This window comes from Drosophila erecta, unplaced genomic scaffold, assembly GCF_003286155.1.
Source record: "Drosophila erecta strain 14021-0224.00,06,07 unplaced genomic scaffold, DereRS2 tig00000000-arrow-pilon, whole genome shotgun sequence".
In the NCBI taxonomy this organism is placed as follows: Eukaryota; Metazoa; Arthropoda; class Insecta; order Diptera; family Drosophilidae; genus Drosophila; species Drosophila erecta.
In genome coordinates this window covers 19,512,286-19,653,693 of record NW_020825194.1, presented here as the reverse complement: position 1 = coordinate 19,653,693, position 141,408 = coordinate 19,512,286, and the positions used below count along the sequence as shown (strand labels likewise).

General features: G+C 43.0%; 2 protein-coding genes and 4 long non-coding RNA genes across 8 annotated transcripts in view; 3 read left to right on the top strand and 3 right to left on the bottom strand.

Annotated features, from left to right (window-relative positions):
• Positions 1–53,682: 53,682 nt before the first annotated feature.
• LOC113563715 lies at positions 53,683–71,362 on the top strand. The gene is made up of 3 exons (XR_003407590.1): positions 53,683–53,772; positions 69,191–69,228; positions 71,304–71,362. It is a non-coding gene; the product is annotated as an uncharacterized LOC113563715 (long non-coding RNA).
• A 721-nt stretch (positions 71,363–72,083) lies between these two features.
• On the bottom strand, positions 72,084–78,490 carry LOC113563714. Its single transcript, XR_003407589.1, has 3 exons — positions 78,142–78,490; positions 77,127–78,059; positions 72,084–72,782 (listed from the first exon to the last, which is right to left on the bottom strand). It is a non-coding gene; the product is annotated as an uncharacterized LOC113563714 (long non-coding RNA).
• A 1,337-nt stretch (positions 78,491–79,827) lies between these two features.
• LOC26526109 lies at positions 79,828–95,274 on the top strand. Of its 2 annotated transcripts, XR_003407594.1 has the most exons (3): positions 79,828–80,011; positions 82,325–82,435; positions 95,089–95,274. It is a non-coding gene; the product is annotated as an uncharacterized LOC26526109 (long non-coding RNA). The 2 variants fall into 2 exon arrangements; XR_003407593.1 differs by lacking the exon at positions 95,089–95,274 and having other exon boundaries at positions 82,325–82,578.
• On the bottom strand, positions 92,455–93,455 carry LOC113563724. The gene is made up of 3 exons (XR_003407592.1): positions 93,431–93,455; positions 92,672–92,968; positions 92,455–92,606 (listed from the first exon to the last, which is right to left on the bottom strand). It is a non-coding gene; the product is annotated as an uncharacterized LOC113563724 (long non-coding RNA).
• A 3,502-nt stretch (positions 95,275–98,776) lies between the features above and the next one.
• LOC6552472 (homeobox protein abdominal-A) lies at positions 98,777–121,727 on the top strand. 2 transcript variants are annotated; one of them, XM_001979794.3, is made up of 6 exons: positions 98,777–100,015; positions 101,093–101,855; positions 102,656–102,912; positions 106,528–106,575; positions 118,747–118,970; positions 119,054–121,727. In XM_001979794.3, the coding sequence occupies exons 2-6, from the start codon at positions 101,767–101,769 to the stop codon at positions 119,432–119,434; spliced, it is 999 nt and encodes a 332-aa protein (XP_001979830.2). In that variant the 5' UTR covers positions 98,777–100,015; positions 101,093–101,766; the 3' UTR covers positions 119,435–121,727. The 2 variants fall into 2 exon arrangements, with proteins under 2 accessions (XP_001979830.2, XP_026836862.1); XM_026981061.1 differs by lacking the exon at positions 98,777–100,015 and having other exon boundaries at positions 100,693–101,855.
• Positions 121,728–140,045: 18,318 nt separating this feature from the next.
• LOC6552473 (glucose transporter type 3) overlaps positions 140,046–141,408 on the bottom strand; it is a 1,635-nt gene continuing 272 nt past the window's right edge. Inside the window, exon 1 of the mRNA XM_026981209.1 lies at positions 140,046–141,408. This exon is cut by the window's right edge and continues 272 nt beyond it. Coding sequence (XP_026837010.1) covers positions 140,097–141,408 — 1,312 coding nt within the window. The 3' untranslated portion in view covers positions 140,046–140,096.

Sequence of the window (141,408 nt, the reverse complement as noted above, 5' to 3'; positions counted from 1 at the left end):
ATCATATATCACTTTCAGCCAATTTAATAGACTGTTTAAATTTAAAAGTTGTTGCTGGCAAGCTTTGTATTATTTGTTAATGAGCTGCAAGGTATTGTTTCTTATCTAATGGTTTGCTTAAAATTAAAAACAAAGAAATAAAATTAATAAAATAAAACTCGGGCAATTGGTTTAAAAGAAAAAAACACGTTTAATATATGTATTCATAAGTAGAGACAGGCAAGTTCTTTCTTAAGTTGTCTAAATCAACATTATATTATCGTATTATTTATCGATATTTGAGTGTGGGACTTTGAGTGTGTAAGTATTTCAAAAAAATTATAAAACTTCACATGGAATTAAAAGCAAATTAAAAGAAATATGTGGCTCCTACATTTAGGACCTGTCATTTACATTATATAAGAAATATACTTTTCGATAAATGATTGACATCGAGCTGTAAATGCATCCAAACCAATTTTATTTACACTTCAAATTAATGCAAGCTCTTGTAAATTGTGTCTGAGCACAACTCATTATCGAAATGAAATATTTTCCCAGATAATTGCCTTCTCTTTGAGTCGTAAAAGCCACCCGCCATCTAATGTTTGCTCAAGTGGTATTCAACCCCTGCCAAGGGGTTGTCAAAAGGAGAGCCCCGATAAGTGCACACGTAGATACATGGAGAATGTATGTACCTTCTAGCGAACAGATGTATGTACCTATGTAAATTTAAATAAGTTTTTATCGATGCTGAGCTGAGCTTAGAGGCTTCGGGGAGGAATGTAGCATAAAATGCACCCTGCTATGTAAACACTGCCATTTCCCCTCTCCGAACGTTCGCTGATTCTGAGATAAAGTGCCTCGGTTCAGTTCGGTCTCATGCGTTTTTTATGTTATGTACAAGGGGACGCCTTTGCCCATCGAACAGCTTTCGGTGGGTTGGGTTCATTTGGGTGGAATTGGGGATGGGTTCGGTGGGTGGTTCCGTCCAACCACCTAAACCACCCACCTCCGGCAACCAAATTGTAGTTTTATTGGTGTGAGAATTTTAAAATGAATCGATTGAACCGCTCTGGATTTGGGGTGTCTATCTACTGCGCACAAAAATGGACAGATGGGGAAAGAAAAGGTCCTTGATTTTTCTACAATTACATTTAGACAACAAGGCTGTATCAAAAATAGCCTTTTGTTGCATATAAGTAAGAAGAAACGCGAACATTTTTTAAAAATCGGAACATTAATGTTCTTCATATGTTGAAAATCACACAATATTTCGATAGACCCTTAGAGTATGAACTTCTCCATTGGTCTTTTTTTAAACATGAATAAAATACTTATCCCTAACTGGCCCATACTGAAATGATCATGGCCAATTTTAAATTGTGGCACAATTATTAATAATTAATTATTTATAAACTTGTAGTCGTAGATACAAATATAAAATAAAAGTATATCTCTTAGAAACAATTAAATTTAAGATCTCACAAGCCATGCATCATAATTTAGAAAAATGTGTTGTTTCAATATAATGCCCTCAAAACTCACAAAAAATACTTTATATTCGTTATTCATAGATAAACAGAAACGGAAGTTAGCTTTAGCAATTAAAAGCTGATATACACTTGAACTAATTATGTATTTAAGAAAATAACAGAGTATAGCGAAAAATAATAGTTTATGATCAAAATCATTTGGTAGCTATATGTTATAGTCGTCGAAAACTAAATTAATATATTTTGACAAAATACTGGTGTATTTTTTATAAGAACACCGTGTGTTCAAAAACTACAAATCTTTGTAGTTGCCCGATTTCGAATAAATTAAGCTCATATGTATATTGTCGAATACCTAATGTATAACGAATTAGAACACTTTATGATAAAAAAACCATAAAGGCGGACACACGGACATGGTTATATTGACGGGTTGTTAATACTAATTAGGAATTAATAAAAATAATAATATGTTCGCAAATGAAGAACTTAGAATTGAAAACAAATGGGAAAAAAAGAAAAAAGCAAATAATATATAAAATTTGAAAATAGAATTTAGAAATACATTTATTAATGAACTTATTTTGGATGATTATATACGCTACAGATTTATTTATAAAAATGGTTTCGTTTAATTTCATTCAGTTGTCCTCTTGAAATCCCGGCACAAAATAGGTTTATGAAAAAGAATATTAAATTATTATAAAATTGTGACGAATAGTCGTTTACAATAAGAAATTAATATATACATATAATATATTCTATAAAATTTTAACGTTTTTGTAGAAACTATTTATTTGCATAAGTTAAAATACATATAGACTATAAGATTTACAATACAAATAAGTCTATACAAATCTCTTTTTTAGCCTATTAATTGTAGCCAAAGTGGCAAATTTCATGTCAAGCCTTATGAATCTGTATTCTTAGTTTTTCTCTTAAGAGACCTACAAACTTTCATAACTTATAAGTCGGATTTGATATGCTTTTGGCTAAAACACCTTTTACCCGAGGGATCCATGTCGAATTCGCGGCATATGCGGGGTAATGGTAAAAAGTTGTCTCAAAGTGCCCGAGGATGGCTGAAAATATGTACCTAATTCAATACGATTCGATCTGGTAATCAAAAGATAAGCGCCCGGACGAACCCCAGTTGGGACTCAGAGGCCATTGGGGGTTGAAGAAGTCAGATGAGCAGAATGCCGAAGGAATAACAATCAAATGATTAGAGCCCGCAACAACCACCGCGCTGGGAAAGTGGAATTCAAAATTGACTCGTCGATGTCGTCAGCCTCTGGCTCAAAACTCGGTGTATGTTTAGTTTCGGATTCAGATTCAGTTTTCGGGTTGAGCGACGGAACGGGCCTGGGACTTGTTTCGCACATAAAGATACAAATGTATCTGCGCCAGACAGCAAATGGCGTATATAAAATGATTGGACATGAGTCGGTGTAGTAAGTATGTACCAGAGTGTGTATGTGTCGGATTCTCGGGTGGTTGTTTTCACCGAGCGAATGTCCGTGGAGCGAGTGAGACGGGGCTACTGCGGCCGAAAGAGAGGAAAGATACACGCGCGTTTTATGACCCACCGCGTTGCCGTTGCCGTTGCCGTTGCCTTTTGCCGCCGCTTCTCTTGGCGTTTCATCTTTTGGCATTGGGTCTTCGCTCGGCATTCTCATTCTCATTTCCTTGGCGTTCTCGCAAGTGTTGCCATCGTGGCAGCGCTGCCCGGGTTTACGACCTTCTGGTCGGCGTTCCTTCCATCCCACTTCTGCCCTTCTGAGGTCTCTCGATGCTCGATTCTCAGTTCTCAATTCCCGATTCTCGATTCTCAGTTGTGAGTTCTCTGTTTTTGTGCCATGCTCACCTCGCATCCTCAGAGCCTCACAACCTCACAACCTCGCCGGCATCTCCTCGACAACCACCTCGGTATATCTGTATCTATGTATCTATATATCTGTATCTGCGTCGACTGCGCTGCAACCGAAACGAACGGAACGAACCCAAGCGCGCCTTGTGTCAAAGTGAACAGCAAATATTATTTTTTGGACACTTTGCCATCAGGTCGCCGTCGCGTCGCCCGGAGCTGAAACGAAGACTACTTGCTGCCACTCGTCCTGCTCCCCGTTCGTTGGGCATTGTCCTGCGGAGCTCCTGGAGTTCCTGAAGTTCCTGGAGTCGCATTCGAAGTCTGACTGTGGGTCCCGGAGCCACGGCCTTTGTCATCGGCGGCAGCGGCGTTGCACCAATTGTGCACCAATCCGACAACAAAAGCCAGAAAAACGCTGCAGAAGGGAACCCAAAACAATTCGAGAAGTATACCCAACGTAAATAAAGAAAATGAAAGAAGTGGCTGCAAATCAAAAAGAGCCGGTTCGGCATCGTTTGTTGCCAAAAATACCAAAATTAATTATAATAATGACAAAGAACAAGCACTTTGACCCCGCGTCCGCATCCGCATCCGCATTCGAATCCGCATCCGCGCGCGTTCGGTTGACCAATTGTGAATGTGGATTACAATTCGCGTGTGCGAGCTGAGAAAAAAATTGAATATGAAAAACCTGGGCCAAATGTATTCACCAGCATTTCCGCCGTTTGCATTGCGGTTTCGCAGCTGAAGGGACAGTGGTGCAGCTTTTTGGACCGGCTCCCTCGAGTTGGCGGGGCGTGACTTCAATTAAAGTGATTTGTGGCCTCCGCTTCTGACACACGAGACGTAAATAGCGGCCCTGAATTATGGTGCTGCTAAAATATGTATACTAGAGCATAGTCCTCGGCCCACCGGAGGAAGAGGAACCGCCTTAAAGTTTGCTAATTGAAGAGCTCCTTACTTATTATCTCACTGGTAAGTAGGCTTAAGAAAGTCAGCATTTAAGTACACGTTGTGTTTCAAGACTGCTTAAAATATGTTGTAGTAATCTTAATTTGTAGTTTCTCATTTCGAGATTGTACCACAAGTACTGAAATTGCAATGAGAACAAGGAAGAAAACTAGCTTCGGCAAGCCGATGTCTATATAGCCTATCATCAATTATATATTTTTAAAAACAACTGAATAGGAACACTTAAAATGAAAAGCTACATTGAAAATACTATGTTATTAAAGAAAGCGAAACTATGACTTAATTTCTCCTGTTTTCAATTAATTTTCCGACCACGGCAGCTAAATGATATAGTCGTCCGATTTTCATAAAATTAAAAGGGGAAATTATATGCTGTTCATGTGTTTATTATTGATAACATTGATTGTTCATTTCTGACTGATGTCAATAAAGTAGAAGTACGATTTGCTATACTAATATTCAAAACATTCAATTTGTATGTTTAATTTCGGTTTTTTATAAAGAAAAATGTACTTTAATTCGAGTCCAAACCACAGTGATACCCAAACAGTCTTTCATTTTCATTCAACCTATCAGGACCGGCAGGAAAAACTCATTTTTGTTTCAAAAATGTTAATCAACGTTGGCATATTAATTTGTTAGGTGTCGCCAATTATTAAAGCGCTTTGCTACCTTCCATCCAATTTATTTTTGGGCTGGAAAGAAATCACTTTTCGGGCTTCTTCAGAAAGGACGCCCGCTGGAAAGAATATATTACTGACAGTTTCCGGAAGGAATGCATTTGAATGGCAGACAGGTAGAAATTGGTTAAAGGGTTCATTTACTCCGCGGAATGATTTATGGAAGTGCGAAAAGAAGCCCGCGGTGAGCGTGATGCAAAATGCGGCCAAGATCGGCAGGACTTGCCAGGATTATGCTGATGACAATCCGGGACAGAGGCATCGGGACTGTAGACATCGTTTGAAGCCGTAGAAATTTCTTGACCCGGGGAAAGCGTGAAGGCGGACCATTTATGACCACATCATAAACAGTTTACAGCAGCTCGGGCCTCAAAATATTTTGGTCCGAACAATGGGCAGTTCGAGACCGTGGATAATTCCCGGTCGAAAATCGAACAAAAGGGTTTGGAGAAACTAGAGCAACTCGGCTGGAGTTGGGCGATGATGTAACTGCAACATATGGCACTTCCTGCTCTTCGAATCGGAGATCCAATGAATACATAAAGCCCGTAATTGATGACGTGTGGAATGCTGTTCTATCACAATTTAATTGGCCCCCTTTGCTCGAACGGGGGAAAGTCATCCACCCACGAAAAGCGCGTGCTGAGACGCCTTCGGCAATGGCGGCGAAAATTAATGGGAATATGTTTCAGAAGAACATAAATGGAAAGACATGTGTACGGTACGCATGGGGGCAATCGTGTCACCACCGCCTACACTCATTAAATTCGAAGGGCCCCGAGCAGCCAGGGATGTGGGTTGGGTTTCGGTTCGTATCGCTTCAAGGGTTTGGTTCCCGGGGACATCTATGTTATCAGTTCCGCGGAACAGGCGGCCCAAAAATAATGTAATTTATTCCGACACTTTCATAAAAGAGAGAGAGGCCAAAACTCTCGGCAACAAAGCAAGACATTATCGCCGCATAATTAATGCCACATGTTGCAATGCGCTGCAGCGAGACAATAAAACGCCAGTCGGTCGCTCCTTTTCCCGGAGCTGGAGCCCCGTTGTTGGCGTCCCGGAGTTGGAGACCGCGGCACCCATGAGATATCATAAAGCCATTCCCCTTTTAATTGCCTGCCTAGACTGTAGTCATTTCCATATTGAGCGCCCCAGCTCATTTGCATAAATTTATCCGACTGAAAATCAGCGACGGAAAAGCCTGAAAATCCTGTCCTTGCCAGCTGCCTCCATCCATCGCTTTTCTCCGTCCGCTTTCGCCACCATTTTCGTCGGCACTGCGCATGCGCCGCTCTGCCATCAGAGGCCATTATAAAATGGGCGGAGCCAAGAGCCGTTAGCTCACCACGGTCTCAGCGAGCCGTGGTGAGTTTCGAAAGCGACCCTTGTTTCCCGCGGCGAGGTGGAAAGGAGACAGACTGAGCGGGGACTTGAGCAGAAGCCTAGATATCGGATGTCCATGGCAGTTCCCGGAATATCCAGTGCCCGCATGTCTCTTAAATCTTCATTTTTCACATTTTATAACTTCAATTCCTTTGCTAGAAATCGTATTCTAGAAATATCTGAAAACTAATCTTTGTGATTTTAACTCAGCCACTAGCCACTTCAAGTGAAATTTAGGTTGTTGGGAAAGACTATTGCGGTATTTGTTGAAAATCCTTTTTCATGGAATATATGCGTCGGAAAATTAAATATAAATTTACAAACGGGACACAGAATAAAAAGGCACAAAATTAATACGGAATCAATTTCTTATCTTTTCTTTATTTCCAGTACTCGTGCTTAATTTAAAATTGGTTTCATTTTTTAGCTACGTTTTAATTGCTACGTGTACTTCTAGCCAGAGTTACTATTTTGTTTTATAGAAAGAGTGTAGAATTAAACATTTGACAGCTTGTATTTTGTTTTTTTTTTTTTCTGGGATATATTTTTTAAAAGAGATTCTAACTTACATTTGCAATAAAAGCAAATTAATAGTGCAGAGTCCGTTGTTTTTCGTGGCTAGGTTAGGATCTCTTTGCTATTTATCCATATATCCTTTCATGTGTGTTGCTTTTGATTATGTTTGTTAAACTCTGTAAATTATTATTATATTTAATCGACACGAAGCGGGGTACTGGGCACCAGTTTGGTTTGCACAGGATTTTGTGCTAACACATAATTTGGAAGGAACAGTTAACAGCTCGCCTAATCTTTCGTTGTTACACCGGTTACTCGTAGATTAAAAGCGTTTTATCTAAGTAACTGGTATCTGATACTGAATTAAAGTTTAAAAATTAGGTACATTTTATTGGAAGCTTATACGTTAGGTGGTTAAATTAAAAAAATGTTTACTACAAACTAAAATGTGTTACAATAAAATTTTCGGACTAAGTGAAAATATGTGGACTTCTATCTAAAATGTGTTACAATAAAATAAAAAGAGACTTGGAGATGTAAATGCACGAACATGTAAATATTGCGAATAATAATTTTTTATTTTATTGTAACATAAAACTGATGTCGTTAACTTATTTATTGTGTGTGAAACGCCAATCGGTTATCGAACATTTTTTACGCGGCATGTGTTTCAACATGCACGCCGTCGGTGAGCGACATCTCGTGTTGGTGCTAGCTTCCTAGTTCCTCATTGCCAAGGCCAGATGGCGCTGCAAGGCGGGCATTTGGAAATTTGAAGTACTATTTCTCTCTTCTCACTGAAAGGCAGAGCATGAAACTCTTCGCCTGCTCACCAACACAAATGCCTTTTACAGCTTGCCGCTGTGTGAGTGAGTCTGATTTGAATGTGTTTGTGCTGGTTGGCGTTGACGTCGATTTTGGATTTCTGCCTTCTGAGCAGAAAAATGCTGTAGAAAACATTCCAAAACAGAACTCAAAGTATTGAAGAAAAATTCCCTCCAATATGCAGACCAACCAGAATCGGGAACAAGGTTCCGTCTTATTCCGTAATGAGCTCACAAAAATCTGATCTTATCCTTTATACTATTTCTCATTTCGAACAAAATAATTTATGGAACCTATGTATGTCAAACTCACATCCATTTCACAAATGAAAATTGGTTGCTATCGCCTGGTTTTCCATTTGATTTATGGCCCACATAAAAAGTTGAATGGGGAAACTCGACAAAGGAAAACCGAACACGTGTGCCAAACTATCAAAGAGCTAGAAACTTTTGACGCGGAATATAAATTCTAAATGAGATATTAATTAAACAAATTGTCAGCCGTCGAAGTCGGGAAGCAGAACTATAATTTATATGCCAAAGACTCAGATATTTCTTTCGAGTGAGACATCAGGAAGAGGTTCGTTGGAAAAGTCAAGTAGCCGATAAATTTGGATGGCAACGGGTCTGGAATTCTAAAACAAACCAGAAATCAAAACCTTAACTGATTACAAATTGAAATTCCCGGTTCAAGTACCGCACTTGTTCAAGAATCTTTATGGATTCCGGCGTAGGAGTGGGGAATTCAAAAATGGAAAACCGAGGCCATGATGCCTGTTTTCCAATATCAAAACTTGTTTGACAAATGGCTTCTCTCAATTGCCGATTGCTCAAGTGCACTCTGCTCGGAGATTTTCTTGAAAGGACCCTCGTTACTGAGCATAATTCGCTTGTCAAATCAATCGAGAGGAAGTCGTAAATTCTTAAGTTAATCATATTCGATAAGTTCGAGTACCCATCTGCACTACAATATATTTTAATTTATTCTTATTATTTGCCACATGCATTGTGATTCCATCATTTTTAAAAGCCGAGTGCAGGTGTTACGGCTTTACGCTCTCTATCTGATCATCACACACGGCTTCCATTAATTAAGACACTGTAAAATCAATAAAATTGAGAATTCATTTGGGTAAAACAAGAGGTTTTGCCACAGTGGGAAAGACAAAGAAATGACAATGTTGGCTTGCTAAACCATTATTTTCCTAACTTTATGAGAGTTCCATGGTTAAAATTTACATTTCTTACATTTCTATTCTGTTATTGATTTAGATGTTTAGGTTGTTTAGATGTTTAGATATTCGAAGCTTATAAAAAGTATATGTTTATTAAAATGCTACAAAGAGCTGCAGCTTTCAATAATAAAGAGTAGGTTGGCAACTGTAATATGCATCCCTAGGAAAACCCATCTTGTAAATTGAACCATGTAATTTTTGGACCACCAGGGGCGATATTTGCTTGAACAAATTGGAGATTTCATCCACAGTGCTCCGGACTTGTTTTCTCGTGCGGAGCCAACGAAAAACTTGTTTGAGCCATAAATTCGCCTTGATTTACGCTTTTTATCATCGCGAGTTGAATGGCAGCAGAATGATATTATATTTTTTTTACAAAATATTGAAATCGGCGAATGGCGGCATGTTGCTCCATTTGCAATACGATCCGATGGCTCCGCGTTCGCGTTCCCTTCTCTAGCCGCTGGTAATCAAGTTTTATCGGCTCTCTCGATGATGGTCCTTGGGCCTGGACTCTCGTCCTCCGCTGGAAATCTGAGACTCGCATTATGCGACTGCTGACCTGAAACCCATTAAGTGCCCCACATCAGAAGGCGACCATTATTAGAGTGCTTTCAACCTAATAACACCAATAAAAGCAGTGCCAAACTACGCGACCCCCTCATCTGATCTTGAACCCCCGAGCAAGTGGAGCGCATGAGACACTGTAAACGACTTTTTGCGCAAAAATTATATGCCAGCGATGGCTGGCGCCCGACGAATATGATTTTATTGTTGGTGTACTCGCTCGACGGGCGGCCATTGCCACGCCCCATTCCACTTCATTACAATTCATTTTGCAAATGTAAAAAGCGCAAAGGACAACACACCGCCTTCGAGGAGTGGGCGGAAGAACCATCCTCGCAGTGGTTCTAGCGATGCACAGAGAAGAAAACTACATCCTAGATGCTTCTCTGTTCTGGCAAAATACTCGTATAAGAAAGCTGCCAAAGTATAACATATCAATGAGAAGAGTTTTTTAATTTATTCGAATTTTCGTATAGTTTTAATTCTTAAAGCCTTTTGATTTCCACTTGTAAATACAGGCAGGTTTTTCGTATTTTTATAAAAATAATGATTTTTGGACGTAGAAAAATTTTCTCTGCATTTGGGGCATGCCTCAAGTGGAGCTAGATGTGGCGCCGCGCCCACTTAGCAGCAAGCCTCTACGAATAGTGCGCTTCGAATTGCCCCCGACCGCTGGCCAAAGTAAGGCGAATGGCATGAAATGGCCTTTTTCCATTATCCAAATGGAAAACTTACACAAACAGCCGAGAAAATGGTGTCTGCCGAGCGGCGAAAGGAAAGTCAAAGCAAAACTACTCGTGCGCGTCATTTCCATTGCTTTATCAGCCTGAAAATTCGCAACAAAAATAAAACAATCCACCAAATGGAGAGCAGGGAAAACTCATATCGGGCCGCAGTAAAAGCCAATGAGTCCCCCCACCGCACACCGCTATCCGTTTACGTCTCCATGGGAAAAGTGCTCCAATTAGGCTTCACTTTCGTTGAATCTATCTGCGTTATTAATTAGGATTGGGGCAGGTAGCGAACAGTGTAATTCCAAGAAAACATAAGTTGTTGTTTGGACTAATAATAGTTTCATGGTAGTTGATACTTAGATCAAATTAGCAATAACATTTTTACCGTGCCTAAGCATTTAATACTTATAATCTTCACTAGACCATGCTAGGCTATTCTTCTACACAAATCGAGAGAATCAGATGTAGACGTTTATGGTACAATTATTTAAATATTACATACGTACAGATTACATACTAATGGCAAATATGCCATAACCTGGCTTTTGAACACAATTGAGCTGTGGACATAACGAAGTAATATTTCTTAACTTCCTGACATTGGCTTTTACAAACATCTCAGACCTTCTGAGCAATTAGCTGGCCGTTTGCTGAGCCAAATCACAGAATCGCTGACCCAATTAGGGCAAGGGCAAAAGAAAGAAATAAAGAGTGACGGGCAAACAGAAACAGAGCAGAAGGCTTAAAAGGAAAACGCACCATTAAAAGGCGACAACAGTAAAAAGGCAAATAAAAGAAATGAAATGAAATGAGAAGAAAAGAAAGGAAAGCGAATGTGTCTCGGAATGGGTGAGAAAATACCTCTCTCCCCCGCCAGCCTACGGGCTCAAGGTCGCCTGGACAATAATGATGATTTAATGGCATCATAAAGAAATTTATGGCTTCAAACACAAACCGAACAGCAAGCGAACCGAACCAAAAGTGGGTGATCAGCGATCGTAGTGGCCGAAAGCGATCCGCAAACAAATCGTGGCCCAAATGGCCCGGCCTTTAAGGGGTTAGCAGGATATGGCCACGTAACATACGCAGTTTATGGCCAATACACACAAAAGACGCATGTCAATTCCAGCTCGGCCCTGGAATGAAATTCAAAGTTTATCTGGCAGAACTTGTTAATTCCGAAATGGCATTAACAAACATGTTGACAGCATCCTCCACTGCGTGAGTGTGTGTGAGTGTGTCTTTATGGGTCCCCCTGTATATGTGTGTGGCATCGAAAGAATGAGTGGGGTGGGGTGCGGCTGTAACCCCTTTTAACCCCATAGGACTCGGCACTGCTGACGGGGCAAAGACAACTTGGGGAGGTAAACAATGGAGTCAGCAAAAAATGCCAGCCGCCCATCGAGGAATGAGCTCGCGTTCCGGAGGGGCGTGGCCCATCTCGAGCGGAGCAGAGCGACGACTTAATTAAATCAAGTGGTGACGTCCGGGGGCCACAGGGCGGAGCCTTAATCGCTGTCATTAAAAAAATATTGTCAGGTGCTGGAACAAAAAGCTGCATGAGCACCTGCTGCAGCAACAGCCCCTTCGAAGTACCTCCACTGCCCCCCGGCAGGAGCAAAAACAGCAGCAGCAGCAGGAGCCGGCAATGAATATTAAACGAGCTTGGAGCTCACTTTTAAGCATTCGCCATTGGCAGTTTGAGTGTTGCGAAATTAACTGAAATCGCACAATGGGTGCTGATTGAAAAATCTGATTCCAGATCTTATTCTGTTGAAGTGTTGAGTGCAAGCAGTGTGCCTGCAGTTTATGCAATGCATTTCCAAATGATAGATAAATTAATAATAAAAAATGGTTATTTAATGCTAAATATCTTGTTAATATGACTCTTCTACATCCAAGAAGTTTTTGAGTTCCGCATTTATCATTTATTTAAAAAGTGTTGGCTTATTTTGAAAATACTGTGTCATACATAAGAGTGAATTTCAATGTGCTACCCATGATCACCTCTGTCATACGATTCCTCCCATCGTCTGACTTCTGACTTCTGTATGGCCATAAACGTTTTCTTTCATTTCCTCGGCGTTGTCATGTAATCGCCTGCATATGCGACGAGGCACGGGTTAAAAATATGGAACTGGATGGGTAGCAGGGGGACGAGGATGGGGGAGCGGTACAGGACGCGCCATTCCAGGGGCTTTCACCTGCGGAGTCAGCGGTTGGCCAAAGCCCACACACGTGGAATTGCAGGGTAAATGCTACCAAAACAGAAACTTTGTTAGAGGCCGTGGCAGCGGCGTTTACGACTTATTAAGTTGGATAAACGTTTACGATATGAAAATGAGTAGAAATCTTGTGTGGTTAATTAAAAAAGCACCAGCGGAGTCAACCACCCACAATCTCACACCCGCCTCCTCCGATTCCTGTGATATAAGAAGCGCTGTGAAATGTAACACAAGCCGCAATCCACGAGCCAAGCTGCAGAAATTTATGTGGCACGAGTTTCGGTCTTGTTAATTGTTTTATGATGCCCCCATAAATCCGTGCCCCGGCAGCCGGAGTCCCGTGCTCCGTACTCCCCGTTTTCACCTACGCAACAGCATACGTCGAGCTGCTCGTAAATTACACACGGGACAGGCATTACGGCAAATAGGCAAATGCGCCCCGGGCCGCCCGTTCAGCATCATTCGGCGGCTTTGGCGCTGCTCCCCAAAAAACTAAAAAACAGATCCGTCCAAATCCTGCGTCAATCGTCGCCCCTCCGACAGCAGCCCGCTTACATAAACTAGTCGAGCAGATAGATGTAGCTCCACATCAGCTCCAGCCACGCCCAAGGAGCCACCGCACTGTGCATGCGTTGTGGCGGCCGACGGATGTGTATCTGTGTATCTGTCAGATACTCTGGCTCCGCCGGCAATGGCAACGCACGGCAGCCATGGAAAATGGAACGGCACAGAACAGGGAGGGGAGGGGAGGGGTACGGCACAGGGTCGGCCATCGAGATGCGACCAAGAACGAGAAACCACCACCACCGAACGCTGCTCTACTTTTAGCCACATACAGCGACTACGTGCGGCAGGGAGTTTCCACAAGGGGTGAGTTTTCGCAGCTAGCTGGGGTGCACTGAAAAATAATAGAACCACACATTATACTCACATCTTAAGGAAGTACATTTCATTATTGCTTCATTAATTTTAGTATGAATAAATAGTTTTGATATACACTACAAAAATAGTTATCTTCTAATACTTTGAATAAATTATACAGTGATGATATTATTTCAATCACTGAAATGAAGTAATTTTCTGGATGAGAAAGTATCGCGGCCATTTGGTTGCCGTTGACTCTGAAAATTTAACATTTACAGATCTTTTTTAAGTGTAGAACATACAAGTAGTGTTTTTACTGCAATAAAAAAATTAAGTATGGCAGCCAGCAGTTATTGAGTATTGCCTTCCTACGATAATATCATAAAAGTGGTGTTGTTTTAAATTAATTGGTAAATACATTTTATTTCTGTTTAATGGTCTAATGAAATGTCAAGTCACACCTTCGGTGTTTTTCATACATTTTAATAAGCTATTACTCAAAATCTGAAATTAGGCATTCACAACAGGAAATAAAGATTTTACGATTAGGAAACATATTTAGGAATGAGCTTTAATGTTTGAAAATTAATTCACTTGCTTTTCAAACAATTTATATATATCTTTGTATTAAAGTCAAGTCGTACGTTTCCTTTATTCAAGAATTCCGAACGCTTCCTTTCTGAAATTTCCGGGGAAATTACTTGCGGTTAATAAACTCGCACTTTTAGTTAGGCCGGAAACTTTTCCCATTCAACTTTTTGCCAGGATCCGCTGCCCCGAAATGGTCCATTTTTTATTAACTGCTGATGGAAGCCACAATCCAGCCAGCATCCGACTAGCGAACTAACCGGAAAGAAGAATACTTTGCCTTTTGGGTCTGCCATTAACGCCTGTTTTTTGGGTTTTGGCGGAATCTTCTTTAATTCGTGTGGTTCTGCTCTGTTTTGGTAGTTGCGTCGGCTGTGTTGTTATGAATCTTTAATGGAATTGGCAAGGCACGAGTTTCGGCTTGTCGTTTGATGACCAAAAATAATACTCTGCCTTTCATGGGCTTTGGTTGCCAATTCTGGGTTTATTGAAATTGAAACGCATTGAAATTTGTGTATTGATCTTATTTATGGAAAATTAAACATTATATATTAAATAAAACTATGGTAAAGAGTGTGAATAAGTTGTTCCATAATTTTCTTGCTTGTTCTATTTAGTTTTTTTTTAACTTATGAACTCTTTTCACCATCGTAGAGTATCCAAACTTCGCCACACTCAACATTATTCTCCGATTACAATTTCGTCGACTCACCATTTAGATGGTTTTTTTGGGGCCTGGAGGGCCTGGATTTGGGTTCGAGTCATCCGAGGAGGCCGCTGTGTGTGGCTTTTTCTTTTAGATTTGTTGTTTTAAAAAGTTTTTCTTGTAGCTAAAATTTTGATGAGCCGTGTTATCAAAAGCAACATTTTGTGGACTTCGGCGCGGGCTAAATGATTTTGTTTTTTCCCCGCTGGGCAACGTTGTGGTTATTTATTTATATATTTTAAGGAAGGGTGCTCAGGTCTAGAAAAGAGTGTTCAATTTGGGTCTGCCGCACGCCGAGTGGGAATATTATCCCGGCTTAATGAGATTACCTGCCGGCTGTAAATTTGTTGTATACACAATATTTGCGTTCGCACCTTTTGGTCTTCCATCGTCACTGGTTTTCCGAACTTAACTTTACAGTTTTCGCCGCGACTTTCAATTAAGTTCGCCCGCCCCCAAAAGCAGGGCGTATAAAATCCGGAGCCAAATTTGCTCACGTCGCAGCTTCTGCAGAGTTTTATGCTCGCCTCTGATTCCCGAATAGGATTGCTCTGGTCCGCCGGTCCGCTGGTCCGCTGTTCCGCCGGTCTGCGATGCATATCGCATCTAATCTTGCATCTAATAAGCATTTTCAATCAACTTTTATGCTGCGCTGTAAAACGTAATCGACCTTACCGTCACGCCCCTCTCCAATTTTTCCCAGGAGTTCATGCAAGCCCTGAAAACATACTAACGTACGTCGAACAATAACTTAATCCGTAAATTTTATTTTTAAAATCCCTAAAACCGCTCCCGGGATTTATCCTGCGATGGCGGAGCGATAAATTGAAACCCAACTCCCCGAATCCGTCCTGCTTTCCCTTTTCCATCTCCTGCACGTGAGGAGCTCACATTCGGGCATACGTGGAGTTCATGGACTTCATGGAGTTGTCGGGGTCACCAATCGCATCCACTTAACCGTCTAGTGGGCCTTCACGTGGATTTCCGCCCATTTCGGCCTATTAGATGGGCGTGCACTTTAAGGAAAGTCATTCGGGCCGTGAAAAAGTGTGGAAATTGGGAACAGTGGGGTACGTGATACAAAATAACCATATAATTCATATGGGCAAACCTAAAAAATTTAAATAATATGACTTAAAAGAAACATCTCAAACAATTGAAATGATGTTAGCAACGAATGGTATTAGAAATTTATAGTAGTGTCTTGAATGATTGAATAAAATAGTACCACAGTGCAGGCTGCTGGCAATTGAGACTTCCGACCCCCGATTGCATTTCGGAATAACCTGGGCACAATTTAGCTAAAATTCCGTGGGCTGACTCAACGAAATCTAAAGTGGGCGGAAGTGGATGGGGAAACGGGCTGGCAGCAAAGGGTATTTTTAAAAATCGAAGGCCATTTTGTTGTACTTTTTATCCCTTTCCCCAATTTGATGCGTTCCATTTGATTATTTGCGTGCGTGATGGGCCCGAAAAAGAAAAGGAAACCCGAATTTATGCCCGAGCCACCACAAGTGGCTGCTGCTCACCCTCACGTCCTCTCCACCATCGATCCAGATCCAGATCCACTTCCACTTCCAGCTCCAACTCCAGCTCCGTGTTTATCCTCTCGAAGGCAGCCACTTGAGTTGGCATCGCTTTGCGCTTCGTTGCCCGTAATAACACGCTTTGATAATTTTCATGGCCGCCTACCACCGCCATGCCCCAATCCCAATATCGCGTCCAAATCGAGTCCCGCTCCCAAGAACTCCATCTCCGACTCCACCTCCGGCTGCGGATGGGCTTCGTTAAACTTTATTTGAATTTATACCCGCATTGGCTCCAGTTTCGACCCCAAACCCCAAACAGTGCCTCCAAATTTCGGTCTATCAAAATTCAGGACATGCCTGGCCGGTTCGCTTATCCTTTGGCTCGTTGCCGAACGTATCCATTTTGCTTGGTTAATGGACATGAAAATTAAACCGAACATCCACCTCCATCTTCGTTTCAACACCTCGCACACCTTTGCCTGAGTTCCACTTGTAGAAATCATCCACTGGCATTGATCACAAATTGGTTGCTTCACTTTATTAACGAAGATTTTCAAACTAATTTTTTCTAATTTTCTTACAAGAACCTACAGGACTGTGGCCTGTGATCTTAACAATATAATGCTATAAAAAATGCATATTTTTTCGCTGTGCACTGATTTTATGCCGCCATTTTGGTCCTAGATTTAATGCGAAATTTAGAGAAGGGCGGCCGGGGATTACAGAATACCGATACCGGGGCAATAAAATAAATATGCCATTGCCATACGACTGCATAATATTCAGTTCGCCATTCGCAGCTGTGCAGAAATGCAAATTGCAGGCGGACGGGCAGAAAGTTAGAAGCGAGCTCACGGTGACAATTACCATATAAACGGATATTTATCGACGCTGCCAACCGAATGCGACAATTGGCGTGGCCTTCCCCCGGCTCCCTCCCCTGCCCTTCCCCACCGCACATTTATGGCAGCGCTTTGCGATTTTATGGGTTTATAATGCACGTCGCTGATTATCGCGCATGATATGCGAATTAAATTTTTACAATTTGCCAAATGCAGATGTACACTCAGTGGCCCAGTCGGCCGCCATTGGCCATACTCGCGAACGGACGGACAGACGAACGGACAGACGGGCAGACGGGCGGACGGACGGCTTTAACCCTGCGCTTAACGGCCATCGCTATCCATTTTAATGAACCCGGCCGGTTCCATCGATCGGAAAGCGACGGGAAAGGGAGCGCAAGCCAACGAATTTCAATAATGATTCAATTTTAATTCGAGCGCGACTCGCGACTCTGCGACTGCGCCTCTTAATGGGAATCGAATGCAATCGGCTAAGCGCTCAATTAGCGGACATTCGCTTCTATAAGCGGCCTGCGCCAATCGCTTCTCACATATCAAAGGGTTGCGATAATGGCGAAGTGGGCCCATTTTCGAGTCTGGGGGCAGTGCGTGATGGGGTTCCAAAATGCGGGCAGCTGATGTAACGCTCCCCAGGCGGGGATTATTGACTCAAAATCAGAGTGCCGGCATAGCTGACATCAAGTGTTGTAATATCTAAACGAGAACTCCATTTGTTTAATGTGATTTTTCCAGCAACTAAATTGGTCAAGGGAAGACAACTTACACTTTATATGTGAGTTCAGTTGTTAATAAACAGCGACCTTCCTTTTCTATGTTTAAGGTAAAATCAAAGTATGAATGGTGGCAAATTTTCATAAAAAGCGTATAAAATGTGTAATAAAAATTTGTATAAATACAAAATTGTGTTCAGCGTTTCCTCAGACAATTATTTTACCCGTGCGGAGTGGGTAAAAGTGCATTTAATACTTGGCTAAACGTAAATCCCTTCAGCACATCAGCAAGTTTGTAGTCTAGCATCTCTCATCGCGTTTTTTTCATTTCCGGGGCCACCGCAGTTGGTAATTTTACAACGAATTTTGATGGCCGCTCGCATCCAATGTAATATTTTCAGAAAAACCAAACTCAATATTCAGGGCACAGCGAAAATTTCAATATTTTGCTTTTGTTGTTTTCAATTTACGAACATCGAACATCAGCGAAACGTGTCGCATTCGCGTGGATTTCATTTATGGCAAACAGAACAGAATGGGGCAGAAAGTTATGATACGAGTATGCCAGCGTCTAGAAGGGAGTGGGATATCATTTCGGGGGACTGCGAAGGGCTATATGCACGGAATGCACGGCCCCAGAGATTCAGATACATATTCAGTCACTGTCGCAGATACAGATACAGATACGGATACATATACAGATACTGCCGGCCCACACATGTCTGGATGCGAATAAGAAATGGGAATATATATGTACATAAATTTTAAATTTTGTTTTCTCATTTTTCCCCGCTGTAAAGCCAAATACATGTGTTCCCATTCCCATACCCATTCCCCCGTGTCCGTGCATATCATGATTCCTGCAAATAAGCGAATGAGAAACGTAAAAAACATCCATTCTGAACCAAAAAAAGAAAAGAAAAAGCTTAAAACCCAAATGCGAATAAGCAAATCGAAACGAATAAGCAGCGACTGCGACAGCGGAGGAAATATTGTTATTGCTCATGCGACTTGCATAAGCAAAGAGCTCCGTCCCGTCCGTCCAGGTCCCAATGCCCAAGTTCCCAGTTCCCAGTTCCCTGTTCCCAGTTCCCAGTGCCAAGTGGCAAGTAGCAAGTGGCAAGTGCCAGACCAACCGGAGCGAGGCAGAAACCCGTATACGCGGTGTCTACAGAGCTGCAACTTGTGCGGCGGTCCGCTTCGGTTCCGAACCGCCGCCGGGGAAGGACAGTGGAACAAAGTAGAGGTTTCGGTAAAATATTCGAAACTGCAAGCAAAAAATTAGTCGCTCAGCCTCCTCTTCTTGGATATCGTTACTTAACTGCGCTTTGCTATCTTAGCATTGAAATACATTAATGAACCAAAAGCCATGACTAAATACTTTTTCCTAAGCAACAGCCTACCAAATAACTGGTGTGGCTTCTTTAAGAAGTTAGTAATTTTTGGCTTCTGGAAGCTCGTTGCAGCCAGCAAACTTAGAAACAAAATACACCTAAAACAAATTGGGAATCTAACCAGTGTCGAAAAAATACACTATCTAAATAAATAAATGAATGTAATGTAATTCCCAAATAGATATCTGATTTTCAAAAACTTAATTATAAGGAGCAGTAACTCATTTGTCCCACTGTGCGCTTTGATGCGACCCGTGGACTCCCGGGGCGGGGAAAACGGGTGCGGAAGGGGCGGAGGTGGCAACGAGCACTTGGAGAGTTCGTCACATGCAAACAACGACAATGACACGCCGCGGGGATATTGAGATTGCTTGGGGCGGAGGAGCCCAGGGATCAGGAGACAGGGAAAGGCGAATCAGCAGCGTGATCAAAGGGGGGGTAGGGCGGAGATGGAGCGTTCGGACGCCCAGTGGCAGCCGGGTTTTGCGTCAGTCCGTGTCATCGCCATCGCCATCGCACCATCGTTGACAAATGTCGGAAAAACAAATTTTAATACTTGTTTTCTCGCTGTTTTCCCTCTTGTTTTTTGCTTTTATTCCCGTCGCTGGGCCGGGTTTATTTTGCTGTTTTATTTTTCACAGCACTGCAAAATATGCCACCGCGTGTGCACGCCGTGGAGCTGGCGGATAGTGTCTCTCCTTCCTTGGCCAGAGATATTCCCAGATATTAGTCATAAAACGGGAACACAAATATATATAAATTCATTTGGGCATGCACCACCCAACTACCAAGCAGCCAACCACCCATCCAGGTCCACGTGTCGCTCCACCACCACTCCTGGAGTTATGAAGATGGCGGCCAGGTCGTGTCGGATTTTTATACGAGCGACACTCTCCGCGTCCTCCATCAAATGGGAAACCTAATTTTCTAGGGTAATCCGCCCCAGCAGCCGTACCTACATGCAAACATAAATTATGCAGATCCTGCAAACGTGCTTAGATGACATTTTCCCGGGGACGAGATGGTGCGTCCATAAAGGTGGCACAAGCACACATATCCCCTGGTTTTTGGGGGGAATCATTTACGTAATGCTGCCCAGAATACTGCCAGCATCAACCGACACCAACTGCATAAAAAGTTTTCCGCGCAAATAGCAAAATGGTCAGAAGGACACGGGACACGGGACACGAAATGGACACGGATACGGATGCCCGAGTCCTTATTCCTTGGCTCGTTTATATGCTGCTCGGCTTCCCGACTGCCCGCCATGTCCAGCCATTTGGCTTATCCTTGATGAAACTAATCCCAACTTTGCCATTTTTATATGCATGTATTTCTGCGAGTGGCCCACAAAAAAGTTTTTTTGCCCAATCTTTTTACGACTTCATTTGACAGCATCCAACAAGCTCCAGCGCAAAGGAAACGAGAGCAGCATGAAAAGTAATAAGTCACCGAGTCACGACAAATGCCACGCCCACCTCCCACCGCCCACGCCCACGCCCACTGCACACACATATATGTACATATTCCCGTTTTGCCAACGACATCTAACACTCTTTCAACCCGCAGATCTCCGGCTTGTCCTCTATCTGGGTTTTATTTTTGCTATTTTGCTATTGATTTGCCAGTGGGTTTTGCACTGACTAACACGTAAACAAACACGCGTTACAAATAAGGTGCAATGCTGGATGATCAGTTTAAATATAACTATTTTATCCGGCTCAAAGCTAAAGAATATATATTGCTAGCATATTTGGTGCCGTAGCATCCTTTAATGGAAAACTAACCTTTAAAAGGCATCTTTCCCCTGAAGCATTGGTTACCAAACTTTGTTGTCCAGTGTCAAGCTTAAACTCATCACTGGGTTCGGCAGCTCCTTCGGCTGCAGCTGTAAATGATTTCATTGGAGCCCCACCTTAAACCAGCTAAACTTTTTTATATGTGCTTAGCCAACTGGCGCCTCTGGTCGAGTTCCCGCTGCAACTCGTCCTTGTCCTCCGTTCCGTTCTGGCCACTCCCGAGCTGGCTTCTTGCTGCTGCCGCTGGTGGAGCTGGTGGAGCTGGTGGTGCTGGTGGTGCTGGTGCTGGTGCAGCAATTTCGCGCTGGTTGCATTTCCAGTTTTGTTGCCACGACGCTTAAAACGCGAACAAGGACTGGCGCAGGGATACGTTGGCTAAAACGGGGGAACCGGGGCAGGAGGAGGACCTCGTAAAAGCCACAGATCGCTGACAGCACTGTTGGAGCCAAGCGAATTTCGCCGCGAATTATTGGGCAAAGCAATTCCAGCTGCCAAGGAAGCGTGGCGAAATGTTGCCAACGAAAGCGAGCCCTTTGCAATGTTGCACTGCGAAAAACTGAAAATCACAAACCTCCTGGTTTTTGAGAACCACTCTGTGGTTCAAATGAAACGATTCCCCCATTCCTCAAGCAAAAAGCACTTGTCAAGATGTCGCTTGTTCAACTCTCCCCATTGCCATTGCTGATTAAATTCCAAGTAAATTTGCTGGAAACTCGCCGAGTTTCCCCAATGGTCTTGGCAATTAAGAGGCCTTTAATTGAGGACCGGGTCCCCTTGGAGCATATTCTCCGATTCGCCACTGTGTATTTACATATGCGCTCTGTTCGCATCGTAAACTTTCTTATGGGAGTTTCTAGTTTTGGCTCAGCATCAAGAATCCTGCGAGATGCGAAAAGTTCAAAACTATTTGAATCTCTGTGCCATAAAAAGTGGGGGTCTGTCTCCAGTCGCAATTAATATCCCCCCTATCCTCCTCCCATCACCACGAAATCCAAAGGCTCCTGGCCCAGGCAACAGCGGTAGCTGGCCTCCTCGTTCCGATAGAATGTGTTTAGGCATTCGGCCTCTTCCGCTTTCTAATTGAACTGTCACCTCCTGCTCCTCCTGTTCCTCCGCCCTTTTTTATTTAGCCCTGCCATAAAGTTCGGCTCCACGCCCCTGGCGCAAACAAAGTTTCCTTTCATTTCTTGTGCAGTAAATAAATTGAAACGAATTCAATTGGCAGCGCAATGTTTACAGGCATCGAAGGCAAACAAATAAACAAGCTGGCTGCGGACTGAAATCGACATGATGTTGACAAACGAAAGATAAACAAATTCAAAACCGGCCCGCTCCATCCGAATTCCCCAGTTATCAATGTCAGCCATTGGCGCCCCAGACTTCTACATATAATATATATACGTATTTCGTATTCGAACTGTCCGTTATTCATCATCATCCAACATCAACTCCCTTTGGCGCTGGCTTTGGCGCAATAAGCTGTTTGTTTTAACGGCGCTCCACGTTGTTTTTGGACCGAGCCTCTCCACCGGCGGACATAAACAAAAATAATGGCACTGGATTCCCCTCAACGGACAAACAGAACGGACAGCGCAACGGACAGAGGTCGTGGAGGGAAAAAGAAAACACCATAACGTCATAGCCGACAAGTACGACTTCATAAATTCGACTGGCGTATTTATTTATAATAATTTATTTCAATAACAACGCCGGCCATTCATCCCCATCCCCATCCCCATGCCCATGCCCATACCCATCCATCTTTTTCTGGCCGCGTTTTCCCTTGTGACTTCATCTTGTGTCTCGCTATTTGTATGGGCCCGCCTTGTGCTCGAGTCGTTAAGAGGCGGAGGACTGAATGCATAAGTATTCGAATATCAATTTATGCACTTTGGGAATCGGGGAGCAGGCATATTTTTACAGGTTTGGATGGGCTGCTCCGTTTGGGTGTTTGGGGGAAAGTGTTTTTCGAGGGCAATGAAAAGCGAGCTATGGAATTGATTTTAAAGCGCTCAGTTGGCCCCAGGAGTGTGAATAAAAATGAGGCTTGGCTCTGAGGTCGCAAACAGTCGTTTCCACCTGCTATTCAAATGCTCGATCTATGACGCTTATGTTCACGTTTATTTAATGGAAAACCAAAAGGCATCGTCAATTATCAAGCTGATTATGAGCATTAGTTCAGTATTTATTATGGTCAGTTTGGGTGGGAGAAAAGGTTGTAAAATTTACATTTTTGGTTTCCAAAAAGTTTTGTGGGGAGAAATCACCTTAAACAGTTCGGCTTGTAAAGGAAACCAAAGATGTTTATTTTCTATTTTTAGGTAAATGAACCAGCTATTTATTCCAACAATGGCAGCAGTTGGAACTTTACAAAGTGTAAATTCTAAGCTCCATCCGAGTAATGTACTTAATTTTTTCTGGAATGCCTCCACTCCTCATTTCAGCTCGACGGACTCAACTACAGGTAATACCTTTCTTCTTACGTTTCTGTAACATGAAATGGAAATTCGCGCTGTGAAAGGAAGGCGGTTGGTCCGTTTCCCAGCCCACACTTCGCACCACTCGACCTGCCGTCGCCTCCAGTTTTTGTGCAAGTAATTTACAGAATAGAATTCTTGATTAAATTGGAGTACATTTCGTGTTTCGCCCCTTCGGCTTACCGGCGACCATCTTTTCATTTACCTGGATGTATGATGGGATGGGGAAAAGGTGAAAGGCAGGGAGTGCGCTGTTGAGGAGGGTGGACCCCATTCCGCCCTCTGAGCCCCGCGCATATAAAACGGAGCCGACGTCAGAGCCGTTTGAAGAATATTTGCTGCATATTCAAGGCACAGAGGGCCCTTTGCCGCCCCTCATCATCTGGCCTTTGGCAAATCCACGCCCGCCCTTTTGCTTTTGGCCCCTTTGCCTTACCTGGGTTTTGCTGAAACATGCGAAACTTATTTTGCAAGTTTTATGTCGTCGTCGAGGAGCAGCTTTTATTTTTTCTCCTTTCTTTCTTGTTTTCTCCTTTACATCACATTTTTTGCCCTTTTTCAGTTTTTCACATTTGGCTCTTTGGCTTAAATTACAGGTACACTGGAATTTACTCGGCGAACACGATAACAGTGGGAAAGAAATTAACATTTCCATGAGCAGTTGCTTTTAATGCAATGATTTATCAAGAAGGAAAGCATCTAATTTATTTTTATTTGAGGAATCGCTTCAAAGATACTCCTTTATATGTTTGGTAGCAATTTCGAGATCTCAAGGTAACTTTGCGCGGTGTAGCGCATGCATAAAACCGTTTGCGAAAAAACTTAGAAACCCAGCGCGATTCGGGCGAGCAAGAAGGATCCAAGGGCTCCATCGCCACACCCACCGGCAGGCACATCCACATCCATGGCCACATCCACGCCCCCGGCTCGAATTGCATGGCAAGATGCCATCGCCATTTGGCTGGCTGAATCGCTGGCAGACGACGGAGCTGGAGCTGGAGATGGAGAAGGCGATGGCGATGGCGATGGGAACCCAAGCATAAAATAGAATTTCTAACCAGCGAGCAGCGACTTAAAGCATTCCCATTTCATGGATTAAATGAGTTCAAGTCGGGAGCGAGGGAGGAAGAACGGGTTTATCTCGGGCCAGCCTCGCATAACTCAAGGCCCGTTATGAGCCCGAGCGACAGAATCGAGAAACATATTCGATACGGCACAGAGCTGAGCAGGCCACACGGAGAAAAAAGCGCATATAGAAGCTTAAGAACAAGAATCCAGTTGGAATTGGTCGGAGGAAAGTGTTTTTTTTTAAACCGCATTACATAAATACACATCACATTACACAACTTATATCATACAGAACTCCATCCTTATGTAGATCATAGTTCCTCATTACCTTGAGAAACACTATTTCTAAGGCGATGTCAATGTGCCGATATAACGAGTAAAACTGCCTTAAATGGAAAATAAGGAGTAGCAGTTGAGGGAAGTTTTTTCCCGTGCACCAAAGGGTAACAGAAAGGCCTTAAGAACGAGCATCGATAATGTGTAGGAGCAGATAGTTTCGGGCTGTTATGCTATCCCGAACGAGTTGCGCGCACCAAATACGCAGCGGGATAAACGACCTCGAGGGGCAACCGCTGCAACTGCGGCACAAAGACGTTTGTTATGGTCATTAATACTTTTATTGGCCCTGAGCGGGCCGAGGGAATCCTGTCGCTCCAGTTAAGGCCGTGAAATATGAAATTTGAATCCTGAATCCCGGCTGCCGGCTTGCGAAGGTCAGTCGGCAGCAATAAATTTGATCGAACTGCTCTCGTTTTCAGCTGAAATCTGTTCCAGGGTCGTGTTGGCTTGACCTCTTTTTTACGGCCTATCGCTGTTATGTGAGGACATTATGGAATCCCTGGGAATCCGCCGTAGATCGAACTCTTTGCCCAGCTGGAAACCTGGTTGCCAAGTGTCCGGACAGCTCTAGCTCCACATAAAGTGATGCGATTAATGCACAACGTGCCCGAACTCTGAACTCATCATCATAAAATCGGGCCAACTACACACGCCTCGGTAGGCGGTGGGCGTTGGGCGGTGGGCGGTGGGCGGTGGGCAGTGGGCGTTGGGCGTTGCTAGTCCCGAGCCAAATTAGTGTGATTCCAGATGAGACCGGCATAACCCCATCCAGCCATCCACCATCCAACACACTGCCATTCACTGGGCTCCGATAATAGCAATGAAGTAGAAAATCCCGAAAAGCTCTGAAGCGCATAATGATGAGAAGATGGGTACGGGGAATCGAAATCGTAGGGATGAGGCTTCTCTAGATGGGGAGGATGGGTCCGGAATAATGCCCGGCATCTGAAATGCCAACGAAACGGAAAACTAATTCCGCCGTTTGTGTCTCAAATGACAAGGCAAAAACAAAAGCGAGTTGGGGCGTCAAATGCCCCACAGTGGCACGGATTTGGGGGAAACTTAATTAGCTTAAAACCATTTCGCAGCGTTACTTGCGATGTTTCTAGAGCTGAGTTGTTATCTTATTTCCTTATAAATTAATTTAGAAACTTCTCCAGAAAGCATTAACAATACAAAAACCCCCTTGTGACGGCATATTCCAAGTCATTGTTTATACATAAATTTTGACTTAGCTGCGGGTGGGTACAGTATATGTAATTCCACTTAACCCGGTGTAATTCCTATTATTTCTTGAAGTCATCATACCTCTGCTTATAAATTGCATAAATATAATTGGTAATAGTCTCATTCATTACTAGCGACGTTTCCTACGTATTTTACAATTTTTCAAAAATAATAAATTTTTCTTTATGCCAGACTGTTAAATGTAGTCTTCAAGTAGTATAAAAAAAGTATACAAAACTATTTAGCTGGTAAAACTGAGTGTATGAATCCACTGTATCTTATTTCTGGCTGGCGTCTTTGTGTTTTCCGACCGAAGGCACGTTTCTTCTGGGACTTTTCTATTGGGATAAACGATTTCCAATAAAAATAAGGCTTTGCTAGTGTTCCGGAAACTCCGTTTTTGGGCAGGCCCAGGAATCCAGGCAATCTCGATCTCAATTCCAGCTCCAGGTCCAAGCCTGATGCTATCGCGTTCGATTGTTGACGGCCGGACTAGGGAATTTACCCGTGGTGGAGGTCGAGGTGGCGCATGATGGGGCATTAAATTGTATTAAAATGCGCAACGCACACACTCCCCACCCACACCCCCCACTACTTCCCCATGGGAGCCGCCTCACGCCCCCCAAAGTGCTCCCCGAACGCCTCGGCTAAAAGGCGGCATTTATTTTTAGTTGCCGCCGGTGAGCGTGGCCAAAAGTCTAGGAGACTTGGGCAGGGGAATTGTGGGTCGATGTCGGATTCCTGAACAAATGGTATTTTATTTATTTTTATTGGCAAATGTCAACGAGGCGTCGCTCCTTTTGTTCGTTCGCGATGGAAATCACATTGGACACTTCTGATTCCGGCAAGGGTCCGCGTCTCTCGGTTTATGGCCATCGCGAAGAAATAGTTTTGCTAATGTGTTTCGGTCTTCCCATTAAGACTAAATGCTGATTTATTTCAAATTGGATTCGATTTAGGTTTAAAGTTTAAATTGAAAGGAATATTAAGAACCAGACAACAGACTAAATTTCAACAGTCCGCGTTAATTACAATGTTATTACTTTGAAGTACCTCATATTGGACTATGATAAATGTTAAAAAAAGTTGTGTTTTGTTGTTAACTCGTACTCATTCATACTTATTATGTTAATTTTCTTACAGTCGGAATACAGTTTGAAATTATATCATGTTGTAGTATGCAATCTAAAAAAATGAAATCAATAAGGGCAGTTTTCAAATATGAAAAACCATCTTACGCTCGAACTTGAAACAAATTATATGCTTTTGTTAGATTTTACAAAGTCTATCTATTTATGCACAAGACGCATGTTTTAATTACCGTCCTATTATACAACTATCTGATACTGTTGTGTTTGGAATATAAATTATTGATAGTGATAAATGAAATTTGCATCTATATTTAAATAAAACCAACATCATTTTTTTTCAGCCCCGAAAATGCCGAACAAAATGCCGTCGGCTGAATCGAAAATGTCGGCAATTCGGATTCCCGTCGAAGAGGCAGTGGACTTAATGGAGCCCCATGATGGCCGAGCTGGAAATGAAGAAGAAGAGGCGAAACAGAGGAATGCCATTGGAATGTGTGGGAACTGGGCTGCGTCGGCTGCGACGCCCGCAGCGCTGCCTCCGAGTTTCAATGGTTGCCTAGCGACAGCGGCAGCCATCATGGATGTGAAAGGGAGCGTGCTCTTCGCCTCTCTCGCTCTCGCTCGTGCCAACGGCAGTGCGGTATTCCACAGCGGCCATGCTGCTCTGCTCGCCACTCACCTGCGACGTCGGCTGTTGTGAAGTTCTTGCGACGTGAGCGACCGAAACTCGGGGCCCCGAAAAACCAGAGGCCCAAAAAACAGGATTTTGAGTGAGCGAGGGGGCGGAGGAATTTCGAGGGAGTTTCTGCGACGGCGTCGTCGCCCACACAAAAATGCTGAAACAAAGGCTGACAGACGAAGGAAGTTGCCCAGGGTAAGTAACGGTATTTAGGGGTGGGTAAGAGCGAGAGGGGTATACTAAGGCTTCAAAAAGGATGCGCAGCACTCCTCGGGCCTAGTCAGTACACAAACCAAATGGTGGAGGTAACCGCTAGAGTTAGAAACCAGTTGGTTTAATTGGAGAAATATTTCAAAAAAAATTAGAAATGTTAATATCAAAATTACAAAAGAATTTTAAAAAATCCGATTTACTGGGAAATGTTTTTGGACTCGTTTTACCTTGTCAATAGTTTGGTATATCTTCCCAACAAATATTTTCGAACAGCAATCCAAACAGAACTAAATTCCAAAACATACGAAACTTAACCGCTCTCTTGCTTACCAATACACGCAAACAGTCGCTCTCTTCCAATTGAATTTTGTCGTGGTGTGCGTGCGGCTCTCTTATCACGCCTCTCTTAAGTTGTTTATGTGTTGGTGAGCGGCGCTCTTAGCCAAGACTCTTTCCAACTCTCTTTGCTCTTTTTTACTACTGCACCTGTTCACGTGTCGCTCTTAGAGACATTCTCCGTTGCTCTTTTTGTTTTTTTTTTTGGCGCGTTGATGAGCTCCAATGTTTTTGGTTGCTTTTTGTCTCCCCTTTTCTTCCCTGTGGCAGCTGCCATTTGCTTATTGGACGCTGCACTTTCCGCTCTCTTCCTCTTTCCAGGCCACACAGCATGAAATCTTGTTAGAATTTAATAGAATCTCAAAAGTCCTGCGCAAGTTTCGCTGCTTTGGGGAAATGCAATTTTCTTTTTTACGATTTTCGCTGCTTTGCCAGCTTTTGCCACTCTTCCTGTTCTTTTTTTCCGCTTTTTTTGGGCTTGCATTCATTTTTTGAGGGGATTGTGCGGGCGAAATATAATAAGTTTTTCGCTCACTTGGCAACAAAGTTGAATGCATTGTGGGTGGCAAAATATCAAACAATGGCACAGCTCTGCTTTTTGCTGATAAGAATGATTGGGGCAATCGCACGGCTCGAACAACAATGTTTAACAAAGTCTGCGCCAATGGGTTTCCTTCCCAATTGGAAGTGCGTCCTTGGGGTTCGTGTCTTCACTGAAATTGGATTTCATTCAAGATCACCTTAATCAGAAAACACTTCGATATCATTGCATTATAGGTAAAATTGTATAAAGAAATTTCCAGTGGCAAGGGCATGCAATCGAGGGCAGCAAATTGAGATAAGGTGCGGTTAATAATCATTTCCATTCCCGATTGCCGTTCCATTCGTCACAGTTTCGCGCCTTCACCCACATAAACAAATCAATCCGATCGGAAAATACACCCATATAGTCACACCAGCATGTGGAATCGTTTAAATATATCGCATTGTTTGTTGTTGAAACAATGCTCGTATACATTGAAGCCGAACACAAACATTTATTTTCGTTTTCTATACTTTTATTTTGTTTACTTCGCACATTTGAATAAAGCAAACACCGGTGGTGAGGTCAAATTTGTGCACGACCTTCACGAAGTGGAGAAATTACTCTTCGAGTTAGTTAATCATCAAATAACAGTATTTAATGCTCAGTCGCGGTGCCTCTAAATTAATTATTTTAGCTGCAGAGATAAAAATATTAGCCAACAAAACTGTAGTTAAACAGTGATTAAAGTCCCATTACTAACTTTTATTTGCAAAGACATAAATTAAGTTAAATTAATAAATAATAAATATATTTCATCATTTGTTTATCTGAAATTTTGATACGCTAATTAATTTTTATGGGTTCGAAATCGGTCCATACCTAAAAAATACAGTGGTAAGGCAAACTGGTTTCGTTTTAGCCCTGAGTAAACATATATGTACAAGCATCCAGTGATTCCACTACTGGGCAACAGCAATAATGCACAAGTCCAGAAGCAGAGGCAAATTAAGTAGGTGCAAAAGGCGTTGACTGAACAGGGGACAGTAAAATCTTAAGACCGAAATCAATCTGTAAATTGGCGCAAATAACTCGGGCAGGGACATAAATCAAGGGGCATTATGGCAAAGGACGCCGGAGATGAAGCCACTTGACGGGATTCCCGGATTGACGGCTGAATCGAGGGATCTTGGGAGGAGGACGCCGAACGCGAGGACGAGCAGCGGACGTCATAATCGTTTCAGTGACAAAGCATAAAATTTGAGTTTTACGATTTAACTGGGCCATAAAGCAACCAATTAGTGTCAGTGGCAAAGACACGGCTCACCGGAGGGGCGGTCGAATCGTTTTGGGGGCGTGGCAGTGCGTGCGGATTGAATACTTGCCTACGGTTATGAGTGTGAAATGCGTTTAATTGCTTTATGATAATTCTGACAGCTCATTAAAAGAAAAGTCCACAAAGCCCCAGAAGCTTTACCGTTCTCCGGCTTCTGTATTGCCTTCTCCACCAATGGGTATGGGCTTATACTCGTATTGCGTTTTCCGTTCAAGTGACTTTTTAAGGAGCTGCCTAAAATACGACTTCCCACTGCCCGAAGTGCTGCCGAGCTGGAATCTCAATCTTAACCGGGCCCACGGTAGGGAGTCATAAAAATGACGACAATTTCGTTTTATTTTTTATGACAAAGCGTCGCCTGCGGTCCCACCACCTCCACTCCACCACCTCCGCTCCACCCAGGTGTGTTGTCCTCCGATTCGCATGTGTGTGTGTTGGCTGGTTGTGCAGGTGAATAATTTTTATTGCCGTAAATCACTGTGTCAATTGTGGTTGTAATGGCCGCCCAATGGATGTACACGAAAATGGAGACATCGACGAGGATTTATGGCCTGAAAGGGAACGGAGAGAGATACAGCATGGAAATCATGTGGGTTTCATAAGCTTTTTCTAAAGGTGCACTCAATCGGTATATTAGGGAATCAGCGAATCTGGCAAACAAATATATTTTTGCATATTTAAACTCAAGTATATATAATCAACATCAAGTGTTTTAATTTTCTGGATATTATGAAGTTTGTATGCAGTACTTAATCTGTTTTACATGAGGTAGAGAATGAGCAAGTCAAGCACTCGATATTACTTTTAAATGAATAATTAAACATTTTCTGACTGTGCTCGGTTACAATCGGAACCAATTAATTTCGAGTTGCAGCCGGACAAGGCCGTAATAAATTCCTTATCTCAATTAAGAGCACTGTATGGCCAATGCATTTGCACCTGGCGGTAACCGAGTCGATTTCCATGGTGCAGAATAATTGCTTGCAGTTATGATTTATGGCCCCTGATTGTTCGGGCCGAATCAAACGCGGCCTGGTTAATAGCCCGTTGGCCCGTTGGCCGGGCCAAGATGCAGAAGCCCAGCTCCAGCGAACAGAAGTAGTGTTTATTTGACAGCCAATCTCCGCTCGAAGTGCGCGGCACCGGCTTTTAAGTCTCCGAAGTAGTCTGCGATCGGTAACCGCTCCTGGAATAAATAAAATGGCCAGCAGGCAGGAAATTTGAAAACAAACAAGGGGCCACAAGCATGGCCCCAACAAGCACGCCACAAGGTGAGTGAGTAAACAAAAATGAAGAATGTTCGCTGATTGACATTATCCGGAGCGCATGCAATGCCGAGAATGGTAATTGGTAATCGGTAATCGGGGTGGGGAAATGGGAATGGGAACGGGTTTGTGGATGCATTTCCATTCCAGACCCAGGCCCAATCCCATTTAGCGTTTCCGCTGCGGCCATATTTCAATCGAACTGTCTCGAAACCGCTGCTGCTCCGGGAATATCTGATTAACATGGCTAGAAATACCGGGTTTATTAAGCCATAAATTAAGCTAAAATGCTTCTGTAGTTTTTGATGGATTGCTCCTGCTGTCGCTTTTGAGCTCTGGCTAAAATAAACTAAACTATTCGTGCTGCCCCAGCAGTTCTCCATTCCGATTCCGTCTAAAATGACAGCAGAGCAGGAAAAATGATTTAATTTACCTAAAAGCTTTGGCAGCTGCTCTCGTTTCCCCATTTCCCCATTTCCCCATTTCCTCTTCGTTTTTTGGTTTTTTTCGGTGCATTCCTTGCTTCATTCTTTTTTGACAAAATGAAATATTTAAACGGCGAGGGAAAAAAAAAATCGAGGCTAGGAAACTTCAAATGCTTGCCGCTGCCGGTGTGCGTGTGTATCTGTATCTGTGCCTGCGTGAGTATCTCTGAAATGCTTAAAAGCGCTTCAGCTTTAGTTTTCGTTTTCGTTTCTGGTTCTGGCATTCTGCCTGCAGCTCTTTGTTGTTGGCCCCTCTATTTTATATTCTTTGATTTCTTCCACTTCCAATGTCTTTCCTTCACAACACGGGAAATTACACTTTGGAAAATAAAAAAGTTTAAAATAAATGTTACTTTGGGAAATAGTAGCAGTCATAGCTCAGGCATCTCTAATAACTTACGAAAATTATAATATTTGAATGTAATTTAGCATGCAGGTTTATTGTAAATTGCGACAACTAGTTACGAAGGTAATGAAATAAATCTAGAAGCTGTCAGATTGTACTTCAAAAGGACTTTCTTTCCGTGTATATATCATCATCATTGTTCGACCATTGCGATTTCTTTCTGTTTTTCTATTTTTCCTTCTACCAATTCTTGGCAGCCCCCACTTTGCCCCCCAGATACACCTTGGCTCCCATCCTCAAGTCGTATTCCTACTCGCTCCCATCGCATTTTCGTTTCGCATCATAATTTTCCGTTCAGCGACAACAAAAGGGAAACGACATTGAAAATCACGTTCGCCGGAATTGGAGAGAGGAGCTGCGAATTCCTTGGGATGGTCTCGAGTCGCATACCTCCTCTTTTGGCCAGCTCCACTCCACTCCACTCAACCGGCCGGAACGCCCACATAGTTTGTGTTTCGTACTCAGCTCGGAGCCAACCTCCTCCTTAGGTATATATAAATTGGTCTCCAAGGCCCCACTTCAACTGGGGACTTTCAAATGTGCTGTAAGCAAAGCACGCGCCGATAAACCGAGGAAAGCGAGGGGCAGACTTCAGATTTCCGTTACGTGTTCTTGGCCATTTGCCGAGCTCCCGAGCTGCCAAGCTCCCAAGCTCACCTTTTCCATTTATCGGCCATTAAATTAATGCTGCAACTAATGCTGATCTGCCCAGCGTAAATCGGTTAAGTTTACGGCTAAGAACCTCTTCGGTCTATTTAACTTACTTTACAATTTTACAGAGTGACTCTCGCAATTACAAAGCTAAAAGAAATGCTATAAGATGGTGCTACCTAATGAAAATTCGTGTTAACATTATCTAATAATTCTTAGCCTCAGTCAAACAGTTTTCAAAGCTCCATAATTCGTTGAGCATTCAATTAATTTTATTTTCTTTGTATGCAAGTCAATCCACTAGTCTTATCTGTCTGTTTTTAAACAGTAAAACAATGTAAATAAAGCTGTCTATGATAACGACACCCATAAGATGATCAAATTGACTTTTATGACGTCGTGCTATTTGAACAAATTGTAGCGTGCCAGGGTGAAGAAAACTACAAATTATAAGTAAGAACGTATATTAAAATGGGTGACCTCAACATTAAATTAAAAAACACAAAAATTAAAGCAACATAATACATTTTTTGTATTGATAAGACTAACAATGCTGAGCCCCGAAAATTAAATCACTGATCAAAAATGTGAACACCCATCTATCCTAACGCACTCAATAATTAAAGCGATAAGAAAAATGTTTTTCTTTGGCAGCGAGCAAAATATTTTTCCTCGCATTGACTTTATTTAGTTTTGAAAGTATTTGCATTAGTTTAATCTAGCTGAGCAGCGGCAAAAGCTTAGTGGAGGGAAAATTATGACGGACTGATTGGCTGACAGACGTCGCCTGATGAAAGTTGACATTTTTCTGAGCTGCTGCTTATCGGGAGTATAAAAGCAAGTGATCCAGCAACCGGAAAATCCACGAGCTGCATTTCGCCCTCCCTACAGCAACTCCAGCTAAGAAATTTCCTTGCCATAACCCCAAAGCTGATGAAGTCGATGACTGGGTCGCCATGATGTGATGTGGCCACCGCGTTGCATTCAACTCCTTCCAGACAGCCAGAGATACACTCTGGCTCAGATACAGATACTCGCGGGCAGACACAGATAGGTTCAAAAATCCAAAGGCCACATGTGCACATCGCTGCCATTGCCATATGGTGTGGATTCTAGGGAGAACTTGTGGGAGAACGGTGTGGCGTCATGTACGAGAATTTTCCTTGGCGGTGGAAAAGCGAGCGATTTCCCAAGGGTCGTGGCCACGCGAAATACCGCACATGCGCACAGTGGGCACTTTACAGTGGGCAAATGGGTGGTTGGAATGTGAACGTGCTGCAGGTCGAACGGGGGAAATTAAACTGGTTTTGGGTTCAGGCCACACGCGACGCTTGATAAAGGCTGAATTAGCAATCCACTAAACTAGGATGTTGGGCAATATGCGAAATGACTCTCTAATGAGTGGGAATACTTGTTATTTTTATCAAATGTGCCGCCAAACGCAGCAGAATTCCATTAGCAAAGAAAATTTATAAATATTATAAATTATTATATTATTATTATATTATATACATTGAAAGATGATTAAAAATAAAGTATATAATGGGAAACTATAAATATAGTATCTGAGTGGTTTTGTTTAGCAAAACCTTTCTCTCTGTGTGAAACTGATACGATCACATCTTAGATCTAATTCTTAGATCGTTTTAATTAATATGTCAGCCATAAATAGAAACTCGAACAACTTGAATTGAGAAATAATCGCAAATAAAAATGGCTGCCAGTAGATGCAGTTTGTAGATGCACAGCGACTACTGTACAACTCACTTTACTCAGAGAAATTAGTTTAACGAGTTTTTAAACCGCCGTCATTTTATTATTTAAGAAACTAATGCTCTGTGACTGCTGCGTGCAAGAAAGTCACTCGTTTTTCCAGTAATAAACGAATAAAATATATAAACTTACTGCCGAAGCCCGTTCCTTCCCTCCGGCGATAGGGAATTATTTAGCCAAAGCCAAGCCGCTTACCGTAAATTGCAATTTATGCCCAGTGGCAGGCCAAGTTGCATCAGTTAACCAGTTTGACGAGTTGGCGGAGGGAGAGGCAGTCTCAAAACGGAGGCTCCATTTCGATTCGAATGAAGTAATCGCAATTGATAATTGGTCGACCTTTGCGCTGCATATCTGCATCTGTTATTTTTAAGTTCGTTGATCCATTCGAATGGCCGCCATGCGCCGCCATCAAGTGCCCGGGATTTGCATTCGGTTTCCATAATTTTTACGACTCTGGACACTCCCATCCACTCCCGAGATGGTCAACTGGGGAACTGTTATAATGCATCCCATCGCATCCCATCGCATCGCATCGCAAGACGGCGCGGAATCAATTGTCATAACAGACAGCCTGTTTAGAGACTTCGGACTCCGGGCAGCTGAGGCAGATTGCTTTACGATGGCAAATATTTGTGCTGCCTGTCGGCATGTGGCATCGAGTATAGATATCTGCAGATACGGATCACAGACCCATGTGCCCATCCCAACCCGTTCGATATAGTACGCAGTAACAACAGCAGCAAAAAATAGAGAACGCTGAAAATTGCAATTTATATGGCTGCCATAAACAGCGGCTGCAGCACTCTCACTTTTCCCGGAATATTAGGGACGCTTCACATTCTGACCAAAAAAGTGTCTCTGTTTTTTTTCGGTAATTGCATTCAGAGCATAGCGTAGGTCCCAGGAGGTACCTTTGAACCCCGTAGTCGTAAAACCCCTTCCCCTTCCCATTCCCATTCCCTTTCGCGACTTCGACCACTGGGCGCAGCCGGAGATCGCCTCCGACGTTCCATTTCCGCAGCAGGCGGCAGGCGGCAGGATATTGAAGGATTTTACAGATTTTTGCCAGGCAATGGTAGCAAAGTTATATTTTTGCATTCGGCACATGCATTGAAATTATTTATATTGGGAGGAACTTAAATATAATGGAACTTCTGCCTTAGTCTACCTTGTCTATCGAGCTTACATTTTGATAGCCCAAGTGGTTGTATTTATTAGGTACATTTTCCATGTTCAGAATCGTTCCCTGGCATTTCAGATGACACCTCCCTTTAAGAGCTTTCGACTTTCTCCAAAGATTTGGTCCATCGTGACCCTTGTTACGATAACAACGAGGCTACATAAATAAATCGAAACCCGAGTGAGTTCAACAAATCAACACAAGCAGGGCGGGGAAATATACTCTGAAACATTTTTCTTTCTCCATTTGCCGCGCGCGCCCAATCTTCTGAAAACAAAAAATATTAATGAGCCAAAGTTTCTCTTTTATGGAATTTCGATACTGACAGACACCCGCTGGAGGGCAAAACTAAGGGAAAACTCCATCACTTTGGCCTGGACATGTTTGTCATTTACAAGTTGCGCGGCCAATTACTTTGAGGACCTGGTGGCAGCCACTCTCCGGGAAAATGGCCACGTCTCCGGCGGCTCATTATGAAAATGAAAGCAGTTTCGCCCGCAGGAAAGGGAGCCATGTAGTTTGGCAGAATTTATGCACACGAGCATATTCCATTGGGGAATTCGAGGTCGGTCGATTGCCGTCTGTTTGTCTATCAAACAAGGAAACTAAAAAGTTTTTCCCAAAAAGCACACTGAATGCCCTGAGCAAAGCATAAGCAAAGCAAAAAAAGAGCCAAACTGATGGGAACGGGGGCAGATGGCTGATGGCTGATGGCGAAAACAAACAAATACCACTCGATACACTCGACAGTCCCCGATGGGCGTAAAATGGCGAACGGGTGGAGGGGGGCGTGGCAAAGGACGCACGACCTATATGCGCATAAAAGCGTATACCATGTATCTAGTATCTTGCATACTCGAGGCATCGATGTTGGCATAATCGAATGAGCGGCGGGTAATGGATCGCACGAAAGACCCGCAACTGGACCCCGTGGAATATGAATGCATCTCGAGCATCTCCCTATGAATATTCCTCGAAGGAACTGGGTCCTGCGTGCGTGGCAAGTGGCAAGTGGTCGTCCAATCCCCGGGAAGCAACTATATGTTTATTGTACTCCTGCTTTCCGCAAACACGAAAGCGCACTCTGGAATGGAGGTCGGGGGTTAATGGGTTGGGGTTCGATGGGCGTTGGGCGGTGGGCGGTGGGCGGGTGGCCGAAATGAATTGAAATAAAATGATAAGCGTGAAATAATAATGAGGAGCGTGTTCCGGCATAAATCGCATCGTCCTTTTCGGCAACTGACAAATGGGTTGGAGTATTTGGGTCCAGGCCGGCCATTTGTGTTGTGTAATCCATGTAATCGGCTGTGAAAAGTGTTTTACATATGAGTCCGCTTGCATAAGCCGGCAAATGGAGCGTAGGCGATAGGAAAACTCACGCATGAGCAGGGGCTTATTGCCATGGTCTAACCCTTTTCCCCAGCAACTTCAGATCGTTCTTGAAAATATAAATAATATCTGAAACTCTTCGACTTAGTTTCAAGTGGTTAAAAATTACGTTGAGTAGGCTTTTGATGTTTTTTATGTACCCTTTCGGTTAACTATTATTATTATTATTATTATTAATAAAACATATTCCTTTCTCTACGCCATTCCAGCTTGATTACACATGGACCCCTGGAGTGAGGACTTAACCCGACGGCAGCTGCATCAGGTGAGTCCCCATCTCAGCGCTTTTCTTATATATTATATGCGTGTCAAATAAAAGTTATAATAATGGCCATTTGCATAAAACTCCATCTGCCGCCTGTGGAACTATCCAATTGAATTGGGTCGCAGGTGCAGCTTGAAATTCAGCGAATAGTAGAAGGGCATTTTACCAAACAGTTTAAATTCGGCAGGCAGCTACCATTTTTATTTGCCAACATGGTTTTGGCTATATTACATTCCCAAAAGGAGGAGCAGCGAGCTTGTGTGTGCGGCATATGAAATAGTTGGGACCCAAAGTTGTACCTTTTGCCATTTATTTTTCACATCCGCATACAAATCCCCTCCTTGTTCGATATGAAAATGGCAAAAGTTGATCAAATAAATGGCGAAATTTCCATATTTCGGCGATAAGAACGGAAACGTGTAGCCCAAAGATTTCCATCCAGTCGAATCGGAATCGCAATTGGAAAAGAAAAGGCACAGGCGGCCGAGTAACAAGTTGTGCGAATCTCCCCAAGGGGGTGGTGGGAGGTCCTTGGACAGGCGGTGGCTGCGTGGGCAGGTACAACAACACAACAACCCCCGTCGCTTAGCTAAGTAAATGGGTTGGCCCACGAACGTGACTTGGCCGGAGCCCCATCCCCAACGCCCCCAGAACTCCCCTTCTGTGCACTCGGATATTTGGAGCACATGCCTCCTCCATCCGGAGATATTAGCGATGGCTGCACAATGGAGTGGCATCGGTAAAGCAATCACGTCTGTCAACTTATATGGGCGATTTTCAAAAATACATTTCTTATACAATTTTAAGCTTTCCATAAACTATGCCTTTGCCTTTCACCCAGCAATAAGAGCTATTCCAAATTAAAAGTGATTAAGAACGTTCAAATTGATGGAGAGACTTGTCATAGTAGTTCGAGACAAATATTTCCAGTTGCGGAAACTATATGTAATGAATTTATTTAATAATAGTAGGCAACCTCTTAGTTGACCCCCAACTTCTACACTTTTTCCACTGTGCCACTACTGCCTTGAGACAGTCGAGGAAGCCAGCTAAAGTCAGTCACGATTTCGAACTAATGAGGAATACACGTAATTACATGCGGTTACGCAATATCAAGAATTTGGCTTGAGGTCGAGCGCAGCTCATGAGATTGTGGAGCTGCCATTCAAGGAATCAATGCCCTGAGACAAACCCAGAAATTTAATAAACACGCAAGTGCACGGAAGTAAATTATCCCGTCAGTCAATTATGTATGTTGGTTCGCCTGGAAGGAACCCCTCCCGCCAGCTCCACACTCGCATTCTCACTTAAGACCCGACCTGGACTGGCCTGGTTGCTGGGATCGGGGGTTTGGGAATGGGTATTGGGGCAGATGTCTGGAGACGCCACATAAATACCTCGTTTATTCTACCCGACTTTCGCCTGTGTGCGAAGTTTCCGTTCCTGCTTCATTAAACGCCTGCCACACTCGCTTCAATTGGTTGCTTTATTTGTGGCTGCAATTTGCCAGCCTTTTGTGCTTTTTAATTAAATGTTTTGCTCTCCATTTGGGCCCTACCTGCGCAGTCATCGATGCCATTGCCAAACCTAATTAAACGGTCCCAGATCGTTTCGAAGGAGTGAACTTAGCCGGCATATTGTTTACTTGAGCGAAAATGAAAATAATAAAACTTTAGTTGGAGCAGGTGGAAGTAGATAAGGCAGCAATAAGACTTCAAAAGTTATAGCACAAATAAAAATTAACCGAAGGCGAAGCCGGTGAAAGTTCCATTGCAACCAGAGAAAATTGTGTGTTATTCGGCGTAATAGTTTTAGTTTAATGGGCTTTTAAAGACTTCTTTAAATGAAATGAATTAATGCCATGCTATTAAGTTGTACATACCTCCAAGTAGTTCTCTATCTCGTATGTAAAATATAATATTATTATATTTGTGCCCCTGCACAAATGTAGTTTAAACGTAATCGAACACAAGCTTCTGGCACATTTTGTAGCGAAGGGTTGGTAGAACAGCAATTTGGCTAGCCAGGTCTGAAATGCTCTGAATAAATAATGAAATAACGTCTGCACCAGACAAATTCGTGTAAGTGGCTCTGGTTCTTCAGAGGTGGGCAATATGTATAGATGTTCGTTTGAAATTTTAATCAGCGCTCCATGCTACAAGCTCCAATTGCGCGGCCAAATTGAATTAATTTGACTAATTTCTCAAATACATTTGCATGGAACAAGCTTTTCCACGGCCTTTAGCTCTCCTTGCCGCCTTGATTACATTAAAGATGCGCAATTAGAAGAGCCCACTGAAATCGCAGAGACAGTCCGTCGGGATAATGGTAAGGGTTGCCAAGTGAATGGCCACTTGGGCGAAGGGTTGGCCACTGGCTTCATTAAGTGCCAGAAGGTGCTGCCAATTTGGAGCTACCAAACCACCCGGGGACACCACCTTTCCGGAGGGGGGGTTAGATAAAGAGCTGTGCCCCAAGTGAAATATTTATGCCTTGGGCAGCAAAGAGTGAGAAATATGAAAGGAAACCACAAGTATGCAGCGCTTATATCATAGAAATTGTTGAGCACAATTTTACTTGGTTGTCAGTGGTCAAACAGTTTTTCCGAGTGCATTTGTTTTCGCTGTTTCCCCTTTTAGACATTCCGAAATTTTTGAGGGAAATTCTTTTCTGCTTTCGCCTTTGATTTATTTGCGTCAGAATTCCGAAGGCCGCGGCTAATTAAACAACCGAAGCCCTGCAGCACCTACATCTACAGGGGATCAGCATCAACAAAAGTAGAATCAGCTTCGAATCGTAAACAAACTTTTGCCGGTTCGCCCGCTGGAAGTGGGTGGTGGGTGGTGGGCGGGTGAGGGCGGCCATAAACAGCTGCACACCGAACGGGTTCAAGTTGAATGAAGAAGCTATTTCGAAATGTGCACTGGGAGAAATTGATACCAACTCACTTACGCTCTAAGTTGAATTCTATTACGCTTTCCACTGATAAAGTTTAAATGTGGTTGTCACATGATGATAAAAAGTATTATTTATTATATACATGGTAGATTTAATTTTCTAAGAACGAAAATAATTTGTTAGATATAGCATAGAGTGCCTCAAAATATTTAATTTAATAATCAATTATTTGTAGACCTTCGTTGTTTTTCCGAGTGGATTAAAATTCCATTAGGTGCCAGCCTAGCCCTTCTGAAATCGAATCGAAAACTCACGTAGCAGCCACAGTGGGCACAAGTAAAGAGCAACCACTATGGCAGTGTGGCTCTGTCTCCCTTCCTCTGGCCCTGTGCGCATGCTGCATCCCCCTCGCACTCATTGTCACACACACACACGCACACACACTCAGGTAGGGCGACTCCTGATGCGGCGGCCATTGAAAGTGGCGGCCATTCCGCCTCCTCCCTCTCGCCCACAGGCCCATCGAGAACTGAACTGCGCACAGCAAAAATAAAAGAACACTCACGTAACCTAAAATTGAGCTGAGCCTGAATCGAGGCAAAAATCAGTTCTTGTCGGAATTAAATTTATACGCTGGGCTGGAATGGAAGCATGGAAGCACCCCCTCCGCCCCCCTCTTGCGACCCTCGCACACCCAGTAGATAAATGTGTAAAAAACTGAAATTGTTTGGGTCTCGACTGCATACAATTGTGTTTGTTTGTGTCTGTGAGTCACCATAGAGCACCGCATTGGGTGTATTATTTTTGTGAGAGTATATGCGTGCTGGGGCCCATTTATTTACATTTTTTAATGCACCCAATAAAGAAAACAAAGCACAAACAAGTTTTCTTCTCATTTTATTTTGCAGCGCTGGTTTATTTGTTTTTAAGTGGGCTCAACTTTGCCACCACATATTTATCAACAGGAACGCTGCTTGTCTGGATTTATGTGACTTCATATTTTAGAGATTAGGGAAAAATGACGTGTACTCATGAGGCATAAATATCTTGTTCAACTAATTTCAGCAGTCTTGCGGAATAATACTGCGCTTAGAAAAACTATAATATTTTTAAGTGGTAAAATATTTAACTCTCGTTTCCATTCAGAATATTTGCTCCCAGAATATTTGTGGCACTTCTCCCCTCAAAGCCATCAAATATGAGTGATGACCCTCGTTGCAGGGGCAATTAACTTGCGGTGGTGCATCGTAATGCTTGCCAATCTGCGAGTGGGGCAGATTCAGATTAGAATGGAGCTCACAATGGCGGGCAGGGGGTCGAGCGTTGAACTCAGATCACAGGACTCCTCCGAACGAGATGCTCGCATAGAAATGGCTACATTTCAGGGCAATCCAAGTTGCTCTCTGGTTATATGGCCAGAATTCCGCGCAGCCCGTGGGGAGTGCGCAAGCTGTTTGAAAAATTCATATTATTTGTAAGTAGTTGCGGGCACAAACTATGAACTATGAACCGCCCAGTCCACGCCCCCTGCGTCGAGAGTAGAAATTGCGTGGCTTAGTGCGCCCCAAAAACTTTGGGGAGCAATCGAGGAACCTTATCAGGCGGATTTATGCCAAATGATGGCAGATTGCCAAGCTCCAGCTACAGAACTGCAGGGATAGATGCGGATTCAAATGGCACTGGCTGCCAATGCTGGGCTTGGCAACATGTTTTTTAGTGTGTCTGTCTCCCCAATTCCTTTTCTTTTATTTTCCCCATTTTTCTCTTTTTTCTCGCTTGTTTTTTACAATTTTTTCTGGAGTATAATGGCTAGGAAAAGTTGTGCCAAGCCCGGGACTCTGGAAATGTGGACATTGGTCTGTGCTTGGTGAAATTGAAAATGCTCAAAATATTTCAGCTTCTTGTCATATATTTATATGTGATACCAACAACATTTTATTAAAAGGCTTTACGATATTTTGGCAAACATCAAATTAAAAATATTCAATGAATCTAAGAAAAAACAATTTATTCTGCCTATAAAAATGCTATTTGTATGTTGCTTGTGCCCACTGTGCGGCGCTCGACAAGCGGCTTCTGCTGCGGTGGCTCCGCCAGTTGGCATTGCCACCGTGGAGCCAATTTGCTGCGGTTCATCAATATGCCAAGCCGCGCACATCCAGCCTGTCCAAAGCCACGACCACATCCACGTCCACATCCCCGTCGTTGGCCACATCCAGCCAAATGGCCAGGCACCGGGAGCCAACCAGAATGGCAGACGGATGCGGATGCGGATGTGGTTTGGTAGCTCCCCGCACGCCCTGCTCAGATTTGCTGCTCCTCCCGCCCTCCTTTGATCGGCCCCCGAGGGGCGGGACGGGGCGGGGCAGTGGCCGTCGAGGAGCTTAAGTGGCTCCACGTACTGCTGCTGAAAAAAATATGTGCATAAATTTAAAGAATCTCAATTTACTTGGCCCGCGTTCATTTTTGTGCCGGCTGCTGCAAAGACTTCGCCTCGGGGTCTCCGTCTTTTTGATTCTACGATTCTGTGCACTTGGAAATAATAATATATGTTTTAAGTCCTTCATTGTTGATTTGATTTCTTGTATTGCTTCTTACATTTAAGTCCGATTTCTGAAACGTTTTTTAGAGATAAAGTTACGAAAGTGGGTTTGCGCAACCAAAAGAGGGCTTGACTGCTTATTTTGAATATAATTTTATCATTTTTGTGGGCTAACAGACTTACTTCGGGTACATTTTTCTCAGTGTGCCTGCTCAGCCCGGTGATTTGTGAGCTCAATTATGCTACATTTTCTTGTCTTGCCCGGCCGCCTCCACTTCCCCCGGCTTTCCCGCTCCACCTTGGCCGTGGTCGTTTTTTGTGGTTGTCACTTTGTTATTTATTCAGCGCCATGGAGCAGGTCTGGACGTGGATGTCGTCGAGTGGGGAGTATGGATGCAGACTCCGCGGACCTGGAAGGCACTGAATGGAGCTGTGACACTGAGGCCGTTAATGAGTTCGTTCGTCTTCGCGCTCCGCATTTGGATGCTAATGAGTGGATGGCATCCAATAAATTCAGTTCGCCGGGCTTTGCTTTTATCGCCCCACTTGCATAATTCACATCGCTGCAGGGTTGCCCTCGATCTGACTCCACTGCCCGTGCGGGGGTACAGAGGTCAATAGAAATTTACGGCTGGCATTGTTAACGCCACTGATTACAAATTATTTGTATTGCCCCTTCATCAGTGGCGCCCAGGCCTTCTTATGTTGCCTGATTACTGATTGCTGCTTACTTCATACGATGTCCTTTGACCGCGCTCATTGGATGATTTACTACTGCCTGCCAACTGATAGCACTGCTGTTATCAAGAACTGATGTTCTTTGGCTCATCCAAACAAAAATGAAAACATTTTTATCAACTCACCCTTTACTTGACCTAACTCTGACATTAGTTAATTGGATAGTGGTTTAATGAGTCATTTTTAAATCATTCTCTGCATTCAGTATTAGGTATTCCATGGTGTTTCCTCGATACGAATTGGTGCAGCGACACTCCTGATATCAGCTCTTAAAACTGTGCTTCTGATAACTCTAAGTGCTTTCCGTTTGCTTTCCACCTTTATAACGTCTTTTTTAAAACTGGTAGCTGAGTTATGTCTGCATTGGATAGTATGAAGACTCCAGAAGAAGCATTAGAAAAACTATTCTTTCTGGTGGCAGTAGAGCTCTTTTATTAGATAAATACTTCCAGTTTGAGTATTTTTGTAATAGAAGAACTATTCCCCGCAGGGCTACGATGATTGATTTAACAGTTGATTTTAATGTTTAAGGACATGGCTTTTTCGATTTTGTTAAAATTCAAAATCTTCGGCACTCATAATATTGATTTATCCGAAAATAGATGACCGAAGATATTAGATTCTTAAAGTCATCAAATGATAAACCGAAATAAACTTAATGTTTAATATTTATTGCAAAGCTGTATTAAAATTATTGTTGTCCACAATAACAATAAAGCTTAACAATCAATATAATATATATTCGCGCTCAGCGCACCCATTTTGACTTAGCCCAAGTTATGTCCACGTTATATAATAAGCTCTTCAAAGTTATATGTTCATTCACCCACCATGGATAAACCTCAAAGAAAATTGCTTCCAAACATCCGCGACTGAAGTCAATTATCATCATGATATGACTGCTCGTCGGCGGATCCAATCGCCTTGCGTAATTGTCGAGTGACAAACAAGATTGTTAACCAGATTTCGCATATTCAACCACTCGGTCGTCGGCCATTGAAGCGAAGCTTCTAATAAGATATTTATTCATATAGATATAGATATCTGACGCAACTCCGACGGCAGCGGCACACGAGCGCCGCCTGCCGGGCGAACTGGCAGGCTGCCCGGGGGAGATACAAAGATACCCAGATACATTTACATTGATGTTATCCTTCAGCTGCAACTGCAGCCTCGGGAGACGAATTCCAATCGGCCGACAAAAGCAGTCCGCCAGGGGGCGCTCGTGTGCGTTTATCTTGCAATGGCTGCGGCAAAGCAAATCGGGTTTAGCTGTCGGTCGGCCATCTTGGATTTATCTGGCAAGCGCACATTTGTCAGATACTTTCGAAGCGCTGTGCGTCCTTTTCTCGCACATGCGCACAGCGCCGTTTCAGGCGTGGCAACGTCGGCGTCGGCAGCGGCGGCAGCTGCGCCGCCCACGCACACCACTGCACGCACAAATACCAGCGCAGACCGTACCGCCCCGCAGCCACCGCTTCATAGAGACCGAGGTAGAGCCCGTACTTGCAGCTAAAAACCTAACTTATTTATCCTAACTCGGTTGGCCTCTTCGGGAATCGAAACCGGGGAACCTATACTCATAGATAATGCCCTGAGTCGTCGCAGCATTGGATTCGGTCATCTTGAAATGGGACTTCATTCGATAAAAACACTTCTACCAGCTATTATCAGTCTTTTTTAAATTACACTCAATAAATAACATAATTTAACAATTTATAAATCAATGGGGTTGGCCTTGATTGTTTTACTTTACCTAATACCAAGCCTTTCAAAATCTTTCAATTATAAATTTCGTTTTCTATTAATTAAAATAAATTTAGATTTCCAAAATATATAAGAATTATAAAGCTAAGTTTATTTTTTTTTTTTTTGTGACATGAAACAATAAAACATTTTAGTTTGTATCAATATTTTATGCTACGCTTTCATGCGTACCTATTTTCCTCATAATACATTTAACATCCCCACTTTATATTGAATAGTATTTTTCAGTGCAAAGGGCTCCCCCTAGGTTCATTTAATACTAATGAATAAGATTTTACGAATATAGGCATTTATATCTGTTAGTAGGGCGATTTTAACGCGGTCGACTTGCCGACGGCACTTGAAGCTCGCTTGGAAATCAGTTTCAGCTTTTCAGTTCCGCCTCGCTGTTCGCCGGCATTTATGCAAATTGTTGTACTGCGGACCACACACTGGCACCAGCTAATTGACAATTAGCTGACAAATGCTAATGGTGAATGCCACTGACCCATTGGAATGGAGCCTCGCAGCCTTGACTAATTGAGGCGACAATTGGCGGGGTCCAGAATTTATTCAAGCCACGAACTTAGTTTGCTTTTCGTAAATCTTAAAGTCTTGGAAAGTTGCTCGGCGAGTGGCCATGTTTGCGTATCTCCATTCGAAAATAAACGCAGTTTAATTTGCATAACTGAAATGCAGAATTTATTTTAATTCAGGCATTGCATAAAACGTACTGCTTTATATGCACTCACACAGCCACACTCGGAGTTTCCGAGGAGGGATCCAGCTGGAATTACAGAGCCATTTATGCAAATGCCCCACTCCGACTGCATCTCCATCCCCAACTCCACTTCCAGCTCCAACTCCATCTGCGTGTCCGGGCTCCTCCTGGCCAAGATGGAATATTTCAGTCACGTTAATTCATTCACGTTTAATTCACGAATAAAGTTCGTAACTTATATCGTGCTCATAATGCATGCAAATTTATCACCCCCGAGAAACGGAGAGGGTATCCAATGAAATCCAACCCAGCAGGTGAGTCCATTAAGTGTTCGATTTACATCCGATTGCCAGCTGGCTTTCCTCGCCGTTCTGCCCGCTGATTCATGGAACCCCTAGGCCCGGACTACCACATAGCACCCAGTTCCCGTTCAGTTCGCCTCCCAGCGTGCACTTTGTGTCCCTTCTGAACGACTTGATAAGTCGATTTTGGCCCCACAGCTACACAGCTACACAGCTACACAGCTACACAGCTACACAGCTACCACACACCCCGAACACCGGAAATAATTAAAAGAGCCAAAGTTCTGGCAATATGGCAACATGGCCGAGGAGACGAATTTCATTAGACAAACTGACAAAATGTTACCGAGAGCGGTCTGCTAAACCGAGTCTGCTGGGGATATAAAAGAAAAGTTTGGCCGGCCAAAATATTGGCCAACACTTTCCTCGGCCAAATTAAAAAGAAACGCCGGCTCAAGTGCTCCGAGTTTAGTCGCCTTTAAGCCCCACTCCCAGTTTGGTGCCCAGGCGAATTTATAGCCAGTCGCGGCCCATGACACTCACGGAATTCGAGTACTCGAAAACAAACAGGCGTAGACATGGAAGACATAAATGTATTTCATATTTGCTGGGCTGTCGTTTGGGTTCTTTTGTTTGCCTGGCTTTCGTGGACACACTTGGGTGTGGAGCACTCCAGCCGAAATAGAAGTCAACATCCAGGCAATTGGGGCACTTACCTATGTACAAAGCGAATCTTCTTGATGCACTGTGGGAAATCGGGGAATCAAGTGACTAGATAAAAACACGCAAGGCGGCCAGATGAAAGTGGTTTAATGCTCAAAATAATAAAGGAAGCGCTTAGGGTAACATATATTAATAAATTAGTTATAATTTCTGTAAAGCAGTCATTACTGCGTTTTTTACGTTGGCCCTTTTTCAGGAATAAAATAAATTTTAAATATAACTAAGCTAATTAAAAGAACATAAGTTTGGATAAACGTTTTTTTAGCTATTTGAAATTTTATGATCCAGTTTAATTCTCATTTTATACAGTTTTGCAATTTGCGAATACAGCGATCTATCTTAAATCTTTAGTGTAAAGCCCGAGGACGTCACTTGCCTGAAATGCAACGGCTGTCACTAGGAAATGGCAACCAGCAGACTGTAGGGATTTCCTTTCCGCCCCCAACAAATTCCGGAAAATCCATGCGGAATGGGTACGAAGCCATTCTTCCGAATCGTTGCCTTGTGCACAAATAAGGGAAAAGTCAGAGCACGGGCGCAGAATAAGTGCCTATAAGGGTCCCGGCTGGGCTAGTTTTTCCTGAGGGTGTATATTTCTACGGGTTTCCGGCTCCGGCTCCGGCTCCGTGTCCGTGTCCATGTCCGTGTCCGGCATCCTTATCCAGATTCCGGATTCGCTGCAACTGCTGTGCAAATAATGAAGCGGAGCAGCGAGCGGGGGCGGCAGACGACACCTACAACGTCCACGGGGATTGCAGCCACTCGAAAGAGATTTACTTTGGGCATTTGCTGGTGACGTGGTGGTCCGAATAGTAACGAATCGCGGGCGGGGGCTGCTCCTCCATTTGCCAACTCCATCTGCGTCCACATTTCGGGACCTCGACACGTTTGGTGTTGGCAAAAGTTTTCTCATTTTGGCAAGATGCTCGCTCGTAACGAAAATTGTCGAGTTCGCCAAAACGCCGATGGGACGAAAGGAGCGGATGAGTCGAGGCTTGGAGGCGGTACCAAGGGAAAATGGAAACGCACCGCATGCACTGGCGACATTTCTCATTAAAACTTTTCGACATTTTGTTGTCTCAACAAACATTCTTATCAGCAGACAGAAGCCATTCCAGCCATACCGAACTTGGTCGACGGAGGCGGCAATGCACAAAGCCAATGCGGCGGCCACGAAAATCGGAAGACAGGTGTCTGACAGCTTAATCGGAAGTAATGAAAGATGTGTGGCTTAATTAATAAGAGGTTGGCTGGCCGGGAACAGGAATTGTGGCATGAGTGTGTAGATATCACGAAACGCGCTAATGGAAAATGTAGTACAGTTGATCAAAACGGTATACACAAGCTTATATATTTGGGTATTTGCCGAAAAGTCATCATGCATAGTTTGCAAACATTTTACTTGTAGAAAATGCGACTTATGTGTTGATCTTTGAGCTGCCTTTCACTTTTCCTAGAGATCACATGCAAGCACATTTCTTGGGACTGCCTTGAATGTAATTATTTCCAGTTTTTAGAGCCAATTACGAAAATGAGCCTTGCCTATGCCACATTGCTGCAATAAAGTATGAAATGATAATTTCCGGAAAAACAGCGGACCTTGAAACTAAATTAGGCGCAACCTGCGTGCAATTATCGTTAGTTATTTTCCAGCTCTCACTTTTCGCAAAGGGTTGAGTTTGACAAAAGGGATGGGCTCGAGCTCTGAGTTCTGTTCAATGTCAGTGAGCCAGGCCCGCGGCTCTCGAGGCCATAAAACAAGGTCGGGCATAAAAAACGATTTACAAAGGCAAGGGTTCTCCGCCCACAAGGATTCATACACACGCACACACACCCAGTTAGGTCCTCACATAATGGCCGCACAGTGGGCCCATTGTCAGTTCTGCGGCTGAAAAACCAAGGCGATCTGCTCTCGCTTTCTTTCTTCCACGATGCTCAAGTGAGCTGGTGTGTGTTGGTGTGAGTTGGTGTGCCCGTCACAGTTCGAAGTTTTACGGTCTACGAGAGTTGGCCGTAGAAAGTGAGAGTCATTAAAAATTTTACTGCTTCCCAAGGTCGTCGCAGGGAATTTTATGTCACTTTTATGGCCTAGTTGCTGCTGCGGCTCCCACTTCATGGCCATGGCCAACGGAATCGGCGTAGTCATCGACTGACCCAATTTGCTTGGAGATACCTGGGCAATTGGTTGAATCGGTTTATGGATGGGCCTTTTGCATGGCTGAGTTCAACGAACTCGCGGCTCGAAGCAGTTGCCTAAATGAAAAGTATTAATATAATTTCATCATTTTTCATCAGGCCAAGTAAACTATTTTATTTAAATTAAACTTTATTTAGGATAAGAGAAGATGATATTGATTAATGAAAAATCAAGATGACTTTTTGAGAATGCAATCCCACTCTGAGCAGCTCAAAGTCCCGCTAGCTGGCAAAGACTTTCCGTTTATTAACGAAAATCCAAAACTTTTCTGCTTTTCATAAAATATTTAATATATTCGCTTGGCGCCCATATCGCAGCCACACACTTGATGCCTTATGAAAGTTTTCGCCCGTCATTTGGCTTATTTGCGAATTTTGGCACGCTCTGCAAGCTGGCAGAAAATTTGCAGCGGAATAAGGCGAAGATGGCGAAATGCTTAGTGGCAAGTGCCGAAACTAAATCCAATAACTATATGCTGAAACATTCATGAGCGCAAATTGAACACGTTCCTGCCTCTGGTGCTGGCCAACTTGGCTCCGGGTCTTGGCTTAAGCCCGATTCGTTTCTGCTTCGGTTCGATGGAATTTAGTTCAATTGAGGAATTTAGTCCGGGGCAGGAGATTGGGGTCCAGACAGGTCCGTCGGGCCAACGCACTCGTCACTGCAGCGGAATCAACTATCCACACCTTCTGGAAAGGAGTAACGACCATTTTGATTAAAAGTATTCCTCGCAGAAGTTTCTTTGCATTTAGCAGAAATGGTGACCAGCACGGAATGGTGGGGAATTCCTCCACTGATTGCACGTTTCAGCTGCCAGCTAAATCGGGGTGTGCATTTTGAATTCGCATTCCCTCACACCTCCGCACATTCCCAACCATTCGGAATAATTGAATCGAAAAATTGTTTCGCCCCATGAAAAGAATCCGATGCGAAGTTGGAGGCGAACGGCGACATTCAATTCTTGAAAGCATTTTCAGAAATCCAATTTGATTTGCAGCAATCGAAGGAAAAAACGAAATAGACTGGTGAAAAAAGGATGAAATGAACGATGTAACAAAGTACGTTAAAAAGACTCTGCAATCATATAAATTCGTTATGATTTGTCCCTTTTTTCTATTGTTCGAGAGAATCGTAGTAGCACCATCTGAATGTATCAGGTTTACTAATGGAAACACTAATTTGGATGCCAAAACCTATTTGGTTTCCATTTAATTTAGGTGTTTATTATTTTTTACTTTTCTGTATCTGCAAGTAACATGCTTAAACAAAACCGGAATGATTTTTAGATTATAAATATTCATTTTAGATTTCAATGGGTTTTTACTTGTGCAATTCATAAAAATAGAACTATAATAGAGCGAAAACACAACCAACCCCCAACAACAGCTGTTTATATTATTTAACCCCCGAAATTCCCGCCACCCCACGAATCTCGAAAACGTAAGAGAGAAAACGGGCGAAAGAGAGAATTTGGGGTTCTCTTTCCCGGTTTTCGAGGTAAGGGCCACTCACAGGGTGACCAGTGTGCTTCAAATACAATGAAAACCAAAACGAATTAATTTGCATATTTAACTGCGCTTTCAGCCAGCAGCAGGTGAATAAGAATCGATAGCTCTAATTAAGCCATATCTCTCTGTTCGACTTCGGCTGCATTTGCATTCCAATAGCTCGCAAATCAGCCAGCCGCTGTCTGAATCTTGTCAGGCGATAAAGCCAGCAGACGATGGGTTTATTAGCCATCGTGTGGCATTCGCCCCTCGTCGATCCACGGATTTTCCCGCGAGCGAAGCAGCCACTTGAATCTCATCTCCCCATCGATGATAACGAGGACGATGATGCATCGATAATCCCGATGGAGCAATGGCGATGCCATCCCTCAAATGGTTCCCTCCATTTTCGTGTGCAACCAAAGTTGCCAGGCAGAAGCTAATGGAAGAATCTCGCGATGTCACGAGCGTGAGTTATGGTTAAGTGCACTTTTTGGGCTGCCTCCTCGAAATACCTCCCACTTTACCTTACTCCCCCTCCCAATGCCGTGTTGTTTGCGTCTAAATGCAAATTTTGTGTAATGAACGTCACGCTGCAAAACGGAGTGGGATTGTCATTATACCCTAACGGATATGTTGCGAATCCGGTACTGATTTTTCAGGACTCCTCACTTATTTGGGTAAAAGCAAATAAAATCAGGTTTTTTATGTTGGTAAGTGGACCAACCCATTCTAGTAACACGATTGTTGTGTAATATTTTTAAAATAAATATAAAATATTAAAGGATTTAAAGTGAATATAATATTTTTCTGTACAATCTCTAAGATTGAATATAATTCGTTAGCGAACTTCTAGATAGATCGTTAGAGCATCCCAGTTTCGTTGCAGACAGACCCATGCTGTGATATTATTTTTGTGTTAGCTTCAACTTTTCCGCCGCCTGACTATTAGCTAATGCCTGAGCCGCAATTCGTGACGTGCCGCGCCCTCATCCCCGCCTCCTGCAACCTTTGGCCCCCCACCCCAACTCCAACTCCTCAGCGAGTCGAAATCCAACCCCAACCGCAGTCCTGTTGCTGCCTGATGCGCTTCGTAAAGTTTTGCAGAAAATTTGAATATCGCTTGGCTTATTTCGCGCTTGGCAAGCAACCACCGTGGATTTCCCAAAGGGGGAGGGGAGGGCAGGGGTTTCCCGGCAGCCATGTGTGTATCTGTATCTGAATCTGTGAGCCACGTTTGATGGTGGTGGAAATGGAGCTGCAACCACCGTCACAGGAGGGTCAGGAGCTCACGTTGTTTGCACTTTTCCCCCTCTGCCCGAAACTCTTTATCCTGCGTCCTTGCTGGCGCTTTCGTCTGATATTAATTTTCCTGCTCCTCCGAAATTCCCGCCTGGGGCCATTTAGCCCCAATTGCGTCTCGGTCTCAGACTCGCAATCAGCTTCAATTCCAGTCTTTGTCCCCGGGCTCTGGATGCGTTTCATTAATTAACTGAAATGCTGTCGACGAGCTTTGCACGTTACAAGAATGAATTATTTATATAAAATTTGTCTGGCTTTCTCCACTTCTGCGTTGAATCTTTTTTCTGCTACGTCTTTGTTGCCCTTGCTGATCGCAAATTTGTTGTGTGAGTCCTGTTTTCTGACCGGAGGTGAAGTGAAGTGCAATACTTTGCGCAATTATTGCCAGATTTTTTCTGTCGTGTGCAGGACTTCTGCGAATCATTTCTGTTACCTGTGTACCTGAATTTGATTCATTATTTTTATTTCTATATGAAAATCTATCTTATTTAACGCATCTGGATTAGTTGCATGTCGCGGTTAAATAACTTCAAAGTGCACTTACCAACGAATGTTGTAAATCGTCGGTAAGTAAGCAGGTGTCTTAACTCGTACCCTTTTTTACATTATTTTACTTTCAATGGCGAGTTTTCCACTCTGTGAACGGAGCTTAATTAAATTTTACAACTGCTCCCCTGGTTTTCCCTCTTACTGGTTTCCGGGCTTACAAGTCCGGACGCAGCTTTGCATTGCGCATTTATTTCACTTTAAATCTCAGCCAGAACTAATTTTATATTTTTCCCTCAGTTTTTTCGGTGGATTTTTCTGTGGGGAATTGGAGGATAATATGAAAAGGATTTTAGCCTGACGAAGTGCTTTTCTTCGTCTGCATCCCGCTGCTTAATAGATTTTTACGGTCAAGACACCAGCTGAATTTGCATTTTATTATCATATTTCAAGGAAGGAGGGTACAATTGTAATTATGCACAATGTAATAAGATGTTTTCCATGTTTTTGCTCAGAGAATTTATGCTATTCGAAGGAGTAAATTAATTATTCAAATGCGTAGCATGGAATGTTTATTTTGTATTTATAAATAAATAAGAGATAACAAATAATTCAAATTAGGAGCTTGCAATAATGCTGAACAATGGCGTTGTATGCCTTTTGCTCATGGTGTGATATTATAAGTGTTTAGTGATGTAAAAATGTTAAATACATTTTGTAATGAAGGAAGTCTATTCAAATCACCCATAACCCATTATACTTGTTTAAAAGTATTTGAAACACAAGATTAATCATTCGTGATCATTTAGGGGTTTATGAGAAGAAAGAAAAGAGCGATCCCTAGGAATGAATTGTACTTCACTCAGTTATTTACCTTTGGTCCCTTTTATATCCATTTCAGGTAATTGCCACCAATCCGATTCGAACCGCTTAAGTTGCCCTAAGCATATTCAATATTTCGGTTATTTAACACGAAGGGAATTAGAGAACGAGGTAAGGTAAACAATAAGCGCGAAACCCTTGAATTTTATTTAGTGTGTTTATGAAAATGGCCAACAATCAGACAGAAACGATAACGAAACGGGAAGAGCGATCCATAGCGTTCCAGCTCCTGGCTCATAGCACATGCTCCTGGTTCTGGCCCTGAAACTCTCTGGTAGTGTTTACGTTCCAACAGGAATGCACGATAAAATAAAATACACCCCATCAATATAAACGACAGTTACAGTGGCAGCAGCCACACACATGAATCACGTCCTGAGCGTCTTCAGACCGAGTTCCCCCCAAAAAGGCCAACAAAGAACACATGGACGGGTGTCTGAAATGAAAAAGTCTGTACAAATAATGCTGCCATTTTGGATAACAATGGAAGCTAACAAAGAACAAACAACAACATCGCCCAAAAGGAAAACAACGTCAAGAAGCAGGAAAGACAAAAAAAAAACAACAAAATACGCTGGAAAAGGTGGAATCGGAATTCGATTTAAGCGTTCAGTGACTTTGCCCTCCTCCGCCGAACAGCTTTGCGACATTTATCAAAGTCCCAAAACGCCAGCGGACACAGCAACAGCAACAGCAACAAAGCCAAGAAAATAAAAAGAAAATACAAAAATGTCACATTCGAATTGAATTTAAATGAGTTTTGTGCTCGACGAAGGCCAAGACCCAAAAGTGCGGTGTGGGGGACAGACCGACCCGATCCGATCCGATTCGGGGCAGAACCAGAACCAGAACCACAATTCGATAAAACTCCCAGAAATTATGCCGCCATGCCAAAGGCGTCTGAGGTCTTTCCCTCCGTTTGATTTTTGTATATTTCTGTAGCTCATGGGCTACGTCACTCCAATGGCCGCACCGTGGGCACAGTACTTGGGAATAAGGAGTCGGATTACTTTTCTGCACTTAAGGTCAGCCACTGATAATGACCGGTAATTTGGTGGGGATAATGGATTTATCTCTGCCCTTCGATTCGAAAACTACCAATTCTGAACAACTTATTAATCAATAACATATTTTACACGAATATTTCTTATAGTATTGCTCATATATTATTTTGAAAAAGTTTTGGTATACTATGTCGAAAAACTTGATTAAATACTGCGTTCGCTTGCATCCTCGGCTTTTATTTGCCAGAGGAATTTTCTTAATTAGCTCTACAATTGATGAATAAAAGCCCTTGCCTTCCAAAAATTTGGCAAAAAGAATTGCACACAAAAATTTGATATGGTTTTGCCAGGACAAGCCCATGGTGCATTGGCCCTTTGCCTACGTAACACTTGATGGCCTGCCTCATTAGCATTTACACTAGGCGCGACTATCGATCGACGCGATCTCAGCGACTTGACATGGCCCGGCCCGAGCGATGATCATTTTAATTTAGTCCAATCAGAACCAATAGAATTAATTACGGGCTAAGACACGGCTGGCAACGGCGCAACTATCTGTGCGCTCTGCCCCATAAACAGCACGGCACATAGATATAAGCCCTGGTACTCATACGCATCCGCAGTGAGCCAAAATCTGGCATCTAGGTCACGGGAAGAGGGCGTTGGCAGTGACACATCGCCGGCACATTACGCCGCAGATATAAATAAACACGCATTCCTTGGGAGGCTGGCCCGCCCTTTTACGGGTCCCGTATAGGATGGGCATCTTGCTCGGACTGCTCGCCTGCCAAATGGTGTGTATCTTTGTGCGGATGTGACTCTGCTTGTGGAGCCCAAACACAAATGGCCCCATTCAACTCCCTTATAATGGGGTCCTCTGCCAGTTCCAAAAGTTCCAAAGTTCGCCTTCTGCAGGGCAGCGGGCTGCCAGTCCAACGGGTCAGAGGAGGAATATAATTTCGAAAGGGGACAGCAGATTCCGCTGGGATTAAACATCTACGGACAAAAGACATACTTGCTCATACATATTTTCGTATCCATCAGATACGAGTAGCTGTGCGGCACACAAACACCCACATTCATGTGCGGCATATCTGAAAATGTATATTTATATTTTTGGCATTCCGCGTTGAGGGGGAAGCGTCTTATGGCCAATGTATAAATACATCCAATGTATGACATCAAAGCATGCTAATGAACACGGCTGTCGTGGTCGTAATTTAGGGCACCACGAGCTTGACTCTGTCAGCGAAATAGCAGTTCTCATCTAATCCAACAAGTTGTAAATCTACAAAGAATATTATTGTAAATACGAATATTTGGTTAAATTGTTGCCAGAATTTTCGTTAATTGCAGTTGAAATTTAAATAGATTTTATTTACGATTTAAATTAAGAGTTCCAACGTTCTTGTTTACATTAATACTTTCTAAAAATGCTATTTGTGTTACGAATGGACTGTCCATGTTTCTTTATAAACAATATTCCAAAAATAAATTGTACCATAACGACCGCCATCCATAAATATTGATGCGCAAATGAATATTGCCACTTTCAATGCTACCTGTGCGTCGATGAATTTTGGTTATAATTGCTCCATCCGCCATTCCCCGCTCCAAAATTCGGGGAACACTCCTTCACCGACGTCACTTGAGCCGCATTCCTTGGACCTCCCAAGAACAGACGAACAGAAAAGTGCGGTGGCAACACCTAAAATGAGTTAATAGCCGCATTTATTTCCAAACGGCTATAATAAACAATTTGTTGGGCATTTAACGAATTTTACTGCCGCCAACAAAAGCCGCCAGCAGCAGGGCCAATCGAGGGGAGGGTGGGGCAGAAGTGGGCCAAATGCGAGTGGCCATAAAAATGTTTATGATGGATTATGCTCCGCTGCCGCAACCACGCTCATCACTCACTTAATGTTTTACGACACTTTCCATGTGGGACACGTTGGGGCAGGTCTTCGTCATCGCCATCGCCATCTTTGGCTGCGGAGGGGAAAGGAAGGCGGGAGGAGGCAGGAGCGACCTGGTCAATGTCAAGGTGAAAAGTGTGCCACATAAAGCGGCCATAAAGGTGCCGCAGATTGATTTAGACCACCAGGCAGATGAGCAGGAGTAAACCAGAATTGCAAACGCACCGTCACCGGGCATATTAAAATTTTACGGTCAGCGGTAGACGACTGCCAGACACCTAGACACACTTTGGCACACTCACACATGAGACAGTAAAAATAAAGCATTATTACGGCCCTATTAAACTCAAGTCGCTGCCGGAAGCTGTATCTGTATCTGTATATGTATCTCAGACCCAAACTCAGACTCTGACTGGATCGTTTCCATATCCGAGGCGTGGGCCGTAGACACACTGGCCTTGCCCAGGGTCTGTCGACTTGGTCTTGGTCTTGGAATATTCTTGATTTTTTCAGAGTCTGGTTCCCATAAAAGTGAGGCGCGCGACTAACACGCGAGCCGGTTACGCCCCCTCCACAGCCCCTTCGTGGAAATAAAAAGCGCGTCTTGCGGCTGCGATTTTATGAATGAAAGTGCTGCCCCTCGCTCCTCGCTTTTTGTAGCTTTTTAAGCGGAGTTTTATTGGCCTAATGTCGCATTTTGTCAGGACAGACAGACACATGTTCTACACTTCTTACAACTTTCTACACTCAAGGCTACGTTTATTGTAAAGAAAACCTGAATAATGCAGTCAAACGAATTATATTCACGGCGGAGCTGCTTAAGTGCACTTGACTTTATTTAGTTTATTATTATCATTTTATGATGATATAAATAATAATGCGTTTTGATCTGTACTCTGTGACTGTCTTACACTCTATGAGGCCAAACGTAACTGAATATAACCAAAAATATTTGGCTGTATTTCAGAAAATCTAAAAAAATTGAGAATAAATGTCTTTAACTTATAAACAATATTCAATGTACCACGATGGAATGAATTAAGTTTTTGCATATTTATTTTAATAACAAAAATTTTAAAAACGGCTTTTAAAGTATTTATTAAGTTTATGAATTATTTTACGGTAACACTATTCAGGGACCGACCAATTGAGTATGCACTTAAGCTCCCGAGCTGCGGACGCCATTTAACACCTGCAAATGCCCCAGTCCGTATGTCCACGTTATAAAATTCCATATCCATCGGCATGAAAAGATACTTACGCTTACCAACCTGAGACCAATGACATGGCTGTCAGTCGTTAGCCGGCAGAACTCCCTGCCATGTTTGGAAATATTTTGAACTCGTTGCGTGGCTCCCTGGAACTTCTGGCACCGCTCATATCGCAACTAATCAAATGCCAAAACACGTTTTCAGCAACTGCTTATCGTGGGCATGGCCAGACAAGAAGGCAAGACAAAGACGAAGCTAATTAGCATACTGTCAACAACTGGAGGCGGGCGGTTTGGCTATCAGGGACATTTGTATAAATATGATTGATTTATGTGACAATTTTCGACAGCATAATGCGAACGTGTCACGCATATGGCTGGAATCAAGTTGTGATTTTCTGGTAAACAGAAAGAGAGGAACTTAATTTAGTCTGGCTCTGGGATTTTGGTACATGTCAAAGCCAAGGAGATTTCACAAAAATTTGCATTCTCATTTTCCGGCATTAAATATTGCATGCAAGTTTTAACTACAGTCCAGTAAACCGGTAAGCAGAGCAGAAAAAATATAAAAGAAATCTAGAAAAATTCAGCGCTAGCTGCATACTGCGCATGAGCTCCCATATTCAGGGGTAACAAAGCGCAAAATTAGTTGACAAAATCGACTTTAACGCAGAAGATACATTTACCCACACAAACGCACTGCAGTCAAACGTCACACAGATACAAATTCGGAAAAAGAGGCCATGTTTTCAGAGGCAGCCATCAATGTTGCCATCTTTGTCGCGCGGCCATGTATTTTGCGCAAGGAAGAAGACTACATCCAGAAGCCTGTTGTCTCACTTACTCTTACTCACGCACACATGCAAAAACGAAATGTTTTATGTGTGCGTAATGCGTTTCGAACGGCGGGCGACCTCTGGTGAGAAAGCAGCAAAGCTAGAGCTGCGACAGAAAAACAATAGGGGGCGCCAGCGCAAATGGTTGGGATATTGGCTAAATTTATTGAACAAATATTTAATTATTTAAATTCCTTAAGTGTATAGTTAAAAACTAATCAAAATTTGGGATACTATTAAAATATATTAAACGAAAAATAATATCTATATTTTCCCCCCTGAAAAGCCCCAGTTTGCAGTCCCAACTTTCTGTTCAATTTCGAAAAAGCTCGAATTCTGGGCTTTTTGGGCGTCGCTTATGTACTCTGAGCTTATTTTCTGCACGTTTGGGCCACCGTGGAAGTTTATGTAGTTGGGCTGGGCCTGGCAACAACATCCCTCGATGCCGGCGAGATAAAAATCAATACATGTATATAAAGTGGGCGGAGGGGCGCTGTATATACCTTATGGGCTGGCGGAGCGGATACATACAATATTTGCGCACACTTAATGAGCAAATTTATGCGTTTTGCAAAGGATTATGGCGCAGAAAATTTCATTAATTTCATTTAATATTCGCAATAAAACGGAAAACGGCCGGCCGACCAGCCAATTTGCATTTGAACTGCCGTTGAAGAGGCAGCAAACTTTAAATCAATTTAAGCCTGCAGCTGGCTCTTACAGCATTCCAGGTGCCACGCCCTGTTCCCGATATACTCGCACGTATGTAGAGTCATACTTGCCCCGTACTTGCCGGCTTCGATTAGCGCATTTTAATCGAGCCATCGAACGGCATATTAATTTCAATTTTCGGCATAAACTCCACGCTTTATGGCGACAATGGTGGGCGGGGAGGGTCGGACTGACAGGTGCCTCTTAATGGCCCCGCCTTATCGCGAACCTGTTGGCGGAGCACTCCGCTAAAGGACGTTCTGCAGTCGCCATTCGTTATCTCTGGCGAATAATGCAGGTTCGATTCCGGCTGACTCAGATCGTAAAGTGAATGCTTGTACTTTATAGCGAGGCTTGCTAAATTAGCCAATTATATTTCATAAGCGATTTCGAAATCATTTTTTCCTCGCACGGTGTCGGGCAAACGCTGAGTAATGGTTATTTGATTATCATAATTGGAATTTTAAACACAAATATGGCGACACTTTTTTCGGCTAATGACAATGTCCATTCATTTGCGTAAGGTGCGTCATGTTTTTAAATAGACTTTAAATCGGCCAGCTTCACCTCTTTAAATACTAATTATTATTAATTGTTATCGTTCATAAAAAAAGTTTGGCCAGCTAATTTACATAATTCGAATCACAACTTAATGATTAATCCTTTAAATTTACTGAGCGGTAGCACTGGAGTAATTTAAATTACAATGCTAATTTGATCTTATTAATGACTCTTGTTTTTTAATTAAATAAATGCATATATACTTAAGCAAATATTTAAGAATTTTATATGGAAATGTGTTATTTCTCAACTTGCTTACCAAGCACCCAGAAAAAATTCAAATTTCATATTTTTAAAACGTGTAATATATTATAGCTAGTTTTAATTTACTTCCGTGTTAAAATACACCTAAAACACACCAAATAGTAATAGATTTTCTGAAATGATTAATATAAATGAATAGGTCACACATTTATCTCAAAGTTTTATGATTATAGTTGCCATCACATAACTCTTGGGCACAATCAAACTTTAATCCGCTTTACTCAGTAAGCTATAGAACAACTTCTTCCCTTCCCAAGCGGAATTCAAAACGTTGTCGCCGCATTTCTGGTCCATGTTATGAACTGATTTGGAATAAAACGCTCCTTAAAGTGCAATAACCAGTCCCGGCAACAAAGCAACTTTCGAAATGTTTAGGGTTTTAAACTTTACGACTTTACTATGGCTTTCAGAATTCCCATCTTAGCTCCAGTCTAGTGTTTTATTTGTGTCAACAAATCCTAGTAAGCATTCGGAGACAAGAAACATCGTAAATGTTTTTCCCACAGATTAAAAGTCGATAAACGTGGTTATTGTTCCGCTTCCTCGCATAAACTATTTGAATATACAATTTGCCCATATTTCGCACGTATCCAGCCTATGACGTTCGAATTGATATGGCATTATTCGAATCCACCAAGATTGGTTTTGCCGTCGCCATTTTCAATGTGCGAGCCTCGCGGAGGAAGAAACCAAACGCAGATAGCAATAGCATGAAGGCTTCCAAGTAAATTGAATGCGTTCAGAATTTTAATTGTCTCGGGCCACTTTTGCATCTCGGGAACGAAAAACAGACACATTGTCTGCTGCGTGGGGCTTCAATTAAAACGTTTTAAAAATCTCCGGCATATTTTCATGGCCTGTCGAAGGAACGCATTAAAATGGGCGACGCAGTGCGATGCGATGGGGTCCGCACTTGACTCTTGTTATAAGTACATCAGAGAGTCGGTTCGGTCCGATATGGGACTTTTCTATCTGCGATATGTGTATCTGCTTCCCTGGACACCCATTGCTGGATACGTCCGCCATTGAAATTCAACACGCAAACTTGCTGCATTCATCGTTTTCTGTGCTCGGGAACAACTCCTTCTCCTAGTTGATATTCCCGACATCGGAATAGGCATAAATATGCCACTCGTATAGCACCATTTTTCATCTCGTTTCGTTTTGAAACAGTTTTATGTCTGCTCTCCCCGCCCCCAAGGAAAATCACTTCAGAATGAGCGATGTCTCTGATCTAATTGCATGGGGGACGGCAGGCTGAAGTCAACTTGAGACTCAAGTGGTCCGGTCCCTGTCCAAAACCCAGAAACAGACACCAATGGTGAAATTCGGCGGAAAACTGGTTTTTCAATATTTTCGAAACCATTTCGATGGCATTGTTGTTACTGTTGTCACTGTTGTTGCTGGTGGTCAGGTCTCTAGCCGTTCATTTTCATATTTCCAGCTCGTATTTTAGTTACTAAAATCCAAGCTGACAATGACCTAACCCGACTCCCTTGTCTCTTATCTTTCCGAACAGCGTGTCTTGAAATAGTAGTTCAAAAAAATAAATTATTTACTTTGTGAGGCTTTGTTTGGTGTTTTTGTTACATTCTTCATTCGGATTCGGGTAAATATTTATGCTAGCCCTAAACCGAACTCCATCTCCATCCTCATTATCGCCATATCTTGTGGCACAATTTTAACGATTCCAAAATTAACACATGTTCCGCTAACGTTAACAGATTTCAGCCAAGACCCCTTCGCCTCCCTCTGGGGAGCTGCAGCGGGAAATTTATGAAGCGGTTCGGTTCGCTTTCTGTCCCGCCTAAAATGCATTGAATTTTAATATTTTCTTGGCACTTTGGGCATTGGGAATGCACCGCATCCATTTTGGTTATCGCCCAGCCACTTTGGACAGTGCAGTAAATCAATCAGGGACTTTAACACTTCTCCGAACTCGAATCCCCAACCATATCGCCGATATCCGATCGGCTCGTGCATTAAATTAAATGTCTCGCCTGGCAGCTTCAAGGTATTCCAAAGGGCTTAATTTCAAATTAAATAATCAATTCTATGCTTGTCGCTATGGTAAAATGGTTTTAAGTGGTAAAGATAATCCCATCTACTTGTTTGTTATATCAAAACCGTTTTACCAAATGAATCAATATCATGACCTGCAATCTACTTTAAATATATTATTTTGTGTGCCATTTAGTTACATATATTATCATACGTATTAAAGTCAATGTTTCAGTTTCAACACAATCCCTTTAAGGCAAAACAACCCTTTAGTGCTAGCCCGTCAAATATGAAGGGGTTTCAATTGTTTTCGTTTCAATTTATTAAAACGGTTTTTACAGAACATGCCATTTGTGAAACGAAAGGTAAATGTTTACTATCTTGTAAGCCATTTCATAAAGTCTGAAGCCCTGGACACGCCCTTTAGAAAGGGAGAGGACTTTCAATTGAAGTCACTCCAAAGTAAATGGCATCTTGTGATTAAGTGGAATGAAAGTAAAACGCATTTCATAAATAGGTAAACAAAATGGGCGGCCCTGGCCGGATCCTTTTGTTGCGGTTTATCTAATGAAGGACCGATTTCCATGGGAACAACGGCAACTGTTGCCATCACAAGGATTAAACGAAACATTTACATGCCGGGCCAAGACCAAATCCACCCCAGAAGCGACCGCATCCTTCCGCCTTTCCTTTCGCCGTTTTGCGAGGCACCAGGTGAATGGGGTGGCCATTTTCCATATGGCAGCCCTCGAGGAAAGGGGCGGTGAAATGCTCCCAACTTTCACTTTTTGCGCAGAACGAACTCTGATTTTGATTTACGGCCTCTTTCTTTTACGATTCTGTGCCGGGGAATCGCAACAATTGTCATCTAGCTGCAACCCTTTGTCTGCCAACCTGACGAGACGTAGACGGGGTTCCATTGAAGGGACCAAAGGGTCGGGACAACGGAGGACAATGCGTCTCAGCTGCCTGTTTGGCAGCAGTTTGAAATCCATTTATGCCGCATATCATAAAAAATAACACAGAAATATGCGCCTCCGTTCCGTGCAAAAAGTTGTGTGTCTGTTTTGGTTAAAACACAAATTTTACGCCTCGCAATTTGAGGAAATTCGGGAAAGGGTCTCGCAACTCGTTCGCGGCTGGGCACCTGATGCAGGTAACCGGGAAACTTTCTCCCTCAATCTATTCCACCAGGTAGCCATCAAGTGGGATTGGAAAGTGTCCTGCCACTGGGTCTTGGCTCAATTGGCAATTTGGTCGCCGCACGCGTAATTAAAAGTGCGTCGCTTGATGGACTTCCAATTTGGCGCAAATGAAGCCACCCACAGCCAATTACCGCCCTGCAATTACATTAACTTGGCCCGGGACCCCATCCCGCTGGCATGATTAGGTCCAGGTTCGACTCGATTCAGTGGCCCAATCAACGGCGGACACAGCCATATCCATCTGCATGCATATATGCATTCGTTCGGGCGGCAGGAGGAAATTGATCAATTGGGTAAAATTAAGAGGCCACTTTGGTGCTGCCCCCTCCCACTCGTTTTTCGGTGGGGTTTCGTGTCAACGTGCCGTTGAATTCATCAATAAATAAGCCAAGCTCTGTCAAAGGGACACGGCTCCAGTTCGGATGAGCTGAGTGCTCCACGACATAAGTTGGCTGATTAAATGCGACTTTGCCACATGGGGAAATTGCCACCGAGGGAGCCTCAAATTAGGATAATAGGGGTTATAGTGAATGGAGGAAAACTCTCATAACTATAATGGGGAATCGCTCGGTAAACGGTAAATGGCTACGTCCCAGATATAGTTATAAATTTCCAAAGCAAATCTGGTTGTAATAGCTTATCAAATTTTCTTTATTTTGCTAAATGCGGTATTTTTTGCAGCCAAAAAAGGGATAATACCCGGAATTTTTTGCTCATTATATGAGTCATCAAGATAAAGATTTAAACTATAAGTGTACCTATTTAACCGTTTCTCAACTGATTACGAAAGGAAATAGTTTGCAACGCGCAATTCCTATAATCTTAAGCTACAATAAAATTAACAGCTTATGCCAGTTGCTCATCTACCAAACTATTTCAGTCACCAAAGTAAAACTGTGGCATTTTCCTATGAAATTCAGCGTTTAAGGCTGATTACCATCGCTGATTTCTTGGCGAGGCATGTGACATCTTTGGATGGTGAGCTCCCCTGTTAGTTTTGACATTTTGCTATCGTTCGCCATCATTGCTGTTCCACCATCATCGTAAATTACACGAAAAGTATCTATCTTTAGTTGGCAATGCTGCAATTTTATTAAAATTCCAAAAACCACCCGCCCTTTTGGTTGGCTGTTGGCTGCCTGGGAAGCCACAGCCCCAGTTGGCCATGCATATATGTATGTAGTTCCACTTAGACTCCGTCGTCCGGACCCAAGTCAGGCTCCAAGCTGGGAGAAGGACGAGGGGAGGACTTCATTCTCCGGGCAGAGCCATCGCCATATTGCAGAAATTGTGTGGAGCAAATAGTTTCCCCTGCTGTCGTTGCTTTTATATAAACATGAGGCAAGATTAGATACAAATTACACGCCAGCTTCCCAAGGTGGGCAGCAGGCCCCACCCGTTTGGCAATTTGCTCACCTTTCTGCTCCTCCTTCCGTCGTATCCATAAGTTACCAACGCAAAGTACCTCGAGTCCGACAGCTGCAATAAGAGGAAAAGTTTCGGGAGGGAGCAAATGGCATTTCTGCCATTTCTGCCGCACCCACTCCACCACTCCACTGCACACAGCCAGTGTATTTTTATTATTTATTTATTTCATATATTTTTCAACGGGCGCGATTATAAAATGTACAAAAAAGCGTGGAGGGAAAAATGTGGGAAACTATGTTTGTGCCCTTAGGGAGGCATTGGTTTCCACTGGCTTGGAGCTGTGCAATTTTTATTCGAAAGATCTGACTTTGTCTTATAGAAAAAACAGTGTACTTCTGTTTTTCTAAGCTTAAATATATATTTCAATAAATGGTTTAGTCAAAAAAGATATAACTGGATTTTACATAATTTAAGCTGAAATTATACTTCCAAAATTATTCCTAAGAAGGAATGGCTTGCTACATTTAAGTTCTATGTATTTATGTTCTATGTGTCATACATTTTGGTATATGATGAAACAATCCTTTTTCGAAATTTGTAATGTTCTAAAATAATACTTGTGAATAAGATGTCTAGATCTGGAATTTGTCATATTTTCCGCTACATAATAGGTTAATGTATGCCTTTCTGAGCTGAAATTAGGGGTCCTGACAGCGACTGGAGCTGCAGAAGTAATTTGTGTTCGCCAAATTCAAACTTTACTTATTTTCGCCAAAAAAAAAGCAAAAACTTTGTCCTTCGTTTTGTGCTCGTGATTGCGGGATGGGAAAAGCGGACTAGGAAAATAAAAGCAAAGTCAGCCGGAAAGTTTTCGGGGTCCTCTGAGTGGTTGGGCGGATGTCGTTGCGGTTGTGTGTTTGCTCAGTTTCGGGGGACAGGGGGACCGGAGTTGGGCCTCATTCGGTGGCACGTTTGCAAAATGGCCCGATGCGTGTCTGGAATACATTTTCTGGCTTGCCAAAAAGATGGCAGGGCACAGGACCGAGTCACCAGTTTGGTAAAAAGCCCCGACCAGGCCCTTCCCCGCCATTGCCTGGCACTCCCCCAGTGCATTTGCACACATTGTTGGTTGTAATTCAACGTAAATTTATGGGAAATTGTTTGCCAGGCAGGGAAAGCGGAAAGCCGCATTTTGTGTTTTCTAAAATTTAATGTAGTTCGCCTGGTACACGGGGATGAAGGTGGCGTACCGTGGGTTCCTCTGCTTACTCCACAGAATTTTAAATTGGCAAACACACACGCACCCACTCGGGAGTCAACATTCCCATGGGTTGTGCAGGTTTTCTTCGCCATTCATTAGTTGATCGGAGGAACCCAAGGCCCAAAAACCTGAACCAGTTCCCCCAAGCCCAGAAAACCAAAACCACGAAGGGCTTAATGTTAATTTCAGCTTTTGTTTGGTTTTCTGTTCGATTGAGTTAATGGCGCCAGGCGGCGCGTCGTGTGTTGTTTCAGTTTTGGCAAATGGCATTCGGCTTAATCGGCTCGATCTTAACGCAAATAGTAAACGTTGTTGGGCTTTACACCTGCTTGTTTATAATGTCTCTTAATTTGAATACTATCGCAAGGGTGTTCAGTATGGTTTCTACAATTGATAACAATGTTAAAATACGGTTAAAATAAAAGTCTGTAAATAAATAAATGTTCCCGACAATCATAAACTCTTTGTATTTAGACAGTAGCCGCTGTTCACCCTTTATTAATTGAATCATAATTAAGAAAATGGGAATGCAGTGGGACCCCGATCAAGTAAACACCGTGATCAGAGGAATCGTCTAAAGGGCAAGTATTAAAACAGGAACAGCTACAAAAACTGTCAGCTTAAGCTTCATAAAAAGTCGATTGTATTGACAATAATTTTCCGCATTAAACACACAAAGTTAATGCGGCAGAAGTTGCCGAGCGACTGGAACTCGGGATGCAAGGTGGTGTGGCGGCTGCGTTACACTGAGAAAAATTTTATGTTTTCGGCTGAAGTGAATTTGGCGTTAAGCAATTCTTACCTAAGCTTGAGACATGTTTTAAGGCACTTCAAGATGAAATGAAGCACATTTTTAAAGAAATGCCATGCCAAGTTCCCAAACTTTTGTTTGAATGTGGAGTAAAATGGCGTCTGGGAAAAAGAGTGGGGAAAATGGAAGATCAGGACCGGAGAAAGCAGGGAAACAAGCCCGGAGCGCCTTAATGGAAGACTCCGATGCTCGTAAAAGTCAGCGGGCTAGGGTCTTCCGGCGGAGCGGAGTGGAGGGCAGCTTCTTTCCTCGAGTGCACCGCTGGGCACTTAACCAAACCAACAGGAATCTGTTTGTTTTTTCTTGTTAGCCCCGCCCCAAGCCCCTTCAGCACGAGCATGTGCATCTGGCACACTTACCGCGCAATTAATGGCGCAATTAAATGTTTACTTTAGGCGCTTTCGAACCGCATAAATGGCAGCCGTTTCCCCGTCGCCGAGGGAGATCGAAATTGGGGAGATGAAGGGTTCCGCGTCCGGAGGGAGCCGGCCTGGTCAAGAGTGGCTTCCTAGAACTGGCCCCAAGCCCAGTTGAACGGACAGGTAAGGGGAACAGAAGTCAGAAGCCAGGCTCTGCTCTCTCACTCGCACGCTTGATCCGCAGAATTTGATAGCCAATATTTCCTTTGTTTGGCTGGGTATTAAAGTCGTTCGTTTCGTTGACACCTTCAAACGCGATTTTGCATAGAAATGGCACAGTTAACATTGAAAGTCGTCTGCTTATGAGATTGCGTCAGGTAATCTAAAAGTTACTTAAGAAGATCAGCTTTATGTTTATAAATTTCAATTTAGCTCGACACTTCGCAATGGGGATGTTGGGTTTCGATCGACTAATCATTATTAGAAACCCACGAATTTGAATTCTTGCCTTCTTGTGATGCTGATGATGATGATGATGATGTTATGATTGGTATATAACACGACTGCCACTTCTTTTGGAATTTTAGACTGCACTGAAGGAATCTACTTATATTTCGGTATGATTTCAGTATTATGTACTAGCGTAAGAAAAATTATCCCTTGCCTATCTTTCAAGATGAAGCAAATGTAATTTAGATTGTACCTAGAGCATTCGCTCCAAAATATTACATTAAAACAAGCGTATCTGGCAAATCATTTAAGCCTTGAATCCCTACATGAAGGATTTTCGTACAATTGCTGGTAGAAATGAAAGATTCTCTCCCGCGAGCCGTAAAACAATTTGTTGCAAAATTTAGCAAACAGCCAGAAAAGTGCTCCATAAAAATATTAATCCTTCTGCCGCGTGACCGGCCGAGTAAAATGCGAGTGGAAATGGGAAAACGAGCCCCTACACATGTTCCTTCTTGAACGAGACTCTCGCTTTCGTTTTTAGGGTCCATAAAGCAGTTTTAACGGCCGCAGTGCCTTGAATTTGCTGTTGCCTTCGCATTTTGGTACCTCAGTATCTGTGTGGGCGCAGCACCGCAAATAGAGTGAAAATCTAAAAAATCACAAATCGCCTGGGATGGTCGGGCCTTTTCGCTTGGGATCGCTTCGTTTCGGTTCCGTTCTGCTACGTCAAAGAGTTGCAATTACAAAATATTTAATTGCCGGCAGCGAATGTTCAAGGAAAATCGAAAGTGGCCTCGGCAAAACGCCGCGGGCGAGGAAAGAGTTGACTTAATGGCACTTAAAAGGCCATAAAATCCTGAATTATGATTTCGAGGTCGCAAAAATAAGCCCCTATCCCTATATGCGCTACCCCCGATTTCCAGCATGACGTGAGTGTTTTGGCTATTCTTGGCCCGGACAACACCCAAACCATCTAGGGGCTAATGACGCATCCTATCCGCCGGGAATGGAGTGGAATGGAATCGTCTCCGCAGGAATTCGAAAATGACGCCTGTCACTGGGCTGCTTATTTATGGCAATTTCGATTGTCTTATGGGCGACTGCATTAACATATTGTGGCATACTGAACGCTGTGGTCACTCGGCAATCGCAACCGCAATCGCAATCCCAGACCCAATCCCAATCCCAAGCCCATTTTCCACGGTTTCTGTATTATTTGTTTCCTTCGCGTTGTCTGTCTTGTCAAGTGCACGTTTAGCTTGTTTGTTTATATACATATGTACGTACTATATATGAGTCTGAGTTGTTTCCCTTGTTATTTTTTAAATGAAATATCACGACTGACATGTAGACAGAACAAAGAATGCATAAATTACCCCGTCCCCGGCGGGGCTGCCTAAAAATCTCTGCCTTCGAGTTATTGAAATTGATGCCAGTTCCTCGGGTTCATTGTGCCTTATCAGCCAAAGTCTTGTTGGAAATAAGTGCATTAATTGACCATTTTCAACTCGAATATTTTTACAGCCACGCGAAGATTGTTAATGACATCTCCTCCGTCTTTTATTGCAGTTCTTCGAGGGACTTGCAGATGGATACTCTGGGCACTCGTAAGTATCGCCAATTGATATTGATACAAAAAAAGATAAGTAATCGCTTTATTCATCATCTGAGTATGGATACCGATCTAGCGTTTTTATTGATTTTCATTAAGATTTGACGGCGTCATAAAGATGCGAACCTATTCGAACCTATTTAAGTCCGCTTGAAATGGTCAATATAATCATGATTTAATTTGCAATGACTTGGTTCCAGATCATGCCTTCAAAATGAAACCTATGAAAGGGCTTACTTTCCATCTAATTACGATTTATGAAAGGAAATGCCTTACAATTAGCTAAGTGATTTCAAGTGAATTCAATAATTTATTTCGTTTTCTGCATTAATTTTACAACCATCATTTCTGATCTTTATATGCTGATAAGGTAATTTTATGAATGAGGTATATTTATTAAAATCTCACCTACTGTAATGGTTAAGAGACACGGAATTTAGAGCTTTGTTATGAAGACGTTATAAATACATATGTATATATTTTATGTCCATTTTCTTGGAAAGCTAATGGAGCCTCAATCATTTTAAGGACAGGTGTATTGGACGGGTGGTATTTTGTGAAACACTCCGTCAATATCTTACTCACTTTTCGCAGTCGACTCATGGGTCGTAAATCAATTTTCGACAGCTTTAGACTCGCCCATAAATTCCACTAGCGATATTTATAGATAAAGTGGTCCCAGCGCCAGAAAAGAACCAAGCCCGGTTCCAATTCCGATTGGCATTTGCTGTACGAACTCGAATCAAGATTTTATGGTCGGAATCGTAAATCGCCAATTTTATAGTTAATCGATGGCCATTTAGGCCCAATAAGCATCTCGTTGCATATTAATTTAGGTAAAATATATACAATAGGTAGTAGGTAGTTTCAGGCGACATGAAATTGATTTATGTGTCTTTTAAGACGTGTTCGAACCACAGCTCCCCAGTTGCGGAGATCGTAAAATTAATAAGGGATTAACATGCCATGATTGTGCCCGAAAAAGTCATGAGCCGCGAAATTGCGCCAGAGGTTAAAGTTAAAGCCATCTCAATTTGCCGGCGGAACCGGCTGCAGATACAGATGTGCAGATACAAATGTACAAAGATGAACGGAGCAGACGCACTGCAAGATACCGATACCGAAAACCCACCCCGAAAATCGAGAGCAATGACAGCATGTCCAAAATCAAATATGGCCGAATTAAATGTTCTCGCTCTCCGCTTTGCCTGCTCCTTCGCAGCGGCCATTGTTGCCATGACAACGGTACAGGGAGAGTGGAGAAGGGGAGTGGAGGGAGAAACAGCAGGAACTGAGAGGGAGAAACGGAGAGAGAAGAGAAGGAGAGCTGGGCATGCTCATAAATTTATTTACTTGTTGTTGTCGAGCGAGTTTCGTTTTTGGTTTCGTTATCTCCTTCGTTGTGGTTATTTTCTTCCCTGCTCGCCGACTGTGCTCTCCCCTCCCCCCTCCTTATCGACAGGCTGGGTATCTCCGACATACTTTGTATTCTCGGTTTGAGCACTAGGTGCCAGCTGAGGTTCGACGGCTTGAACACCGGCATCTTGGAGATTCAGTATGACAAAAAACAAAAACCAAGAGGGGCCAAAATACATTTTTCAGTCAGCCGATGTTTTGAATTTTAAATACTTTTTTAAACATACTTTCCAAAAGGTCATTAAAACAAAAGGGCTCTTCAGGGATATAAACTTAAAAAAAATGTATTTAAAGAAAACTACCTATGCTCTACGTTATGTCTTATCTCTGCCCAATTGCATTTATTAAAAATACCAAAATTTTGGCGGAAAAAAATATACTCAAATAAGCTATATTAACAGTGCACATTCGTGAATTTGCAAATTTTTTGCAGTTCCATTCTTATAAGAAGCCATCCTTCAACCCCGAATTTTCTTTCCCGTGAAAATAGATTATGCGCATTGAAAGTTACTAGTACAGAAACAACACAAAAGAGGGCGTTGTGCAGTTTTTTCCATTTGACCGCCAGAGGCGCTGTAAAAGTCAAGATTAAATACTGTTTTTGTATTTGGTTTATTTAATAAAGATTTAAATTTTTGTTAAAAATTATTTCAGGTCTTTTTAGATGCAGTACAACTTGTCTGATATTCCTGGCTTTACTGAAGACAAAGTTTTTATAGTTTAACCAAATTATTTTCTTTATGCTGTTGATTTGTATTGTTTAAGACACATTATTAATATATGAAATTATATGTATTTTATATTTATATAAATTTCTAACTATTGGTTTTATATGGTCCGATACTCATGTACTGAAAATGAATATATATACTTGTTGTAGAATTTTTTTTTAATCACAATAAAAGCATTACTTGATAGCATGACGGCTATGAACGTCCAAATTTTCTTTGCCTATCATATACTTAAAATTCTTTCATGAACGAAGTATTATTTTTTAAATATTTAAAAAGATTAAATTGTCAGAGGGCAGGCCAAGTTTATTGCTTGCATAAATACTGTACAGTGTGTTGAAAAGTTCATGATAATGCCAGCTAAAATATTTAATGAGTATATTAAATGCATATTATTTATGACCTATTAAAAAATTGCGTATACTTAATGGTCACTTTGACTTAAGTCAAATGAAAGGCTTTCTGTGTTGGATACTTCAATAAATATATATATTCCTAATGCAAGTTTATAATTGAGCCTTATAATCTATAATCTTCAAAATATGTAGTAGGAACTTTTAATTTATAGTGCTATAACATTGATGCATAATAATTGCCGCTTGTGGAAGCTTAAATCAGCTGTTCATCCATCTGTTCCCACGTTCAAAAGCAACAGGTTGCGTGCCAAGAAACTCTCCCAGACACCCAGTAAAAATCGAAAGTATTTCTTAGTTTTATAGCGGGCATTTATTGAAATATTTATGTTTAAATTGTGTATTTCTAAGTCGAGCAGTTTAAAAAAGTGTAATACCAAGTAACAAAGTGCTACGTGTATTGTAGAGTCTTAAAAAGTGTTTCACATCCCACGTTGCTCGTGCTTTCTCGTGTTACGTATACTGAAGGTATACCGGATAGGATACACTCAGGATACATTCAGTATACGTTTACGAGGTCGCACAGAATCGCCTTAATCCAAAAGTGCTGAAAATTATACGTCGTCGCGGATCCAGATGCAGATAAAGATGAGACCAAATCCAGATGTGAAGATATATATTATAATTTGTAGATCGAAATCGGACACGCGGCGTTGTTGACCCGACGATTGCACGGCCGCAACTGAAAGGAGCAGACAGGAAAAGCAGAAAAGCAAGCCGGCATGTCCTCGTAATTGTCGTTTCCTTTCGGCCCGTTCGCCCGTTCGCTCGTGTCTCGCTCGCACTCGTGTGCGACTGATTTTACAAGCGTTTTCCTCACTTCCGGTCGTCCTGTGTCCTGTTCGGTGGTTGCTGCTGTCCGGCTGATTTTTCAACAGGGTTGGGATGGGCCCGAGAATCGAAAATGATTGCGATAACCTCAACGTTTAGCCAGCACTTGTCACATAAGACGTGTCTTTATATTCCGCCATATATGGATGTCCTTGGTCCTGGAAAATATCATGGAAAGGAAAGCGAAAAGAAAACAGTAAGTTCAAGAAGTTACGACAACGCACCAAGTTTCCAGATACCTCTGGCATTAATATTCCCAGCCCCAGCTCAACTATTTCGCCAATCGCGATAATCACCCTTTGTTGCCATCCATTACCCACCTGCCCCATCCGCCAGGAGCTCCTACTTGCGCCCTCGAGCACGTCCTTTCGTTAATCCCGCACAAGAAAGGGGCGGTCGGCCATCCAACCCAACTCACACATAGTCTGGGAAATGTGCGGGAGACTGGGAGTGAAGTAGAGAGGTTCGCAGCCAACCAGGCAACTCTCTGGCAATCTAATGCCCAAGATAAAATTCAAAATTTATAATATTGCACAGTTTGCCCGATATAAAACGTAAACTTATGGCTCTCGTGGAGTACGTGCCATATTTTTCTATGTGTATGTGCCCAAGTCTCAGCCACTATATATTTGCCTATGTCAGTGCTCGAGTGTGTGTGTGAGAGTCCTGGCTCCTGTTCTGTGCTACTTCCTTTTTTCCTGCCCAACCCTTGCCAGCAAAGAGTCATGAGCTCGTTATGCCTGTGAGATTTCATTTGTGTGCCGTGGCAACCCCTGGAAACAGTGGTCCAATAACGAACATGCAGTAGAAAATTCAACAAAAAACAAAATGTAATAAATAACATAAGATATGGATTTTAAAACTGGATAAGTAAAATTGTTGGTGTCCTACTTAAAATTGAAATCTCTTTATTAAGTTCTTAAGGTCCCATTGATCCCATTGATATGTTCTATTAACAGCTGAGCTGCGAGCTTGGCTTGCTTTTATACCTTATTTATTTGAACATTTTAATTTAAGGATTTATTATTATGATCCTTAGGAAATTCTTAAATATTATTTAATTAAATCTTGCGCCTTTTTCATTTGCAATTTCTAATACCTAGTCCAAGTGTGCCTAGGCCCGAGTCCTCATGTCTCTGCATACTTTGACCGGCAGTTTTCTGATGGGCTTGTCAGGCGTTCGGGGAGGGTGCTGTTAGGTCGGTGTTCGATGAGGGGAGGGCGAACACACAGAACGGCCGTTACAACCATAAATATCATTTTTTTATTGGCACAACCCTAAATGGCGGCATTTGGCAAGCAAATTCCAATGCAAAACGCCGACTCCCAGCGGACAGACAGTGGGATGTGCTAAACAGACGGCGGTCCGCCCGCATAACGAGCGTCGAGGGCGGACTTGGTAGCAGGTTTTTGGGGGATAGTCGAGATACTCGGGAGCTGGAACTCCCCTAAGAATGTGCGACAATTTGGCGAGCCAACGAGCCAACGAGCCAAGGGATGCTCGACCATTGCCAGAAATCCTAGTTCGCCAAATCGCCCGATATCAAGGTACGTGACTTTATGGCAAATCGTTGCCATCCCGGCCAAAGGTGCCAAAATGCTGGCATTGGAGCTGCAGATGAGTCCTCTGCCGCAAGTGGCGTTAAATGCACGCTCCACTGGGCGGCACCAAAAACACCAAGGAAAACCGTACAGACAAAAGCGTCGCGGGAGAACGGAAACAATTGCTCGGAATTACAGACGCCATTGCGGCATGCGCCATTGTTGCCAGCAGACGCATTCCGCATCCCAGCCCCTGTTGCGGTTGTACCTGCCATGGACCACAAGAAGGAGCAGTCGTCACCATCAACGCTTTCAGTTGATTGTTTCCACGCTCCAGAGCTCATCCTCATCCCGACTACAGCCGGCACTACACGCCCACGCATGGAAACCCTGCACATTTCTAAACTTTTGTGGGAGCACTCACCACCTCTGGGGCGCAGTTTCCAAATGAGTTTTCATTTCTTTTCCACCTTTTTATTTTGTCTCCTCAATTATTCTGCTCTGTTCTATTTCATTCTTTGCCCTCCGTGAAGTATATTTCTTTATCGCCCATCGGGGATTATGTCCCAGGAATTGAAGCTTAATTTAGTTTTCAAATTTCATTCACCTCGAATTGACTTTGCGGCGAGACCGAAAACTTTTAAATTCTGGTTTCGTCTTTAAAACGCAATATATTGAAAACTATTTTTTTCAAAAGAAAGCTTTTTCTGTAATTTTAGGAAAATTGAAAATAATTTAATTGGTGTAATTCGAACTAGGTCTTAAATTTGAATAATCCAAGTTAAATTTTTTATACAATAATTAAATGGAAAAGTACTCTTTTGCATTATTATAAGCAGAAGATGTAAATGCAATTGAAAGATATTATAGTTTTAATAAGACTTAAAATATATCGCTGTCATTTATGTCAGTGTTCTACTTATTCCAAATCCCGCATTTGTATCCTGAAGGCCATAAAATTATTTCAACAAATGTATTCTCTTGTTCCTAGAGCCTGCTCCAAAACTATTTGCTGGAAATTCTAATTTAAATTTCTGAATGCTCACGTTCAATGTCTGGCAAATGTGCTCGGCGCGGTTTGTATAAAATTCTCGAGTCTCAGCCGGTGGACAGAGTTGTTTGAAATCGGGCGGAGGGTCTTGGGTTTTGGTGGAACCGGGCAATATTGCCGTCAATGACTTGCAAACAAAATTAGAAAAGAAAACCCAAGCGGTGGGTAGCATATGCTGCTGAGTGCGCTCCGGCATCAAAATGACTACACAAACTTTTCAAATTAGATTTCACACCCAAACTAAACACGAGGCGATGGAGATGGCGATGGCGACAGCCACGCCAGCGGAAAATTCGAGGTCGTAGGTTCGAGGAGGAGGGAAATGCCAGAGACAGAGACTGGAATCCAGACTTGGACCCAGTCTGAGGTGGAAGATGGCCACGACACTTGCGCACAGAGTTCGCCACTGTATTTTAGTTTATTTTGTTTTATTAAAACGACTAATGGCCGGCAAAGTGGGTGGCTGGGCTGAATAGGAAGACACAAAGCGACGCCCTGAAATGGACACAATTAGTGTGCAATTTATGCTCCATGGAGCAGCAGCTGCCATAACGACTGCCTCTTGTCTGAGCTGCAATTTGAATGGCCAAATTAGAGGACCCCGCAGACCGACCGTCTGTCTGCCGGCAATTCATGCATTCAAAGTCGAAGCGGCGACGACCAAGGTTCAAGTCGAGCTCGACAATTTGATAATATTCACAAGGCCAGACCGACCGACCGACCGGGGGCATTAATTTAATGTTCGGGGCGTTAGCCACACATGTAAATTCCTCGCATCTCGCATCTCTGGCATTTCTGCAGCCTCATTAGGGAGTGGGGCAATGGTCGAAAAGTAATCGAATAACCACCCCGACAAATAATACCATGCAATATTATTGTCTGTGAATCTTTGCAGCACATACTACAAGACAGAGGGATTTCATTTTAATATATACTCGTAAAGAAATATTCGCCATTGTTTTACTTGGCGCCTAAGAAGGCAGAGGTACAATCGCTTATCATATTTGTATTCCAAGAAAGGCTATCAATTACCCACTGCATATGTTGCATGTGCCATCTTTGATGCTTCACGCCTGCATCTGTTCGCATTGAACGAAATCCCGAATATCGCAATCAAAACTCGGATAAATGGGGATAAAAACAAGCGGGCTGTTTGCCATTTGGTCGCCATTGTCTCAGGGGGTGGGTCTTCATGTGTGTGAGTGTGTAAGTGTGTGTGTGTGTGAGTCTGAGACTCAAAACCCAAAAACCGCCCCTTGCGAATGCGTTCGTGTAGGTGAGAGTGCTTAATTATGCGTTTGGCAGTCGTAAAACTAAACTTTATGGCTGTCGTCTGCACTGCCATTGCTTGTGCAGTTTGTAACTGATCTGAGTTCAGGGAACGACCTCCGAATTCGAATTTCGAACCTTTTGGCCCGAGAGGCTGATGCCCAAAGTCGGGGCCCTTTCTGATTGATTTATACGCATGTGAAAAATGCAGCTTCGTAACTGGCGCACCGCTCGTAAAATCTGTCTGTCCGGGCAGGCTGATTTGATTTAGTGCCGCTAATAAGTAGCCAGGTGGCAGTTTGACCGATTTCTGGTCGAATACTGGATGCGCAGACATATTGCGCATACGCCCCATTCGCCATGAAGACAGGGTGGGAAAATTGCTGAGTTCAGGTTCTAGGGTTTCTTGGAACTTCAGGCCAAGGCAATGGTGATAAATACTAACAGCTAGCCGTTATGCCCAAGGAACGTATATTTAACCAATCATTAAAGACCCACTAGAGAAGAGTATACAAGCGTTATGTAAAAAACCTGTTTTGAACATTAACCGATTTAATAAAAAAATTATTCAAATTCTTAGCTAAAAATTGACTTTTGAAGTAAATCTACAATAATTGTAAAAGAATCATTAAAGACTTACCAGCTTTTCCAGTTGACTGAGTCATAGTCATGGTCCACTCTTTAGTGCCAAGAAACCTGCTAAGTGATAACGAAAAGAAGGCCAAATCATGCGGAAAGCAATATTAATCCAATAAAAATCGATTGCCCCAGTGAGTGGGGATAGGAAAAGCGCCATAAATAACCTGCCCCACGGAATGCAAACTGAATGCTGGAAGCCGGCAACGGCGAAACGGGTGGAATGTGCAAATGAAAATCATTATTATCGCCGACGATGATGAGCTTCATGATGGTCTGTCTCATCAGACTTTTGTCGTAGCACATTGTTTATTGCTGTCGGCTTTCCCGGCCCCAAGTTCCTGGTCCCTCGAAGCCCCCAAAACCGGAAAATACCCCCATTTGACCCCCCGTAAGGGCAGTTTGTAGCTATCTGTCTGGCAGTCAGTCATTCGGGGCAATTGTTTCATTCATGGACCCGCCAAAATAGACGAGAAGCGTTTATCATCATCCGAGACATGTTTCGTCTCTTTCCCTGCTGCTTCTGCCCTCTCTTTCTACCGCTGCGTAGGCTGTTGTATGCGTATAAGTGTGTCTGTGTGTGTGTGTGTGAGCAAAACAAACCATAAATGTGCGTGGAAGGCGAAAGACGAAAGGCGAAAAAGAAACGAGAGAATCCAAGTTTTTGTCATAGCCTCGAGACCCCCCTCTCGCCGTCAACCCCCACCCTTGGACCCCTCCCCCTAACCCCACCATGACCATAAGTCAATGTCAATGGCACGCACACAAATACACTATACATATTTGGTTTCTGGGACAGTCGAAAAGTTGTCGTCGTGTTGAATTTCTGGGCTGATTTTCCACGTTTAATGGGACCCTGACATGCCATGTTTGCCAGAAAATTTGTTATTTGGTGTTTATGGCGGCGTTTAAACGTTAGGGTTTCCTTCACTTTTATCTGCAAAGGAGATGGAATAGATGGGGAATACTTAAAACTGGTTTGCAAGTGCAGGCTGCCATCCGCGCACACAGATACTCACCCACACAGAAATGAACTGCAGCGATAAAAAGATACAAAATGCAAACCAGTTCCGCGATGAGATTAAATGGGGAAACAAACAAACGAACAAAAATCACAACTTATTTTGTAAATAAAATTTAAATAAGTAATTAAACAAACACTGGGCACACTGAGCTATCTCACTCATTTTCTACAGATTCACTTTGATAGTTGCAGTTTTATTTTTAGCTGATGGCTTTTTTGCGGTTGTTTGCTTTCCAACGTTTTGCGTTCATTTGAAGCCGTTGCCCGACGATTTCTTGCACGCCGCTCGGTCTCTCAAACGCCGGCAGCGACGTCGACTGTGACGCCGGCGGCGCTGTCGCCGTATCTGTGCGTATCTCACAGATATCGTAGCCCCAGTACAGCAGAGTATCTGTGTGAGGCGTATCTGTGAGGGGTTTCTGTTTGAAAGTGTTGGTGTGCCGTTCATGCGCAACTCACACGCACGTGCTTCGAAATTTCCCTGGGGCGCTCACACACACACAAACTCCCAGTCGAAATCTAACCTCTTTGGTACTTTTTGGCCAAGCCAGTAACGCTTACTGAATCGAAATCGGGAAATTTCGAAATATAACCATCGAAATATCCCCACCACGTGCTGGGGCCTTTGTTTTGTTTTGTGCTTTTCCGGCTGCAAAAAAGCTCTCCAGTCCCAGCTGCCTTAGCTTTTTGTTGTTGCTGTGGCGTGGGGAGGTTGTAAGTATATAACCCCGCCCTCTTCTCCGAGCGGGTATCCAATCCATTTATGAGCCTCTTTCGCTGTTGTTGCAATTAACGACCATTTGAATTATATTTGCGCTCGTAAACTTTACAAGAACTCTTCGCTGGTCTGGCTCGGAAAAATAAGAAGAAATGCCAGCGGTGTGGCGGCCTTTTCTTATTTTCCCCATTCATTTCGAACGTAGACAGCAGAAATTTTTACGACTTTTCTGCACAATGCGCAAATACAACGACAGTGGACCAATCGACCCGGTTCTCCCGTCCCAAACCATGCCCCTTCACCTTTGCATTCCACTCTGACTTTGGATCAGAACTGGCCCTGGGGATTTTATTGTGGGTTTCCCATTTCATAAATCGTTTGTTGATAACACACTTCGGCACTTGACTTATATTAAAAATTCTTGTTCCAAGGCATTTCAGGAGCTCAGCCCAACACCGAGCTAAACTCGATAAGATTTAATTGAATGTTCTTAAATAATTATTTAAATAGTTAAACTTTTTTGTAATGTTCCACTTTCCTTCGCTTTCAGCAGTCAGAAGATCTAAAAATTTCCACTTTGTATACAAATTGTCTATTTGTCGTTAAAGGAATTTGATTCAATTTGAATACGGTCACAAAAATACTAAATTATTATAGTAAAAAAAAATTCTCCAACTTTTGAAGATGATTAACGAATTCAAGTTCATACTATATCCCACCATATAATACCATTGCCACCAAGTTATTTCAAAAACTATTTGTTTGGCATTCTGGGCAGTTGCAATGCAGCATTCGCAGATAATTGTTGTCTTGGTATGGGTGTCGCTGTTCACCTCTCAGTAGATAATTAACAACCCTTAGCTGTGCGCAGCCCTTGCACCCTTACCTCGCTATCTGAGTGTATCTGTGTGTGTGCATCGATGCGCTTACCCCTAATTGCAATGCCATAAAAAGTGCAATTCCAGCGAAGGACAACCACCGAAGCAGAAATGAGAGAGGTGAGCGCAGCGGAGGAAGGCTCTTGGCATTTTGCCATTACATTGCAACCATGATTACGATTAGAACTGGCATTGTCTTGCCACCAGACGGCAGGATGGACTCAGTACCGGGACGCAGCACCCAGAACTATCAGCAGCAGCAGAGAGTGGTATGCGATAGGGGGTGGGGGGGATCAAATTATGCGAAACTGCATTTTCACTTTTCGCATCGCCAAGCCCGGCCATTTGCACCATAAGGCCAACTGGTGGAGATGGCCAAGCTGCAGCTGCTCCTGGATATTCTTGGCCGTAAGTGTCCTGGCTGGCAGAAAGCATCGTTTTCTGCATGCAAATTCCCTCGTCTTGATATATCGAAAATCTCGAGAAGTGCAGCCAATCAACTGGAAATTGCCAAGCTTCAAGTTAAGAGCCTTGCCATCTCCCCAAGCATTCGAATTGATAACAGATTCACCAGCGGCTACACCAGACGCAGCTGCAGCAGCAACAAATATAAAAGCTACACGGTTTAAAGAAAAGCAAAGTTGAAAGAAGAATCAGGAACCAAAGAGAGTTCAAAATCATCCAAAGTTTTAATAACTAGCAGTCACAGCATATACCAGCTTCCAGAAAATTATGTGCAATGATTAAATACATCTGAAAATATACATCTGAAAAAAGAATATCAATCATAGCAACCATGGTAAATAAAACTAAAAATATTTGACTGCATAATGAACAACTCGAGCAGAAGGCAATAGCCGTATAAACATTTGTCTGAAACGCAAAAGCAACAAAACCGGGAGCAGCTTCACAAAGCAGCCACCAGAAGCAACAATAAGAAGCAAAACACAAAGGTCACATCTGCAGAGGAGCAGCAAACTTATCAACCAAAGGCAATGCAGCAACAAAGGCAACATCGCTTAAAGTCTAAACAGCAGCAGATAAGTAGAAACATAGAAACTTGGGCTATACCAGCAACAAAAGAAGCTGCATCAACAATAGGCCATTTCTGAAAGCAGCAGCCTCAGAAAGATGGGGCACGTCTGCAACAACAACAGGTACAACGCAACATCTTTCGATGTTTGAATTGCAGCAGAGATAGGCAGGAACTTAAGTTAAACCAACCACAACTACACTGCAGCAACAATGGCCCATTTGTAAACAGCAGCAGCTGCAGCAACAACATCAGTTGCAACAGCAAGAACATCTTGCCTCAACAGCAGCAGCTTCAGCAACATCGAGGCACGACAGCAACATCAGCAATCGCGACGGCAAACGCGGGCGTTAAGCGGTGCGAGCGGACCGCCGCCGCCCGACTGTCGGCGGTTTCTTGGAGCTAGTGCTTTTGGGGCGCGTGGGCGTGGCAGTTGGGAAGCAGCATAGTGTGCACCCTGTTGCGCCCACGGCAGATGGATCGCTCTGATCTGCTCGCACACCGGCTAGGCTGCCGTTAGGGCGAGCGAAAGCAGGCTAGTGCGGCCATTTTGGTGGGAGCGAGACGACGAGTGCCGCAGCGCAGGCGTCGACTGCGACGGCAACGTCGGCGGCGACTGCAACTTATGCCGCTTCTGCTGCTGTTGCTGCTTTTGCTGAGCGGTCAGCGTTGGAGACTTTTTGAGGGATCTGTGTGCCGGAATCTTGGGGCTCCAGAGAAAACCGCAGAAGAAGTAAATACTGCGAGTGGTCGCCGGGGAGAGCTCATTCCGCCGATGAGCAAAACGCGTTGAGTGAAACTCAGACCAAGGTCTCTGGAGGAAAAGGCGTTCTAAAAAGCTGCAACACACTGTCGGAATTGATTTTCCAAGCTCGACATCTTCGCGTTTTATTATTAAAATAGAAAAACGAGTTTCAACTGGGGACTTGTCGTTGGGCGCACCTGACGAGCTGCAACGACAGCTGGTTTGGTTGGAATTGGGTTCAATTAGTTGCCACCAAATGGAAAACCCTGTAATTCCCATTTTAAAATCTCGAAATTAAAATTGTTTCAGGATTCCTTTCCTTTAAACGGAAGGGAGTGTAAATTATGAAATGTGGGCTATTCCGAAAGGCAATTAGGAATATAAGAGCTTGAGAAAGATGTATTTTATGTGACCTCTGATTCCTTTCAAAACACTTACCTAAAAGTTTGATAAGTATGGCGTTCATGAGCAAATAAACATTAATTTCTTGCAACCAATGCATATACAATTTTTTCCTATTTTTGGCTATTTTGGCACTCACAGAAGAAGGGATGAAAAAAATAAACTTACGCATACCTCAAGAAGCTTAGATTAATTTTTAATTGTATTTTTTGAAATAAGAGGTTGCTTGAATTATTATGGAGTATGGAATCTTTTAATGAATAATAATTAATTCTGTATAAATTAATTATTATTTCAGTGAGTGTATTTAGCATTTATTTTTACCCAAATCCGAAAACCAATTATATGTGCTTTAAAACGACTGAAAAAACAAAACTAATATGTGGTTCCCTTTCTTTCCAGGTCTGCGTCTTTGCGTGTGTGTGTGTGTGTTTTTATAACATTTGTGGATTACGCCTATAAAAACTACACCTCACCGCGGAGCCAGCGATGGCGATCCAGATACAACAAAGGGTTGGTAAACGAATTTAAATATTTGCCTTTTATTGCCATTTGATATTAATATGAATTTGAGCGGAGCCGGAGATTAAACCAAAGATGCATAAATCTGGCAGAGTTTTAAATAAATTCAGCTTATGGCTCGCTCAGCCACCGAAGTCGTAAAATCTTTTGTCTAAGCGAGGAAACCAAAGTCAAAACCTAATTGCATAATGATTTAATCCCGGCCAATGGCTCCAGTGCATGAATCGATCATAATCCGGCTCGGACAATCCATTAAAATGTCTCGCATAATCGCTTTAAAAAGCCATTAACATGGCCATAAGTACGAGCCGTCGGGTTTTACCCAATACCGAAAATATGAGTGCGCGGGTTCCGCGTGTTTTAAGCTCAACTTTGGCGGGCATTAAATGGGAATTCTTCTCCAAAGTATGCATAAAACTTTACGAGGCATGGCTTTGTTTTGGCTTTTGTTGGCATCGATTTTATGATTTAATTTGTCAACTGCGCTGCGAATGGCTTCAAAATTGTGACTCGAGAGCCATGGTGAGCGCATAAATATGATTTCCAGCGATCGCTGAGCGGCAGAGCCGCCCTGAAATTGAAATTGCACGATTTGTGCAGTTTTCATTGCGATTCGATTACGGATGGGGCCATAAAGTGTATTCGTTATTGCCATTAGTCGCTCGTAAATTGGCTAACGAATGTGTCGTCTCGACCCCGGCCGAAATGCTCCCCTCCCCCACCTGAGCAGCCCACCTTGCCGCCGAAAGTTGCAGAGTTGCGACCTCTTGATTGGCGCAGCCTTCGCTCGAGTATCCGCCGCAATTTCCAACCAAGAAGATACTGACAGAGACGTTATTCCAGTTTTTAATCTGCTCGATTGGTCGGCGGCGGGCGTTCGGACCAGGAGAATCCGACATCGCCATCGGATTGCGCAGGCGAGGTAATTAATATATTGCATTAAATGCTCGTAATCACGCATTTTTATTGGGGATCTCATGACACACACACAAAAGCACATACAAATGGATAAGGCAGCGTGGCATTAGGGCGATGCACTTCAGTCGAATGTTTGATAAGTTGGCTAACCACTTTGTTTACATTGTCTGTGTCAATTATTTTCTTTCTTGAAAATATCAAAGATAAAGTAAGTATAACAAATATCTTCTGACTACACACGACTCGCATCTACATCTGCTATTGGATAGGGAACGATTATCAAAATATTGGTTAGATCTCTTAGGTCCAACGAGCTGGGATGCAAAGTAAACAGTTCTTCAATAAACTCATTTATGTTATCCATTAGCGGGCCACCCTACTGCCCACTGATTAACTCCATTAGCCGCACCTGCGCCATTTAAGCCAGGATGAGAGCTCTCTAAAAGCTTGTAATCCGATCGAAATGCTTCAAAAACGCAGCGTACAATCGAGCACTTAAAGCAGTGGCGATCATTCGAAATTTTTGGATTTCGGTGCGGATACCGTAACCCAAAAGCAGTACATTGTCGATTTTATCAGTGTCATATACAATGCAGGGGCTAATTTCTGTATTTCTATACGTGTTTATATGAATCGAGTTGAAGTCAGTCTGATGATTACTGAAAATCGCCTCCACAAATCGTCATCTGCAATGGACGCTTATCGTTAAATGTACATAATGTGCTTTATTGTCACTTAAGTACAGATTTAAATAATTTTATGGCTTCATTTCATTTGTGGACGAGCACAGCGCTGCGATCGTAGTCTCTGGCAGGTCTATCTCACTTCTGAAGAGGGAAAAGTACAAAAAACACCCATCTATATAAATAATAATCGCCCATTATAAGTAATCAATGACTTTTGCACCCGCATATGAGCTCATTACTCTCCGTAATTACAGTGCTATTATTTACTGTACAGCCGAACAGAAAAATAACGATGATAATGGGGTCTCTGAATGCAAGAACGGCAAGAAATTATGATTTTTGAGTTATTTATTCTACAATCCCGCCGTTTGCCACATAGTGTCACATATTTTTCGGAAAGTGCGATTTAGATTATTAAATATTTTATTTCGCACTATGAGACAGCCTTTGACATCTTTCATTTCAAAACTGAGTCTATATATTATACGTGGCACACTGAGTCCCTAGTTTTAGCAAGATAAGCAAACTTTAGTCATTTAAAATTGTATTCGCCTGAGTCATGAAAGGAACCTTCAACTAATGAGGAATTTAAACCTACTTTAAAATAATTAAACCACTTGCCTACGCTTCAACAGAGAAAATAAACCTTTTTCCCTTAGGTGTTTTGCTTAGTTTCCCCCCCGAAGGGGAAAAACTAATTTGCGTTAATTGCGCTTCTCAGCGCCACTACAAAATAGAGCTTCAAGTGGTAATTGCAGGTATTTCCATTACAAAAGCATAACAGTATCAATATGCCAGACATTTGCATAAATTGTCCCCCTCGCACGGTTGATCGCTGGAATGTCGGGCAAGGCAAATAAATTTGCCCGCCGAACGCAGACTTGACTAGAAAATCGTTAGTCGAAGTGCGACACAAATGGACAGTTAAATAAATCGAGAGATGTCAGCGAGACAAGAGTCAAACGAACTTGAGTCCAAACCATGGTCAGGGACTTGTATTTGGACTCAGACTTGGAAGCGAACATGCACTCCCATACACGGACAAATTAAAAAAAAGTTTAAAATAAAAAACGCATTATTTTAATAAGAAATTGAGAACCCGAAGACTATCTGTTCTATACACGTTAGGGAAAACTCTTACCAGAAAATATACTAATATACTAATAATAAATAAATTTAAATATTTTTATTTTTTCTCTCGAGGAAGTCAACGCACATTTTTTCTCTGTGCAATCGCATTGTGGCATTCTCGAGCATTTTCGGTTTGATATGCAGAACAGCCACTCGCGTGACAGTCGAAGTGGTTTGTGGTGCAGGGTGTAGTGGTGCAGAGTGGTTGCGGTGGGTGGTGCGGGTCGTGGGCGTTGGCGAGTTAGTTTGTTGGCATTTCGCACGCATCTTTCATAAATTAACGAGATTTATGCGCCGAGGACTTAGATTTGCTAGAAAAGGGACTTGAAATTGCGGCGGAGACATGGATATGATGTGGAATCGATACTAAATTATCCTCTCTGGCGACAAACTTCCTTCTATTCGGTATCCTCCTTTGGTGTCTCCATCTATTTTTCTCGGTGGAGACACACCCAGTAAATCGCCATCTCTCTCTGCGCTCGACCATCTCTCTCGCACGCTCATTATGCGCACTCGTTTTTCGGAGTCGAAAAATCGATGGAATATGCAAAATATTGTTTGAGCCGGGGAGCGAATGGAACCGGGAGCCGCCTAAGTCAACAGGGAGATTCGGCTATCCCCTAATCCATTCCAGAAACTCTTTCGGAATGGAATGTAAATTTGAACAGCGTTTTCTTTGTTTTTTCTGACGCAAAAGGGCCACCGAGTTGTGCTGGCTCTCTGGGTTTGTTATTCTAAAATGATTTTCGTTCTCCATATCTTCGAGCCCCAAGTGTTGCCTAATGTAATCCGACTGGTATCTGTATCCCACAGATACGAACTCCCAGACCACTCAGACTCGAGACTGGGTTTAATTTCGGGTTTTTCAATCGGGCCTCTAATGCGCTAGGTGGTCAAAGTTGTCCATTTTCAGATTTTAATCGCTGGAATGTGTTTTAAGGCATCGATATTTATGTGACAGCCCAAATTTTGAGTGTGACACTTTAGAAACGTTTTTATGGTTTATTAAAAAATATCCGTTGAGCTCCAATCACGCACCTTGTCTCGAATGGAGAGCTAAACTAGTTTTTCAGCCAAAGCCGATTCGCTGGCTCCCGGGAAAGAGGGACGGATGATAAGGTGAATGGTTGGAGGAAGAGCACATTTTATCAAGGGGATTTGGCAATGCAGCCGGCCTAGTGCAACTGCACTTGAGTCCCTTTTAGCCCGAAAATGGGGAAATCGATCGACCGCCATAAAACAAAATGTTTATATTTCAAGAAGTCAAAAGTCAAATAGGAAACGTAAAGATCAACAGACCGAAAGCTGCCATTGGTGGGCTGCTGCGAAGGGAAAACCAGAAGGGGAACGCTCTCTCAGCACTTGGACTTAATTGAAATTTGAAATATGGTATTATGTGCGCGCAGTTCGGAAACAGTTCATAATGCCAAGCTCGAGCCAAGTTCGAGCACACGGTTCTTGTGCTTGTTTATTGAAATGCTCGTAATTATCCAGTCGAGTGTAATGAGCAACTGGCTCAAGTGGAGGTGCCCATATATCCCGCCGCCCACCCGTCGTTCCAGCCCAATGCCAATGCCATATGCACTTGCCCATGAAGGCAGCCCGTCTACACAGGCTACACAGTTGGCCATCCCATTGCTACTGCTCTCATGATATTCGGGGAACGCCGACTGCTCTGTATGCTCCGATTAATCACCTGCAGATGTGGTTCTCGATGGGATTATAATTGAAATAGCTCACCTCCAGAGAAATGACTCAGGAATTCGGGGCACTGGTATGGAACGCACTCTCTTAAAGAGAGGAAACATGAACCTTTAGCTTATATGGAAATACAGAACAACAAGATGGAGTATTTTAAACTAATTACCTTGCTGCATTGACTTAAAAATGTCGTTAACATACAGAGGTTCATATGAAATCCACTTCCTAAAATGTTCCGATGAAATTCAACATTTCAAAATTCCTCAGCAAAACACTGATTACATTTCAAACTCTCCTGTTAGATGCAAATGGAAAGAGAGAGTTTAGACATAGTGTGAAAGGAAAAATTAATTTTACAAACTCCTCTTTCGCCTCAGATTTATGTGGCATTTCTATAAATAATTAAGATTCTAGATGATCACCCTTTGGCTCAGGCGAAGTGCACCATTTGTAAGACTATTTAGACGGGCATGTGACTGGCATAAAAATAGAAACTGTTCCTTACAGAAAACTAATTAGGAAAACACATTTTCAGGGCCGGACTGAATAGAAAATGGCAGCAACGCTCGTTTCGCCGTGCTTTTCTCAGCAAATGTCCGTCCGCAATTACTCGGCATTTACATAAGCCGTTCATTTAATTTTATTGCACATTTCTGCTATTGTAAATATAATGTCAACGAGCTCCGTGGCGTCGACACATTTCCGATTAGAATTAAAGCGAATGCGAAAACCTCAAAACCACTGGGGAAGATGGTGCCCACACAGATCACAGCCAATTTCTATTTTTAATGATACGATTTGGGAGCTTTTTGACACAACAAACGATGAAAACAGAAATCACGGCTGGCCCAGACAAGTGAAAGAATGCGATGGTCCAACGGAATGGCGGAATATTTTATAATAATTACGTGCTTTTCGATTCCGGCGAAGAGCCACCACCACGGCGAAATAAGTTTAATGTTAATTTGATTGCGCTTTTATTGATAGTAAAAACATTTATGCGGCATACAAAATGAATTATGAATGATTTGGCGGACAGTGAGGCGTTGTCAACGAGCCAGCCGAAATTATATTCAGAATCAGATTGCCGATCGGCTCTTCAGCTGTGGCGATCTCGTAGAATTGCCCAATAACGCATTTACGTTCGTTATTATTTGTATTTTTACGGCTACTTCCATTTTGATTGGACTTAATTGGCCAGTTGGTTCGGTTTCACAGCACAAGTTATAATAAATTTATTACCGTATTATTTCGATCGAACAAGCCATTTTAATTTGAGCATAAACGTAATTTGTTCACCTTTCACATCTTAAGTGGTATAAATTACTAACTAATTTAACGCTTTTTAATTCTTTCTCGTTGTTAGTATTAACCGAAAATATTTAAAGAGATGGAAACAGTTTTAAATAGGCAAACAAATATTTCAAATAATAAACATGTTAAGCCCACAAGCACAAGCCCCAAAGTTGAATGTACATTTACGTTTATGTATATACAAAATAAAGTATTGTGTGTATATAAGGAAACATGCTATATTATTTGGTGAAAAACAGTGTATGAGGTACAATAAAATAAACAACAGTAGAATGGAATCCCGATTCAAGGACATCCCCATGTCCTTCACCGGTTTACATTAAGGGTTATGCGAATTGCACGGGCTGCATTACAGACAGAACAAGTCCTGCCGCGTTTTAAAGTCCTTGAGTTGCGCAATTAGACGGGCAACTGTGTTTTTTACGGACAGTGGTATACCTGTTACCCATTTTCCAGGGAATATCCTTTCTCCAGATGCAGTTTTTTACGCAGCCCACATTCTTGAAGGTCAAGACTATTAATAGTCATTTGCCAAAAACTGCAACCGGTTACCGATTGTGGCCAAGGTGAGCAAGTTTCTGTTCTTTCTTTGAAATTATAAACAGCAACGCTATTGCGAATCGATAAATTAAAAAAACTGCCAACTTGGTTATTTTGGCCGTATTTTCAGCTGCGAGTCGGCTTGGTTCTGGCAAAAGAGCGAAGCGGTTAAATGGCGGACTTCGGCTGCAAAGGACCAGGGAAAGACGGAGGGCTGGGGGCCATAAACTTGGCAAACAAAAGGTGAGCGGCGGTCGTAAAACGCGACAACGTGGTGTGACATTCTGTCGATCCGACCGCTTCCATATTTTTACCATATATCCTGGGCAAGGGGTTTCGAGAACTGGTCACCCTGCGACTTTTGTTTGCCATTTTATTGTCACTACTCGCGGGGTTCCCGAAACGAAAATCCGGCATTTTATGACCCTTTTCGCAATTGGACAGTTTAACCCTTCAGCGGTGGAAGCAAGCAGAAAGGACTCGGAAGTCCATCTGGATTCCTTCACTCCCTCGGACACGAAAGGCGTACACACGTTTTGTGGTTCTGCTCCTTTTGATTGTGATTTATGGGTCGAGAATAACCGGAAACCGAGAGTGAAAACACGCAATTCCGCGCAATTGTCGGGTGGATAAAGGATAATTTCAAGGCGCAGAAGCTAGACTCAAATATCCTTTAAATATATGTATATGGTATACATATATATGATAGGGCGTTAGAAACCCAAGTGTTTTTAAGGGGCATACATCCAATGAATATGGAACGAGTTGCACACCACAATTCAAAACTGCTGACATGGCGAAGCTCAAATATGACTTCAAATAACCATCATTTGCATTTTGCCATAAATCGCTGGATTTTTGGTGACCTAGACATTTAGTTCAGCTTGTGGCTCGAATTCAGCGTATATAGAGGATTTTCAGCAGAAAGGATCTGTGGCAGTCATGCTTAAATCGATACTGGAATTTTAAAATTCTAGCTTAGCAATTTGCTTGTCCGCCAGTCCTGAAAGCTCTCCACCGTCTATGCGAGACGTCTCAATCGCTCCGCAAAGCACCTGTAAAGTATGCTAAATGGCCGTTGAGGTGAGTTAAGTGATGCGTCGCACATCCACATGCATATGCATATGCATAATGTGGCCAACTGAATTGCTAGCGGGGCGTAATCACGTCTCGATGTGTGGCACGCGATGTTGCCGCCGAAACGGAGCTGCCACCGCCATTGCCCAGTGGCAGACTTTGTTAGGCGCGAGCGCTGGCCAATTTATTTTCGCCAAGATAATCCGCAGCATAATTGCACTGGGAGCCGCGGCCCCCATAAATTTCATGTTTCGCCCGAGGGGCAATGTACAGTATCTACAAGGTTTCACTAAGGAAAATAAATGTATAAAAAAGTGTCTTCACAAGATCTATACCATTTAATAAGGTTGCAGTCCCCAAAATAGGATTGATAAAACCGAAACCGAATATTTAAAAACAAATTTATTTAATATCGTAAAAACGGTATTGTAATTCAAGTTCAAGTATATTCTTCCTGTGTAGAAGGGAGGACCGTCGGCATGTCCGGCTGTGCGCATAATTTTCGTGCGCTCGCTTTAAAGTCGCGGTCAGTCCTACAGTAAAACTCCCTTTTAATGGCTGCCGCCGATGATAAGGCCCCTGAGTTTATGGCTCCAGATAGCAAGTGTCAGCGTCACGTAAATTCGCCAGCCAGTCGGAGAAATTAGGGAACCTGGTATGCGGTTCCCAGGAGGTTATTATAAATGGTTTCAGGGAGTATATGCAAAGGGTTAAATAGTTGCTTTGTGGGATACTACCATTATTATGAGGTGCTCGCTGTTTAATCTCACGATAATTTATTCGGCACTTTGTCAGCCATTGGTATTCAATTTTCCAATTGAATTTCTTTGATTCCTCGGGCAGGCAGCAGTAAGTCGGTCAATCGATAATCGGATGACTATGACCCAGGCATTAAATGACAAAAACATCGCATTTGGACTAGCAAGAGTTCGACCTCCTCGATGACCGCATAGATGAGTCAAAAAGAAATTGCACTTGGAAAAATGCATCACACTTTGTAGAACGCAAATACAAGAGAAAAGCGAACATAACATCAATGGAAATTATTTTTGAATTTATTTACTTAGGTATATTCTTCTTAAACTATGCTTTTATCTTACTTTTATTTATAATATGTTTAAGTATATATATTTTAAAATTTAAAAAAATTTAATTTAAATGATGTGTAGATAATTACTGTTTCCTTAAATGAAACCCAATGGAACATAATATCTGCATGGCATTTTTACGGTGTAAAAACGGGTTTTCGTTTGGGATTTTTGAGTCAGGGAGAAATGCGCAGGAACAGAAAGAGATGTGCGCAGTCGAAGGGATGATATGGAATACGCCCTGGCAAAGGCTCATTTCAATCTATTTATGAAAACCAAAAGACCTCGGAACAACACAAACGATGGCGGTGGAGAGGCGGTGCTCTTATCACGGCCATTTGCCTGCGCCATTGCACCGCCGATGTGGTTGATCCGGTTTACGGAATCCCCATCCAATCCCCAGAAACCACTATCCGTTCGTGTGAATCTGTCGGTAGCTCTTCGGAGACTCGTTGTGGGGCCAAAGGTCACCTGAGTGTCCCTGTCCCACCGGACAGTTAAGTGGAGATGCAAGTGCTCCAAGTCCTCTTATTACTTATGCCCATTACGTCCAATCGATTCGGAAGTAATTTGAAACCGAAACATGCAAATGTTGCTGACATCGCATTGAGTTCAGCAATTAGCGTTGAGTGTCGCACTGGCCAATTCGCTCTTAATGCTTACATTAACTCGATTTATGAGCACAATCAGTCGCCTTGTAATGGAACTTGTTTTATGAAATGTTTCACAGCGAATTAGGGTAATTAATATGATTAAACTTTCATTACTTTAATTGCACTAAGTGTAATGTTCAGTGTTACTCGTAGCCTTAAATTTAAATATTGTCAAACAATAAATGAATTTCATATGTAAATATAAAACATCCCCAAAACTATTTTGAATCATTCGGTAATGGTATTTTTAATCATTTTTAGATTTTCTTTTCAAGAAACCATTAAAATAACAAAAACTTATGTATGTAGGCCTTAAGGCTGTGAGAAATTCATTTCCTTCGCCCTCCCTTTGTTGCTTGTGGGGTATTTTATAGTCGAGGAACTCGACTATGGCGTTCTCCCTTGTTTTGTTTTGTAATTCAACTGGCTAAAAAAATTCTGTTTCCCTCTGTAGACGCCTGTTAAACTTCCAAAATCGCTCACATTTCGCAACCAGATGCGGCGCTTTCGATTATCCGCTTCTCAGTTTCCCCCCAATTAGCGCCACTCCCCCTTTTCCAAACGCCCCTGAGCATTTGCCCTTCCAACGAGCCCATCAAAAGTCTAAGCAATCTTCGGCGATTCGACTATCGGCCGTTGGAGCTGGCGCAAAAATCTTTAAATTGTTGCAAATTGCGTTTGAAAAACGTGCCTTTTCCCGGAGATGCGTCCACGGAATGGCGGGAATGGGCGAAGATGCTCAGCGATCGTGCCGCCGCATTTGAGAACAAACTCATTGGCCAGCACTTCATTCCGCTGGACACTTTAACGAGCCCAAATACAAATCACTCACGAGTGGTTCTGACCCGGGGCAACGAATGCGAGAGTTACGCAAAACCATAATTAACAAACATTCGACGGAATCCGTTTTACGAGCGGCACTGCTCAAACTTTCTGATTTATTCGACAGTCTACACAAAGAAAATGGCATTAGAAGTTGTAGTCCGATGATGGCATACACGTACCACAAAGGATAAAAAATAGTCCTTTTCAAAAATGGTGTTAGTATAACACGCTGTTAGGAAAAAAAACATTAAAATCACTTTGAATGTTATTCGGATAGCATTGGAATTTTCTCACAGTGAACTTCGAGGGATTGGGCGCATGATTTATCCGAGTGGTGGAAATTGTAGGAAATCCTTTCCAGCAGTCAAATAACCCTTTCCACCGGCTGATGGATGGCCGCGTCTAATGAAGTCGTCGGGTCGTTGTCACCATAATTCCTCCATTTGTTTGGGCCCAAAGTCTATAGGTAGGATGCTACGTGACTGCACCTACGAATGACATTCAATCAGCCAAGTTAACCGCGCTGCCATTTGGTGACATGGGCTGAGATTTCCACTAGACCGACCAGATTCACCGAATCGATTGCACTGTCTGCGATTGAATACGGCAAGTAATGATTAATAGAATGGCTGTACCTAATAGGACACAATGCTGTTTTCCTTCGCCAATCTGAGGTTATTTCCTAAGCATTTAACCGGCCAGACATTCATTAAGTTGTTGAGGCATTTAAATCGCAAGTATACTGCCAGCTTTACTATGGATTCCAAGAGAAACTTAATTTTTTCTAAAGGAGGATTTCATAGGAGTTTAAAATATTACATAAAATGGCAATAAATAATAAGTAACCCACTGACAATTAGGCACACAACTGAAGAGATCTTAACTTTCTTTAATCCTTTTATAAACACATTTTCGAAATGTTTTGAATATTTTATATTGTTACTAATCGATGAAGACGTATTCCGTTTTTATTTGAACTGCTAAGCAACTGTTTCTAATAACTGAAACTGGCACCACAACAGTTACCATAACTCTTCTTCTGCTTTAACGTACCCAGTCCACTTCTGTCTAAACCACTAAAAGGTAGGCTAGTCCAAAGGTCCTTCCCATGTATCTCAACCAATAATAGCACCATCACTTGCCACGCCCAGCAATTGGCACTAGCGATCGTTGTAGGACCTCTCTTTCGCATAGAAAAATCTTCTGCTTTCTCTTTCCTTCGTTAATTTGCCGTTTCCTGGTAACAGCTTGACGAGCCCACCCCCCTATAAACGAAATTATTAAACATTTTATTTTACTTATTTCTTTTTATAGTACTGAAACTTGTTTTATACTGAAACTTTAATTTGTTTTTATTAAGGTTATTATAATTTAAAAATTCTATTATGGATAGTGCATGGATAGTCTTTTCAATCAATTCAATGTTAAACAGCGAACTGTATAACTACTATAAATTATAAAACGTTATCCTTTCTTTCTGTAAAACGATCTTGATACTTGGTTTATTTAAATTAATGTTATCCTTATTTAAATTAAAGCCTTTAAAAAATAAAAAAGTTTCCATAAATGTTTCTATAAATGTTGAGTGCTTCGGCGAACGGAATACAGATGGCGCCGATGTGCCCTGGATAGTCGGGCACTTCGGCTGACGGCTAACAGATGTCGCCCCTGTGCATTGGCCTTTAACGACTTTTTCCCGGTAATAATTGGATGGCCAACTTGCTTTTGGTTTCTAATTGAAGCTTTCCATCTGCAACATCTGCATTTTCGCATTTCTATCTACGTACACCCGTGTCCTTCGCGGTGCGTGCGCCTTCTTTTCTGCTGTCCCACAACACCACTTGGCCATATTTTACCGCTTTTAAGCAGCGCGTAAATACTCACGCTTACTGCAAGAGTCCATTAAACGGTCGTAAAAACTTTACGATTCCCAATATGAGATTCTCTTAATACGATTTTTTATGATATTGAAATCTCCTTTCGCAGCGAGCCCATCATCGCCCATCTTTCGAATCGGCAGCGAGAGACCATCTGAGGCCCACTAGCTTCCTCCCCCTGCTGCTCGCTTTTCCGCCTTTTTCCAGCTGAGGGAAAGCGGAAAAGTTGGAAAACTGGAAAACCACCGCCGCAGGTATCATAATAGCCCCCCTCGCCAACGGGGCGTATGCGTGTGTTTTAATACCTTGTTGAGGCCTATAAAACACGCTCGTCATCCCGGGCGATGACGAAAACACGGCGATTGGGATGTCGGATTTCAGTCAGTTAGCCACGGCCTGGGAAAACATTAGGGGGAGATACTAATTTAGTTTCTAGACCTTCGGAAATTAGAAGAAAAGTAGTAATATAACTAGACGCGTATTTTATGTCCAAACATTTAATTCCGTACATACATAAAAATAGAACATCAATAAAGTTTAAAACTTTATTCAAAAGGTATTAATTAGAAGACATATTTTATTGTTGACGGTGTTATTAAATTTAAATAATTATATTTAAATTTAATTATTGGTTTTCATTGTTCTTCTAAGAAGATTACGTGGAAATTAATATTAATAAAATCATAACGGACATGGAGATTAAAGCGCCTTCAATGACTCGAACTTGCTTAAAGATGCAATAACAAAATATTTATGTGTCCCAATTTGTTATTATCGTCTAAACTTATATCACCCTGTTCTCTCCTAATAATAAATATTTTCTTTTTATTTTAGACAAACATTATTCAGCAAAAATGGTGAGTTAAATCTTGTATCCTCTAGACGTAAGACCCACATATTATTCTGTCATGAACTTTATCCCGTAACCCACGAACATATGTATTTATTGATTGCGCCACTAACGAGTCAGTATATCATTAGTGCAATTAAACAGCAATAAATGAAGAGGAAAATACACGCAACCAGACAAGCGGACATTAGGTGTGCACTCGTATATATTTTATTGAGTAATTTGAAGGTGACTCGAGATCGCTGCCGTGGTGATGACGATGACACGGAGACCCAGATTCGGGGTGACCCATAAACCCGACCGCATCGGGGATTAAAAAATGATTGCGTGAGAAGGCATTTAGTAATCGTCGGAAGAACTCATTCGTCAGCTGGAGGCGATCCGGGGAGGGGAAACCACGGCCAAACAAGCCGTAAACCGACGCTATAAAAGTGTATCAAATTAGGGAACGAACTTGATGTGCAGGGAGTTTTTACTTTTTATTTCAACCACTGCCACGGAGCCACACTTTTCACTCCAGTCGAGTCTCACTCAATGCCATTGATTTTATGGCGAGTGACAATTGATTCAGGCCTCATTACTCACTCCTGCACTCGCCTCTGAGCCGAAATACTTTACAGTCTTTTTATGGGCAATTACTCCTGTCTTCTAGCGGCTTTTACGATCCGCACTCAGCGCCGGATTGCACTCGCATTGGCCATAGTAGTTCCCGGGTTGTGGGAACCAACAAAGAAAACTGGCTGGCAGCCTGTTAAATGAATGGATTTTCGAGTGCGACATGAATGCATCTATAACTGGGTAGTGTTTGTAGCCATGTAATGCTGTGAAAGTATATTTATAGCCGTAAGCATTCTAATCGATTTGAAATCAACGATTCATATGGGTAATGCCACAATGCATTTTTTTCAAATAGGACTCGACCATACAACAAATCTGCTGTTACTTAAACGTGAGCTTAAATCGGTGCCAATGACATACAGGAAGAAAGCTTTATGATATGAAAAATGAATAAATCCTTTAAAAATGAATAAAAGTGAACTCCACCAAAGAAATTATAATATATCTAAAATTAATGTCTGATAAGTTGTAAACATAATACATTTATTACACTGTTATGATAAATATGTAAACTAGCTTCTGATTATAATATTAATAAAATGGTTTCAAAAATAATGTACTACCATAAACACAACAATTTGTTTCGCCCATAGCAATTAAATTACTCTACTTTTATTAACTTTCATTCACCCATTCAAGAGTTTATTCGTGTTTTTTGGTTCTACAAGAGTTTCCATTCATTTTATGCCTATTTTGTTATAGATACAACCTGTCGCTCGAGAGATTACAAACGGAGCTGTTTTTATGGTTTGTTCCGCTTTTGTTTAACGATTCCGAGGATCACACGTAGTGCCCACGCAATCCACCACCACCGAAGTCAGAAAACCGACTCAACGGAACGCAGCGCAGAGCAAATCCACTCGACTCGACTCGACCGAAACTCGACACTGATCCCTGGGAAGTCAAAATAGTGTTTTATTGTTGGAAATTACGCTTCTTTTATTTATTTACTTTTTCTGCATTTCGTTGCTGCTCCACTCCTCCCACCGCCTCAATTTTTATATGTTTATTGCGGTTATTATCGTTTAATGGGGCTCGCTCGCTGGTTATGGCTGTTGCTGTTTTTCTTGCGCCAGTAGTTCTGTCAGACTAACGTGTGAAGTTGTTTTATTATTTGTTTTGATTATCAAAATGGGCGTTTTACATTTTCCGGTCGTTGGGCGGCCCACCTGCCACGGGCTCACATCCCATAACCCCGGGGCAAAGGCAGTAAATCACAGCCCGCTGTGAGGGGCTGAGTATCTGGGCAGCAGTACACTCGAAAAACAATAACCCTTCGCCTGAGTAAATCTCTTTCAATTATTGGGCGGCTGGGCACTGCATTCAATGACAAATACAGCACAGCAATAAAGCATTTAATCGGGCTTCTATGATAAGCTGGCAATCCCCGGGGACAACTGTTCAATTAGATTAGGAAATATTTTGAAACTTGATACAATGTAGCTTAAGTAAGACTTCTATTAAGTACATTATCATTATATCATAAAAATATGGTTGAATTTAAGTCTGATTCTTGCAGTAACACAGAATTATACTTCATTTGTTATAAAAAATGGAAATTCCCAGTATTATTTTCAGTGCATGAGTAAGTCCACTCATTCGCACTCGCTATATGACCCATAAACAAAAACCAAAGTGTGGTAAAACGTTTAATTTAGAATTTATGAGCAATTAATTCTAAAGCACTCGTGGCCCGTTAACGTCCTTACTGCCCTTCCACCATACTGCCCTTTACCACTATACATCCTTAGTCATTAAAGAATTAACAAGCCATTTTGCCAAAAATTGATTGTATAGCCATTGCGCTGATGGATCAATTATTCAATTGTTATAGCCCAAGAGTGGGCAGATTTATAATTATAAAATAATTTATGATATTATGATATTATTTATAAGATTATATTATTTGTTATGCTTAAGAAACTGTGCATTAAGGTAAACAAATCAAATGTACGATTTTTTAACATTATTATATATAGATAAGAAAATGCTGTGATGTTGTATGTTATAAATGATAAAATACAAGAATAAAAAACAAATTAACTTAAAAGGTTGTTAATACATTGTTTCTACTATTTCTAAAAACCCATACTCAAAGAAAGGGCATTCATGATTTAAAAATCGCTTCTTATCTAGCTTCATAAGTAAAGTCAATATATACATATAAAATTTGTTTTCTTTTGTAATTTTCAATTACATCTCCTTTGACCCTATATCTGAAAATATATTGGACTAATCGCTAAAGCTTATAAATTTAATTCCACTCAGAGCGTCTCATCAAATTTTTTCCTGAAACGAACTATGTAAAATCCTTCGAAATGCCAGATAGCAAAGTTCTCAAAGTGGAAAAGTTAAGAAATTGCAGATTCGCTTTATTTCCGCACAAATTTGCGCTACGAAGGAGGACGAGAGCAACGGGGAGAGGGATGGGTGAAATGCTTGTGTGTTGTCCAATTTCAAACATAAATTTTAAATTTTTCATAAAAATGTCATAACAGCAATTCCAGTGACAACAGAAAAGAGAGAAAATAAAGGCGAACAAAAGGCGGCGGCCGAAAAAAGAAGAAGCAGTGCCTTTTTGTCTTTTTGTGTTTTTGCCGAGTCGGCATTTTCATCTGTCGAAATATGAGGATTTTTTGTTACACCACAGAGGGTGATCCCATAAAAAAGTCAAATACAAATTTCGGCTAATTTGTATAGAAAGGCACTCACTCAAAACCAGCGCACTCAAAATGAATAATGCACGGTAATTTAATCAACAATAACATTTTGCCAAACAAAGCATAAAACACTTAAAAAAGCATAGCACTCAAAGCGGGGCTCCGATAGTTTCACCTCAACTCGTACATTCTCACTTTATACTATAATGAGTCGAATTAGGCACTCAATTCGGGAAATTACTCACTCAAAGCAGCGAGGCGGCCATCATGCGAGAGAGCGAGAAGGAGAGAGAGCAGTGGCGGTGCTGGGCCTGAGTGCGTGCGAGCAGGAGCGGGACAGACATATGAGCTGGCTGCGCTGCCATCTTTCTTATTGCCGCCGCTGCTGCAGTCGACGTCGAGTCATTCGAGTGAGGAGTGAGCCAAAATGAATTGTCACAAACTCAGCATCCAAACTTGCCCATAAGAACGCTCGCATGGCTTTTGTATTGCGCCATAAACGTTTCGCTGCTCGTAACGCCACAACGCTCGACGTTTCGCAGCGGCTTTGCTTTCGCTTCTCTTCTCGCGCGTAAAGCGGTCTCCCCAGAAAACAGAAAATAGAAAACCAAGAAACCAAGAATATAAAGGAAAACCCCCTCCGTAGACAGACAAAACTCAAAGTCTCCAACGACTCAAAGCGCCTCAGTCGCTGCCGCTCTGCCGCCGTTTCTGTCGACGCCGCTGCCCGCGCTGGCAGCAAGAATTACCAATTACACGAAATTTTTATACTCTTTTAAAAATTTCGTTTTATTATAATATTTATTATCGTGGCGCGCAGTAGTGTCTGCGGAACTCAGCTCTCCACTCTTTGGAATTTCGGCCCTCCGATTCCGATTCGGATTATACGATTATACGACTATACGACTCTACGACTGTAGTGCGGCTATACGATTCAGTTTCCGATTCGCAGTGTTTATTGTTCCGTTTCGGCCGCCGGCTTATTGTCACTTAAGTGTTACAGATCGCGTAAAATATAATAAAATTGTGTGTGAAATTCAGAACCGAAAAAACTGTCAAAGCACAACGGTTTATAACTCTCTGTGTGCGGTTCATAAAAATTAAAAAGACATAAAGTTGACATCGTAAAAGGCTCTCGCCTTTCCGTACCAGACTTCGATAGTTCTACCTGCAAAGTGTTTTATGGCATTTTAAACAAAGTAATTAAAGCAAAACGTTGGGAGAAAGCATTTCTCCGACCTCACGCACACACTCACGCACTTGAGAAGTCGTTAAAAGCCGCAGGAAAACTCACTCTGCCATAAAAATACAAGAGTGCCATTAAAAAAGATCGCGCGCCTATAAATCACATGTACGAAATCCCGCCGGCACGACGTCCATTCGAATTTCCGCGTAATTGATGACCGCATTTTAATTGCTTTTACAACAAATAAAAGATACACACACCCCAAACACACACATGCGCCACACACACTTGTGCCACAGCTGGAAAAACAACGCAAAACGAGACCATATGCAAATTTAACAAATTTCGTTGTGAATTCGCCAGCTTCGAGCGAAAAAAGTAACAGAAACAGAAAAGCTGCAAATACAAGCTGCTCGCCAAAAGTTCGCTAGAGAAAACTTGAGAAAGGTAACAAAATGCATTTCACTTCTCGGAATCGAGAAAAGTAGCTTAAAGTCGTGCAGGTGGCAACGTTTCCGAATTCTGTCTCACTAACTCTATCTAAAAGGTACTAACTGTTTGCCATCTCGTATAGTTACTAATTGGGGTTTACCCCCACAAAAACAGTAAAAGTAGCCCCATACTAACTCATTGGCACTAACGGGGATATCTAGCTGAAAAATATATAAAGCATTGGGATTATATATATTTTCCCCTTGAGTTCTGTATCATGCTACCCGAAAGATTTATGTTCAATCCAAACATATTCAATTTGGTTAATGTTCTTTTTATGTTTTCCGAGTAATTTCTATAAACATGTTATATATTTTGTTTTGCCATTTTTTATTCTTGCTTATCACATTTGACGGCAAGTTTATTTTTGGTTTTAGTACATTTTAATTCAATCCATTTTGGCAGTGAATTATATACTGATTCCAATGTAGTTTGCATTCCATTATAAAGTAATAAAGCCAAAAAGGGACGGTAGAAAAGATACACATTATAATTAATTAATTATAATAATTAATTATGATTATAACAAATGTAAATTTTTTAGACATTGATTCATATTAAATTGCATTGTAAATCTTTAAATTTTGAAGAATATTGATTAATACCTTTTGTGTTTGAGAGAAAACAAGATATTGAATTATGCAGTCATTCAAGTTTTACATTAGCTAACAAATACTCGAATCTTGATTTATCAGGGCTAGAAGCGCTTCTAGCCACGCTGAATTCAAACAAAATTTGTTAAAGTCACACGAAAAGAAAACTTCAAATTCTAAAACGAAATACTCAATCTAGCCATTAACCAAACGACTCAGATAAAGAACTCAAATCATTCGAACTCAGAAATCTCCGAAACTAAAAGAGAACAACAAGTGGACTAAACGAAATTCCGAAGATCCGATCCTCGGCCAGAGAGCAAAATATGTGCAATGTCAAAATTTGTTTTCGATAGTATGCTGCCAAAGTATCCACAGTTCCAGCCGTTTATCAGTTCGCACCACTTAACCACCACCCCCCCGAATTCGTCATCTGCAGCAGTTGCCGCCGCCCTAGCCGCCGCCGCCGCCTCTGCCTCCGCCAGCGTTTCAGCCAGCAGCAGCAGCAACAACAACAACAGCAGCAACGCGATCGCTGGAAGCAACGCAAACAACACCAACAACAGCAGCAGCAGCCCAAGCAGCAGCAGCAACAACAACAGCAATCTCAATTTGAGCGGAGGATCCCTATCGCCGAGCCATTTGAGCCAACATCTGGGCCAATCGCCCCACTCACCCGTCTCCTCGTCGTCGCCCTTTCAGCAGCACCACCCACAGGTGCAGCAGCAACACCTGAACCACCAGCAGCAGCAACATCTGCACCACCAGCAGCAGCAGCACCACCAGTACTCCTCGCTCTCGGCCGCTTTTCAGCTCCAGCAGCAACAACACCACATTAGCAAACTAGCCGCCGCCGCAGTAGCCTCGCACGGTCACGCCCACCAGCAACTGTTGCTAACGCCCCCCTCGGCGGGCAACTCTCAAGCGGGCGACAGCAGCTGCTCCCCGTCGCCCTCGGCGTCCGGCAGCTCCTCGCTGCACCGCAGCCTCAACGACAACTCCCCCGGCTCCGCATCCGCGTCCGCCTCCGCATCCGCGGCCAGTTCCGTCGCCGCCGCTGCAGCCGCCGCCGCCGCTGCGGCTAGCTCCTCGTTTGCCATCCCCACCAGCAAGATGTATCCGTACGTGTCTAACCACCCCAGCAGCCATGGAGGCCTCTCCGGAATGGCCGGGTTCACCGGACTGGAGGATAAGTCGTGCAGGTGAGATAGATTTCCCTCTCTTAACATGGGATACAAATTTTTGTAAACATGGACGGGTTTTATATCAAATCGTATTAAAATAATCTTGAATGCTCATAGTGGGAAAAGAAAGCACATGGTCCCATACTTTTCTTTTAATATTCCCACTTTTATTAGGAGCCCAGATAGAACATTCTCAGACAGTTTCCTATTTTATTATTGACCCAATACGTATTAGCATTAAAGTCACTTGCTTATCGGACTTCAAAACCTTAAGAAAAAAGTTTCCGTTGTTGGAAATACAACAGGGAACACTCAACTAGATTCCAAGAACTAATTTCGCGTGCTCTCAGTTTGGCGAGCGGAAATGCCAGTCCAGACCTTCAGTAAAATCTGCAAACACCGCAAAACCGCAAATCCGTTTCGAATGCGCTCTAATTATCGGGCCCCGGCTACCAGCTACCGGCCATTCATATTGAATGGCCATAAAGTCGGAAAATTAGAGTAGCCTGCGGTGGCCGCTGGCAATTTGTCGCCGGCCACGAGATTCGCACGCACACTGACCTTCCGCTGCGGCCATTTGCATATTAGTACTACTGTATGGGCACTCGACGGGCATGTACAGTGAACCCTGCTGTGCGTGGGCGTGTTCGGGATTAGTGCGCAATTAGAGCCAGCCGCAGTTGGTGAAAGGGGCATGCAATGGCCACCTCATTAGCATTTGACTTTAGAACGCGAGTTGGAGTTGGGAATGCGGCATACTAAGAGGAGGGATCACCCTGGTTCTAATAATGGTCTCTTTTTCTCTTCCGCACCCACAGCAGGTACACGGACACCGTGATGAACAGCTACCAGTCGATGAGCGTACCTGCCTCGGCATCCGCACAGTTCGCTCAGTTCTATCAACATGCCACAGCCGCCGCATCGGCGGTATCCGCGGCCAGTGCCGGCGCGATCGGCGTGGACTCGCTGGGAAACGCCTGCACACAGCCCGCCTCCGGCGTGATGCCGGGGGCAGGGGGAGCGGGCGGAGCCGGTATCGCCGATCTGCCCAGGTATCCCTGGATGACGCTTACAGGTGAGTCAGCGATCGCTATACTGATCTCGGGACATACTTTACATGGGTAGAAAGTCGAGATGTTTCGACTTTAAGTGTATTGCATTTTCCCAAGTCGCATTACAAAAATCTTCAAAACTATCGAAAATTATCCGATTAATAAAATAAAAAATCACATAATATTGCCCAAAACAAGTTCATCACACTGAGCCATCACTCGGCCTTAAAATAATGAGTCTATCTATCGTGTCTATTTTGTGAATATATCATGCCAATCATTATAAAATCAGAAATAAACCGTACACTTCAAGGAATGTGTATCGTCTTAAATCAAGAATAAATTGGCTCCTAGATCTACAAAGCGATCTCTTAGAATTTTGTGTACGTATAAATCATGGCCACTTACACTGAAAACCGAAAAAAGCAAATATAAACTGTTATAATTTATATTCGAGTTTAATTGAGTCATTTAATCGTACACCAAAATGTGGCGCTATATTAGGATAAACACTATACGACACTAAATGAATTTATAAAACGATTCGAGGATCAAACCCAGATTCGAATTGCATTACAAACTGTATGATCCAAAATGTATAATTCAAAAAGTGTTCAGTCGAATTACAGAATTCATTTTCCAAGTGTAGAAGAGTGAATGGTTGCTCCGTACCTTTTATAAACAATAGATAAACGTGGCGCAAACGTTCCCCAATAGCATTCCCATTTCCACCGCCATTCCGCCTCCGATTCCAATCCATAATGAACACTTTGCGGAGCACTTCCAAGTCGTTTATTTCGCATAAGTCTTCCAGGCGATTCGAATCCGTAAACGAAATGAGCGAAGAGCTAAAAAGTTGGCAGTAAATAAAAATGAAAATAGTTTGAGAAATGCTTCTCTTGACTGTCGTGTTGTTTGGCGTCGATTTGTAATTTAAATAGCCTCAAGGTTGCCCCACACCGACAAACGTGTAGCCCCAAAAGCCGACCAAAAACCACTGGGATGTGCCCCGCGCATACAAAATCCGCATATCCGTCGAGAGATAGAGATACAGATACAGATACTTTTTGGCCGCCGCTCTTTTTATGCGGCTAACGTAGTACGAGCGAACTCGCTTCAAATTTATGTGGGTCAGTTTAATTTACGCGATCCGCTCGCTTTTTCCGCGCATTTTTGCACAGCAGATTTATTTATCATTTCTCATCAGGCCACTCGATTTCCACAGTGCACAAGAAGAAATTGAACGAATTCAATTTCCACTCTGCCCCGCGGGTTGAATGCCTCCTGATTAATGGCAGAGACCATATGAATAGACTGTCAATTGGCCTGAGTTATGAACTGCACATCGGTCGTCGTAATAGAAAAAGATCGCTCGACGGATTTGCTCAGAATTTACGGCATAGGCATGTTAATTAACAGTATAAAAAATGGTTAATTGACGACTAGCAGACAGAGTTTAAGGAACGCCAGTAATATGAAACAGCAAGGTAGTGTGCCTAAGGGTGTAACGTTTAGCAAGCGACATTTGTTGGCCAAATATTAGAACATAAAACGCGTTCAAAAGATTCTCACTCTTTTTTGCCACTATAATTAGCATATTTGCCCAGATTTGGGTGTCAATAAGTCGATAACCAGCGCTCCTATTAATCTATGCAGATTAAAAATCCATTCCTCTACTTTAGTGGGTTTCTGCTTCGTCGATACCCCGAAAGATATGAATATGTGGCTAACACGCATACACACATTCTGCAGGCAAAACCTGATGGTAAATAAAAACCCGAAGCATCGGCCGGTTGGGAAGATAAACGGTATTTCGTACAATGAAATATTTTGCATATCTCCCGCTCACAGCGCCAAGGCGATAAAATTGTCAACGAGATCATAGAGACGCGACTGGCGGCGATGAAAGTAAATACGAGCATGACGCCATTATGGCAGCCAAGTGCGCGACACGTCGCCGCAGCCCCCTGCCCCTGCCCCCTCTGTCCTCCACTCCTTAAATGCACATGCTACTCCTATAGTATACATAAAGCTGTGTATACGAATACTGGTATATGTGTTTTGGCACTATATCCATGCAGTTGCATGTGAATTGCCCAAGAATCGCTCCTCCCCCCTCGGAAAAGTCTTTTCGCTTGGCTTTCACTTTGCCAAGCCTGCGAACCCACCCAAAAAACTCAGAGGCGAAGACCAAGACCCAGACCCGGACGCACCGGCAACATGAGCAACTGCAACAGCAACAGCAACAGCAGCAGCAGCAGCAGCAGCAACTGCAACAAGCATTGCTGCAACAACGGCAACGTTTTACAGCTGAATGCTTGCCAAATGCAATTTAACTAATGAATTTTAATATTTTACGCCAAAGCGTCTGAATGAATTTTCATTTTCACATCGTTGCACCGACTCCGGCAGCAACATCAACAATGTTGCCAAAGGGGGAGGGGCGGGAAATCGCAGGAAAAGCTGGAAATGAGCTGGAGCGGCGTGCCTGCACCTGATTATGCTGATAAGAAAGCAAAGAGGTTAACTTTTCTTAATTATCTGGAAAAGCGCAGCCCGACAAAGCGTGAAAATGGCAAAGCTTTCCCATCGCCTTGCACTCTGCGAATTCGCAAACTGAGTTCGCGCTGTGGAGAAAGGAGGTGGACATGAAAAGGCTGAGAAGTAGGCACACTGGAAGAAAACGCGCAGTGGGTTCTAGAAAAAATATGTATATGGTTACAGATACAACGTGTAAAACCTTCTTGTTGAATAAGCATTTTTTACAAATATATTCCAAGTCATACCATACAATGGACTCTGGAAGCCATGATTTTCCCTTTTTAGAATTTAGGTGCAACTCCTTCCCTTCAATATTAGAAGTTTGTTATGGGTGCGAGTATTTATTAAAGTTTTTGTACATGTGCAGTCAGAACACTGCCTCGGCTAGATAAGAAACGTCTGTGCCATAAATTGTGCAATCATCAGTGCGACAAAGGAGTCTCGGCCTGCAGAATCTTTGCACATATTAGAGATTGGCTGTGCCCCTGTCCGTCCGTCTTTCCGTGTGTCAAATAAAGTGGCAACAACGACTGGCGAATGACCAGAAATTTGTGTTTTTAATTAAAAATGCGCCAACGATGCCGAGCAGCTTCATCTGCTTATTAATTAGGAGGAGTCGGTCTGGTCGTTGGCTCGCATCATCTCTCCCCTTCCATGTTGCAGCGTCTTGCCCAGTATTCTCCCCATATCTCCGCCCAAATCGCCGACATCTGCCCCTCCTCCAGCCCGACCAGCGTGGTCTACTTAAAGTGGAGCCGGTCCAACTGGCCGGAGGTTCACTCGGCCGGTGGTCCGCCGACTGTCGACTGCAGTGGGCCGGCTAATGCTGCTTCTTGTGGCTGGCGCTGACAACTAAATTGAAAACGGCCCGATTGAGTGGTTTATGAAAGCCGCCATGTGGCACAAATGTCCGAGGGGCCACTGGACATATATGATTTGAGGGATCGACGCTCCATTACCCAGCGGGATGCGCTCAAGGCTCTTTGGCGCGGAATTTCGCATTAGCTGCACATATGAGGAGCACAACTCCTTAGTTACTAAGAACAGACTCGAAGAAAAACCAAAAATTAATTACTTTCCTCTTCCTCCTTTTTCAGACTGGATGGGAAGCCCCTTCGAGCGTGTCGTTTGCGGCGATTTCAACGGTAAGTACCGCAATTAACCGGAAACCCTCGGAGTTAATATCCCGACTGACATTGAACCAATGGGTTATCGGACTAATCGGCCGAGGAATATGCCGGAAAATGCTGTTTTTTAGAGCCTGCCCAGATGGCCTTGAAAAATATGAAAAATATGATTTACCTGCTCAACCCGGCGACTTTCACCCGCCGAACGAAACCCTTCTTTGTAAAATGCAGCCTGCAATCTGCCGTCGTACTCATTCGTCACATGACTCCTGCTGTCCTGTCATAAATCCCTCAGCCTTTGTTCACATCCCTGTCTTATTCATTGTATAATTTCATTGTTTATCGGAGTCATCTTCTGGCAAATATGCGAAGCAGCCAATGGTTTCCGAAAGGTTTGGACGGCCGGCAACTGTTTGCTTTCTATGGTATGTTGATTTGCCCAACTCCGTGAAAGTTGCACCGATAACTCAACCATGCCGGTCAAGTACCCGACGAAGATCGTAAATCACAATCACAATTCCTATGGCTGGGGCCCCCCAAACTGCAAGCTCCTGTTGTCCATAACAATTGGCCGAATACCTAATGAGTCGATCTCGGTGTCAGAAAAACTCACTCAGAGCCTGGCTCTCGATTGATCGATTTGTGCGATCGCCGATCTGCGATGGGTCCGTTGTTCTGGGCCTCGTTAAACGTCTTTTTATAGGCGTTTTATGATCTATTTACGATTTTACGCATGGTCTTGTGCCGTGCATAACGATCATAATGTTGCGCCACTACCGAACGATCCCCGTTTTATGGTCCCGATAATGTTCAACGTTTAATTAGTTCGACAATCGACAAGGGCAGCCGCAAACACGAGTAGCCGCTGTCAATTGCTGGTTACAAAAGCCGGTCATTAATCGGCATTCACATTCACATTCACATTCCCAATCCCAATCCCATCTATGTGTATGCTCATTTCACTTGAGTTAATGGCGCTTCCCATTAGTTGGGGCTCGCATTAGGGGCATGTAGTCGAATAACAATAGGGAACCAAAGTGTGTTTATTAATTCGCTGCTTGGTTTATTTCCGTGATTAAAGTGGGTCCCAGAATTTGTAATAGCAATTAACAATTAGTGTTGACCGCAATGGCTAATTAAACAAAGCGTTGCATTTGCATAACCATCAATTGTAATGTTCTCAATACCTGTTTATTCTTTCCTTTATTTAAATTGTTAGTTTATACTATTTTTAATTTAAAAATTCGCATTTCACAATAATCCCAAGCCTAGCTCACGGTTAAAAAAATCGCGATGATGTTTTATCGATCCAATGAATTAATCCAACCATTTAACTCTCCACATTGCGCATACGCATAGTGGTCGCCTAGTGACATTAACAGCCTACCCCCTGTTTTTCGTGTGGCATGTAATTGCGAACCGTTTAATTGTGCCCGACCACTGGGCAAACATTGCGGCACATGGCCCAACAGTCTGGCCCGCTGGTGTTTTGGTATGGAGGCCTCTGGTCTCGGGTATCTGGTCTCTGGTCTTTGGTCTCTTGTGGTCTCTGGACCTGGAATGAAATCGGAGCGTCCGTGCCAGAGTTTGCCGCCGCAGAAGTACGTGCCACGGCTCAGCTTTTGGCGTCACAGATCGTTTGATATTCGAGTGGGTTCAAGCCCCCTGAACTTCCCCTGTGCCACTGGCGATCCTCTGGTGTTTGTTTTGTAAATAAATCACTGGCATTGGCGTTGAGCGGAGTCATTCGGGCAATTTACAGCACTAACAGCCGCTGTTTGACAAGTAATTAACTCACCGAGTTCCAGTTGCCATTCTGCATAGATTGCTGTGGTGGTGTTTTGGTTGAGTATAAGATTTCAATCAGGAGATCGCTCCACTAAAAAGTTTTTTTTTTTTTAAGTTTAAAGCTACATTTTACAAAATTTCTTAAATTTTAATAGCGCTGTTAACATTACATAAATATTCTCCAGCTGCTCTTATAACTAATTTACCTCGCCAAATGCTCCCACGACAATTAATAATTTGTTTAAACAAATAACATAAAGAAGTCGTAAAAGACCGTTTATGTTGAATTTTAATATTTGTACTTCATTCACACAGCTTAAGAATTGCTTAATAGACTTGTTAAAATTTGCAGGTTTTAAATAATACAAACGCATTTCTTTCAACACTTTCAATTAACTATTACAGTTTTGAATGGTTGTGACTGCAATTTGTAAATGTTCTCCTTAATTTATCGCCAGCTTTAAAAACGCTTGAATTTTTCTCTGAAACAAATCACTCATTTCTTTTTAAAGTCGACAAAGCTATTATCTATCTTCATGGCACGATTTATTTGCATTCCTTGCACAGCGAAATCGGCGCGAATGGAATAATAAAATATATTATTTTTATTAATTTTACAAGCCATAATTGCGGCTCACGATTATCTCGCCCGCCAGTGAATTGAATTATTGCCACAAAGACCTCTCTATCTGTGAGCCCGTCTCTTTCCTCGCCCGCCAGGCGGTCTCTTTCTGAATTCAGAGCTGTCTTGGGATTTGAACTCATCTCGCTTGGAATCAATGCAATATCAATGTTTAAATTCAATTGTTGGCGGCAATCAATGTCATTGGCAGGGGATTCTGGGGGCGCGAAGATCCGCCATCTCGCAGATAATCGTTGATCCCGCACTGGGGTTAAGATCCCTCAGCACCCCCCACCCACTTACCATCCCTCTCAGTCTGCATATGTGGTGCTATCTCGCTCGGAACATGGACGACGGCTGGCAAGGGTTAATTTATGAGGCGCGATAAGCGAATTCCATTTCGTTTCGGTTTTGTTTAATTTCCGATTCCCTGTGTTTTCTGTTTCCCTCGTTTTATTTGGTCTTGTTGTATTTACATTTGCTCTCTCTTGCTCTTTCTTTTCAACCCAGCTATCTCTCTCTCTGATGAGGAGTGGTGAGCGGGAGTGTGCGACACCGTGTTATCGGCACGTTTTCTGTCGTATTATTTTTTGGTTTTTTTTTTCACTTCGGCCTGCGGCGGCGGTAAATTCGAAATGACACGTTTCTCCGAGTGTTGTGTTGTTTCTGCGTTTTTTTAACTACCCCGTGAGGCTGTTAATCTGCGGTTTTAATGCCCAAGTGGCGCAAATTGGCGAAAGGGGTTTGGATTACAAGGATCCGGCGCGGGGGACCTCGACAGGATGTCAGAATGACAGAATGACAGAGCCACAGACAAGGACAAAATGGCAGCCAGACTGGCGCGATTTTTTTTGGCAGTGGGAGTGGGCCGGCAGACATGTAAATTTGGCCCAGACAAAATCAAATTAAAAGCGCACACGTTCCACAGACAATTGCCGACTCGATTCCCTTCCATCGCTGGAAGTTTATTCCCATCAAAGTTTATTCCCTTCTGAAATGACGCACAGGCAGAAAAGTAGGTATAGTTTATTTTTCAGCATTTCAATTTCAAAAAATAAAAAAAGGTAATAATAGAAACAACTACGAAATACTCAGTTTCTTTATTTAAGTTCGATTCTAATACTTTTGGTACTACTCTTTTTCACAGTGCATATATGTGAGAACGAACCTACACATCACTAGGCAAACTTTACACATTAACTTTAATATTTAATTTACACAAAAGTTTTATTTAAAACTTGACTGTGGCGTGTGACATTTTTGCCGTTTTCCATTTTCCGCATCGCGTGCAATGCGTGACTATGGCCACTTCCCGACCTTTTTTTTGCTATAATTTGAAGACAGGGAGTAGTTAATATTAATTTAATCGCGGAATTAAACAAGTAGCTGGCGGTGTCGGCTAATGCACTCTTGTTCTGTTCTTGCGGCGAAATTTATTATTTCTTCTGATTAATTGCGAGATTAGAGTGCTTATGATGCACTATGCGCCATAATCGTTGGGTAATGTAAGTGCCAACGAGGTAGCCGCATTTCTTGAGGATGAAGATGTATTTAGGAAAGGAACTTGGCCTCCAATTAATTAAATAGTTTTACTGCTTTTATTTAGATTTATGAGTATATCTGTGACATTTTCAACGTCACAATTCCAAAGAACTTTCCCTCAATTTCACTTAGGGATTGAAGGAAACCCTGGGCCTATTGTGTTTTCGGTATCCTCCCCTCGAAGAACTTGTTTTTCCAGTTGCTGACTTATGTGGGAATCCTTCCGTTCCCTCAGTCATCTCCTCTAATGAAGCAATTCAGGTAATTGGAGTTGCTCCGCCACAGCTTCGTTTGTAATAGTTGAGAACAGAACAAACTTGAAAGGGTCCAACATTGGGGGAAATGAAAACCTGTCGGTGACAAAAGACTTTACATCTGGGATCATTGCAGCAGCAACAGCCACCATTTCCTCAAATTACTCTCGAGCAGCCATTAACAAAAGGCCAACTGTGCGAGTGTGTGTGAGCCATTAATCAGCTTTGTCAGCCAAGAAAAATTCCGAGGGCAGTTCAAGATTGGAAACACTAATAGGTTTGGTTCGTTTTCTGTGGTCTGCGGTGCATCGTCAATTTCTCAGGAGCCCACAGGACCACACCTTGGCATTTCGCGGGGGGAAAACTAAACAGGGGCTTTCTGTGGGCATTATAATGAAATTTCCAGCCGAGGGGGATAAGCATGAGTTATGCGCACGCCTAGGTAAATATAGAACCCGCATCGATCGATCGATGCTTTTTATACGAATTTAAGTGTCACGTCCTCGTTTGAGGGGAAATTGGAGGGGATTAGAGAGGGGACCCCGATATGGGCGGGGGTGCTTCGCCGAATGGCGTTTTAATACGTCATCGTTTCAAGTCGGCCCACGCAATCTAAGTTATGGCCGACATCTGCCCCCAAGTTCTGCATTCGAAAGGGAATAGGAATAGGAATCCGGAGTTCGTGTTTGTTTTTACCAAATAGGAATATGTATATATAAGTACATACCCGAATGCTTGGACCCGTGTGCACTGGGCCATGAAAGCAGTTGGGAAAATGAGACGAAAAAGGCAAGGAAAACCCAACCAAAGCAAACAAAACACCGAAGAAACAATACCAGAATGCGTTCTCAGTCGAAAGCAGTTGGCTCAATTTATATGTATTTTCAATAAAAGTCGATATAATGCTTGCCAAGGTTCATAGAGCGACCAAATGAACTTGGATACGGCCTCAGAAACAAAAAAGGAGAAAAGAAAAAACCGACGGTGGCAGCCAATGAAGGCAATCAATTTCAATTCAGTTTCCTCGCCTTTCCCAAAATGCCAAACCCAATGAGCCGTCCTAAGGGCTAGACGAGGCCAATTGCAGTTGCGTTACGGCTTCGGAACCTTTTTGGTACCCCTTATCCCTGTTTAAAGGGTGTTTGGAATTCCTAGATACACTTCACAGGTTTTTGTGGGATACTGGGTGGCCAAGCAGAGATACGATAAAAAATTGTTAAGTGCTCAACAGAATATTTAATCACACCATTACAATATTTGTATTTCTTTTATGGTGGGAATCCTTCACTTTACATTCGAAATTGCATTACAAGTAAGCTTCATAAAGAAATTAACGACTATTGTGGATATACATACAACAAAATAACACTTTAAGGAAAATAAAATCGTTTTAAATTCATTTTAAGTTATGGTTGCAACTGAATCTGAAGAGTACCCAAATAGCCTTCAACGTTCCCAAACAAGTTCTTTCTATCCAGTGCCCTTTGTCTTCATTTATCCTCCCAAATGAACCCCTAACAAAGGATCCAAAAAGTGTTGATGAACCCGACCAGCGACCGACTGTCAGCTCGCTCAGATACAGATACTTTTTCAGATACAGATACGCACAACTAATTCCACTCACATATGTACAGATGGAGTCTCTTTGGCGCCACTTCATTGTGATCATTGAATGCCAGTTGATTGTGTCGCATCGATTCGCGGCGATTTTAATCGCAGGCGGCGCACATTAAACGCCTTTAATTTGCAACTAAATTGCGGCGAACAGACAGAGATGGAACAGCCGACAGAAACAGATAGGACGAGGGTGCTCGAGTTGCGGTCAGTTGGCGACACGTGTCCCCTGGAAAAGCGCCTGGAACAGACGCCGTTTGCAAAAATCTTGCGGATTACCAATTCTAGACGCCTAATGCCATTTATAGACCATCGCTACAAATGCTCCACAGCTGTCCGTCCTTCCAAAATTAGTTGGGCTCCAGCTCGCCACCCGGAACTCCTCCTCTCCTCACCCCTCTCTCTTTCTCTCCGGGTGGGCCAACAAATTTATTGGAACCACTTCGCCGCGATGGCTTGGGAGGCGGTTTGGGGGCCCAGAAAGAGTCTGATTTTTCCGGTTTCCTTTTGGCAAGGCTTTCCGACCACCCCACACATACATTCTGCGGCTGGCTTCTTCCGTTTTCCCTTTTCACTTTTGGCCATATATTTTTCACATTTATGTCGGGTATTTTGTCTTATCACACCCTCGTGTTTGCAGTGCGTGCAAAAAATGCCACGGAGCGGTGGGAGTTCTGCCGCCCACCACCCACAAGATTAAAAATGCCATAAAGACAGTAAGGGTGAATGGCTCTAATGGCTGCCGCTGCCGTTATTTGCCATCCCTCTCTCTCTCTTTCTCCCTCTCTCTCTCTCTCTCTCCTTGTCCGTCTCGTTCTCGCTCTGTGCAGAGAGAAAACTCGGGCTGTTACCATGTTGGCTTGAGTTACCATGGCTTCTGGCTTGAGTCAGAATTAAGGGCTGTCTGCACTTCCTGCGATTCAAGGCGCATCTCGAAAATTTGGGCCTTGCAAATGGTTATCTGGCGAGATAATGGGAAAAACATATGAGAACATTCATTACATTCGATAATGCATCGGTAAGGTATGCTTCGAGAAGTTTTGGGTGGTTTTAAACATATGGCTGCAAAAATTAGATAAGACTCATAAAAAAGACTCACGAAATTCTTAAGAAATCCTGCTGGAAATCATTGTTTTTGAATTGAGGACTGTCTTATCACAAAACTCCTCTGCATTTTATTTAATCCCTAAGTTCGAAATCGTCGTTTTGAGAGCGTTTTAATTGCAAACTCTACTACACAATTCACTTTCAACCCCGATACTTTTCTCTTCAGTTAAAACAGAACGAGGAGTAATTTCAATAATGGCGCGAAATATTTGATGAGAATATATTAATCCCCCAGGAGCCTGTGTACTTGCAACATTTGCCAGGAATTTTCTCCGCTTTCGCCCACGGAACAGAACGGCACACAACTGACAGCGACAGCTTGCCATATATTTTCCAAGATTAAGCACACAATTAGCAGGGGAAATGGGATGTCGGAGTGCGGGGCGTGGGGCGTGGCAGATCTGATAGCACAAGCAACAACATTGGCAACGCGCTGCACATAAATTGCAGAGGAGGAAGACTCCCCTTAAAGCAGGCTTTCTGCTGCCAGGTTTTCCGCAAACAAGACACCACCCACTTTGCCTCGCCCTCTGGCGTACGAAATGGCTGTGCGACTGATTAAATTTAAATAAATTTAATAAACATAAATTATTTGCAATGGCAACCGGGAGCTGCTGCTGCTGCTGCCGCCGCTTTTAGCCACCCCCAAAAAGTCGAGCATGAGCGCAATTTAATGGCGGCGCTTACCTGCCACTCCCCCAAGCATCCTGTGTATCCTGAACATCCTGTCCATCCTCCCCCTTTTCGCTAAAAGCCACACAAAAGCGCCAGATGTTACCCGTGAGTCTTGTCGGAACAGCGTTTAAGCGGCTTTACTTTCAAAGTTTAATTAGTCTTCGTCGTCGCTCAAAGAATTCCACGCATTTGCATATCCTTGGTAGTTGGGCGGGAATGAGCGCTGGAAACAGCTCCCTGGGGATATTACTTAACCCGAGGTACATTGCAATTTGCGCTAAATGCGCGAAAGATCGTCTCCGCAAAACGATGAACTTCCGTAGCCTGCGTTGGGAAGAATTTGTTGAGCCATCACTAAATTCTCGCGGCCCCAAAAATATTCCTCATTTCAGAGCATGTTGCTATATCTTCGTCTGCCCTTTGTTTATATATCTCTCAACATGCCATCCGGGAAGTTAGTTTCGAAAATTCATACCAAATATAAACAAATCAGCATAAAACATATGCCAGCCACTGAAATTTCTTCTCTCTTGAATAAGAGAACGAGATAAATATACGATGGCATAAATACACATACACATTGGTGGACGCCTTTTTCGTTATATGTCTTTATTTTTCAAGCAACATTTTAACCAAGAAATGTGGGATTCTGGTAGAGAAGTTTACAATCGATAAACATCGATTTGACATCCATATCTTCTTACTATATATAAAAAAAAAACCTTTCTTTTTTGTACATACAAAATAGTGAAACAATGTTGAGAAACTTCGTTAAGGTATTTTTATACAATGGCGAAATAATATTTAAATTTTAGTGCTGGACCATTAATATTTAAATATCCCCACACAGTCCCATAAAGTTTACGAAAACCCACAAGATTTCCACTAATTCCGCTCGAAGACAAATACACAACGGAATTTGCGCGCCAAAAGTCAACAAACAAGTCAAAGGCGGGAAAAGTTCTCCAATCCCACAAAACTTGAATGGTCAACAGCAGCAAAATCATGAAATTTATTTGCCGGCAAACAATTTGAGCCAGCTAGGAATAGGAATTCAAATTCACATTCAAATTCAAGCTAATTGCCGGCAACTGAAACAACAACGCGCTGGAGCACGCCACAATGTTTCAAAGTTCTTTGTCAAGCGATATGTAAATTTGTTTATTATTTACCGAAAACGAAAGCGAGAACGCCAAGAAGGGATGGTGCAGAGAAAAAATAGGAGCCACACTAAACACGAAATACTTGTGCGGCAAAATGTTTGTTTAGTGTACAATTTTTTGTCGCTTGATAAACAAGACTCGAAGACTTGTCAGCGTCCCCACGGAACCACTTTCGAATGCACACACAGATACTCACACACACAGTGCCAGATACTTGGGCAAACTATGGCGCTCGTCCCCTTTGAGTGTGTGTGTGAGTATCTTTATGGTACGCTTTGAATTGTTTTTATGATTTTTATGTCATCATAAGTTTCAGTCTGCGCTGTTTTTTTCAGCTTCTCGTTTTTGTATGTTTTTGTGCTTATTTATACGCGCCGCTGTTTATTGAACAATTACGTTTATGATTATTAATATTTTTAATTGTTAATGTCATTGTTATAGACGCTGTCCCGGGTCTGGCCATAACCATTCCCATTCTCGTTCCCATAACCATTCCCAGGCCCATTCGCACCGTTGACAGCGGCGCCTTGGGACGGCTTTCCTGGCCTCTTTGTCACCTCTCGGATTTCCTCAGCCAATCCGTAGAGTATACAGTGGAATAGCCCATTTTCATCTGCCCCATTTTGGCCACCAACGCCACCGCGTCTGGAATTTCCTCCGATTCCGAAACTGATTTCAGGCCCCAGCTCGATTTTCCGCCTGGCTATTTTGTTTACCCGCCCGTCGCTTCACTCAATTGCAGCCACGATTTATGGCGCGCTAATTGATTTTTAATTGGAAAATGGTTTTCCTTAGTAATTGTGCAACGGACCGGTTAGACCGGCCACCTCAACTCAAACATATAAACTTAAGATAGCCGCTTAGCGCTTGTCAAATCCATCGAAGCTCTCAAGTGAATCTTACGATGAGTGTGTAATTGAAATTCAGCCAATAGCCTACTTCTGATCTATGAATTTTACTCGATTTACGATTCAATTTACGATTCCTTGTGTCTGAAGACTTCAAAGGTATTTTGGCCTTATAAACATATTCCGTGAGAATAATCTCACCAGGGTTATATTGACTCTTGGTGTTAAAAATTAAGCAGCTCAAGGTATAAATTCATTTATATTAATTCACTAATTTCATGTTTTTGAGCTTTGTTTGTATCTAAAATTAAATTCATTAATATATTTCCTTTACGCAACTAGACAAACAAATAAAACTCATTTATCAACAATTAAGGATTTTTAAAATACCTTTTAGTTCTGAAATGCTTGTACTACTCGACAATATTTCTCCTGACCCTTTGGAATTCGTTGAGCTCCTAAATACTCTCCTTATTAATTTGAAATCATAATTTTTAGAAAGATCAATGAACCCTCAAAAGTCCCCCACAAAGCCGCTCGCTCAAACACTCAAATCCGAAACCAGAATTGAAACAGTCGTAGACTGTAGATTTTTCCCAAGCGGATTTAACGCTTTTCGAATAGTTTTTGAGATGAGTGGAACTGCAGTTGGCATTGGAAAATCAATAACAAAGTTGGGCCGTGACTCAAACTGAGCGCTCTCCTTTCCGCTCAGAGCCACATCCACATGCACATCCACGTGTGAGTGCTCTCTTCGGAATTCCGGTTTGGCTGCGCCGACTCACCACTCACACTAAGAAAAACTCAGGCGTTGCCATGCCGACGTTCTCTCTCTCCCTCTCACCCTCTCACCATCTCTCCCTGGCCAAGTGTGTGTGTCTACCTGTGCGAAGCAGACACTGCGGCAGCCATGTTGGATTCCATCACTCCGTCCTGCGAGCGAGCAGCCATCTCGCTCGCACCTGCGCTCAGCCATTGGCGGCCATTGCGGGGGTCGTAAATCTTGTTTAGGGCGCGTGTGTCCTGGGAGTCGTGATTTATGGGACGAATTGTAGCTGCTCATTGTAGCGTGTAAATAATTTAGATTAGTTTGGTATTCCTGGCCACAGGATCGCAGAGGGGAAGGCGGGAAGGGGGCTTGATTAGAATTGAAATTGCTTTTGCCCCCTTTTTGCTCCCCTTTCCACTATTTCACGTCCACGTCCACTCCAGTGACAATGTTCTTCGCATTTTATTGCTGCTCTCCTTAAATTAAAAGCAGAGTGTAGTGTTTGTGCAACGGGAAATTAATTTAAAGGATTAATTTGAATTTAATTATCGTGTAATGGAATTGAATAAACCGATTCTTTTTAAGCCCCTTTTAAAATATGCTAGAACCCTTTAACTTGTTCTTGTGCAGCTATTAACCTATTTTTTTAGCTATTAACTAATAGGTTAGCTATCAACGTAAATTTAATACAAATCAATTTCTTTCGTAACAACACTGTCTTGTACATCAGAAAAACAGGAGCTAGGGTTTTTTATTTTCCACCAGTGAATCACCAATACTTGTTATCGGCTGAGGTAAATTCAAATGTCACGGCCTCATGCGTCCGTAAATATTTTGCCAACTGTTAAGTCTCATAAAAAATGCAGCGGAAACTAGACAAAATCCCAGTGATTTACAACTGCAGCCGAGCAAAATTTACAAATCTGCACCTTTCATAATATTACGTAAAAATTGTCCCTTTTTTATTTCGTCTGCTTCAACGGTTACCGTTGGAAAGTCGCAACTTGCAAACCATAAAAAATTGCCGTTGACATGAAAACCTTTTGCCAGAAAAACTCGGCACAAAGGCGGCAGTGCAAAAAGAAGAGACAAGAAAGCCATAAAACGGCAAGCGGGTATAAGTGAGAGGCTGTTAGGCTGGGACTGGGACAGCAATTTGTAGATAGCGAATTTTTGATTTCCGTAACATAAACACGGAGCCTGTGCCATTCCGAGCGCATCTCCGCACCGTCGCGCAAAAAATTCGCACAGGTAGCATGGAAAATTGCTAAAAAAAGAAACAAAAAATGAGACAAGAAAGTAGGGAAAGGAATGCGGGGAAAATCGAAGAAAAGCGCTGTCTGCTGGCCACCAGGGCGAGACCTGCCGCTGGGCGAGTCGGTGTCGGTATTGGCAGCTTCACCCTTCCACGCACTGCGTGCGATGCCAATCCGCAGCGGAATCAGGTCCGCAATGGACCCCGGGGTGTTGACGTCCTGGGGCGCCGGCTGCTGACGTCAGGTCTAGCATCAGATCACTCCCTTCTCGCTCTTTTGGAACAATCTGTTTGTTTTTCTCGCAATTTGCAGTCCCACATTCGCAGTGTAGCTCCGAACAGAACCACCGAACTCCCAAACCCCCAAACCCCCATCCCACAGCACAAATCATGTGTCGACGGCTGACATGTGCTGCAGCTGGCCCAAGTGCCATTTTCGACCGTCCGACACCGTCTCAGCAGGTCATTAGGCGTTGGCGAAAAAGGCCAAAGCGTCTTCTTAAACATCGTTGCAAGCATCTGACGCGACTTTCTCCGTTTTCTCCTCCGCAGGCCCCAACGGCTGTCCCCGAAGGCGCGGTCGCCAGACCTACACTCGCTTCCAGACCCTCGAACTGGAGAAGGAGTTTCACTTCAACCACTACTTAACTCGGCGAAGGCGCATTGAGATCGCACATGCCCTCTGCCTGACCGAGCGGCAGATCAAGATCTGGTTCCAGAACCGGCGCATGAAGCTGAAGAAGGAGTTGCGAGCCGTCAAGGAGATAAATGAACAGGTGAGTTGGTCCTCCCGGGGCGGCTTGACCCTCAACTCCTCACTCCCCACTAACTTGCGTTCCCTTTTTTATATTCGATGAAGGCGCGACGCGATCGCGAGGAGCAGGAGAAAATGAAGGCCCAGGAGACGATGAAATCCGCCCAGCAGAACAAGCAAGTGCAGCAGCAGCAGCAACAGCAGCAGCAGCAGCAACAGCAGCAGCAGCAACAGCACCAGCAGCAGCAACAGCAGCCGCAGGACCACCACTCGATCATCGCACACAACCCGGGCCACTTGCACCACTCCGTGGTAGGTCAAAACGATCTCAAGCTCGGCCTTGGCATGGGCGTGGGCGTGGGCGTCGGAGTGGGCGGCATCGGCCCGGGCATCGGTGGCGGCTTGGGGGGCAATCTGGGCATGATGAGCGCCCTGGACAAGAGCAACCACGACCTGCTAAAGGCGGTCAGCAAGGTCAACTCTTAAGCTGATAGCCACCCATCGCCCAGCCGAGCCAACGAGCCATTCTTCCACCAACCGCACCACTAGCACCACCACCGCAGCCACCGCCAGGATCAGCGTCCGGCGTTATTTTTCGTCTCCTCGTCTGTGTAGCGCGCGAGATAGCAAGCAGAAGATGAACTCGATAACTAAAATACGTAAAGTTTTACATAGTAAATAGTTGCATAAGTCTACAAAAAACATACATACACGCAAATGGCTGGGTGCGATGGCTTAGAGGCGATTAACTGGACCGGGTTTTATTGCTGTGGATCGAAGTTTTCTGAGGTTTCCCCAACTGCAGTGGCCTATTTGATAGAGCAACGCATGCGATTCCCTTCCAGATCTCCAGTGGGAATTTGTGTATCCGACATTTCTTCCATACTTTCTCTTTTGCAACCCCTAAATGGGCAATTCAACCCCCAGTGCAGTGTCTCTGGGCCAACGGGCCCAGTTCGGTAATATTAATGGATAACTTGAACTACTTAGAATAGCGGTAATCGCCTAAGGAAGGAGTTAGCAGGAGACGCGATCTATATAAATGAATATTGACGAAATGAGCGATTTTTGATAGTCAGAGAACTCCGGTGCCCGCCACCAACCAACTTCCAATGGAAGAGGTTTTGGGGGGCAACTCGACGGATTCGAGTGTAAAATTATTTGCGACTGCTGTAGAATAACCTAGTTCGATATTTAGAGCCACGTTCGACTATGTTAAACGATATATGAATACATAATAATATGGATATGCTTATAGATTAAAGATACTTACCTATAGAGTTATAAAGCGTACGTTTTGTATCCACCTATTTATTGGAGATTTATGTTTATGTTTTCAAAAAAAAACCCTCTTCCAATGTTTTGTTAAGTGATGTGTTTACTGTGTGTTTGCTGTATTTCGTTGTATGCCAACGCTTGAATACAATGATTTCTTCAATGCCATATTAATCTTAACTCGAGAGAAAGTAAACAATTAAGCAGCTAAAGTACGCAAAACACTTGCGCAAGTATTTCCATAATACCAGTTGTAAGAACAAACGGTATGCAACATACCTAAAAGCATAATCACGATTTCAAATACGTAATATTAATAATGAGATATGAAACAAAAGTGGAGTCAGACGGAGCTGAGAAATTAAATGTCGTTTGCCAGTGACTAAAATTTTAAATTAACTACCATTAAGCGAAGAACTCAATAGGCATCGCTTGAAAGGCCTACAAATCTACAAATAAAATAACAAACGAAAGGAAACTCTGAAATACGTATTAGCTTAAGGTTGCAACCACAAACAAACTGTCGAGGAAGGCCAAGAAAGGGGTGTTTTAAAAATGGAAGTATCGGCAGAACCCATATACGTAGATTTCAAACTTCCCGAAATTAAATTTACCTAGCGTAGTCTCTCCCGGATTGCAAGTTGAATTAAAGTCAGAAACTCTATTTATTATACACAACCGATGGGAAGGGAAGCGAAGGGAAGCAAAGGCTTACACAGCGCGTATTTACATAAACAATTATTGACAAATATATATGAATATATATTACAAATATATACAACTATGAACTAACATGTGTATGTATAAACACCTAAATGTATGTGTATCTAGTATGGTTAACACTAAAAGCAGTCGAGTCAAAGTAAGTCACCTTTTGCCCAAAACCAGTCACCACCAAAAATAAGCATCCCCAACCAGCGCTCATGTTTTTCTCGATGGGATCCCAACTATCCCACTGTCCCACAGTCCTTTGTTTTCGAGTCCCACTGGTCGAGTGATATTCCCGGGTGGCGACAACCTTTTGCCTTGTTTCACGACTTGATTGAAGGAAACTGAGTGGTTTCTGTTCCTGTTCCCGCTTCAGTTTTGGTTTTTGTTGCGTTTCAGTTTGGTTTAAGTTAAATGTTTAGTCTTATTTGGACGGCCTAGCAAATTAGCGCGTAAATCAATATTTTGTTTGAACCCTAATGCTAAAACTTCTGTTAATTTTACTTTAAGTTTAGTTGTGACGAATTGTGTATTATATAATTTTATGCGATTTTCAAATGAATGCGAAAAAATTAAAAACACCTTTGTTTTACTCCGACTGGGAAGCAACTGCAACGAGAACCCATCCATACGCTGACCTTTTCGATGAGGTCCAAAAACTCCAAATCAAATTTAACATTAGATAATGCCTAACGAACATATATACGTAGAATCACGTCGATACTATTTACTAACCAACCAAGTTTACTCACTCAGCCGGAAGTATTCGGAGATTGCGATAGTTCAAGAACCCGCATATACGTAACTGAATTATATTCGAACCTAAAAAATCCTAGTATTAGACCGACCGAAACCGATCGAGGGGCTCCCAAATATTTGCCATCGTAATTGTACATAAAACTGCATGACACCTATTTATGTTAAGTAAATGGATAAAACCTAGAAAGCATAATTCGTTTGCGTGCAAACATATTTCAGCCAAGGGGATTAATGAATATGAAACTATGAGCGACCCAAATAAAAAAGAAATTAAAAATAACGTTAGCATAAGCGAACAACTGCAGTGAAGAATAATAAATAAATAAAACCAATTATTTGTGTGAAACTGATTGAGGAGTGGGTGCTCTGTATATGGAACTTGTCTTGGGAAAAGTGTAAAGATGGAACTAAAATTCAATGAAAACCATATGCCTTCTACAAAAGGCTTATGTATTAAGTAGACTTAATTATGGGATACGCATCTCAAGCCCAGTCATTACATAAACCATGCAGTACAAATTCCCGGCGTACACCAAGTATACTCGTACTTTTGTATCCCAATAAAGCTTGATATATGTAATGAATACTTCCAAGGAATCGTGGCATATATCAGCGCATGTGTTTAGTACCAAGTCCATTCAATAGATTAATATATTCACATTCGAGGCATAAATTCCCACTTGCTAATGTCGCTGGCGAAAATATTAATTAGCGAATGCCATTTTGCGCAAATTGATTTCATGCCTCGTCGCAGGGAAGATTGGGGTTAGAGTTCGAAAAAGGGAGATTTGAGATGTGGCCTTGCAATTGGCAGTATGGCACGTATGCGGATATGTTGCAGAACGCCTTTAATTAAATTTAATTAATGCGCCAACAACTCAAAAGATTATGATAATAAGCGCACACATAACGACGCCATTTTCGGCACGCCCACATGTGCGTCCAGCAAGGACGAAGGACGAAGGACGCAGGAGGACGAACCGAACGAGGGGCCTGGTGGTACTGGCAGGTCTGGGTACAAATCCTGGCCAGACGACATACCCATCCTGTTTCTGGAGCTGCGACAGCGTAATGGCAGCGTCAACGAGCTGAGTCCTCGGCGGCGGAAACGGAAGCCCCGGCAACCAAATGGCTCATGTATGCAATAAAAGAAACTTTCGAAAACGTCAGAATGGCGTTCCAAAGATTGCCCCATTGATGGGGCATACGGCATGGGGCATGTGGGTGAGAAAGGGAGCTGGCTGGGTTCGTTCTGGGTTTCTTATTGGGTTCACGGCGGATGTCGCCGCTCTCCATTCTGAGCACGTAGACGGGCCGGGCATAAGTTCACATTTGGATGCTGTTATTGGAAAAGTTTTTCTGCGTCGCTCAAACTGCCCCAAAAGGCGATCACCGACGTGATATATATATTTTATGTTATGTGCTCTGCCAAAACCATTTAAGGCAAACTGTCCCCTGATTAATAAGTATTATATAATTAATACGTAGAGCGAAGGAGTAAAACAACATGCTTGAAACAACCAGCGTTAAATTATTTCATGGCGATTTAGGAGTCTGGTCAAACATTATCAGTAACATCTTCTACCTAAAAAAATTGATGTATTAAAATGTTGTAAGAATTCAGATGGCTGCTTCCAGCAATCCGCGATCTAAGCCCATGTTTTATTCATATTGTGCAACTGTATTTCCACCACTACGCGAATCGCCACTACGCGAAACCGCGGATGGCTTAGTCGGCCGTGTAATTCTAATGCCAAATCGCACATAAACTCTGGCAGTTTATGGCATTCAAATTCGTTAGCGAACTGAGCCCGGCCGAAAAAGAATTACAATATTTTGACAGGGCAAACAAAGCCGCAAACGCCCTGATCCTACTTTAAATTCCGTCCCAGCCCGCGACTCAAATTGCGGATTGTGGATGCTGCGGCATATGCGAGGCCTAATTACAGCTCATCGCAGATGTTGCCATCCGCGTCCTGGATTTCAGGATACAGGATTTCAGGATTTCTGGCTTTCAGCCCGACAAAATGGCGGCCAATTACCGAGTGCGTTGCGTTTAATTGAAACATAATTTTGCATAAATAAAACAACGCATAAAACACCCCGTTTCGATGGCGTCCCCACCCCGGGAAACCATTGCGAAGGGTGTTTTTGTTTAACATGTGCAAAAAGGGACCCAATCCCAAAACCAATCCGAGTCAGATGCGTTGCTATCTTCAACCATCCCCACTCCACAGATGTCACATCTCCCAGCTCACAGCTCATTGCGAATGCACAGGTTGATTTTATCCCTGGAACATTTTCATGCCTCCGCCGGAAAAAAATTGGCCATGTATCCGGGTAGGCCTTTATGGACATGGCGGATGCCTCTGCCGCTGTTGTCTTCTCTCCACCTTTATCTCTTGTTGCAAATTTCACATCCCGCCGCGCTGCTACATCATAATTTATTAACACTGCGAAATGAGTTTTTCCTGCTTTTTTCACCCGGCACTCGCCAAACGCTGCTTTAAAGCCCAGGGCACTCATTTATCACAATTTTCCCGTTCAATTTCGATTTCAATTTAAAGTTCGGCAGGGGAAATGGAAAGTGAAGTTTTCAATTCAATTAATTTAAAATGGTAGGCGAAGTGTAAAATGGACGTTTCCCAAAAGGTTTTAGGTATTGGTTTTCATTTTAATTAGGAAAAAAATGTACTAAAAGTGGGAAAATAGGTAAAAACAAAAGATAACACTTTATAGTCAAGTGCCGCGAAGTATCTAATATACTTCTTACTCAGATAGCGAAGAGCTAGATGATATTAATATATGCGATTAAATTCAAAAACTAGGAAATCAAATCGAATCTAATAAAAGCAATGTTATTTCTTCGAAAACTGTCATAAGCATTCTCAAAAATGTTCTACCCTGGGCAAAGAATGAAAGAAGTCGACAGTCCACAATCCAGAAGGCAGGAACTGTGAATAAACGCCATTTGCCCTGCCATTCTGGCGCTCTTATTGCGCTCAGAAGACCCCATTGGCATTAACACTAAATTTCAACTAAGCGATCTTCAATATATTATAATAATCCGCCAAGAAACCAACCGACAAATGTGCACCGCATTCAAATGGAACACAATCTTTTTAATACGAGTACCCCAGAGCCGAAACAACCCAGTCCGTAGACATCCCCCAACCTTCCACCCCGAGGTTGGTAGTTTCACCACGGCTACTTAGTGCTCCCTCGAATTCCGGGACGAGGGCTGCAGGACTGAAGGACTGGAGGACTGACTAGGACTGGAACTGAAACACGTTGCCAACATTGCAAATTTTTGTTGATTTAATAAAATTGCACCCACGAGACTAATTTATATGGAATGTTGGAAGCCGAGGAGAGAGGTCGAATTGGTTTCAGGTACAACGCAGCCATCCTTGTTGGCTGCACAGTGGTCTCGATAGCACGCTTTTTGAGGAAAAGAACTTACAATTCAAAAGATTATATTATATAAATCATACAGAACCAATCCTTCAAAGTGTGTCAAACCGAAATGTTCGAAAGGCTGACAACTATTTTAAGCTACTTTCCTAATGCATCAAACTCAAGTGATTTCATGTTTCTTTAGGGGTTTTATTTTCTATGCTATTATTTCAAAACTATTTCTGGTTTCTTAGGCGACTTCCTCTGAAAATCTGAAAATTGTCATCTAAAAATATGGGTTTCGGCCTTGACAACCCGCCTAACTGCCCGATTAAATGGCGGGTGCTGTCCTTGATGGCCCTAAAATAACCCATATCGTAACCCACCGAGTAGCATGTGACCGCCAGGCGGAACCACTGTGCGGGCAATGGTGCCCAGAAGCCCAGAAGTCGGCTTTGTTTCCCTTCGCTTTCACGGTGGCTTGTTACATTTTCGGAACTTCTGTTATCATTTCGAATTAAAGCTACCATCCCCCCGGCCGCGGCCTTCACCTTGCCTTATCCGCTGGCTGGATTTGGCCACCCGCCACCATTTTGGGAGTTGGAGTTGGGGTGGCGCTGCCATTTGCTGATTTATATTGCATAATATTGCTGAGCTGAAAATTGCCCCGGTTATCGCCATCTCGCCATCATTGGAGGAGCAGGGCGCGCAATTGGCCAACTGCTCTTGCAATAAACATTTCGTCCTGCACCGACTCCAATTGTTTTGATCTGAGGCAATTTACGAGGCGTTTTTCGGGGAAACCGCTTGCCCCTCCATATCTAATCCCTTGGTTGTTATCGATCTGTTCTGTTGTGCCAACTAACCGTTCTCATAATTTTTATGCGATGCAATGGCCCCTTTGAAAGCGACCGCTCTCCTTTGCCAGCCACTTGAACAGATGTCAGCGCGAATTTCCCGACTTTCACCCAATACAATCATATTTAATAAGGAGGTCTCGGACCGGACTGTGAGATATTCGTTTACCTGAGCGGAGAAGATACGAGGAGCGGCCGTGACGTATCTGTCAGATTAAGGAAAAGTCGTAAAGTGTGGTGAGCGAGGATGACAACAAGACACGGCCATTGTGCTGCCTTCCACACAAACATGGCAGTTGGTTGCGTCCTCCACCCTTCCATCTTACCACTACCACTAGCAGTAACCCCACTCCCCTGATCCCTGACCCACCACTGGTTATAATTTTAATTGTCTGCCGTGGGCATTTTACATTTGAAATACCAAACGACCATGCCATACAAGTATCCGACGACTGGCTGGCAATTGAACGGCATTTACGACTGTAAACAGAAGATAAACTGTCGCCCATCCATCGACAGTCGGCAGTAGGGCTCCCAAGTGCTTCCTTGGGAACGCAACGCCTCTCGAATTTGATCCTGCCCAGCTTCTGTGTCTTTTCCTGTGCGAAGATTTCGGTCGTTTCGGCACCTCAGCAGTCAGCACCTCGGCAATTTCCGCTATTTCCCAGCGCCAGCCATCACTGGCGACAGTTATGACTGCGGACGGCACATTAAACTGACTTTTACGGCGGTAAACAGTTCATAAAACGAACTCTTACGGCCAGATACGCGTATGAGCTCCTTGAAGATGCTCCTATGTCCGGGGATTTCATGGGCGAGGCGTGTGCCCCGAAGAAATTACGCCATCGAAGTGCCATTTATAAAATGAATCATTAAGAAGAGAGCTAATTTGGTATCCTATCACTTAAGTCCGCATTAACTTAATTATTCGCAATTAAATTATTAAATTAAGTCCCAATTTCAAATATTTGCAAAACTTTGATTGCCAGCGGTTTGAAAAACATGTGCAAATTGGAATTGGGAACGTCCATATGAATTGTGAATGTCTATATGAAAAATGGTGTAAGTCGAGTTCAAAACTATTACAAAAACTTCAGATTATCTTCAAAAGAACGATGACCGGGTTCTGACCCATAATATATTTATAAATGGACCCAATCTGAAAATGTATATTAAATTTACATTTCTAAAGTCTCGTTCTTTGCTAGCACTTAATGCATTTCATAAATACTATAAGAAAATGTTTCAAACAATTGATATGTTGATTAAATAAGTAATAACTTAAATAGCCCAATTACTAAGCTCATAATCGCTCTCTATGCCTTCAAAGCACATCTCCAAATTGAATTTTATCAGTGTTTATTTTCACTGCATTGTATTTATTTGATATGTAGATTACCTTCAAAAGTGATACAATGAAAAGCACTAAACGGGACAGATATGGCGGCAGATATTGCTCGGTTTCTATGGGCCGATGAAGCCGATATAGGAGGTATGCAGATGCATATGCATATGACCACATTGTGATCGGATAGCTCTTTCACCCGAATCAAAAGAAGGTTGATTTCAGTTCAGAGATAGAGTGACACCAAATTCCACGGGTTACTGGGCTCTCTCCGCGGAGTCCCTTGCAATTCGAGCCGAGAATCTCCCGCATTTTGTTCCGAAGTCGGCCATCATGTGCATATTTTTATGTGGCCAAGTCGAGGCCTCTCTACCTGTGCGTGTGATCCCAAAGATGCAATTTGTCTTATTTGTAGCCCCTTTATGGGCCATCTTGCTTTGGGCCATTGTCTCGTCTGCTGGGGTCTTTGGTATCGGTTCCCCCTTCCTGTCCATTGATTCCACTATTTCTGACTGTGCGCCTCCGCGCGTTCGGTTTCGGTTTTAATTTAAAACGAAATGGAGATTCCGAAGATACGAGACCGCAGCGAAGACTCAGACCACATGCTCACACTGGAAAAAGTTGGTATGGTCCAACTATATTGATCGCAAACTACATGCTTTTAAAAATATAAACTGAGTCCAAGGATCTATATGGTTAATATTAGTATCAAATATACATGGTATATAGAAAATCATTTTTATAAACGCCTTCATCATTCCGATTGTTATTGCCCAATTTATGTATCCTTACAAATGGCTGAAAACAGTTTGGGTCGCCCTTTTTTTTCTGGTGCACTGCGCCTAAGCCTGCCCAATTCCCGAGTCCCGGTCTCGGTCCCGCTCCCCCTCCGTTTACCCCTCCCCCGTCTTGGGTCTCCGCCTCTGACTATGCGCGCTTCACTCGAAATGGAACGAATGACTTTGTCTGTGATAGTTTATGGCCCCAAGCCGAAAACTTGCACCACAAACTGAGACCCAGACTCAACTTTGTGTCACTGCTGTCTCAGAAACCCGGCTCTTTTCAGTCCGTCTCCTGGCCGTCCTTTATACATATATGCATATATATATATATACATACAGAGGTATGGCAGTGTGCGCCACAAAAGTTTTTGCCATGCGGTTTCGGATTACAGTTCTTAACCCTTTCACAGAGGAAGCACCGGGCTGGGATGGCTCATTTTCAAAATTCTGGGGAAAAGTTTTCCTGCGCTCGGCGCTCGAATTAATTAAAATTTTAAATCGCGTCTGTAACTGTTCCTGGCGCGTCCGCGTTCCTGTTCGTGTGCGAGGCTGTATTCAATTCGGATTAAATTTAATTCAATTCCATATGCAAATGTCGCGCATGTTAGCTTGATTATGTGTTAATCTCATTGGGCCCAAAGCCCCTGCCCCTCGCTTCCCATCCGATCCGATTCCGATTCTCTGCATCGTTTTTATGGACCGCAAGATGTCGTAGGCCCAAATTTATCGCTGCCATTAATTGTAACATAAATTTATTTTATTTTAACATTTCGCATTGACGTTGTCGTTGTCGTCGTCGTCGTCGTCTTTATCGAAGGCGCATTATACTTATAAGTCGGCATTTAGCCAGACTCGTACCGAAACAGAAACAGAAACACAGACTCGAACTGCAAGGCCTGGTTCGAATTGTAAACTTGTTTCCGAGCCGACAACACCGAAAACCGTTGGCGGCTTTTATTTCAGCCAAACCGCCAATTGAATCATTTTTATGGAGCTCATTTAAAGCACTGAAATACTCGCTCCACATCCCAGCTGTCGTCTCGATTGGCCGTTGTAACTTAGCATCCTACAGATACAAATGGAGGGAGCGGTCGAGTTTGGTAACAGAAACGTTCGAAGAAAGCAAAATGTCGTAGGAGCCATTAGCCCTATCTGCCCAGATAAGCCAAACTTGTTTGCATCTCGGCGGGCTTTGTCTTTCCGCTTGGGATCCGGCACTTGGAATGCTTTATAGTTGGACGAATATGCGGGAATAACTTTTCTTAACAATCTGTCAGTCAGACTTTGGACCAAGATTTAAAAGGAAACGGTTCCATTTTAAACTAAAACACCTTACCGCAATACAAATGTTTCAATTGCATACAATATTCTTGAAATTCTATTTATTTTTCACACATATAATTTCCAAATTTACTTTCCCATGTTCTTTTATTGTGATTAATTTATAATAAAATGGAATGGAATCAATAAAGTCGGTTATACTGATTGTGTCATTTCAACTATAAATCAATTGACACAACAAAGAAAACAATTCAAACTTGATCCCAATACCGTTGCCTAATTAAAAGGTTTTATTATATATTTGATTTATTTGATTACCTCATTTATTTAGTTGTACTTTGCCTTTATCGATGGGATCGCTTCACCCGTATCCCGATATATAAATATTCATATCGCGATAGAACCAGTTCCAGATGAAACAAGACATTGTATACATGGACACTGAATGGGAAATAAACAATTTAAAGCGACGTAACTTATTGAGGTACAAATTAAGTCGCAACATTTAGCGAATGCAGTTCGCGCATTTTCAAGATACAATCAACAAAGCGATTCAAATGATTTTATTTCGCAACTCCATATGTGTTTTATTTATATTTTATACAAACCGAGGTTATAATCGGACTCATAAAGTGCACGTTTTGATGAGCTGATACATAATTCGGAAATATTAAACGAGATGAGTGTTCAACTAATTAACTCCTTTTGACAAAGACAGTGACTCAACCCAAATTGAATTCCAAAGTAACTTTATGGGAACACGAGTAATTTTTAAGTGATGATAAGGAAATCCCTAAGAAGATGATTTACTGTTACATGCTTATAATTATTTTCAATTAAGTTTTAAAAAGAACTTTCATATAATAATTAAATTGGGCTGAAGATTTGAAATTAGGTGAGGTCAACCTAATTTAGAATAATTTTAAACGTTCAATGGTACTTAATACCGTTTTATGTCTGTGATAAGTATTTTACACTCGAATGGCCTAGGCAAAATTAAATAAATTTGTCACTAGAAACAAGCAGATCTTTCACACTACTCGAAATGTAGGTGTCGTACTTAAAGCCGCCGCGCCCCTCTCGGCAGGTAGCTCAAGAGCTGAATCCTCGAATGGTTTTGCTACCGATCGCGAGAGGGCGCACTTACAAAGTGGTGGGAAAAACATGTGCATACTTTTAGGAGGGCGCGAGTCATTGTGTTTTAAACAAAGTGTTGCCTACTTTTTGGGTGCACTTGAAGTGTTTGGCACAGTTTGGCAATCACTAAACCCCATTCTATGATTTTTGTTTAAATAATAAAATGGTTCGGGTACTTGCTCGACTGCGCTAATGGGCACGCCTGACAATTGCTGATTGTTATAAGTGTGATTATTGATTAAAGTCGAATACACATGAGTTGAAATTAGATTGGCAACGCTCGACATTGTTAGAAATCAAGGTGGCAACAGTGAAAATACCAAATATACCGCCGATGTTCCAAAAGAGCGGGTTTTTTTAAATGAGAACGAGGAAACTGACAATTTCAGATATATGCACATGTATGACAAACTGGGCTTCATATAAATATTTAGTTTTAGTTAAAGGCAATATCTATCTAAGCATGTATTGCAGGGTCGCACTTGCAAGGTTATAGGGCGTAGGTATGGATGTGGATTCACATTAACAAAACTTTTAAGGTAAGCCTTAATGCAAAGCAAATGGAAAATATCCACAATGTCACATTCACATTTAAGTGGACATTTTCAAGTATTTCAAGCTATCAGACTGCTGTTAATTATACACCTTCCGCCCACTCAGAAGTGTAGCTACGAATCAGATGGGCGATGGTCGACCTGCTCGATCCACCGATAAATTCAGAAGTCAACTTCATCATCGCGACGTCGGGGTGGCTTCTACCTGAACTAATGAGCACAACACGGCCACTTCAACAGCACCGACAACAATGTCGCTGACACGTTGCAATGCTCGAAATTAATTATGGCGTGGATGGGTTTTAAAATGTCGCTGTCGCGATGTTCTGTGTTAATTACGGCCTTTTGTCGTTTCCAGTGCCGGTTACCAAATGAACTCACAACGACTAACTAATGGCCCGAATTCTGCATTGGTCCGCCTCCAGATGGCCAACGGTCGATCGGAGGAGTGGCCCAAACGAGTTTGCCTCTCGAAGCCGCCTCAGCTGTCTTGACTGCCAGGTCGTAAATCCACTTTACGATCCTCCAATGGCGTCTTTGCTCATGGGTCCATGGGTTCCCTTTGGGCCATTCTTGTTCGGTTTCGGACTGTTGTTGCTTGGCTCGACTCAGTATCTCCGACCACCCGGGAGTGAAGTTTAAATGAGATTCAAGATTTGAGTTGATTAGCCAATTTAGAGAGTGGTAGTGGTCAACCACTAACAAATTAATTCGCAACTAATTAATTTGAAATACAGTACACAGCAGGCACATTAATAAAACATACAATATTATCTTAGCGTACAGCCATTTCTGCCCTCCAAGTTTCCTGAATTAGGGATGCATTTGGCTTGCAAGCGATTTAAAATAGTACGGGCAAATGCAGCGAAAGGATGATTCCCATTTTAATTGGTCTCTGAATTGCACATTCGCCAGGGCATTAAAATGCCACCAAAAAAGAATCAACACGACATTTGCGCCACTTCGAAGCTGGGATGCTCCTGTGGTCCCCTGGCTCTTTGGTCGGCAAGCCCCAGCAGGATCTTGATTAGAATTCTCAAATATTTATAAAAGACAGGGCGGACCCCGCCCACCTTTCCACCATCGCGAAGGCCGTACGTGAGCTCTGGGAATTTACATAGAACACAAATAAATGAAACTACAGTTAGTCGGGCACGATTCGGGTTATGAAATTAACATTTTGAGGGGCTTGCCACCCACATGGCACCCCTTGCCACCCACTTGCTCCCACTTGCTCCCACTTGCCGCCCATTTGCCACCCTTCGCCCATTGCTGAGGCAGCACTTTCCACTTGGCCGCAACTAAAAATGCGAAAAGTCGACAAAAAGTCTAAAAAGTTTCCATCGCATTCGGAGCTGCTGCGGAGCGGATCTCTTTGGCCAAACGAAATGAAATTTTCAGTTGAGTTGCCACAAGTTGAGTTGCCTTTCCCCGAACCGAAATGAGGATGGGGAATTCTGCTGAGTTGCCTCTGCCTCTGCCTTTGGCAGGGCCAGTGCAGTGGAGCCTGAAACTGGGAGCAACTGGAAGCAACTGGGAGCTGGAAGCAGCAGAAAGGAGCTGAATACGACGACGAGGACGACGACGACGACGGCAGTCGACGGTTGACACATTTAACGATTATTGCCAGCCATTAAAAATAACAAGCAAAACTTTTGCGCATAAAGCCGCTTCGGGGATTCATTCAACGGCGGGCGAAGCTCTTTTGCCGAATCCTTTCTCGATTGCAATTGTTGATCCTTTCGCAACTGCTGGGACCTCGATTCGCTTTCGCTGCGCCTTTCGCCCGCAGTTTGCACTCCAATCGCAAAAGTTTAAATTCAATTGGAGGAGGGAGCGAGTTTGAGTTTACCTAATCAAAAAGGTTTCCGAAATAAGCCTTGCCCACATTTTGGTCCAACCTACTGGAGAGATTGAGTAACTTAAAACAGGCATGCACCGATTGATGATTTTAAAGGATTGCTTAGTCCCTCTTAGTCAGTTGTATAGCATATTGTTTTATAGGCTTATACACATGTGAATTTCTGTTTGTGTCATTTAAAAATGCCCATTATACCAGAAGTCGCCATCGAACGGCAGAATTTACGTTGTAAATAATTATACCCGTTCCTCGTAGAGTATAAGGGTATACTAGATTCGCTGAAGTTCTAAACTCCATAACTCAACTTATCTTAATCGGATTTTGAAGTGGCATACATCTAAAAGTTTCTGGCGCAATTCTCTAAAAATCTGCATTAAAATTTAGAAATCATTTTTTTTTTTTTAATTTTTCTGATGATCTTGGAGAAGTTCAACAAAATTTAGAAACGTCCCAAGGCTGAAGTTCTAAACTCCATAATTCACTAGCTGAGTAACGGGTATCTGATAGATTATAGCATTCTATCTTGTTTTATAATATTTATATGCATTTTATGAACAATTAAATGTTTATTTATACATGTTTTTAAAATTTTCTAATTATAATAAGATAAGATACAATACAATAGGTAAGATTCTAAGATACAAAACTGTTTAAAAATTGGTCAAGATGCCAACATTTTGATTTGTACGGTTAAAGTTTCACCATGACCTCAAACCCTTAACTTTTCCATATGTTCCGCGGATAGCTCCTCCCATTTCAAGCCCTTCCTCGAAGGTTCATGTTCGATAAATGGCCCAGGCACTTGGCAATCGCATCACGTATCGTTCATGTTTGGTGATTATAAAGTTTTAATGAATACGCACCACTTGTCCCACATGGCAACTGCCACGCCCAACAGGAGCTCTCCGTTTTCCACATGAGTAGCAGTCGCACTGCCCCGAATACCCTTCCTCCTCCTGAAAATCAACTGCAATGGCATTTTATTTTTACAATGGTTCCGTGCCGGGTTGCGTGCGACTCAAGGATATTAACACGTACGCAGGGTGTTCCATCGAAGCTGATGGGCGAGCATCCGATGTCCTGGCCAGGCATAAATATGAATGCCTCGCTCCAGCTCCAGCTCCACCTTCCCAAAAGGGCAGGAATCTCAGGCATTTCGCTCCTTTCTTTCAACCGCTCGATTGGCTTGCGTGTGGCGCTTTTCCAAGTTTCCCAAATGCTTCTGTGTTCTTAGTACTCATGGCCTTGGAGGCGGGGCCAAATACGACCTGCCCCGCCCCTAGAAAATATATTTCAGATAGGTATTCCACATCTTTTCTTTTATACAGTAGAAAGGCTAGGTTAGGCAGATCACATGTAAGACAATCGTATACCGCGAATATCGAATCTTGGACCAGTTTTCAATGCCTTTGATGTAGGTATTGGCCCGCTCTATTTTCCGACTTTTAATGGGCTGCAGACTAGTGCTTTCAATTTGCGCACGAACATTTTTCCAACTGAACGCAATTTTAAAATTGCGTTATTATATTCCACCCGTAATTATATTTATGCAAATGCGCAGCGCACATGTGAGCGGTGGGAGGTCGCAGATATTGGTTGGAAAATGCGTGCTTGGCAGCAGCTTCTGGCAGAATATAATTCTCACTTTTAATATGCTCTTGCATGCACGGAGTTTGTACATTAAACTTATTTATTGCCGCAAATATTGGATCGGATGCCGATGGCTCGGCTCTCTTCCCATTTGCATTATTGCGGCTCCTTTGCTCTGCGGCACACAGAAGCATGCACATTGTCCAACATATATTAATATTTGTATATACACATGCAAAATGGTGGTGGAGTTTCCAATAGACCGCATATCTTGCCATAAAGTAGAGCACTTTGATTGCACATACATCTGCAGCACGCTAGTCTGAAACTCCATAATTGGAAATACAAAAAATAAAACCATTACATGAGTGCATTTGTTTCGTTGAGCGTATCATTAAAACAGCTAAATGAGAGAATAAATCCTTGCTATTGTAAAAGCATTGAGAAGAAGGTACCCCAAGGTTGGGCTTGCTAAGACAATAAAGAACCGGACTTAAGTAACCAACTTAAAGCCTGGAAACGGCTCCACTTGTTCCCATTCGAAGCCTCCAGTTTCTGCTGGGAAACCCAGCACCCAGCCCCCTTTTCTTGGGAGGAGCTGCCTGTTGTTTGCTCAAATGGAATTTCCAAAGTCGTTTAGCTCCTTATTTTTCTCGTTTCGCTCTTCTTAAATGCCATTTTTTTCCATTTCGTGCGTTTGCATCCAGAGGCAGCTGCCGCCAACTCCGGACGGCAGGAAGCTGGGGTTCCCGGGGTGGCTGTGCGGAATTCCTGAGTGCCGGAGCAGGAGATGGCGCAGGAGAAGATGGCTGGCTGCCATCGCGGGAATGGCAACCCACCCTTAGAGGCGCCTTCCTTTCCTTCCTGGCCGTTTGTTTGCTTTTTGCCGCATTTCTTGGCAGCCACTGTTTCTGCACGACAAAAAATCGCATAGGATTCACTGAGCATTCAAATTACTGGAAAAATACTTGCCCAACATTCTCAAATTCGCAGTGAAGTCTTAAGATCAGGACCTAATAATATTAAATATGTATAGTTCATATGTATTTCCAATCTGATCTGCTAAAGAAATGTTATGTTAAGCTAAATGTATTATTTGTAATTACTGAAAACGTATTTTGTGAAATTAGAGTTTTGTGTACAGATATTGGATATTTTCCCCTGTGCAGCTGGTCGGGAGCAGCATCGTCTTAGGGTCTGAGATGCCATTCGGATAGTTTGCTTAGGTTCATTTTCCGTGGGCGAGCAAGTGGGTGGTTTTGTGGGTGGTGTGCCAGAGGGTGGTGGAACGGCCATTGTTGCCAGAGTGTGCGCTCGTAAAGAAGATTTATTGGGAAGACGCGCGCGCTTCTTGGGGCGCACGTAGCCGGCGGATTCCATTTGGCCGGGAAGGAAATTGGGTTTGCTCCGCCACATCCCTTCCCCTCCTGTGCGGCTTTCCCCCCGCTCCCCCCGCCCTAAGCCTCGACCTCGGCCCAGCAGCTTACTAAATTGCTTTTTCTGCTGGGGAGTCTCAAGAAAAATGACTTGCCCGCTCGCACACACAGCCGCACTTGTCCTATCTTTGTCCTCGGTGTGGGTTGGCTGGATGTACATACATTCCTATATCACATTTCTCACATCTGAGACTAATGCTATTGCGTTTTTGAGAGTTTTTCTAATTTGCATTTAATTTTTGCAGCTGTTACAGTTCCTATAGGGGGGACTTGTCTAATTTCCCGTCTCCAAGTGGTTGGATATTCAAAACGCGTTTCGCCTTTATTTTAACGACGCTCCATATTGAAAGATAAACATTTGAGCCGCAGATTTAGCTCGTGGCGCTTCCTATGCAACAGGATGTTGTCGCTGGCAAGGGAACCCATTAAAAAGCGGCTTCAAAACAGCTAAGAAGCACTTTCAGCCATAAAAATACTTAAAAACTCCAATATCTGGGCATTTGATTTATATAAGAAATAAAGAAATTATTAGGAAAAGAGGAAATAATATATTTTTATTTATTAAGCATTTTCTCATAATTCACAAAAAGGAAGTTTTTGTGGAGAAGGTCATATGTTGGGTAAGATAGCAGAAAAGTACAGCACTTGTGTTCCGGAAAATGCGAACTAAAATCGGTAATGTGAAGCCAAGGACAATTCATTGTAATGTGCACTTCTTCTTGGCAAGGTGCTCGTTTTTTTGCACTTATTAACCCACCGCAACGGATGCGGCCAGTAAAGATTCGACCAAGGTTAATTGCCAGGGGCGTAAAAAGAGATCGAAGCACTTGCAGATTTCATATTTCACGGTTATTATCACCAGCTTTGAAATTTGCACTTGGAACGGCAAAAACCGAACAGGTAGGAGATGCAGCTCTGAAGGAAGGACCTGGCTCGAAGGTTACGTCGAAATCCTTGAGTCCTGGCCAAGCATAAAAAATACACACGACTGTGGGAGGGGGATGTAAAAAGATGCACGAAATTATTCTTTGCATTTCCCACAAGAGCAATACAAGAAAATCGAATCTAAGGAGCACGGAGCAAGCAGCAAGTACCTGGCCCGGTTCCACTAGCTTGTTTTTGAACTGCTCTTTTTGTTGCTCTTTTTTCGCTTGCCAGCAGCGTTCTTAATCTCGTTTATGACCTCGTATATCCTTGGCAGGAGCGCAGCTCCCAAAAAGCCGGACGGGGACGGGTCCTTCGTCCTGCGGCGCCGGTACAACGCCCATTACAATAAACAACGAGGCGCTGGCGTCGCCATGCCGGGAGTCTGGGGGCTGGGGATTGGGGGCTGGAGGCTGGAGGCTGGAGGTCCTTCCTTCCATATCACAAATCCCAAATCCCGCCCCCGAATCGCGTATCGTGCCCGTATCTTCGGATGTCCCTTCGCCATTTCCGTTCGCTGGGATCGGCGAAAAAAGGGCGATTTCTAGGGGGGTCGTGCACTTTTTTCGCCGCCTTATCCTTTTGGGATTTTGCGCCATTAACGTGAATTGCTTTTTGGCCAAATTATGTATACCCCGTGCACAGCAGCAGCGCAGCGGCAGGAGCTTTAATGTTTTGTAAATTCACATAAGGAAACCATTATCACCTGAAATATGAAAGCAATTTTCATGCATCCTTTTGAGCGGCAGCGTTTCTTCCTTTTCCCCTTGGGTCCTTCATTATTAGACTTCCATGTTCGTTGGATCGATCGATTGGATCTGTGGAAAGCGCTAGTGATTGGAAAGTGCTCATTTCCCTTTCGACAGCTATAATCAATGAGGATCTCATCCAAAAATGTTTCGGATTTAAAGGCATTGTGACTTATTCATTGGGGGCTATATGCCACAATTAATAAAAACTCTTATCTGATGCGTGTGTCCAAAAATGGATTGGCAAAACACCTAATTAAGCCCAAGTGTAATCTGTTTTCCCATTTAATTTAAATATTTGTGGTTCGACAAGGAATTAGCCATCGCCCGACGGCAACTTTGAACAAAAGAAGCTTCAGATGAGCATTTCGCTTGCCAGTCTGAGCTTTTCCCATCCCCAAACTTGGCCAAGAATGCTGTTTCTAGCTCCTGTCTCAGCTTCTTTGGTGGCCACAAGCCGAAGACGACGCGATGACGATGAGGATGTCCTCTCAGTCTCAGACTCGTTCTTGGCAATTGCTGGGAGCATCGTTTGGAGCCATTTCGGTGGCCATAACAATTCTCGTAATACTTCGGGCATCGCCGACTAAACGATAATCGCGCGTAAATGCGCCACTAAAATCAATACGACGACTTGCCTTTGCCGTCGAGCTGGAGCCGCGTTCGTGGATTTGGACTCCAGTTTCACCTTCGTTGGCTGCGAGTTTTGGCCATCTTGCCATCCTTTTCGCAGGAGCGCAGCCAAGGAAAAGTCGGCACCCACGCAAATGGGCGGTTATGCACATGCGCTTCTTAGTGGCAGCTCTTGTTGGCTTCTTTTTACTTTGGCCCTTCCAGGGGCTTCCACTTGGCCAGCATCTCGGGGCGAAATGAAGTTGGTCCGCACACAAATTGAGTGTATTTCAGGGTTTATCAGATGCGGATTTATACATTCGCGTATGAGCACTTGAATGTGCAGATCCAAAGCGGTTCCTTAAAGGGGTCAAGTTGAAAGGTGGAAACAGGACTCTGATCCATCACCAAGACATGATAGGTTTGATTTTTATTCTTTTATATCAAATATGCAGACTCCTATTCAATCGAGAAAGTATTTAGATTTTTAATTGTAAATATGTATTTATCAAATCTTTAATGGGGGAACATTTCGATTTTATTCCGAATTATTTCGATTTGACACATTCGAGCTTTAGACGTCGTTTCAATTAGCGAATGCAGCTCATTACAATTCAATTCGGACTGCCTTTGTTCGAGGCGCACACTCGAATAATTAATTTTCCATTTCACTTAAAGAAATTATACATTTAAATGTTCCCCGGACGTGCATAATTAATGGCCGAGAAACCCAAGCTGAACATTTTAATCAGCCTGTGGGACAGGGACTGGGACTGGAAGCACATGGCGGAGTCCTCCATTAATTTACGATTCGGCGGCATGGCGATCCGAGATCGGAGATGGTAGATGGGAGATCGGAAGATCCCAGCGGGCAGGTAAGCAAAATGAGAAATTTATCAAATTTATTGGGGGGAATGAATTGAGATATAATTCAGGGGAATCGGACTTACAAAGACCCAGGACCAGCCACCAAAATGGACGCTTAAAACCCCAATAAATAAGCCAGGAAGAAGTCCAAGTCCGGGAAAGACAAAGGCCAGAAGGCTCAGCCATTATATTTTCCCTGTCCGCCGACCGCACGCTGTGTCCGTAATTAAAAGTCGTAAACTATTTTTATGGTGCCTCGTATTTTTGCCGCGAAATGTCGACCCCGATTTGCATGCGCCGCTCGTGGGAATGTAAATACTTATCCGGCGGACAGGTGAGCGGGGCTTCGGGAATTCGGCTTGAATTCAATTCAATTCAATTTAATTAATTGCGGATAGATAAATCGGGATGATCGCAGAGCACCACTCGAATCGGCCCACTTACCATCCACACTAATGCCGCAGATCAAGACGAAGTATGTCGACCCGACCATCGCAGCCATTTGTCTCTGCCATTTGTCTCAATGAGGCCCCAGTTGCAGTGGCTCATTAATTGGACTTTATGGCCGTCTAAATCATGTGGCAAAATGCAAATTAATATTTATTCTCGTACCAGAACGCCAGTGGAACCCGATCCCAGATTGTGTTCGCCTTGGAGCAGCTTTCAGCGCACACTGCGCATAAATTCATAAATGTGCCAGCACCGCCAATGAATTTACAGTGTAAAACATAACTTTTAATTACGCGCGCGAGGAAAAGTGCGCAAAGCAGAAAATGTCGCCATACAAGTCGTATAAATATGTAAATGCTTATGACAATGTAGTAGCAAATGCGGCAGGAAGTGCAGCAACATCATTATTTTATAGATAGAAGTATAGATTAGTTCATATTAATCTTTCATCTGCATGAGAAGTGGTTTTCACTCCCAAATACCAAAAGTAATCTCCCATGGGGGAAATTCTAGCCATTACATTTAATTTAGTTTTTATTTAATTTGATTACCGAACTCCTGACCACTACGCGTTCGAGGAGTCGCTGCTGGACGTGAATGTAATCGCAGTCGGCCGATTCATGAACCCACCCAGCCTCTGTTGGATCTTGGCCGAGGACAGTTTCTTGGTCTCCGGGATGTAGATCAGCGCGAGGAGCAGGATGAGCGACGCGATGATGGCGAACAGCAGGAACAGGTACGGCTGACACTTGACCTCGTGGCTGCCGAACCAGCAGATGACGAAGAAGGCGGTCAGCCAGTTGGAGGCGCAGACAATGGAACAGCCCAAGGGTCGCATGGGTCTCACTAGGAGCTCCGCGGTGAGCAGCCAGGTGAGCGAGCCCACTCCGGCGGTGTAGCAGCCCACGAAGAAAGCTATGCAGACGAGGGCAATCCAGGACATGGCGGTCAAGTCCATCGTCATCCATACCTTAAAGTACAATCCCAGGAAGATGGAGGCGAAGACGACTCCGGCCGAGGAAAAGATCAGCAGCGGTCGACGGCCCAGGCGATCTACAAGAAAAAAGGAAGCGAGAAAACCCAAAACCACTCCCAGGCACAAGATTAAGCCAAATTCTCGCCCAAGCCTCAGGCAGTCCAACATATCGAAGCCATAAAGGATGAAGACCAGGGCACCACACAGCTTCTGGAGCACGGAGAGCGCCAAGGAACGCGCCAGACTTCGTCGTACTTTCTTGTACTTGAAGCCCAGCAGCGGTCCTTGGCGCACTTCCCGCTCACTTTCAGTGGGTTCCCGCGTCAGATGGTCGATCTCCCTCCTGGTGTCATACTGCTGGCCACGCAAAAACCGCAGCGAGTCCTCCGCCCGTGCGACGTTACCATGATCCACATGGTACGCCGGCGACTCCGGCATGAGAATCTGCAGTGGGCCCAGTGCCAGCAGGCCCAGATTCACGAAGTTAATGATCCGCAGCTCGAGGAAAAGCGACATTGCGAAGCTGTAGATCACCCCACAAATGCAGGCCCCTTCGAACAATACGCCCATGGCCCCGCGATTTTTGGTGGTGCTGATTTCGGCGTTGTAGATGGGCACCGCCACGCAGTGGGCACCGCCGGACATTCCCAGGAAAAAGCGGCCGGCATAGAGCATCGGAACACTTTGGGCGAAGACCGTGAGGATCCATCCCAGGATGTTCGGCAGCAGCTGGATGAGAATGGTACGTCTGCAGCCGCAGCAGCGCACCATCATTCCCATGGGCACACACCAAAAGGCCGCTCCGAGGGTCAGCAGTAAGCACACTCCGCTCCACTGCAACTCCGTGGGCTGAAAGCCGTAGGAGTGCTGCTCCATCACGCCCCTCTCCGCAGCTCCTGAC

Excerpts from the sequence above, each read along its gene's own strand:
- LOC6552472 (XM_026981061.1), top strand. The coding sequence starts at position 100,987 with ATGTCAAAATTTGTTTTCGATAGTATGCTGCCAAAGTATCCACAGTTC. Across the intron at positions 101,856-102,655 it reads CTGGAGGATAAGTCGTGCAG|CAGGTACACGGACACCGTGA; the intron begins GTGAGATAGATT and ends CCGCACCCACAG. Across the intron at positions 106,576-118,746 it reads CGTTTGCGGCGATTTCAACG|GCCCCAACGGCTGTCCCCGA; the intron begins GTAAGTACCGCA and ends TCTCCTCCGCAG.